The 138,356-nt window shown below is 40.0% G+C and overlaps 1 protein-coding gene across 3 annotated transcripts; it reads left to right on the forward strand.

Moving 5' to 3' along the window:
- Positions 1-38,189: 38,189 nt before the first annotated feature.
- ZC3H12C (zinc finger CCCH-type containing 12C) lies at positions 38,190-117,227 on the forward strand. Of its 3 annotated transcripts, none has more exons than XM_008020774.3 (6): positions 38,190-39,229; positions 81,791-82,542; positions 98,149-98,288; positions 104,529-104,763; positions 108,812-108,918; positions 109,881-117,227. In XM_008020774.3, exons 1-6 carry the CDS (start codon positions 39,206-39,208, stop codon positions 111,275-111,277), a joined length of 2,655 nt encoding a protein of 884 aa, XP_008018965.3. In that variant the 5' UTR covers positions 38,190-39,205; the 3' UTR covers positions 111,278-117,227. The 3 variants fall into 3 exon arrangements, with proteins under 3 accessions (XP_008018965.3, XP_008018967.3, XP_008018966.3); XM_008020776.3 differs by lacking the exon at positions 38,190-39,229 and adding an exon at positions 39,281-39,439; XM_008020775.3 differs by lacking the exon at positions 38,190-39,229 and adding an exon at positions 72,002-76,228.
- Positions 117,228-138,356: the final 21,129 nt, after the last annotated feature.

Genomic DNA, 138,356 nt, shown 5'->3' on the forward strand with positions numbered 1-138,356 from the left:
GTTCAGAGACTGCAGTAAAGACAGGCGTTAGAAACTATAAAAGTATTAACTTGGGGAACTAATAAATGTCCATGAAATCTTCACAATTTATGTTCTTCTGCCATGGCTTCAGTCAGTCCCTCTGTTCGAGGTCCCTGACTTCCCGCAACGGTGGTGTCTCATGCCCATAATCCCAGCACTTTGGGAGGCCAAGGCAGGAGGACTGTTTGAGCCCAAGAGTTTGAGACCAGCCTGGGCAACATGGCAAAACCCCATCTCTAGCAAAATATATAGAAGATTAGCTGGGCATGGTGGTATACACCTAGTCCTAGCTTCTTGGGAAGCTGAGGTGGGAGGATCACCTGAACCCAGGAAGTCAAGGCTGCAGAGAACCATGATTGCACCACTGCACTCCAACCTTGGCAACAAAGCAAGAGGCTATCTCAAAAAAAGTAACATAAAATAAAAATACTTTGAAACTATATTACATCCGTGTGATATGGATGTAGAAATATGTGAATAAATAAAAGAATTTAAAAATCCAGAAACAGGCCCATACATAAATAAGAATTTAGTTTACTCAGTAAAGGTGGCATTTATAATCAGTTAGGAAAAAAGGTACTAATTTAACAAATAGTATTAGCATAAATATCTACTTGAAAAAATAAAACCAGACCTTTACTTCACATTATATACAAAAAATAATAGCAAATGTGCTAAAGAGCTAAAAGTGAAAAACAAATTTAAAAATCAGAATAAAATACAAAAAAAGTACAATCTTAATGTAAAGCCCATTTTAAATTATGAAATTCCAGAATTCAAAATTGAAGATTGATTGATTTAATTAAATAAAAATAAAAACTTGATGATTAAATATACTGTAAATGTAACAGACAATACTGGTACAAAATATTAAAACATAAAACAAATAATTAATATTCAATCTATATACAAATCAAAGGTTATAAAATGGTAACTGACAGGAGATATATAACTGGACAAAAAAACCTATCAAAAGTTGTCTGACTTCACTGATAATCAAAGGGGAAAAAGTGTCTTGATATTATATTTCTCCCACCAGGTTAATAAGAGTTTAAAAGGTTTATAATACATAAAATAAGCAAAGATGCAGGAAAATAAGCACTGTAAATTAATAAATGGGTAAACTCTTTGTGAAAGGGAATTTGATAGTACTTAAAATTTCAAATCCATATACCTCTGGCCCAGGTATGCCATTTCTAGGAATCTGTTTTATAGAAATTTTGTCTACATGCACAAATAAATATGTATTAGAATCTTCATTATAGTATCAGCTAAAGCCTTTAAAAATAGAATAATATAATAGGGGAATTAATAAGCAGATGGTTAAATAAACCATGAAACAGTCATATGGAAAGTCATGGAACTATTACCAGAAGAAAATGGACCAAATTTTCTGACATAACAAAAATTTTATATTCATAGTATAATTTGAAAAACAATGCATACACAATAAGCTTACTTACACATTTTGAGTATATGTGGATATTGTGTAAGTGTTCAGAAAAAAGACATTTCACAGAGGTTACCTCTGGGAAGAGTAGTGGGAGTAAGCAAAATTTAAGATACTATTTAACATTTTGTTCCATGTATTTTCTATTGTTTGAACTTTAGCTTGTACCTCTTTTATTGGACTAATGTGGAATTACTGCTGTAAAACAAAAAATATCTGAGACAAGTCTTAATCAATTTAGAAGTTTATTTTGCCAAGGTCAAGGACATGCTTATGACATAGCCTTGGGAGGTCCTTATGACATGTGCCCAAGGATGTTGGGCTACAACTTGGTTTAATACATTTAGGGAGACATAAGACATCAATCAATACATGTAAGATGCACATTGATTTGGTCCAGAAAGACAGTACAACTGGACACGAGGACATCCAGATCACAGGCGGATTCAAAGATTTTCTGATTGGCAATTGGTTGAATTATTATCTAAAGACCTGGAATCAATAGAAAGGAATGTCTGGGTTAAAATAAGGGGTTGTGGAGCCAAGATTTTATCATTTAGATGAAGCCTCTGGGTAGCAGGCTTAAGAGAAAATAGATTGCAAATGTTTCTTATCAGACTTAAAGAGTCTGTTCTATCAGTCTTGAGATCTCTGTGTTGATATTAACGCTGATCAGCTGGGTCTGAATTCCAAAAGGGAGGAGGGTATAATGAGGCATGTCTGACTCTCACTTTTCATCACACAGCCTGAACTAGTTTTTTAGGTTAACTTTGGAATGCCCTTGGCCAAGAAGAGAGGGTCCATTCAGATGGCTGTGGGGCTTAGAATTTCATTTTTAGTTTACACTGCTTATTTGACTATTTTAACCTACAAAAACAGCAATTTCATAAGACTCAATAGAGTAAGAACTTTACGTGTACTGTCTTTGTAATTTAAATAAATAAGAAAAAAGAATCTACACACTGCCTTGGGAGTTAACATGAGCAGCATTATCGGGACTCTAACGGTTTATGAGAGGCTGTCCAAAAGGAGGGCAGCACATAGTCATTTCTCATCTAAAATAGCTGCCCATCCACCATGTCCTCCTTTCTGCTTTCTGTTGTTGGGGAATTGTATAATCCTCTCAGCATAGAAAGACAGAGCCCCCTGCCTTCTCCTAAACACTCAGACCTTGGCTATTGACTGTGACAGAGGTCTTATAGCTCTTTGTACACATGATGACATTTTTGCATGCTAGAAATACAAATTTCACATTTTACAAGACCAATGAGAAATGTGATTCTTGCTATTTCTACACCTCCATTAGTAATTTTCTAAAAGTAATCCTGAATTCTAACAAATTACAGTAAAAACAATGACCCAGGGCTTTTTTTTTTTTTTTTTTTTTTTTTTTTTGCCATTACCAAAACCCCATTACCTCAGTCTATTTAAATAGACTGAGCCTTTTCCTATAACCACTGCAAATAATTTTAAATCAATCCACATCTTTTCCCTAGTTGAACATACAGTTTTTAAAAACTTCATTTAAAAAAAAAATAAGCTATGCTTTCTTATGACCTTTGCACTGACTTACTGAGAATATTAGTGCAATAGTCATAGTTTGGGGAAAAAAAAAAAAAAAACTCTTCCAATCTATTGAAAGGTGGCAGGTATAATAATTCGCTTTTTAAAATTTCAACAAAGTAAATTTGAACAAGGTCTTTAGGTTAGGAAATAGTATTAGATTGATGTTGGTTTCCTGATTTTGACACTTTCACTGTGTAAGAGTACGTTCTTGTTTTTAGGAAATACAAACTGAAATATTTAGAAGTAAAGGGTCATTATATGGCAACTTTCAAACATCAGAAAAATGATTTGCATACATATATAGAAAGAGAATTATGAAAGGAGTGATAAAGCAAGTATAGTAATATGTTAATATCTGGTAAATGTGGGTGACAGGTCAACAGAAATTGTTATACTGCTTTACAACTTTAAGTCTGAAATTATTTAGAATGAAAATTAAAAAAAAAAATTCCCCCAGCTACTCAGAAGGCCAAGGTAGAGGATCACTTGAGGCCACAGATTGAGACCAGCCTGGACAATATAGCAAGACCCCATCTCTACAAAAACAAACTTTTAAAAAATTAAGCAGGTGTGGTGCTGTGCACCAGTATTCCCAGCTACTCAGAAGGATGAAGTGGGAGAATCACTTGAGACTAGGAATTCAAGGCTGCAGTGACCCACCATCATGTCACTGTACTCCAGCCTAGGCAACAGAGCAAGACCCTGTCTCCAGAAAAATATATATTTTTCCCCTAAAATGATGCTTAAATTCAATAACAATAACAAATGCTACTGCCCCTAACTGCCCCTATAGCAGGTAGCAGGCCAGGCCTTCACAAGGACCCTTTCTAATTCCAATTCCTCTAAAGTGATATGACTGTCCCTGTGCTACTGAGTATGTGAGGGCCTCAGCCAGGAGTTCAGCAGTGCTCCCCTGTGCCTACATCCAGCCCCATCTATTGGCTTCAGGGAATATTTTAAGTCTTCACCTTCTCTTCAAGCCTCCTTCCTCCCTCATGCCTCCAACACCCTTATTCCCTCAGCACATTAATTCATGCCTTTGTTCATTATTTAATTATATCCTTTCTCTTCTATATATTCTGAATCTCTTCCTCTCAACTGACTTGCTTCAGGCCATACACATGGTGAAGGCACTCACATCCTTTTTTTCTTTTTTTTTGAGACAGAGTCTCACTCTTGCTGCCTAGGCTGGAGTGTAGTGGCGCCATCACTGCAACCTCCTCCTCCCGGGTTCAGGAGATTCTCCTGCCTCAGCCTCCTGAGTAGCTGGGATTACAGGCACCTCCCACCACGCTCGGCTAATTTTTTGTATTTTTAGTAGAAACAGGGTTTCTCCATGTTGGTCAGGCTGGTCTTGAACACCTGATTTCAGGTGATCTGTCCACCTCGGCCTCCCAGAGTGCTGGGATTACAGGCATGAGCCACCACGCCCGGCCCACATCCTATTTTAAAAGTCCCCCTTACTCTATTCCACCATCTTGTCCTCTTTTCATAAGCAAGTTTTTGGAAAAAAAAAAAAAAAACAAACCTATAGCTCCAGCCCATTTCCCATTCAAACCAGTGGAGAGAAAGGATCTATGTCTATATATTTTTTTGCCAATTTTTTGTATAAGCTTCCAGTGAGCAGAGAAAAATTGAAATAAGAAAAAGATAGGGATTGTATCTATGGGAAAGAAAATACAGACTTTCTCTCTGCTATACAAAAACACACAATGAATAAAATAAATCATTGCTGAATATCTATGTACAAAGCAGTCTGTTCAGTATTAGCTACTGGATTTTTGAGAGAAGTTTCTCATCCATAATATATTTCTGGCCAAAAATATAAATCCCACCACCAGAAACAAAACAAATTTTAAGGACAAAAATTCTTAAAGTAGAACGATGTCAAACAATCTTCCAGTTTTTTAGCTCAGATAAGATGCTGGCAACAAAGAATTAGGAATACAAACTGCTGCCAGGTGAATCCAAGATCTAATTATTTTATCATCAAAGGATAGTCAGGTAACATCTCCAGTTCAAAGAAGGCTTAAAACGCGGGACAGTTTGGGGCTTTACTTATTCCTATGGGCTCATAGTGTCCTGTGGATCAGGTAGGACACCCAGCAGAATCACAATTTCCAGTTGAATGAAGCTGTCCCAATTGCCACCTCCCTTCAGGAGGGGATTGTAATTCACTTCCTCACCATTTTCTGGGGCCACGGTACCAGCCCTGCATCTGAACACTTAGCCACTATGTGAAGACAACTTGGAGTTGCATGAACAGGGGGAACATTCAGCATTGTTAAATGAAAGGATAAATGGGCGAATTGTATCTCCAGTGTCCAGCACATAGATGAAATTTTATGAATATTTCTTGAATGAATAAGTAAACTCACAACCCAATAGTCAGAATTCAGGGCAGAATTCCTGGCCCTACAGTTGTAACTCCAACCCTTCCCCACTCTAGACTCACACTCCCCTTCTTCCCCAGGCTCACCCCATCTTTTCGAAATATTTGAGGACTTGGCTGAAAGTGAAGACCATAAATTCATGTAAGATCATTTCAGAGCCAAAAACAGGTAAAAGCAAAGAACTTGGATTGCCAACTCAGAGGTGTTGGGGGGGATGACTGGCTCAGTGCCATGAAATGGTGCTGAGCAGTTTCTCTTAGTTTTCAGGTTCTATCATGATTCATCCAACAAGTCATTATTGAAAAATTATTGTGAGTCAGACAGTATGCTAGTCATTGGGTATAGAGCAATAAACATGCCAACAAAGGTTCCTAAATTTAGGGGTTTCCATGTTCTTTCATTCAGACGACAAGTATTAACTGAGAAGCCAGGCCCTTTACTGAGCACTGGGTGTACATTCCCGCCTCCATGAAATTTACATTCTAGTGGAGGAAAACCAGAAAATGATTACATAAATAAATAACATATATAATATATTGGAAGGTGATCAATCTTGGAGGGGATAAGAGGGGACTGAAGCAAGGAAAGGTGATAGGGAGTACAGATAGAGGAAGCAATTTTAAATAGTGTGGTCGAGGTAGAACTCACTGAGAAAGTGGTATTGAAGCAAAGTTCTGTCGGAAGGTAAGGGAGTAGGAAAATAGGAAAGAACATTCCAGACAGAAGAAAGCAAACGTAATATCCCTGAGTTGGGAACACCCCTGGCATGTTCAAGAAGCAGCAAGGAGTCCAGTCTGGCTGAAGCAGAGCAAATGAGGAAGAGAGGAAATCACGTTGGGCCTTCTTGGTCATTGTTAAGACTTTGCCCTTTGCTCTAACTGAGATAGGAAGGCATCAGATGATTGCTAACAGAAGAATAACGTGATGTGATCTGATTTTTAACAGAACCACTCTGGCTGCTGGGAAAACAAACAAACAACAACAACAACAAAAACAGAGTATAGAATGGCAGAAAAGTGGTGTGGTTGGTGTGGGGGTATTAAAGATTGGATAAATGTCATCATGCTTATATGCTGATGGTTATGCTTGAGTAGAAAGGAAAAAATTGACGCTACAATAAAAACAAAGGACGATTGTTGGAGACATGTTCTTGAGTAGGCAAGAGGGGAATGGCTGTAGTATCCAAGCGGTGGAGGTAAGAATGCGGAGTGTTAACCAATAGTCCCAGAGGAAGGCAGAATTTATGGGAACAGATGAACATAAGTGGGTAAATGTGATGGTGGGAGCTTGTGCTGTTTCTTCCACATTTGCCTCAATACTGCAGTGAAGTAGGAAGCAAGACCATCAGCGGAAAGTGAAGACGGAGCAGTAGCTACCACAAATTTGAGGAGAAAACAATCACTCATACGTGAATGCATCTTTAAGTAATCTCTTGAAAAATGCATAAAACTGTACACATATTACTAAACTCTTGGCTATAGATTTGGTTCCAGAAAAAAAAAAAAAGACCAGAAAACATTTTTACACATACAGCATATGGAAAGCCATCTGAATACAACAACATGTACAAACGAAGTGATGTGATTTGGCATGTTTCCATGAAGCAATAAAAGCTGTAAGTAATTTCCCTAAATTCTATTGAGATTTGAATCAGGCAAATAGCTCTTTATTATTGGAAGCCATCTGAACCTAGGTCATTGCATTAGGAGTGAAATACTAGAGTGTAAAACGTGTGTCCAGCTGACATGTGTCAACCAATGTGAAACACTGGTGAACGGAACATTATTGTAGGGTCTGTCTCATACCCACACTGAATCTAGTCACCAACTGCCTTTCTAACTGATTTATGTGTTCCCAAACGTTGGGCATCTGGAATTCCCAGGTTATGTTTAACCCTCTCTTCTCCAGTAACAGCTCAGCTGATAGTTCTACTACAGGAAAACATGCTTAGACTACACTCATTTCCACTACAAGATTTTACTAACTGAGTAAGACAATTTGAGGCTATAATATATAAAGAGTTAAGATGCCAGCCTGGCCAACATGGTGAAATCCTGTCTCTACTACAAACGCTGGATGTGGTGGCACACACCTGTAGTCTCAGCTACTCAGGAGGCTGAGGCAGGAGAATCACTTGAACTCGGAAGGCAGAGGTTGCAATGAGCCAAGATCACACCACTGCACTCCAGCCTGGGTGACAGAGCAAGACTCTGTCTCAAAAAAAAAAAGAGTTAAGGTGAATTAAAACCCAAAACATGTCATTCTATTCACTGTTTTTCAAACTTGCAATATTTTAAAGCATTACACCTCTCTTGGTGTCTTGGAAGCCTATCCTCCAGTCCAAGCTTTGATGATACTGTCCAGCATCCTATGGATGGTTGTTGATGTGTCAGTCCAGGCTTTGGAGAGCTAGTTACAAGGTTAAGTAGACATTGCGGACCCACATACACAGACCACTTAACCAAGCAGGGCATGGGGGGAAGTCAGCAGTGCAAGGGGCAGGAAGAGGCCACAGTTCTTGTTCTCAGTCTTCAGCTCTCTGTGGACTTACCCGTGGCCTCATCTTGGAAGCCTGGGAGGTTTGTCCCCAGATGGAGATGCTAAGCTTTAGAATATTTATCTGTTACCCATTTTTACCTTCCCTTTCAACTCAGGGAATTTTCACTTGTTTATTATTTTGAGAAAATAAGTGGCTTAATTGCATTATTTTTATTATGTTGTTTTATATATATAGTTAAATATCTTATTTAGGTATGATGGTTTTATTTTATCTTAATGACATTTAACCTATCTTGTCCTTCCTGTTTGTAACATTTTACCATGTTTAGTCATATTTTAAAGCCTGTATTTTTTATTTAATTTTGCAGTGGCTTTTAATTCTCTTAACTACTTTCTGTAACAGCTATATTTATTTGTTTTGTCTTTTTTTCCTTACCTAGTTGTAGTATTGCTTCTGCTTTGTTAGCATTGCCTAGTAGCTCCCCTATTTCTCCCAGTTTTAACAGCCACTCCCCATTCCCCTCCACACTCTCAAACTCCCAGCTAAACCCCTCAAGCCAGACAATTCACGAGATTTAACATCCACAATTTCTTCCTTGGACAGTATATTTCCTATTTTAGCTGCACATGCTCGCCCATAGGGAATGGTATTTGTGTCTCACACCGTGCTTGGTAACGTCCTTCTGCTAGAAGTTCTGTGCTCTAGAATCCATGGTCTCTTCTGTATAAAATCAATGCATGGGAACAAGATCTGTGGAGAATCACCGTACAACAGGAGGACGAGGGCGACACGAGGTTTCTTTCACATTGTCCCCAAGTTTATTCTAGCAGGGGAGATTCCAACGTAACATCTCTCCAAAAAAGAATCTACCTTAAAGACCCCACAAAACCTGAAGCTTTTTTGTTTTTGTTTTTGAGATAGAGTCTTGCTTGTTGCCCAGGTTGGAGTGCAATGGCACAATCTTGGTTCGCTGCAGCCTCCACCTCCAGGGTTCAAGCAATTCTCGTGCCTCAGCCACCCCAGTAGCTGGGACTATGGGCACTCACCGCCATGCCTGGCTAATTTTTGTATTTTTGGTGGAGACGGGGTTTCACCATGTTGGCCAGGCTGGTCTCGATCTCCTGGCCTCAGGCGATCTACCCGCCTCAGCCTTCCAAAGTGCTGGGATTACAGGTGCAATCTGGCATGCCTGGCCAAAACCTGAAGGTTTTTAAAAAAACATAAACTCCCTCAACTTGCCTATAACTAATATGATTAATCTGTTTTCCAAGTTTGCAATAAAAAATTCTGTTCTTACATAGGTAACCCACACACCTTACTGAGTTTCAAGTTTGAAGAAGTGAGCTATGCCAGGAATTATCCCTAATAAGAGTGTGGGTTTGGTTTGGTTTTAGTTTGGTTTTTTTCAGATAGATAGATGATTGATAAATGAAAAGATATATAATATATAGACTATTGATTGATATATAGATGATTGATAGATGGTAGGTAAATAGATAGATGATCAATAGATAGATGGTGTTTTGATTACATTCAGCTTTACTTTTGCTGGATCCTTTGAAGACCAGAATCTTATTAAGCAGCTGGAGTGTGCTGTGAACCTCAAACCCTCACAAGAATGTATAAGTTGCCTCAATCCAACTAAAAGGATCACTCTTTCACAAAGGAGGTCACTCAGTTTGGAGAAGGGGCTAAGGCCAGACACCTGCACTCCTCTGCTTCATTCCCTCAAAGAAGGCAGGAAGCCATTTTGGTTAAAGTTGAGTTTCTGAAAACAACCTGATAAATGATCAGGGCCTAGCCCATGTCCATGATTCCTCTAAACTAAGGGAAATTTCACAAGTTAATTTTTCCACTTATATTTCCTGAAGAATGTGTTTAAATAAGAATAAGTCTCCCTCAGCCAGGCATGGTGGCTCACACCTGTGATCCCAGCACTTTGGGAGGCTGAGTCGGGTGGATCGCTTGAGCCCAGGAGGTGGACACCAGCCTGGTCAACATGGCAAGACCCCAGTTCCACAAAAAAATTGAAAATTAGCTCAGTGTGGTGATGTGTGCCTGTAGTCCCAGCTACTTGGGAGGCTGAGGTGGGAGGATCAACTGAGCCCGGGAGGTTGAGGCCGCAGAGTTGTGATGATACCACTGCACTCCAGCCTGGATGACAGAGCAAGACTCTATCTCAAAAAACAAGCAAACAAAACAAAACAAAACAAAACTCTCTCTCTCTCTCTCCTCACCTCCCTGCTTCCTCTTCATCAATTCCTTAACATTATCAATGTTATTTCCTTTCCTGAAAAAATATTTTCGGGCTTAGAGCTCAGCCTGCTTCTTACCAACATGTATTTAATAACTCCAACCTCCTGTACCTCCCTACTGAGTAGCCATGGTTGTGCATTCTTCTGAGCTGGCTGGCTTGAGGGAGCATAGAGATTCCTATGTGCCTGCTGAAATTCTCCTCATCTTAAAGGCCAGCAGGGTCTTCATCTCAAAGGGTTAGGTCATGCCCTGCCTATGTACCCCAGCACAGATGAACCACAGCTAGCCAGTTCTGATTCCCATCCTCAACCAGCAGTGAAAGACAAATTCGGCACTGGGCTTCAGGAGGCTTACACTCAGGCCCAGGAGCACCCTCCAGGGAGCATGGCTCCTCACAGGCCCAGGAGGTTCCCAGGAGCACTCCATCAAGAAACAGATATGGGACAGCATCCTACAACCAAATATATTTTTGCATGCTTTAAAATAGTATGCTACTGAGAAATCCATATTTAGAAAACAAGCTCTCGTTTCCAATCATTGAAGCCTTTTTAATTTTCTTAGAGACAACAATGAGAGAAAAGAGGGAATTAGCCTACCTAATTTACAGCCATGTGGAAGGGACTGTAACTCAGCTCCCAGGATCAGACAGCTGCTGCCACCCCCACAACCACCTCCTGGGAGGTTACTCTAGGGCCTGCAGCTGCCACTCCCTTACCTTGCATTGCTGCTTGGGATTGTTTTGCTCTCCTGAGGCTATGTCATCTATGAATCAACCAACAGTAGCTGCAAGATGACAGCTGAGGAAGGAATGCCCCGACTAAATCTTCAGGATGAATGGAAATATATAACTCCTCTGGATTTAATTCTCTGTAAATATGGTTCTTTTCCTCATGCTTATCTAATATCTATGTTGATTTTAATACTTTTTTTTTTTTTTTGAGACGGAGTCTCTCCCTGTTGCCCAGACTGGAGTGCAGTGGCGCGATCTCGACTCACTGCAAGCTCCGCCTCCCAGGTTCATGCCATTCTCCAGCCTCAGCCTCCCAAGTAGCTGGGACTACAGGCACCCGCCACCACGCCTGGCTAATTTTTTTTTTTTTTTTTTTAGTAGAGACTGGGTTTCATTGTGGTGGCCAGGATGGTCTCGATCTCCTGACCTCATGATCCACCCACCTTGGCCTTCCAAAGTGCTGGGATTGCAGGCATGAGCCACTGCATCCGGCCATCTATGTGGATTTTTAAATAAAATTCATAACACAAGATCCCCCCACCCTCCAAAACAAAACCTCCCAGGATCATATCGTAACACCTGTTTACGCCCTCCTGATTCATATTTGTGATAAGGTGAGCATGATATGCCTCTCCTGCAAGGATGCACACTGATTGTTCAGGTGCTTGACCTCTGGTAAATGTGGTATTCATCTCTGAAGATTGTAATGTCAAGACTGTCTCCAGTCTTGACAGCTTTTCCTGAGACCATGAGATAAGTTGGACCAAAAGGATTGTTTCCATGTGGCATAGGCCACTTTTCTACAGAGTTATTTGGACCTAAGTGAAAAGTCTCCTGTCAAATCTATACATTTCACCAAATATTGCTGAGTGACAGCCTAGCCTCTGGAATGAGGCTAGTGTAAATTTCACTTATTTCTGAGCTTTACAGATTAATGTTTTGGACTTTCTAGTAGCTAGCGCTGGCTTACTTATTACTATTCTTGGGATGAATATTTTAGTCCATGTTGAAAACCACCATTTAAATTTCCTATAATATATAAAGAGTCCTTTCAAACAGGTTGGTTGGGTAAATAAAAATAAAAAGTAACAGAAAAAATAAGCAAAAGATATGAATGGATAGCTCAAAGAAAAAGCAAATCTAAATGCCCAAGAACTATGTAAAAGTATGTTCAAATTCACTCAGAGTCAGGAAAATTAAAAGTAGAATAACCATGAGGTATTCCTTTACACCCATCAAACTGCAGAACCTAAAAAAAACTCTAACATTTGCATTTGGGGAGATACAAAGGACAATACTAAAATATATGGAGGGTGAATTTTGAAATTTATTATACCCTTTATGGAAAGCAATCTGGCAACATCTATGAAAATTAAAATACATACACTTATTAACTTCCCAATCCCACTCCCAGAAATCTACATTATGTGAGGCAAACATGATAACCACTATACTACAAAAACCTGCAGAAATATACCCTATGGAATAAAGTGCCAAAATGTTAGGATACATGTAAGAGACAGGGACTGCAGGCAAAGTGAAAGTCCATCATTTGGGCTGAATTAATTGTGGTATGCCTACAGAATACCACACAGTCATTCCAAAGGATGAACTAGAGCAATAGAAGATCTGGAGGAACTTCAGGAGCTACTGTTGAAGGAGAAAAGCCAGATGCCAGAAAAAGCATCTGTAATATAATCTGTTCTCATTTTTAAACATAATTTTTAAAAATCTTTATGTGATGGATAGATAGAAATAATAGACCTAGGTCGGGCGCAGTGGCTCACGTCTGTAATCCCAACACTTTGCGAGGCTGAGGCAGGCAGATCACCAGAAGTCAGGAGTTCAAGACAAGCCTGGCCAGCATGGTGAAACCCCATCTCTACTAAAAATACAAACATTAGCCAGATGTGGTGGCAGGTGCCTATAATCCCAGCTACTTGGGAGGCTGAAGCAGGAGAATCACTTGAACCCGGGAGGCGGGGGTTGCAGCGAGCCGAGATCACGCTGCTGCACACCAGCCTGGGGGATACAGGAAGACTCTGTCTCCAAAACAAAACAAAACAAAGCAAACAAAAACAGAAATAACAGACCTATATAGAATTATATAAATGTGGATAAAAACATCAAAAAAGGACTCACTAGGCCGGGTGCAGTGGCTCACACCTGTAATCCCAGCACTTTGGGAGACCGAGTCAGGTGGATCACTTGAGGTCAGGAGTTCGAGACCAACCCAACCAACATGGTGAAATGCTATCTCTACTAAAAACGCACAAAATTAGCCGGGTGTGATGGTGTGCACCTGTAATCCCAGCTACTTGGGAGGCTGAGGTGGGAGAATCGCTTGAACCCGGGAGGTGGAGGTTGCAGGGAGCCGAGATCATGCCACTGCACTCCAGTCTGGGGGACAGAGTGAGACTCTGTCTCAAAATAAAAACCAAAATAAAATAAAAAAGGACTCACTAGACATTAATATGGGTCATTTGAAGTGGTCAAGGAACTGAAATGGGATGTGAAAATCTGGGATGGGTGGGATGACAGGTCTCCATGATAGAAACAGAATATATGACGTGATCCTGTTCATGAAAAATTTATATATAAATTAATATACATGTTTAATATATAAACACATATTTAATGCATAATATATCTTTTAAATAGGTATGTGTATGTATATTTTTATATGTACTCCTAAAAAGATACATGAAAATAATGATCAACAAAAGGTGAATGATGGTTATCTCAGGATAGTGGAATTTTAGATGAACTTGACTTTTTTTTAATTTTTACATGTAGCTTTAACTCTTTAAGATATGTTACTTATGTTTTATATACATTTACTTACATACTATAGGTAAATAAATTTAGATGTACTGAGAAATAGATTTTGTATTATCCAATTTATATTTTATATAAAATAAAGCTATTTAATTCTGAAAACAACAACAACAAAATAAGTAGGTCAATGAATGTTGTAAAGGAAAAAAGTCCTCTCTTCATAACCCTTATGGTAGAGATTCCGAACTTGTATTTACAGATAATTGCAGTATTAAAACTAAGAGCTCATTAAACTGAAATGTGGAAAATGTTCCTGTTTTTTACTTATTTATTTATTTTAATTTTTTTTTTTCTTGAGATAAGAGGTTCACTCTTGTCTCCCAGGCTGGAGTGCATGATCTCGGCTCACTCCAACCTCCGCCTCCCAGGTTTAAGAGAGTCTCCTGCCTCAGCCTCCTGAGTAGCTGGGATTAGAGGCACCTGCCACCACATCTGGCTAATTTTGTATTTTCGATAGAGACGGAGTTTCACCATGTTGGTAAGAACATGAACTCCTGACCTCAGGTGATCCACCCAACTCAGCCTCCCGAAGTGCTAGGATTATAGACGTGAGCCACCGAGCCCAGCCTGTTTTTTTGTTTGTTTGTTTTTAATTAAATAGAGACGGGGTCTCACTATGTTGCCCAGGCTGGTCTTGAGCCCCTGGGCTCAAGCAATTCATCTGCCTCAGCCTCCCAAAGTGTTGGGATTATAGGTGTGAACCCCTGTGCCTGGCCAGTTCCTGTTTTTGTAAGAATCTTTTCTTCTTTTTAACTGGAAGAGCTGTTCCAGTTGCCCTGCCTAGCTCCTACTAACAGATGTTAACCGCCTCAGCCTGAACCTGGCCACCAGTCTTGTAATTCATGTGAATACACTTCATACATGAATAAAGTTTAAGGTGATTATTCTTTGTCAGAGACCAGTCTACACAGTCAGCGGTAGGAACTAAATGGTCTCTGACAAAGGATAGTCACCTTATTCCCAAGGGTCCTAATTCAGTACAAGGAAGGGAACAACTGTGTGGGACAGCACAATGTGTGTAGAAGCTACTGCAAGCTGTTTCCTGAGAAAGAGGAACATTACACCTCAGCCAGCCATTGCCAGGACGTTGCAGGAGAGGGATCTCTGCCTGGCTAGTGCTTGGAGTCCTCACACACCAAGACATTTGGTCACATTCAGACAATCACTAGTCTCACTTCAGGACACGTGTGAACCAACCACTGAGCAGAGGAGATGCTCTCATGCCTGGATTTTGGAACCAGACAATGCTTCACTGGAGCAACTCCAGCAGGGAGAGAGTAGTGCGGGCATCTCGTTACAACTGTTTATGACTTGTAATGCCCTGTCATTTCCCTTTCCTTCTGGAGGCAGGAAGTGGCTCTAGGCCAAGCTGCTTGAGCTCAATATAGCATCTGGTTATTTATGTTCACACGAAACCAGGATAGACACAAGTGGTCTCCTGACAAGTCAGATGACAGCCTCCAGTGGTATGCGTTCCCACCCTACTTCTTTCTAATTTATATGTTCATAATTTGAAATTAGTGTAGCTGACCTGGAGGATGTCCCCTGCCACAGACAGTAAGGAGAGAAGTATTCTCCTACAGTATATTCATATGATTTTCTTATGAACCAGGGCATGGAGTCCATAAAAAAATGATTCTTGAGTCTATTGCCAGAGAGTCTCCATATAAGTTATGTTAAAGCTAAAAGTATATATCTTTGATAGTCTGCAAAACTAAACTCCAAAGTTTAACGTAAAGTAACTACTTACTGTAAATTAATTTGATTTGTTATCTAGAAGTACATTTTTCTCTTAATTTGTCCTGGAAAATATCCCAGAAAAGCAACTCCCAAATTCTGAAACCTGTCTCTTCCTCTTCATCAACTCTGCCACCTTCTGATTTTCAATGTTTCTTGACTGGACAATTTCAACAGCATTTACGGTCTCTGTGCTTCTGATCTGTCTTCCCCTGGCTACTTCCAGTGAACCCATTCAGCTCACACATATGTGTAAGAATATGCAGCTGTACACCAGGAACACAGAACAGACTATCACAGGGGCTGACTTTCAGCCCTGGAATTTACTCAGGCCACCTCCTGTGCCCATGTATTCCAATCTGATATGCTTTGTCTTGTCTCTTCTGGGTCACTGACTAGTGCTGACGGCTCTCTGTGGATATTCTACCCCAGTTCAACCCCATTATCTCTCCCAGGCACAATCCTGATAGTCACCTAGTTCTAGTATTTTACTCCTAGCACTTGGGTCTGGGAGACTGGTCCCACACCAGTCCTTCAGTATCCAGTTCTTGGCCAGGGGAAGACCACTAATCTATCTATGTAATCTATTCTCTAAATTGAAGCTAGATTCTAATCTAGTTTCATATCTGATCTAGCCTCTAAATTGAAGCTAGGTTCTTCTTTCTTAAATTAAATGCTTATACTGTCTTTCCCCTGCTTAAACTTTTTGAGTGGTTCCTATGGTCTTCAAGATAAAGTTCAAACTCCCTATTGGCAAATATGGCAGTTCAAGTCCTTCATGAAGTTTCTCCAAACACCTTCTCCAGCTGACTCACAACTCCCCCATTACCAGAATGCATGACTTTTGTCTTTACCATTATGATATACTGGCATTTTCTCTGATGTACCATGTTTTTCCTACCTCTGATATTCCCCCTTTCCAGAATGCTCTTTCTTGTATTATTTACCAAGTAAATTCTAACTCAGTCTTCAAAATTAAATATAAATGTTTTCTTCTCCAGAAAACTTATCTTTTTTCCCTTTTGAGACAGGGTCTTGCTCTGTTGCCCAGGCTGGAGTGCAGTGGTATGAACATGGCCCACTTCAGCCTTAACCTTCCTGGCTCAAGCAATCCTCCCACCTCAGCTTTCTGTAGCTGGGACCACAGATGCACACTACTACACATGGTTAATTTTTAAATTTTTTGTAGAGACAGGGTGTCCCTTCACTCCCAGGTTGGGCTTGAACTCCTAGGCTCAAGTGTTCCTCCCACTTTGGCCTTCGAAAGTGCTGGGATTACAGGTATGAGCCACCTCATCTGGCCTTTTCTTGATTTCTCTCAGCAGAACCTACCAGTTCATTCCTGATGGTCCTACAGGGACTTCTAACCTTGTTGTATATCACTGTAATCATCTGTTGTTAATGTTTGTCTTCTCACTAATCCACAGAATCTAAGGAAAGGACTGTCTTTTGTTAATCTTTAATCCTGAGTTCCTAACATAATATCTTGCCCAGCATAATTGTTGAATGAAGGAAAGTAACAAATGAATGAATGAAAGTTAGAGTAGATCTAAAATACATTCCTGGGAAAATTTTAATGTTACCTTTGGATTAACAACTTTTCAGAGTTGGGCAATATCATTGATTTCTTAATAGTAAAAGAGAAGGCGAAGCATGTATTCTATAGTCTGTGACCAACATTGTGAGAGAGGTCACAGTTGTTTCTCTGGGACACATTCTCCAGAAATTCTGAAATAGAAGAGGTTGTGATAGGAAAGAAGGGAAGAAAAAGAAAGAATTTCAGAAAGTCAGAGACTTATGGTTTTGCTAGGTAAAAAATGAAAATGTTTGCTTTGATATCATTTTTAAATATATGAACTACTAGCCAGGTGCAGTGGCTCATGCCTGTAACTCTAGTACTTTGGAAGGCCAAGATAGGAGGATCACTCGAGCCCAGGAGTTCAAGGCTGCAGTGAGCTATGACTGCACCACTGAGCTCCCGCCCGGGTGACAAAGTGAGATCCTGCCTCAAAAAAAAAATCCATATATATATAAAATACCTATATAGTATACATGTATGTATACATACATAGTATACATATATAGTATACATATGTATACATATATAGTATACATATTACCTTTCTGGTAATATATATGTATACATATGTATACTATATATGTATACTATATATGTATACATATGTATACATATATATTACCAGAAAGGAAATCATAACTAACAAATATTTTACAAGTTAGGAGAGGAGGAGTATTTGTGTCTGGTAAATATAAAGCTGTGTAAGTGATACTATGAGGGTACATCATTCTGGAAGGCAGGGAGGACATTGTCCAGGAAGAGATGATGCCATAGAATTGTCATTATTAATAGAGTTCTATCAAAGTGTTCATAATTTTTTGTGGTCATTGTTTCCACAATGACCACATGGGAAAATAATATTTTGTGTGTGCGACATCAGAGAATAGAATCTTGAGAGGTGTTTACAACTTACTTAACTGATGTGTGTGCTTTTGATGGTTCTACTTCTTTATTTATTTGTGTTTATTCTGAAAAGTTAGACGGGGAAGAATAGTCCCCCAAACCCCACCTTCCACATCTCATAGATGCTGTACTTATGATTCTCTGACCCATTTCCATGTGGAGGTAGAATAATCATCCAAGATGTACTGAAAGATTTTATATATTAATAATAGGATGACATTCTGACCTCTACTGTTTTTATTTTCAAAGTATGGTTTGATCTCAACCAGCCACAGAGACCGCTGATGAATCAGTCCCTGGACCGGGCAGGCAACCTCAACATTACCCACCTCCTACCCAGCTTCTATCAGCCTTCCTGAGAGTGGTATTATTTAGAAATTCTCTTTTGTGACATGCAATCCCTCGCTTCTTCTAGATCCTATATTGTAGCCTTGAATCAAATCAAACCGTCTAATGAGATGTCTATCAACAAAATCTGCAAGAAATAGTCATAGAAAATTTACTACTTGACTTCCTATTAAAAAATCACTGGGCTCATTAATGACTACTGCCTACATAAAGTTTCAAGTATAACATTTCTTTAAAACAAAAAGAGAGAGAAAAAGAATACAGGACTAGGAAAGTCTTCACTACCCTAAAAGAAATTGTGTGTGCTTTCTCTCTGTTAATAAGTGTAAGTCAAAATTGCAGCCCAGAAGCCTGCTGACTTCTCTGAGTTCTCCCAACCCTATTCATAGTACAAGTTCTGCCTCACCATTATCAGGCAACATGGCCACTCCAGTCCTTACTTGCTGTCTCTTAAGTTCACAATATCCATCTCTTCTTGCTTTTCTTCTATTTTTCTTAGGCTTAAGCCTTTAAGTCTTGCTCTTTTATTCATTCATGCAATAAATGTATTGAAATATATTGAGAGACAGCTGGGTGCGGTGGCTCACGCCTGTAATCCCAGCACTTTGGGAGGCCAAGGCGGGCGGATCACGAGGTCAGGAGATGGAGACCATCCTGGCTAACACGGTGAAACCCCATCTCTACTAAAAATACAAAAGATTAGCCAGGTGTGGTGGCGGGCGCCTGTAGTCCTAGCTACTCGGGAGGCTGAGGCAGGAGAATGGCGTGAACCCAGGAGGCAGAGCTTGCAGTGAGCCGAGATCGTGCCACTGCACTCCAGCCTGAGCGATAGAGCAAGACTCCGTCTAAAAAAAAAAAAAATATATATATATATATATATATATATATATAGAGAGAGAGAGAGAGAGAGAGAGAGAGAGACAGAGACAGAGAGAGTCCACTACATGTTAAGTATTATGCTATGTACTAGAGATTATGAATAAGACAGAAACAATCATGGAGTTTGCAGTTTAAGTGAGGTTTAGCTGTTTTACAAATCTGTGATTTTTCTGTTGAAATTCCAGGCTTTGTACAACTCAGTTAGTCCCTAGTATTGGTCCTCCTGGGCCAGAGGCCCCTGCAGACGTTATGTGCCCATGAAGGAGCTGAACAGCAAGGTGATGAAAATCGAAAGTCTACTCATTTGCAACCTCCTGCTCAGGGGCAGATTCTCCCAAAGGCTACTGACTTTTGAGGAGGTTCTAATTCCCCTGACATGATCTTTATCTAACTCTTCACCCACTCTGTTCCTTGCATGCTCTACTTAGTCAGTAGAGTATGACTTAATTATCCACGTTCCCTGATCACAGGCTTTCAATTTTTTATGTCTTTGCAAATGCTGTTCCCTCTTACCCTTCCTTTGCCAACTCATCCATCTGGCATACTCCCATTTATCATTCAAATTACTGCTTAAGACACTTTCTCCTAGATGCCTCCTGGCATCTCCTCTATTCTTTTCCTCCTTCCCCAAAGTAATCCCTCCCTCTTCTGTACCGGAGTGGTAGAGTGCAACAGTTTCTAACTTGGTTTCCAAATTCAAATTCATCTGAGTTCATCTCCTGGATGTACCACTTTGTCACTATGTGGTCTTGAACAATGTATATAGTCTTTCTGGGTCTCCGTTTTCTGATATGCAAACTTTCCTGATAGACAGTAATACTGTCTATCCCATAAGATTGTTCAAATTAAATTATATAAAGAATACACAGTACTTAGAACAGAGTCGGACACATAGGGAGCAATTTTACCATTGGTCATATGACATTAGGTTATAGTTACCTATTTAGGCTCACTCTATCCCACTAGAATAGCAGCTCCTTAAGAGTGAAAACCATGTTTTATTCATCACACGGCCCAGTGTACAGTACATGTGGGTTCTGAACTGAACCTAATAATGGTATAAAATATGTATATCATAATCCATTGCAATTCAAATGCAAGGAATTTTAAATAACAGCTCATAGGGACAGCTGTGCTAACTGCAATTAGAGATCACCCTGTTCCCATGGCCTTTTAAAAACTTCCTGTTCCTATATGGCTTACCATCAATCATTCAACAGTTACCTATCAAATGCCTGTTCTATGCCAAAGCGGTGGAGATACCTTAGTGAACGTTGGCAGCCCACGCCTCTGGAAAAGAAACGAACAAGTAAACCAGCTCTATTAGTTCCATTCTCACATTTCTATAAAGAAATGTCTGAGACTGGGTAATTTATAAAGAAAAGAGATTTAATTGGCCCACAGCTCCACAGGCTGTACAGGAAGCATGGCAGCATCTCCTTCTAAGCAGGCCTCAGGGAGCTTTCACTCATGACAGAAGGCAAGGAGGGAGCGGTGTCTCACATGGCAGGAGCAGGACTGAGAAGGAGTGGGCAGGTGCTACACACTTTTTTTTTTTTTTTTTGAGACGGAGTCTCGCTCTGTCGCCGGGCTGGAGTACAGTGGTGCGATCTCGGCTCACTGCGACCTCCGCCTCCCGGGTTCAAGGATTCTCCTGCCTCAGTCTCCCGAGTAGCTGGGACTACAGGCACCCTCCACAACGCCCAGCTAATTTTTGTATTTTTAGTAGAGACGGGATTTCACCATGTTGGCCAGGATGGTCTTGATCTCTTCACCTCATGATCTGCCTGCCTCAGCCTCCCAAACTGCTGGGACTACAGGCGTGAACCACCACCCTGCCCTACACACTTTTGAACAACCAGATCTAATGGTAACCAGATCTAATGATAACTCTAATGGTGCATGAGAACAGCACCAAGGGAATGGTGCTAAACTATTCATGAGGAACCACCCCCGTGATCCGATCACCTCCCACCAGGCCCCACCTCCAACAGTAAGGATGACAATTGAACATGAGATTGGGGAGGGAACACAGATCCATACTATAGTTACTGTAACTGCCCAATGGGTCCACCTGGCCCACTGCCTAGACAGAGCCGATTTATCAAGACGGGGGAACTGTAATGTTGAAAGTGTAATTCACGCAGAGCCGGCTGTGCAAGAGACCAGAGTTTTATTATTACTCAAATCAGTCTCCCCGATAATTCGGGGATCAGAGTTTTTACGAATAATTTGGTGAGTATGGGCTCAGATAGTGGGGAGTGCTGATTGGTAAGGTTGAAGATGAAATCATAGGTGGTCGAAGTGAGTTCTTCTTGCTGACTTCTGCTCCTGGGTGGGATTGCAGAACTGGTTGAGCCAGATTATTTGTAGGTCTGGGTGGTGTCATCTGCTGCATAGGAATGCAGGGTCTGCAATATATCTCAAGCACTGATCTTAGATTTTGCAACAGGGATGTTATTCCCAGGAACAATTTGGGGAAGTTCAGACTCTTGCAGCCAGAGGCTGTATGGCCCCTAAACCATAATTTCTAATCTTGTAGCTAATTTGTTAGTCTTACAAAGGCAGACTGGTCCCCAGGCAAGAGGGGGTTTTTCGGGAAACAGCTATTATCAATTTTGTTTCAGAGTTTAAACTATAAACTAAATTCCTTTCCAAGGCTAGTTTGGCCTATGCCCAGGAATGAACAAGGATAGCTTAGAGGTCAGAAGCAAGAAGGGGTCGGTTAAGTCTGATCTCTTTCACCGTCACAATTTCCTCAGTTATGATTTTTGCAAAGGTGGTTTCATTACCAGCTTATACCATAAAGTCCTGCTGGGAGTCACAGTGGGATAACATGCAAAACGCCGTGGGAAAACTTCAGAGAAGCAATTAACCAATTTTTGGAGTCAGAGAAAGGAAATCCTGCTGGAATTAGGAGACCATAGTCTTTTCAAAGTGTACCCTTTACCCACTTAACCCACTAAGTGATCAATCTGATGCCCAGAGGCACCCCTTGTCCAGAGACATCCTGTGCTAACTTGTTCTTGCATTGCTATAAAGAAATACCTCAGACTAGGTAATTTATAAAGAAAAGAGGTTTAATTGGCTCACGCTTCTGCAGAATGTAAAGGAAGGATGCATCTGCTCAGCTTCTGGGGAGGCCTAAGGGAACTTTTACTCAGGATGAAGGTGAAGCAGGAGGAGGCATATCACAGGAAAGATAGGAGCGAGAGAGAAGTGGGGGGAGGTGCAACACACTTTTAAAGGACCAGATCACCAGATCGCTCAAGAACTCACACACTACTGAGAGGACAGCACCAAGTCATCAGGGAGCCACCCACATGACTCAAACATATCCCTCCAGGCCCCACCTCCAATACTAAAGATTACATTTTAACATGAGATTTGGTGGGGACACATAGTCAAACTATATCACACACTTCTGTTACTATTAAGGACAGATTCTGAACAGCAGTTCTTTAGGGTCTTGGACAACGGGAACTTCCTTACAGCATTACTCCCGGAAGGATATTCAGCCCTTAGAAGCTGATATAGTTAAAGGCAAATAGATTGTAAAAACCATAAAATGCCTGGGGCCATGCTAACTAGAGCTCCGAGGCCTCCGAGAATTGACGGCAGTAAATCTTCCTGATTTACGCAACCACATGTCTCTTCTTAGAAGGATTCAGGTTTTTTCAAACCACCTGTTAAAATTATTCATCCATAAATTATTTTTATTATTATCTAAAAGGCTGTAATTCTGTTTGCATGTAATCCAAGCTTTACATACAAAACATTCTGAGATAATCTCTAAGTTATTTCATCCATTTATTAGACATCTACTGAGGTGCCATGATCATTATCACTAACCGAAGGGTTTTCATATCTTGACTTTTTAAATTCTTTGTCTCCAATCTTAATTATCACACACTCAGTTTACCCACATCTGTAGGTTTACTTATATAGTGAAGTAATTTGGGGAAGGGTGTAAATACACTGAAGAATGCAAAAGTCAACAGAATCCCTCATCAGACTTTTAAATGGCTTCTGGACATAGCTCAACTGTCTCCATTCTGGAACTTCCAAACTGTATAGCGGGGTCCCTTCCTTTATCTGAGCATCACACTAGGGCAAGCTCAGGACAATTCTCTTTAATTCATACTTTTTTTTCTTTCCATGTGAACTACAGTACTTTGCCCCTGCTATCACTAACAGAATATAATTCCAGGTGTTTGAATCTGAGTTCATTAGTAAAGGGTAAGGGCTCAGATTGTCAGGCAGAACTGAGTTTGAATTTTAACTCAGTCACTGACTAGCTATGTGACCTTGGGAAATTTACTTCACATCTCTAGACCTGGTTTCCTTAATCTGAATAGAGTGGTTATAAAGATTGCATGAGATAACATATATGAAAAGCTTAGATCATTTTAATAACCAAGACTCTTTCTGTTTTACATGTATTAACTCATTTATCCCTTACAAGATGACCATCCCATGGGACACTTAGGGATATATGTCATGTCACTATTTTACAGGGAGTTCATATCTCCCCTACATGGTACATTCTGTACTTCCAAGTCACAAAGATGAAGGCCAGCTTTCTTACCAAGGCCAGTCTTGAGGTGCTGATAACTCCAGGCATACAGTCCTCAAACCCTTCTGAATGGAGCTTTTAACATGCTCCATGCAGCTGTTTCCCTGAAATAGGCAGCCTGCAGCTCTTTGCACTAGCTGCAAACATGTCTCTGCATTTTAGTCCAACAGAGCTGGCTTTGCTGACATCAAGGACGTGGTGCAAAGCACAGCTCTTTAGTTTCCAAATGAATGAAAATGACATATTGAAAGCGGGGCTGGCCACAGTATCTAGCTGGAAAACAATAATGACTCACAGGAAAGACAAAGACTGAGTAAGCACCAACGAAAGGCCACTCATCCCTTCATTAACATCACTAGGGAAAATATGGTCTCACTATGGAACAACCAAAAACATATGGACAAAAATCTCTGGGCTTTTGAGCATAGTCTAATTCCCATCTGGCTTATACATTTCCTAACTTGTAAATTAATTACACAGGAGTTTGAAGAGAATAAACAGTGGCCACAGATATTAGAAATTTTTACATGTGGCATGTATCTGCATCACGACTAGCATTGCTAATCAATTGTGAAATGACTATTATGCAGCTTTGATAAGACAGTTTCTTATTAGTCTAGATATTGGACTACAAAAATAGTCCACCAGCAACAAAAAGAGACTGAATCTTCTTCACTGCATCTGTATATTGTCAGAGGTCCAGACAGAAATCTAAAAAAATATATAAGAATAAGTAAAATATTTATTGTGATACTCCTTCCTTGTTTAGTATATTATCATGATAATACATGCTTTAATGCTATGTAATTTTGGCATATCTTAAATACAAAAGTGTCCAATTGATTCACTATTTTTATGGCTAATTATTCAATATATTAACAATTATATTTGTGCAACCAAAAACATATCTTGATTTTTAATGCTAGTAAATGTCAAGATTTTGAACTAAAAATACTATTTATATAATATTCCTGAGAAAGATTATTTAGGTAAAAGGTTCTAGTGAATCATTTTCTTGGGGACCTTGCAGGAATTACCAACAAAAATTGAAAGCCATAAAGGAAATGTCTAAAATATTAGAGGCTGTGTGTCAAAGTATCTTGTATTAACTAAATCAAGGGCTTATTAACCAAAATCAAGCATTCTTAGAAGACAAACCTTGTGTATATTTGTAATGTTTTTGGCTCCCCAGAATCTAAGACCCTTAGCTATGCATGAGAAACCTCATGAGGCAGAGCCCACCTCCCACTCTAGAAGCTGAACATTCTAAGTACTAGCTTGCCTGGCCTCTCTTGCAGCTAGGATGCTGGCACATGACTTTGAGTCATCTGATTGGATTCACTCCCCTCACATTTTGAACCCAGAGGTCATGACCAAAGAAGGAGGAACCTCAAGGAGTCCATTCTGGCAACAGCAGGGACAGAGGCTATATTCATTTTGCAGAAGCAGCAAGCATAGCAATTCTAGGGGCCACCTCTAGTGCCTGCATCAGGCTGGAGGTAAGACAAGTTGTGGTGTCAGTGCCTATTGGCAGAGGCGTTGATATCTTCCTGGAATACTTATGTTGCATAATGTTGGTCATAGTGCCAGGCTCCACAGTCTCCAAGCCCTGTTCTCCAGCACGTCTAGAGATTGTCAGGCATACCAATATTCTTTAATAAATTCTATCACATGAGACCAGAATCCTGATTATTTCATTGTTTTTACTTTTAAAAATATTGGACATTTTTCAAAATAAAAAAATGAACATTTTTAAAATGTTCAACATTTATTTTTTAAAATATTTACTTCAGCTATATATTATAGCTTGGGGAATGAGGCAGTTTCTCAAGCAAGTCAAGGTAATGCATAGGCTAATTAGTAAAAAGAGAAAGAGACACAGAAACACAAGTTTTGCAATGGCAAGGCAATTATCAGCCTTGAGATTGCAAAAACATGTGCTGTGAGTTTGGGGCATTCTCACTTTAAATTCCAGAATGTAGTTTCCAGGAGGCAATGACTGTGAATTAACATGTAATGTGCATCAGCATTTAGCTGTTTTCTCTTACCTCTACAGTCCTCATACCATACTGTGGCTTCCAGCCTGTTCACTCTCCACAGCTGACTGGCCCACTGAGGGGGTGTGGCTTTGGGAGAAATTTGCAACCACTGAGAACATCTTGGAAATCCTGAGTCAGGCTTGGGGCAGTGGTTCACGCCTGTAATCCCAGCACTCTGGGAGGCTGAGGTGGGCAGATCACCTGAGGTCAGGAGTTCAAGACCAGCCTGGTCAACATGGTAAACCCTGTCTCTACCAAAAATACAAAAATTAGCTGGGTGTGGTGATGTGCACCTGTAATCCCAGCTGCTTGGGAGGCTGAGACAGGAGAATCTCTTGAACCCAGGAGGTGGAGGTTGCAGTGAGCTGAGATCATGCCACTGCACTCTAGCCTGGGCAACAGAGCAAGACTCTGTCTCAAAAAAAAAAAAAAGAAAGAAAGAAAAGAAATCCTAGGTCAACCTTCTGGCCCTGTTGAACTTGTTCTCATTTTATTAATTCTCTTTCCACTTTCTTGTCAAGAGTTCCTTAGTACAATTTTGTTTCTTTAAAGAAGATCCTTAACAATATATGTACACAGTACTTAAAAATTGCTAAGAGAGTAGATTTTAAATGTCTCACCACAAAGAAAAAGTAGGTGAGATAATGCATATGCTAATTAGTTTGATATAGTCATTCCACAATATATACAAATATCAAAATATCACATTGTACACCATAAGTATACATAATGATTGCCAATAAAAATAACTGATTTCTTAAAAAAGGAGAGTCTTGGCTAGTCTACTGCATTTCAACCTAATTCTTAGGAAATAAAATCATAGCAAGGACTTGTGCATGTGTAGACTGTTCTGACTGGAGTTGGCCAAATATTATCTCTCACTAGCATTAAGGAATTTCTTCTTCCTATAATTCTGAAAGAAAAGAAAACCACCTGAGAAAATTATATCCATCCTATTCCCAGAGAGTAGTGCCACTTTAACAAAGTATGTTAACAAAGGATTTTTAACAATTAACTTAATAATTCCATTTAAAAATGTTTGTCTTACTAAGTTAAAAGGTTATTCAGGACCTGGATGATTCAGGGTGGTTGTGCTTTATAAAGTGCTTTCCAAAGCAAACATCTATGGCATTCTGAACATATCTTTTTTCTGGAGATGAAGTCTCACTCTGTCACCCAGGCTGGGGCTGGCACATCTCGGCTCACTGCAACCTCTGCCTCCCTTGTTCAAGCAATTTTCCTGCCTCAGTCTCCCAAGTAGCTGGGATTACAGGCACTTGCCACCACACCCTGCTAATTTTTGTCTTTTTAATAGAGACGGGAGTTTCACCATGTTGCCCAGGCTGATCTCGAACTCTCAACCTCAGGTGATCCGCCCATATCAGCCTACCAAAGTGCTGGGAGCCACCACACCCAGCTGCATTTTGAACATATCTGTTTATTAAAGGAGAAACCAAGCATTAGAGAAATTCACTAACTTATTCACAGCATACAGCTGGTCCCAACTGGAACTGCATAGTTGGGACTCAAAACCAGGCGTTAGACTTCAAACCTCATTCCTTTCCTCAACATAACTATGCCTGCCACATCCAGAGCCAAGAGCCATTTCTAAGGAAAACTGTTCCATCTGGAGCCCCAAGGGCAGCCCTAGCTGACCATGGTGGTTTTGTTATACCCCTCTCTGGTCTCCACGGATTGAACAGGATTGGGTAACTGACCCCAAAAAAAGCCAATCCACAAATTGGTCAGCAGCCTGTGAGATGGCCTGGCACAAAAACTTTTGACTCAACAGAGGTGATCTGAGTCAACCAGATTCTAGCTGACTCTTGTTGCTTCTAATCAAGAGACTCCAGTTGACTCAATCTTTCTGGAGATAATTGTATGCACTACTCTGATTAACTGATTGCGTAGAATAACCTTGTTCAACTTTCTATTTCACCACTCTTAGGAAAACATGTCCTAACAGAACAAGATATTACATGTTTGGAAGTTCCCAATCTTCTTAACTTCTGATAAACATTTTTCTTTTAGAAATATTTGCTCCTTTGATTCCTTGGCTCCACACAATCTTGGTCCTCTCTCTATTTTTTGGTGCCTCCTTCCTCTATGTTCTAGGTAATATGCTGAGTGTTTTACATAAATTATTTTATTGAAGGCTCACGACAATCCCATAAGGTAAACACTATCCCCATTTTACAGATGGAGAAAGCGAGGCACAGGGAGATAGTGTTGGTTTGGATCAGGGTTGTAGTAGAGAAGGGAAGAGGGCAGATTACAGATATATTTTGAAAGCAGAACCAACAAGGCTCAGTTGCTGAATTAGATGTGGAAGTGAGGGAAGGGAAGAATCAAGGATGATGCTTAAGTAACAGGGTGAATTGTGCTGCCATTTGTCCAGCCTACTGCTCATCTCTAAATGGATATTCCAGAAGTATCTCAGGGTCAACATGTCTAAAGCTGAATTCATCATTTTGTTCACAAGACCTTCTCTTTTTCAAATATTTTCTTCTTCAAATAATTTCATCATCACTGTTATTAGTGGCAAGTACTTAAGAAAGGGATATAAATGACAGAAACAATAAAAACTATAGTAAAAATTTTTCTAGAATTTCAAATTGTTTTCTCCCAACTTTTTCATTTGTTTACTAGGCTTTTAGCTCCCTCATTTAACCATAAGTGTCTCAGGAACAGAGCTTGTCTCTGTAATTAGACCTAACGTTGATTGTTTTCTAAAGGTCATGGCTTGTGCTAAGCCATGGCTGCATCACCCATGTAACTCTCCTAACCACCACGCCTCATGAGGCTGTTAAGAATAAGGTTAGGCTGCCTGAGTTCAAATCCTGTCTCCGTCGTGTGATTTGGGGCAAGTTATTCAACTTTTCTGTGCCTTGGTTATCACATGGTACTCTGAGAGTATAGAGGAAAGACATCTAACCCAGAGAGGTGAGATCAAAGAATGCTTTCTAGAATGGAATGAAATGCCGAGTTAAATCTTTATTCGCAGAGCTGTGAGGAGAAAGGTGCTGCAGGCAGAGAGAGCAGTGGATGTGAAGGCCAGGAAGTAAAGTGAAACATGGAGCTTTTGATAACTGCCAGTGCAATTTATCAAGAGCAGGAAAGGGACATGAATATAAATGTTTACAAGCACCAGGCAAGTAAAGTAAATAAGTGAGTCTGGCCAGGGGTAAGACAATGGGAAGATGTGGGTTCCTCAGGCAAACTGCTCAGCCCAGGACTCAACTGAAGAGGCCACCTCTATGGAGGTCACACTCCCCTCCCTCACCAAGCTCCAATACACTGCTTATACCGTCTGGAGGCTCCTTCACTTGCTATATGCTCCACCTGGAAATTGCTTTGCAAGGCTGGCTCCTGAACATCATTTCAGCTCAAATGGCATTTGAAAGATGCCTTCTCTGATTACCACCCACATGCCAGCTCCAGACCTGCCAGTACTCCACTCTAGTTTGTTTCTTCTGAGCAGTTACTATTATGTGAAATTATTTTGTTCATTTGTTTATGTGTACATTTTGTGTCTTTAATTGTATGTTGGGTATATAAGCTGTATTGGAGCAGGAAACTTTTCCAACACCTACAATAGTAGCTGACACAGAGTAGAAGCTCAATAAAGCCCATTTATTAATTTTGAATAATCAAGTGATGGTTTTATTGTACACTTACTCCGTGCCAGGTACCATGGACTACAGTGATAGATTTGGCAATCATCAGAACATAGGTAGTAGCTGACAACACAGGAATGTGTGAGAAAAGCCAGGGCATGTGGGTGGAGCCAAAAGATAACAGATCGAGAGAAATTCATTGTAGGCCTAAATATACAAAGAAAAACCCCAAAGAGACTGATAAGGATAGTAAGGGGAGGATCCAGGTAAGAAGTGGCATCTTCGTCTTCCAAAGGAAGCCAAAGGAAAACAGAATCCACAGGGTAACCCATGACTTTATGAGATAATCTGCTTCTGGCTGATGATAATGTACAACAGATTCCTAGATATCTAAAGACTTCACTTACTGCTGTTTCTCACTGTGCCCATTTAGGGATCTCTCTGAAGAAAGTCTCACCTATATATTTACCATCTGTCTGCGTTTCCTGTGATATATCCCAGTAGTGATGCCATATCTGTTCTCTTTTTTTATTTTATTCAAATAAACTTTCCTACATTTTCACCTTTGGCAAACAAATTTCCATTCATATACCACTACTCTGCCTCTCCTATAAAAGTATTTATTTATTAACAAGATAGAATCTACCATACTTATATTCTGATCCTGATCTCTTCTGCAGCCATCAAAATCTTGATAGTATCATGAGTCTATAGTTTTCAGCTTGTGTTAAGTGAAGGTTGAAGCCATAAGCATCCTATCTGGCCCCCTTCTCAGCAAGTGTGTGTGTGTGTGTGTGTGTGTGTGTGTATTCGCACTTATAATCACCTAATACATGTGCTAAAAAAAAAATCAGAGTTCAGGAGATGGGTAGTGACCAGAATGCAGAGAGAGGGAAGATACGTGTGATATTCTGATAGGGTGTTGAGGGAAAGATTCTCTAATAAGGTGACATTTGAGCAGAAATCCAAAAGACATTAGAGAATAAGCCTTGTAGATTTGTGGGGGGGTAGGCAGGGAAGGCTCCAGAGAGAGAGACAAAAAGAACAATAAGGTCAGTGTGTCTAGTGGAGAATAAGCAAAGGAGAGAGCTGTAAAAGATGAGGGGTTGGCAGGATAGACTGAAGAAAGCAGCACCTGCCTTCAACTTAGGAATTCTCCAAGTCTGACTTAGGAAGCAGTGGTGCATCCAAATAGTGCCCAGAACACAGCAGATGCTCAGTAAACATTCATTTAATGAAAAAATCCACAAGATGGACAGAGAATTATTTTGAGAACAAGCCCTTGGGATCCCAGGTGACTGAGTTCACCCTTAACTCCGGCAAGTTGAGCACTTGATTATATTTAATTTAGTGTTTTCTCCAGACCTTTTTTCCCCCAGATGTATCTCTTACTTTCCAAGAAAATATTAAATTTATTTAAGATATGGGCCATATCCTTTCTTTTAATGATTCTGAGTCCAGTGCCAGCAGTCAACAAACAGCTGTTTGATTGAATAAAATCAAAAAAGTAGTAGAATATAGGCATAGCATGAAGACAATGAAAGAAGAGGTGGTTGGTTATCTTTGGGTGATGGGATTAGAGATCATCTGCATTTTTGAAACTTTATGTTTCTTAAAAAATTTCTATAACGAGCATGCTTTTCTGTTACAATTTAAAATAATATATTAAAATACTAAAATTTACCAGATGTTAAAGGCAGTAAAATCCATCTCCGCTAACCTTCTTCTAGGTCCATACAGATGAAGCACTTGAGCCTCAATTTAACTATTGGTTGGCTATATGTATAAAAGTTTTAGAAAAAGCCAGCTCCCATTTTTGTACATGGAGAACCGACCATTAAGATAATACAAGTAATTATACAGACACTATCCTACCAACACTCTAAAATTCTCTTGCAAACATATGTTTTAGCAAAGTAAGCCACAAAAAGCAGTGGTAGTACATTTCATCAGAACAGTGTCTTCTCGTAAACAAGTTGTCCTTGCCAAAGCTTACTGAACATTTAACTGCCTCTTGTAGTTATCCAAAATAAAATGACAAGTTTCTGTACTTCTCTAGTAAAATCTCCATTAGAAAGTAGGGACTGCCAAAGACAGACAATGCTCACTTTTAAAAACAGATGCTTGTAAGAATGAATCAGAAGGCCTAGCCCTTCTCAATGAATCTTCAGAGGTCTGTGTATAAGACTCAAACATTAGAGTAAGTCACATAACCAGTGAAGTGCTGGAGAAACATTTCAGGGGACTACTGATACCGTTTCAAATAAAGTAAGACTTTCGACTAAAATGAAGGACCATGAGACACAGGAATAGGTGAATGGCTCTAATGTATCCCAAAGTATAGCTGGACTTACCTTTGTCTGTAAGGTTAAACCTCTGTGCTCTAGACTGACCACAGAACAGAAAGGGCAGAAGACAAATTGCTCCTGTAAGGTCAGAGCTCACCTCCATCAAATCCCTGAATGTGATCTGCGACCCACCGAAACCATTAAAAACTATTGGATGGTTCTAGCCTATTTTTCTCTCTGGTCTCAATCGCTGCCTACCAAAGCCAATGGCACTTGCTTATAGGACTCATAGAGATGTGCTTAACATCTCCTTTCTGGCTAGATTCCCTATTTCTGACTCCTTCCGGATATTCTTGGGCTGAAAATTTCCTAGAATTCGGTGTTCAATCAAAAATAGCTGTAAGTGTACATCTTCCATTGACTTCCGCTCTAAAGTTGAAAGTGAGTACCTGGGACTAGATTGCTTGTTTCCCCTCCATGCCTCTGTCCTTAGTCACTAAGCTCATTTACCTGCCCCCATCCTAGACTCTGAAGACAATATAGACCCTAAGTCAAGTGACCTGATCCATCCCAATTACTCAAGTCTCTGGTGGTTCAGTGACTTGGCAGCAAGCCTGCCCTGCTGATAATCCTGCTGTTCCTGTAAACTGCAGCCCTAATTATGGGCTTTCGCTCCTATTTTATTGCTGTTCTATTTGCTGTTTGTTTGGAGAATTGTTTTGTCTTAATTTGTTTGCTAGTCAGTTGCTTGTCTTTTTCTTTTTTAACCGAATCCCTGCCTTCTTCTGCTAGTTCGGTAGTTGGCTCCTTCCTTGTTCCCTCATGCTTGAATATTTTTCTAATTCCCCAATTCCTCTGAGATTTGAATCCTATCTTTCAGAGACTGGAGTTCTGAATCCCAGTTCCCATAGCCATGTTTTTACTACCTTCTAACAAATTAATGTTTAAACAAGCAGCCACAGGTTGGAGAGTCATCGGGGTTTCCACTGTCCATAGCCAACCTGTGTGTCTTCCACATGCCAGGCACAGAAAAACTAAGGGCAACACAAGCAGCAAGACAGACAGAGCTCCTGGCTTCAGGGAGCTTACATTCTCGTGTGGGAAGACCAACAATATATCAAATAAGCAAATACAATTCGAGGTGATGAGTGTTATGAACAAACACGCATGCTGCCTGGGCCCCATGCCTACAGCTGACCCACTGTGATACCTCCAGCTTCTGTGCACTTCCTCCTGTGTCTGCCCACAAGAACATCCCTGGATATTCCCCTTGGGTAAAGCAGTTCCCAGCAAAAATCTTCATAGAATCTGAGTTTAGAGCCTTTGACAATTAAGTTGTAAAAACAATGACTAACTCCATTAATGCTGGCTGGGAATCCTTGAGCAATAATGGGATCTCCCCTTTCATATGATCATAGGGACCTTTCCCTTGCCTGGGAAGCCCCAGCCTCCACACGTGCAACTCACAGGACTCCTATAACTTCCTCTTCCTTGTGACTGGGCAACTATTTGAAAAAAATAGTGGCTGGTTATTCACAGAATGCAAAAGAAAGGCATGGGCAGAGCACACATCACCAATAAATGCAGCCTTTTAAAAAATATTTTTGATAGCAAATTCAAGTGCCCAATTTAAAATTCAAAAGCTATGAAAGGGTATAGGGTAAAAAGTGAGACTCTTCTCCACCCTTTCTTCCCAATTATCCAGTTCTTCTGCTCAGAGACAACCAGCTTTACCAGTTTCTTGTGTGTTCATCAGAGATATTATATGCATATATAAGCAAACACAGAGTTTTTTTTTTTTTTTACACAAATGGTAGTAGACATTGGTCTTTACCTTCCCTTTTCACTAAACAATGTATCTTGAAGTTTATCCACACATATAAAGCCACACCACTCTCTTTAACAGGTGAATGGTATTTCAACGTATGGAGATACTGCAATTTATTTAAAGTCCTCTATTAGTGGACATCTAGACTGATCCTAATACTTTTTGTCTTTGCAAATAAAGTTACAATTAACATTTCTGCAATACAGTCTTCTAACAGAAGATGTACTCTAACCTGCAAATTCTATAACTCTGTTTTTAACTATCTAAATTTTGTACATTTATAATTCTACTTACCAGTTTCCTTTTAAAACAACAGATGCTCGTATACTTGAAGAGGACGCTGTAGTACACTTGAAATCACAGGTTGAAAGAAAAATTTTAAAACTTCTGGGCAAGGCAAACCACAATGGAATGGCAGGTATGGTCCTTGTCAGGGTGGCAAAAATGCCATCTGAGTATTAAGTGTTCACTGTTCTCAAAATTCCTACACTGGCCAAACATGGCTATAGCAGGGCAGTCACACTGTTTCAGGTAGAAAATCCAGCACATGACTTCATGACACTAGCATATTTACAACCTTGCAATTCTGTCTCTCTGGTAGCCTCCTGCAAATACTGGGGAAAAAACAGAGTCATGCTGTTGGTAAGGAATCTTGCGGTTACCCATCAAAAGAAAGAAGCCCTGAGATTGGTCAGCAGCACACTTCTTGTGTCCTCTAGTTTCCTTTCCCTAAGAACTCAGTACTAAAAAGGAACTCTAGCCAGTCACTGAAGCTCATAAGCAAGGATGTATTTCAGCCCTCAGTGTCTGTCTTATACACAGCAGGTGCTTAGTAAATGGTTGTGATGTAGTAATGCTTGACGTTTCATGGGTTGTTGGAATTAACCAGAACTTCTCTAAAAGACATAAAAGAAACTGTGAATGAAACATCACAACAGTCACCTGGTTATGTGCGTGAAGCTCTTCAACTAGAGGAAATCAGGTGCTGGCCAAAGAGACAGAGGTGAAGGCGCCTCCGGGGGACAGCTGATATTGCTTCAACTAAGGTAAGTGTTTTGGCAGAAATGGCAGAGGCGTGAGACATGAAAGCAGGAGACAGAACTCTCCTGCAACACCAAGTGTAGCCATGTGGTCCACACATTTTCAATGAGAAAACACCTAAGGACACCACTGGGAAGCCTCTAAATAGAACTAAAAGCAGTTGCCAGGAGGTGCGCCACCTGAGGGTGAGCATCTGAAGCCCCAGGAGGTCTTAGATAAGGTGACAAGGTAATTGGAAGTTCTGGACTAAGGCAGCCAAGGTGAGATGTGAGGAGGATCTGAAACTCTACCTTTTAAGGCTCAAATGTGAATCTAGGTGTGTGGAAGTCTACCTAAGAGCCATATTTTAGAAGGCAGGACTGCTGCCTTTGTGACCATTCTCCCTCTAGCTGCTCTTTCCAAAGCATTTGCTTTCTACTAGTGAGTTTATTCCTAGATTTTGCCTACTCTGAAGCCACAGCCACTAGAGTTCTTTAATTATGTACAATTCCAAGTCGCAATCCAAGGTCCAGACTTAACTTTGTAACTAAAAAAGATTTAGTTATCCAGAATCAATAATAGCTAAAGTGCCATATTTGCCTAATGCCTGTTTTGAAGTCTACTATCAGATGTTCAGAATTTGATCCTCAATTTTGCAATGATCTCTAAGTTTCTTTTCATTATCCTAACATCCTCTGAACCCATGAAAATTCTTCCCAATATATTCATTCCCTCTCTCTCTCTCTCTCTCTCTGAGTAAATATAATTTGGGGGTAAAAACAGAATATGAGTGGAATTCCCTAATGCCTATTTAATACTGAGTCATGTAAACATTTTATGTTTATTTGAAATTTTCTTTCCACTCTGGTTTATTAAAGATGAACAGCCATGCCTGGTTATTGTTATGATAGTGACAATTTTAACTTTTCATACTGATGCTCTCAATAGTAGATAATGAATACTCTCATTTACTGAACTATCTGCCTTTCTGAGATAGGACATAAAATATTTCCACATGCATATTCTGCTGTTATCTCAAATACACACCTAAAGCCAAACTATTCTGAACATTTAAAAAAACTGTTTCTATACCCATACACTGCCCCCTTTTTCCATTAGTAATACTGCAGGTTTCACATTCACACCCATGAAGTCATTTTAGACTTCTTCTTTTTCTTAAGTGCATCTCCACCAAGTGCACTCAATCGTTCACAAAACCTCTATGATTCGTATACCACAATGTCTCACTAGCCCATTTCTTCTCTTCCCTCCCTCACTGTCCACTTTGTGATTTCAGGTCATTTCTCCCACATTAATCTGCAAACTTGTTTCCCTCCCTTTTCCAAACCATCCGGTGACCATCATAATATTGGTATTCCTCTAATGGGACATTATCCACATCACTTTCTGACCAAAATCCTTCCAGATTCCCTACTGGTACATAGACTACATGGGGCCAAATTCTCTCTCTCTTTCTCTCTCTTGCGCTCTCACTCTGTGCACGAGTGAGAGTATATTCCTTGCTTGTTTTGCAGATCTCTGTAATTTTGTCCTACTTTTCCTTTTCAGCTTTTTGTTATCCTGTTCCCTAAATTGCCCTGGCACTCTTTGTGTATGTTGTCAATTCTATGAATATGCCCTTCCTTATCCTCTCCACGTACCAAAATACTACTCATTCATCATAATCCAGCTCAAATCTCCCCTTTTTGAAATGCAGATTCATCTTCTATGTAAGTGTTCCTAACCACCCCAACCTAAAGTGACTCCTCTGTCTTCTGATACCTCATGGCATTTATTACCTACATTCACATTTGACACTTATAAATTATCTTCTCTTCTTAGTTTTCTTTTAACTTTTCATGTGTTTTTATTTCTCCAAATGAATAGTAAAGTAATAAGGGCAGTTACTGTATCTTATTCACATAATGGGTCCTGGTTTCTAGAGTCAAACTGACTGCATTTTAGCCCATGCACTGTTATTTACTGACTATAATCTTGGTCTTAATTGTCTCGTCTGTGAAATGGAAATAGTGGTAGGTATTTCCTTACAGGGGTTTTGTGGGCATTTTATGAGACAATGCATGCAAAGTGCTTAGAATAGTATCTGGAACATGGTAAGCATTCATTAAATGTTAGTTATTATAATTATTACTCATCTCTTTTACCTTGATTTTTAACCAGACTTAATCAATATTGAATGGAGTTCAGCTGAGTCAATCGTGGGATTTACAAGGTAAGAGGTAGACTGTGTGGGCAGAATACTGCGGAATGGGGGAACTTCCTGGCATCATTAAAGTCATGCCATACATGCTGTCACTTACCATCAAACAGCCTCATTCTAAGTCCCTGCTAAGTCCCTTAGAGATCCTAAGATTAAGGGCCTCTGACTCTGCTCCAGAGACCTCTAAGGTTTTGGCACAATGTAAAAGGGCTGCTTTCCCAGCCCCTACTTTCCTGCCAATAAAATCTGACCTGGCTGCAGACAGCAGGCTGCCAATCTTCCTAAGGGGCTTCAAGGTGGTATGAAAAAATGTGGACCTGGCTGGGCGCAGTGGCTCACGCCTGTAATCTCAGCACTTTGGAAGGCCAAGGAAGGTGGATCACTTGAGGCCAGGAGTTTGAGACCAGCCTGGGCACATACATGGGGAAAACCTGTCTCTACTAAAAATACAAAAACTAGCCAGGTGTGGTGGTGCACACCTGTAATCCCAGCTACTGGGGAGGCTGAGGCAGGAAAATCACTTCAACGCCGGAGGCAGAGGTTGCAGCTGAGATCGCCCCACTGCACTCCACCCTGGGCGACTGGGCCAGACTCTAAAAGAAAAAAAAATGTGTGGACCAGAGAACCAGAGAAGCCAGTCTACCTGCCTACCTGCAATTTTATTTAATCGGCTTCACGACTGGCCTACTGACGTGGACAACAAGCTCAGTAAGACACACTCCTTTCATCTCACAGGCAAAGTCAGGATGCCCATGTGCACCAGCCAGTTGGATACTCTCAGCTGGGACCCCATCATCAACAGATAAAGAGCAACTGATGCTGACCAAAAAGATGGGGACATCTGTGCTGCTCAACTGAGCTGTAAAATCCTATATTTGGTAGAGAATATTAAACTGAAAATTACCAAGTTTGAACCCCGAAAACACATCATGAATACCATTTGGCAGTCCAAGCAAATTCAACAGATCCAGGCTTAAACTATACATATGCCCTACTGAAAACAATTCAGAGGCAATAGCTAATTTTATGAAAGATGAAAAGTGTGATCAAAGGCATGAATCGTGGTCCAGTGAAACAAATGCGTCCTTTAGATGTAGCAGACCTGAATACCTCACATTCAAGCTGTGTAACTGCAGGTACATTTTCTAACCTCGATTTTCTGATGGATAAAGGGGTTTCTAATACCCAGCTCACATAACTGTGGTGACAAATGGGACAGTGGATTTAAAGCAGGCTATTTGGCAAGTAGCACATGGTAGGGGCACAACCCATTCAGTGTCCGTCCCTCTCACTCCAGAAGCAGACTCACCCTGCCCAAGGCTAGGCATGAAGCTCCTGGTAATGATTCCAAGGGCGGGTGAATAAGGTTATTCGAACATTTCTGAAACATTGACTTAGTTTGTGCTGGGTGTTGTACGATTCACAGAAGTAGAGACTCTCTGCTCCCGGTGCTTTTCAGCCTGCGACTCAGGCGCCCACCTCTGTGCAAAGGGCTGTTTCCTTCCGATCTCCTGAAAGAGATCTGGATGGATCTGGGGTTCACGCTCGATTTTGACACTTTGATTGCCATTTCCATCAAAGCCAATTTCCTTGCTGAAAGAAGTCCTACCCCTGGGTGAAATCCCAACAGTCATTTGTTTAAATTCTTTTATTGGCCTTGTTAATGCAGGGTGTGGTTTTTCCTCATCACGGAATATTGATAAGTAAACAACCACGGGGAACCTGCCCTAAGAAGGCGGCCCGTCGATCTCCTTGACTGCCCAGGACATGATCCGTGTTATTGCTGGGTGGAGAAGGTGTCGCCGAGCGGACAGGCGCCGTCCTGCACCAGGCCAGGGGAGCGGCACGGGGAGGTCGGGACCCCTGGGTTGGGCCGGGGCAGGGAATGGGCGCGAGGGGAGGCGGCGCGGGAACCTCGGGCAGCCCCAGCGGTTGGGTTGAGCCCGACAGGTTCCAGCAGCTCCCCTCACCCCTCTCCACGCCTCCCGGGTTTTCCCCTTGGCTCGGGGTTTCCTGTTTCAGTTCTCGGCGTTCTCCAGCAGCAGGTGCTGGTTTGCCAACCTCGGCTCCAGAGGCGGCGACGGAGGAGAAGGAAAAGAGGGAAGGGGAGGAGGAAGCGGCGCGGCTGCGGTGGCTGCGGGCGGGCGGGCGAGCGAGGAGCGCAGAGCGAGGCGGCGGAGCCGGGTTCGCTGTCGCCCGCGGAGCAGCGGCACGGACGGCGGGCAGGGCCGAGCCGAGCGCTCGGGCGCGCCCGAGCCGGAGCCCCGGCGTGCGGCCAGCTGGCCGGGCGGGAGGCATGAGGGAGCCTCGCACTCGCCCCGCGCCCTAGCGGCGGCCGCGGCAGCCCAGGGCTGAGGAGAGAGGCGGCCGCCTGGCGGAGGGCCCCGGGGCTGCCCCGGCTCCAGGGCATGTAGTGATGGCTGCGGAGAAGAGAATGCAAGTAGGTTGAGCAACAGATTCGAGTGCGCGCGCGTGGGGGGTGTGAGTTGTGCAACCCGGGGAGGGGGCGCCAGGGCTGCGGCCCGCGGAGAGGGCGCGCGGGCGGGCGCGGCTTGGCGCGGGAGGGCCGAGGTGGCCGCTGTCTCCGCGGGCCCCGCTGTCCGCTCGCCGCTTCGTCGCGGGGCTGGCCATGCCGGGTAGCGGCTCCCAGGTTTGGCCTCGGGAAGCGGGTAGGGGGCGCGGACGGCGGAGAGTGCGGTCCTGGGGGAGCTGGTCGTGGGGAGGGCCGCGGGGCCGCGCCCGGGCGCCGGGTGGAGGGCGCCGGAGCCGCAGCGACCTCGCCGGGTGATCTCCAGGCCCAGGCGGGTCGGGCTCCGGAGGTCGAGTCGCCGAGCTCCCGCCGCTCAGGTGGGGCCGAGCGGAAAGCCCGGCGCATCCTCCCCGCGGGCAACACCGTTCCCGCCGGGATTTCGGGCGAGGTGAGGCCGGGCTTCCCGGCCCCGCGGCCTAGGGCACCGGTCCCCGTCCGCCCGCCCGGGGGCATAGATCCCGAACATGGAGGCGGGCTCGGGCGCCGCGGATGGAAACGGACACACTGCGCTGCCCCCGCGGCTCAGACTCGCGCGCGCTCGTGGGGCGAGGCATCACTTGGCATCTCAGATCCAGCCCCGGCTATTCGCTTTACTATCCATCGCGCCATCCAGATCGCCAGCACCCCCAGGCTGGGCGTCGCGAAAGCCCCTCACTCCCCCCTCGTCCCTCCTTCTCCCCCAGGCTCCAGTCCAGATCCCTTTTACACGCTGCGTTCATTTTAGCGCGGCTAGTTCACATTTTTAACTCCCTACTAAGAAGTGTTACAAATAGAACTTGGGGAAATGAATCCCGCTTTTCTTCCCTAAGCTGTCTCATTTAAAGCCCTTAAAAACAGCCCTAACATCCAAGTACTGATTACTCTGTCTGGGGTTCTTGCCATTTGGTTATCCGTTAACAATCCGGGTTTGTGCTCGGTGTTTTGTGATAAAGAGATGAAATACGAATCCAGATTTAGGGAAAGTTTTCCTATTGGTTGACAAGACTGTATTGGAGTATCCCAGGCCCATCAGGCGCTTATTGATTCAGACTTTTTTTAAACCATTTTAGAATAGATGCAGAGATAATTGGAGCTAAGTATTGTGTGTTTAGAAATTTGGCAACGTTGTTCAGTTTTTCACTTGTTACGTGCTTGAGTTTTTTCTATTTTTAAAATGCATATTATAAACGGAAAACAAGAGATAAACCTCAAACACAATTTTTGACTTTTCAAGAACCACAAGAAGTCATAAATACAGTGTGTTATAAATGTTTTTGTATTAATGGACTTAGGATTTAGAGGGTATGACTTCCATTTCTTTAATCACATATACAATTGATTTTAGTGGCAGTTTCTTAATTTTAGTGTTCTCTGGTGTTTGACTACATGATAGCTTCATCAAAGATTTGTAAAATTAATCTTAGTGTCATAAGCCCAGGAAGATGCCTAGTTCAGACTTGACCCCCTGTTCACCTGTTTTCTTCCAATTTGGCATGCTTATTTCAAGTTACCTAAATCTGTCTACTTGATGGTACCATAAAAATAGAATGGCCTGTTGACTATGTGCCCATAGTTCAAAATGTTTTAATATTTTTACATGAAAGAGTCAATTTTACTTTCAAAGTAAGTTACAAGATTCTACTTCTAGTGTTTGGTCATCATAAAAGTACTTAAAACATTATAACCAAAGTAGAATGAACTTTTAAATAAACAACAAATTGGTGTTTTTTAGCCTTTATTTAATAATGGAAGTCTAACGGAACTATTTTAGTATAATGGGAAATATTAAAGGATAGGAAACAGAAACTTGGAATGTTTCTATACTGATGGGAGTTTTTATTAGTCACTTCCTTGTACTAAATTTTTGTTTTAATGACCAGGCTATATATAAATACCCTATTTTATATTATGGGATTCTTTGGAGCTAGGTTTTCATGGGTTACCAACATCTGCAAAATTGGATCCCAAGTTGTTAATAGAAATTTTACCTTTAAAACATTTTTCTCCTTCTACAACTAGGTCTTCATTCTAGCAGATCACAGTGGTTGCTACATTAATTTTAATTACTATCACAAATGTAAAAGTGTTGCTGTTATAACTTCTTAGTTTGCTTCATTGTTTTTTTTACATTAATTTAGGATTCTTTCATTCTGATTTGATAACATTTTTAAGAAACAAACAAGATATTCAGTAGGGAATGTTTGTATCTTTTTACTGTTGGAATGTAGAATAACACTAATCTGCAGTTATTGCTCATTTGAAACTGGTATGCTTCTGTTCCCTCTGCAAATACTTATCACTCTAGCTGCTGTGTAAGGCCCCTAACCTCCAAAAGGATAGATTATGAACAGAATATAATGCTAAGTGGAATGTACTAAGTTTCGTGAAAAAAGAAGTGAGAAATTCAGGTACTGGGGAGTGCCTCAAAGGGAGGATTTGAGTAGGTAGAGCTGGTTGGGAGTCATTTCCAAATGAGTCAATGAACCCTGGCAGGAAAGCAGGGAGTGGGTGGTCCAGTATGTGGTGCTTGGGGCAGATGACAGGACTAGTGAGTGGGTAAGGTGGCGAATAGAATTTTGGAGTAGAGTTTTTATTAGAGCAATATTAAGTAAATAAGATGGTCAGTGAATAATGAAAATTAATTCAATCAGGATTCCAAATTTAAGCCTAAAATATTGAGATTCCAGGATTTGATTGTAAATCTACCAAATGTTCTAAATAAGCTTCTTGTGTTTTAAGTGCTAATATGCCTCATGGGCCTGCAGCATATGAAATCTCATGATTTTACAAAGCGAAAACGTGTGAAGATTCAACAAAACACATTATAATTTCTGCTGCTGTTTTTCAATTAATAGTTCAGAGAAATGATGATCAATCAAGAATGTGATTTTTTTTAAGAAAGATCTAGTTCACCCCAGAATAGATCTCTAATTTCTTGGTGATTCAAGATTTGTTTAAAAATTTCATAGGATTAATGTCTGACCATAGTAATTTTTGGCATCTGATAGCATAAAGATAATTTTCGGATCTGTGTTGTGGTGGTATCCATTCTCTACTGTTGCTTTGGTTTTATAGGTGACATAGTAATAGTCATGTGTATACACTGATGTGCCAGACAACATGCTAAGTCTACATGCATTATCTCATTTAACCCTTGTACACCTTTATGCATTGCTTCTATTATCCCCATTTTATAGATGTGGAAGCTGAGACACTGAGTTTGAGTAACTTGGCCAAAGTCATATAGCTAGTAAGTTGCAGAAGGGAGTTCAGACCCAGGCAGTCTGACTTTAAAACCCATGATCTTAACCACTCTGCAGTTCTGCCTCAGTAGGATTCTGTTTTTAGTTTGTTCTCTAAAAAGTGTGTCATCACGTGTGTTGTTTTGTTGACATACACCATTTGAAAATTAAGTGATGCATAGTGAATAGGTAAGACGAGAAGGCTTTCCTCTACAAAGTATAACAGTAATAGGACAATACAGAAATCCTGTCTGGCCAGGTAAGTTGAAGGCAAAGACCATGTCTTTTTGCCAGCTTGCTTGGGTTCACTAAAGAGAAAAATCAAAAGACAGTTTCAGCCCAGCGTGGCAAATGATGTAACAGCAGTGTAGTTCACAAAAAGGAGCACTTTTCAAAAGCAACAAACATTTTTAATGAGTAATTTTTAATTGATTTTTATAACTCTTTTCTCAGACTATAGAAATGTAATGTGCTTATTGTGGGAAAATTTAGAAAATATAGAGAAGTATAAAGATTTTAAAACACCTGTAGTCCCATAATCCAGAGATAACTCATTTAACATTATGGCAAATTTCTCACTGTTTAATTATTCTTAGCATCATCACAGGATTGTTTTACTTTCTTAAGGGAAAATGGAAACTAATTTCCCCTAAAGTATAATATACATGGTTTTACATTACAATACTGACAATAATTCTTATGCCTGGTGACGTAGCGTAAAGCAGAACTCATAAACAGATATCTGAACGTTCAAAGCATTCTGCCTTTAAGATAAGTATCACATCTCTAAGGGTGGACATGGAATAAGTAGAAAATCCCACGGTCTTCCTGCTTACCTGGAACATTGTACACTATCTTCCCTCACCTTTTGCCTGGGTCACACCTTATTCAGGCCTCAGCTTAGATGTCACTTGGTTTACTGAATTGTGGTTTAAGTTGGGAACGCTATGAAACATTTATTGTGCCAAGTATTGTTCTAAGTGCCCTACATGATATTAATGCATTTAATGCTTACTACCTGCTTAATGAAGAGGTATTTCAGTACCTCTTTTTTCAGATGAGAATACCGAACCACAATGTGGTTAAATAACTTACCCGAGTTCCCACAATTAATAATAGCAGAATGAGGGTTCCAATTAATTTAGCCAGGCTAAGTCCCTGTTAAAACAAATACAGTCATGCACTGCATAATCATGTCTTAGTTAAAAACAGACTGCATATATGACAGTGGTGTGTAAGATTATAATAGAGCTGAAAAGTTCCTGTCACCTAGTGATGTCATAGCTATCTCCTGATGTCACAGCACAAGGCATTACTCATGTGTTTGTGGTGATGCTGGTGTAAACAAACCTACTGTGCTACTGATGGTAGAAAGATAATGAACGATTATGTTACTGGTTTATTTATTTACTATACTATACTTTTTATTGTTATTTTAGAGTGTACTCCTTCTATTTATACGAAAAAAAAAAGTTAACTGTAAAACAGCTTCAGGCAGGTCTCTCAGGAGGTATTTCAGAAGGTGGCATTATCATAGGAGGTGACAGTGCCATGCCTGTTACTGCCCCTGAAGACCTTCCAGTGGGACAAAATGTAGAGGTGAAAGGCAATGATCTTGGTGATCCTGACCCTGTGTAGATCAAGGCTATTGTATGTGTTTGTGTCTTCATTTTAAATGAAGTTTAAAAAGTAAAAAATTTTCTAGATAGAAAAAAGCTTATAAAATAAAGATATAAAGAAAGAAGATATTTTTGTATAGCTGTACAGTGTGTTTCTGTGTTAAGCTAAGTGTTAGTACAAAAGAGTCCAAAAGTTAAAGAAATGAAAAAGTTTATAAAGTAAAACAGTTGGCCGGGTGCGGTGGCTCAAGCCTGTAATCCCAGCACTTTGGGAGGCTGAGACGGGTGGATCACGAGGTCAGGAGATCGAGACCATCCTGGCTAACACAGTGAAACCCCGTCTCTACTAAAAAGTACAAATAGCTGGGCGAGGTGGCAGGCGCCTGTAGTCCCAGCTGCTGGGGAGGCTGAGGCAGGAGAATGGCGTGAACCCAGGAGGCAGAGCTTGCAGGGAGCTGAGATCACGCCACTGCACTCCAGCCTGGGCGACAGAGCGAGACTCCGCCTCAAAAAATAAAATAAAATAAAGTAAAACAGTTACAGTAAGAGTAATTTATTGAAGAAAAATATTTTTGATAAACTTAGTATAGCCTAAGTGTAGCGTGTTTATGGAATCTACAGTAATGTACAGTAATATCCTAAGCCTTCACATTCAGTCACCACTCACTCACTGACTCATCCACAGCAACTTCTAGGCCTGTAAGCTTCATTCATGGTAAGTGCCCTATATAGGTGTACCATTTTTATCTTATAGACTGCATTTTTACTGTACCTTTTCTATGCTTAGATACACAAAGACTTACTGTGTTACAGTGTCCTACAGTGTTTAGTACAGTAACGTGCTGTATAGGTTGGTAGCCTAGGGCCATAGGCTATACCATATAGCCTAGGAGTGTAGTAGGCTGTATAGCCATCTAGAGGTTTCTGTAAGTACACTCTGTGATGTTTGCACAAAGAAGAAATCGCCTAAGGAAGAAAGGCATCTTATGTTCCTTCTCAGAACATAACTTTGTCAAGTGACACATGACTGTGTTAAGGTCTGTGTAACCTAATACGTGTCAATAGATTTGTCTACTATTGTGAGATTTAAGCAAAATAATGAAATCATCTTTCTTAGGAGTTTGGTTCTAAAAAGATACATCTTTTTCCAGTATAATTGGAATTATATTACTTATAGAACTTGATATCCTACCTTTGCTCTCTCATTTAACGTACACTAAGGATTTTCTCATGACACTTAGAAATATTTCTAACATTGTGTTGTTTTATTTAATCATTCTACTATTTCAGTTAGACATGTATTTTTTTTCCCAATATTGTAATATCATAATGCTTTATTTGACTAGCCCAGTGAAATTTCTTTTTCTGCATCTGTGTTCTTAGGATGGATTCCTAGCATTAGTGATAAAACCGAATAAACTTTAAGTTGTTTTATGCCAAAAAGCTTTTCAGAAAAGTTATATTGATATGTGCAACCATTAACATAGAGTCAGAGTACTGATTTCATCCCATGTTTGAGCCAGGAAGTATTAACTTTGAAATTTTGTGCTTGACAGTTTGATGATGAGCATTAATATCTCATTTTAATGCTGACTTTTCTACTTTAAATTATTAAGGTAGTACAAACTGGTTAAGATAAGCAAAGTGCAGAGAAAAAGCCACCTGAAATCTCCTTCTCAGAAATAACTTCAGGTTAATATTTTGTAAATATTCACCCAATTATTTTTTATTCCTGTAGTTACACTTTGCAGAATTTGTACATGAATTTTTAAGTAAAAACATATCACAATTACAAAAATCAACTGGGTGTGCTGGCATGTGCCTGTAATCCCAACTACTCAGGAGGCTGCGACAGGAGAACTGCTTGAACCTGGGAGGCGAAGGTTGCAGTGAGCCAAGATTGCGCCACTGCACTCCAGCCTGGGTGACAGAGCAAGACTCCATCTCAAAAAAAAAAAAAAAAAAAAATCACAAGCATTTTCTAATCCCCCAGTCCTAGGCAAAAGTAATTGGTAATTGCTCACTTCCCTGTGTTTTCAAAATACTTTTTTTCCATAACACCTGCATATTGGATGATAATTAACTCTTCTTCATTTCTTTACTGCTTTTTGTCTCATCTATTCACCTGTCAATAGAGAAAATACTACCTAGTGTCTAGATTAGTCATAAAAATTAACCGATAGTACAAAATGATAATAATAGTACACCATACTGTACCTAGGATTTTTACCTTGTTAGTAGTCTTTAGGCTCCCTGAGGGCAAGGACACTATAAGCCACATTATTTTATCCTGATTCTTCTACAGTTTGGCACATAGTACATACTTCATGAATGTGTTTTTATTATTAAAAGCTATATGTTACTTTTTTTTTTTTTTTTTTCTGATACAGGGTCTCTCTATGTTGCCCAGGTCAGTCTCGAACTCCTGGGCTCAAGTGATCACCCACCTCCACTTCCCAAAGTACTGGGATTACAGGCGTGAGCCACCAGGCCCAGCAAAAAGCAATATAGTACTTTAAATGAATCTGCTGGTAGTGGGTATGATAAACAAAAGGAGGTACAGGCATACCTCATTTTATTGTACTTCACAGACATTGCTTTTTTTTTTTTTTAAACAAATGAAAGTTTGTGGCAACTGTAGGTCAAGCAAGTGTGTCTGTACCATTTTTCCAATAGCATTCGCTCCCTTTGTGTTGCTGGGTCACGTCATGGTACTTCTCGCAATATTTCAAACTTTTTCATGATTATTTTATCTGTTATGGTGATCTCTGATCTGTAATCTGTGATGTTACTATTGTAATTTTGGGGGCTGCTGATAGAAGATAGTAAACTTAATCGAGCAATGTTGTGTGTGTTCTGAGTGCTCCATCAACCAGCCGTTGCCCTGTTTTTCTTCCTCTTCTCAGCCCCCCTATTCTCTGAGACACAACAATATTGAAATTAGGCCAGTGAATAACTCTATAGCAGCCTCTACGTATTCAAGTGAAAGGAAGATTCAGGTTCTCTCACTTTAATTCAAAGCTGGAAATGATTTAGCTTGGGGAGAAAGGCATGTGAAAGCCAGGATAGGCCAAGAGGTAGGCCTCTTACAACAAACAGCCAAGCTGTGAATGCAAAGGAAAAGTGTGAGGAGATGAAAAGTGCTACTCCAGCGAACACACAAATGAAAAGAAAGGGAACAACCTTATTGCTGATATGGAGAACATATCAGCTGTACTTTCTCACTGTATTGCTGGTGATGGTCTGGACAGACAATCAAGCCAGCCACAACATTCCCTTAAGCCAAAGCCTATTCCAGAGAAAGGCATTAACTCTCCCTAGTTCCATGAAGGCTAAGAGAGGCGAGGAAGCTGCAGGAAAAAAGTTTGAAGCTAGCAGAGGCTGGTTCATGAAGTTTAAGGAAAAAAGCAAGAGTGTTAGGTGAAGCAGCATGTTATCCAGATCTAGCCAAGATAACTGATGAAGGTGACTACATTAAACAGATTTTTCTATAGACTAAACAGCGTTATATTGGAAGAAAATGCCATCTAAGACTTTTATAGCTAGAGAGGAGAGGACAATGCCTGGCTGCAAGGACAGGCTAAAGGACAGGCTGACTCTTTAAGGGACAAATGCAGCTAGTGACTTTGAGTTCAGTGTTCATCTACCATTTTGAAAATCCTAAGGCCCTTGGGAATTAATGCTTTTTTTTTTGGAGACAGAGCCTTGCTCTGTCGCCCAGGCTGGAATGCAGTAGTGTGATCTTGGCTCACTGCAACCTCTGCCTCCCGGATTCAAGCGATTCTCCTGCCTCAGCCTCCCGAGCAGCTGGGATTACAGGCCCGCACCACCATGTCCAGCTAATTTTTGTATTTTTTTAGTAGAGAAGGGGTTTCACCATATTGGCCAGGCTGATTTTGAACTCCTGACCTCATGATCCACCCACCTGGGCATCCCAAAGTGCTGGGATTAAAGGCGTGAACCACCTTGCCTGTCCCAATGCTATTAAATTAATTAAATCTACTATGCCTGTGCTCTATAAGTGGAACAATAAAGCTTGGATCAGTTTACATCAGTTTACAGCATGCTTTACTGAACATTTTAAGCCCACTGTTGAGACTTACTGCTCAGGAAAAAAGATTCCTTTCAAAATATGTAATATTACCATTCATTGACAGGGTACCACCAAGAACTCTGATGGAGATTTACAAGGAGATTAATGTTGTTTTCATGCCTACTAACAAAATATCCGTTCTGGCAGTCCATGGATCAAGGAGTAATTTTGACTTGCAAGTCTTACTATTTAAGAAATATATTTTGTTAAGGTTACAGCTGCCAGATAGTGATTCCTCTGATGGATCTGGGCAAAATACACTGAAAACCTTCTGGAAAGGATTTACCATTCTAGATGCCATCAGGAATATTTGTGATTCATGGGAAGAGGTCAAAATAGCAACAATAATAGGAGTTTGGAAGAAGTTGACTCTAACCCTCATGGATGACTTTGAGGGCTTCAAGACGTCAGTGGAGGAAATCACTGCAAATGTGGAACAGATAGCAAGAGAACTAGAATTAGAAGTGGAGCCTAAAGATGTGACTGAATTGCTGCAATCTCATGATAAAACTTGAACAGATGAGGAGTTGTGTCTTCTGGATGAGCAAAGACAGTGGTTTCTTAATTTTGGAATCTACTGGTGAAGATGCCATGAACCATTGTGGAAATGACAGCAAAGAGGATTTCAAAAATTCAACTTAGTTGACAAAGCAGTGACAAGGTTTGAGAGGACTGACTCCAACCTTGAAAGAAGTTCTGTGGGTAAAATGCTGTCAAACAGCGTTGCATGCTACAGAGAAATCTTTCATGGAAGGAAGAGGAAATCAATGCAGCAAACTTCATTATCATCTTGTTTAGAGAAATTGCCCAAGCCACCCCAGCCTTCAGCAACCACCACCCTGATAAGTCAGCAGCCATCAACATTGAGACAAGAGCTTTCACCAGCAAAAGGAATATGACTCACTGAAGGCTCAGATCATCATTGGAATTTTGTGGCAATAAACTATTTTTAATGAAGGCATGTAAATGTTTTAGACATAATGCTATTACACATTTAAGAGACTATAGAGTAGTACAAACATAACTTTTATGGTCACTGGGAAACCAGAAAATTTGCATCACTTGCCCTATTGTGATATTCACTTTACTGTGACATTTACTTTATTGCAGTGGTCTGGAACCAAAACCACAACATTTCCAAGGTATGCCTATGGATGAGTAAGAGATGGTAACAATAATACATGCCGAGCACATACAATTGATACCCAAACATTTAAAATTTAACCTAGAATGTGTCGTGTAATTTCTTCAGGGGCAATACACATTTGCCTTTGAAGAATATAATTAACCTTCTTTACTTCTCTTAGTAAAATACTATAAAAGTGAATCTTCCAAAAGGGTAGTCTTTAAAGTTTTCAAGAGCAAAACATTTTAACTATTTTAAATGAAAGAATTTATACACATGTATATTTTTCGTCTTTCAAATAATGTGTAGCCTGTGATTTCACTTATTATGAAAGATAATAGTAGCTAACATTTATTGGTACTAACTTTATGCCAGGCCCAATATTAAGAACTTTGCTTAAATTATTTAATTTAGTTTTACAACTCTATTGGGTATGTACTGTTTTGCTTATCTTCCAGGTAATGGGACTGATGCCTGGAGTTGTTGAGTAGCTTGGCCCAAGTTATTGAGGTTTCTAATTTATCCTAAGTGAAACAGCAATACTTGTTACATTTTTTGTTTGCTTTAGATGGTAGGGGGCAGCAGGAACCAATTCTTTTTTTTTTTTTTTTTTTGAGGTGGAGTCTCGCTCTGTTACCCAGGCCGGAGTGCAGTGGCGTGATCTTGGCTCACTGCAACCTCCACCTCCCAAGTTCGTGCAATTCTTGTTCATCAGCCTCTCCGGTAGCTGGGACTACAGGCATGCACCACCATACCCAACTAATTTTTGTATTTTTAGTAGAGACGGGGTTTTGCCTTGTTGGCCAGGCTGGTCTTAAACTCCTGACCTCAAGTAATCAACTTTGGGATCATTTCGGCCTCCCAAAGTGCTGGGATTAAGGAGTGAGCCACTGCACCCGGCCAGAACCAATTTATATGGATTCATGTTAGTGATTTGGGGTCTTGTTTCCTTGATGTTAGCTGTTCCTTGCTGACATCGTCATTCCCTCCCTCTAATTTGCAGGAGAGACTTAAGCTGTGGATTGTGAACCTGGATGATGACATGCGAACATTATATATTAAATATAAAATGTTCAGGCAGTAATTAAAAGCTATAAGATATTCATATAATCTAGGTTGAAGACCTGAAAGGCTGCACAGTGTGGAGAGAACAGGTGGGGCCTCTGAAATCAAGTAGACCTGGATTTGAATCCCAGCTCTGCCATTTACTGGTTGTGACCTTCAGTGAGAATCTCAATTTATCTTTGATTTGTTATCCATCAAACATGATCTACTTTGCAGAGTTTTCAGTGATTCAAGATAGTGAGTGTAAAAGTGCTTGACACATAGGAGGCACTCAATATTCTGAAATGATTTAGCAGTGTCCGTTGATTTGATTGGACAGAGATTTTGTTTTGCTTTTCTACTTATTCATTGGCTCTTAGTTGTGTTCTGAGTCATTGAAATAGCCAGATATAAAATCAAGTTCACTTTTATTGCTTTTAATATGTCAGTTTATATTTTGGGTTTTTCAAAGAGATTTCACATCTATTACTTTATGTCTTATAGGGTGAAGCTAAAATTAGTTTTTATTCTTTGTTCTTAGTCATCTGTACTCATTTCCTATTCAAAATTATGTGGGCTTAATTTTATCCTTATTCTGTGATTTAATCTGTTTCAAATCTTGGCTTTTATTTTATAATTTATTTTTATTATGCTCTCACAGGGAACAGTTTTCCCGTATAGTTGAGGCTGTCTCCTCATTGTTGACTTACACTTTAAAAAAAAATCTTTAGCATCATTTTCTTTGATGGCCTCATTGAGCTGATGATCTTATGTATTAGAGTCTTTAAGAAATTTTGCTGTAATTTTAAATGCTTAGAACAGATATGAAATGTGCAAAAAATGTCTGTTTTAGGTTAAAATACATTATTTCTATTTTTGCTAAGATAGAAAAGTGCCTTAGGTAACAAAAAAAGGGCATAAAGTATGTTAAATCATGCATATGAAAAAGTAGTTTCAGATGAGGGAAGTGTTTTCTAAACTACACTTCTATTATTTTGACTATTTCAGCTTATCTTTTAAGATTAAATTTTGAGTTGTTTTAGCATTTTATTACATATGTGAAATATAGAAAACATAAAATGATAATGAAAATCATCTATAATTCTCACCTAGAGATGACTTAAAATTTATAATTCTTGTTTTCATCTTTTAAAAAAACTATTAATCTTTATAAACACATTTTTTTAAGAAGTATATACATATGTAGTTTTGTTTGGTTCTTGCTTTTCATTCAGTGTATCATAAGAGTCTTCCTGTGTCATTAAACATCCTTTTAAGAGATTATTTTTATTAGCTGAATGGCATTCAACATATTTAAGTACTGCAACTTAATTATGTTTATATTGTTAAATATTTTTTTAGAATGTCACCAGTTTTTTATTGTAATAACAGTGTGATCAATGTATATGTAGATCTGTTTCACATTATTGAATATATTTTTAACAAATTCCTAGATGTGGTCATGCAAACTGCCATCTAGAAAAGTTACACCAATTTATATTTCTATCAGCAACGTATGTGTTCATTTCTCTGCACCTATCACTGTTTCCCCACACAGCCTATTTATGTTCATTTGATAGATAAGAATGGGCATAATAGTGCTAAGAAGCTCATTTTATACAGAGAGACTGAGATTGGGTTCCTGCTGTGACACTTGGGGGTTATGTATGTGATCTTGGGTAAGTTTCTTATAAAATGTCCCTAAGCTTCAGTTTCTTTCTTTGTAAAATGATGATAATAATACATATCATGGTAAGGTCATGGTAATGATTGTAGAGATTATTTGATGGTATATATCGAAGCACTTAAATTATTGAGAAATGTCAGCTATCATTATTTATTATGAATGTGATGTCTCCTCATTATATGCTATATTTTATACTTGGTAGTGGCCGATATAAAAGAAATTTGTTTGTTTTTATGTAATCATCTGGCTACCTTATTGAATGAACCCTTTAATGTACTATTAGATCAATTGCAGGACCTAGTTCCAACACTTTTCAGTTGAGTCTCGTGATTTTCAGGATCTATAATAATGACCCAATACTTTCAGGGTTTTTTCAGTATTTCAATTTATACCTTTTTTCTTCTTGTTTCTTTGCATTGGATGAAATCAGAGAACAGTGTTGGTTAGTAGTAGGCATTCAGCCTTTTTTTTTCCGATTTTAATGGGACTTCTTGTTTTCTAACACAGGTATCTCCTGCTTATATATGCATGTTCTGAAAATACCTATAATGGTCAAATGTGATAAACTTAAAAATAGACTTACATGCCATAGAGGGATTCCCTTAAATTATTAAACCCCTAAGTATCTTTTATGAAACATCTTCAACAATGTATTTTCAGTATTTAAGACGTGGTGTCTTTTTTAATTGAACATATTGTCAATCAGTTTAAATCCAGGAAGGCTGAAATTTTACTAATTTCAATCCATTTAATGATTCTATCCTTGTCTCAGTGGTATAAATTTTGAGATCTTTTCTTATCACTGTTGTTCGTTTTTTTATGCTATATCTATAAAATATGAGTAAAGGTAAATGAAATAGTGTATACAAAACCATTTATTCAAATGAAGTCTTTTTTTTTTTTTTTTTTCTGAGACAGAATCTCACTCTGTCACTCAGACTGGAGTACAGTGGCATGATCTCAGTTCACGGAAGCCTCTGCCTCCCAAGTAGCTGGGACAACAGGCGCACACCACTATACCCAGCTAGTTTTTCCTTTTTTTTTTTGAGACAAAGTTTCGCTCTTGTTGCCCAGGCTGGAGTACAATGGTGCGATCTTGGCTCACTGCAACCTCTGCCTGCCAGGTTCAAGCAGATCTCCTGCCTCAGCCTCCCCAGTAGCTGGGATTACAGGCGCCTGCCACCACACTTGCCTAATTTTTATATTTTTAGTAGAGACAGAGTTTCACCATGTTGGCCAGGCTGGTCTCGAACTCCTGACCTCAGGTGATCCACCCACCTTGGCCTCTCAAAGTGCTGGGATAACAGCGTGAGCCACCGCACCTGGTCAATTTTCCGTTTTTTTTGTAGAGACAGGGTTTTGCACTGTTGCCCAGGCTGGTCTTAAACTCCTGGGCTCAAGCAATCCACCTGCCTTGGCCTCCTAAAGTGCTGAATCAGGTGTGAGCCACCACACCCAGCCTTTCAGAGACAGAGTCTCTCTGTCACCCTGGCTAGAGCACAGTGACACGATCATGGCTCACTGCAGCCTCAACTTCCCGGGCTGAAGCTATCCTCCCACCTCAGCCTCCCAAGTAACTGGTCCCACAGATGCGTGCCAACACACCTGGCTTTTTTTATGTTTTGTTTTTGGTAGAGATGAGGTCTCAGTATGTTACCAAAGCTGGTCTTGAACTCCTGGGCTCAAGCAATCCTCCTGCCTCGGCCTCCTAAAGTGTTGTGATTACTAGCATGAGCCACCATGCCTGGCCTTAATGCAGTCTTAAGATCATGATCTTTATGCCCTCCTTACCTGGCTCCTTAGATATCTTTGCAAGACCACTGTTTGAAAGCTCCTGCTCTCTCAAAAAAGATTCAAATAATTTGCAAACACTGAAAATGACATGCTATTGAAATGGAGCTTTTCAGAGGCTGGCAGACAAACCACATCGTGATAGCATGAGGTTTTTGTTAAATAGTTTTTGTATGGAAGTCCTAATTTAGCATGTAAAAAATGATTAAGTTTAGTGGCATATATACTACATGAAAATAAGGTATTCACAAATCTAGGTAATGTCTTCCTATTCTTAGGTTACTAAAATTTTGCTCCTGGACTCTTTCTACACTCTTCCAAAATAGTCCATCCAATACTATATTTTAAAATACCATCCATGTGCTGATGACTACCATATTTATATCTCCGATCCTGACTTCTCTCTTGTACACTGCTGTCTTGTGGACAGCTCCACTTGGATAGTTATTGGTATCTGAAACTAAAATTATCCCAAACAGAATTTTTATCCCTCTAAATCTGTTCCTTTCTAAGTCTAAATGTTACTACCTTCTTAGCCACTCAAATAAGAAATCTAGAAGTTCTTGATACTTCCTTCATCTTCCACACTCAATCCAGTTTAAGAGCTGTTAACCAATACATGCAACAAGTTGAATTAACAAAGTTGTTCAATATTAGGGAATCTGTTATCATAGAATAAAACCTACCTGGTTAATGTATATTATTATAATTTGAATATACTGTATAATTTCTTTCTTACATTTAGAGCTTTTGCATATAAGATTAATCTGTTCATATATTTGGTTAGTTTGGGTGCCGTCTTTGTTGGGCTTTGTCAACAGGTAGGCTAGCCTCATAGACCAGTTGGGATGCCTTCAATCTTTAGTGTCGTAGGATCATCTAAGAAACACAGGGATTGTTAGATGCTTCGAGTTTTGTTATAGCATGTCCACAGAATCTATGGGTAAAGGATTATTTGTTAGGACTGGAATAGAGTATATAAATCCTTAATAAAGCTTTCATTCCATCCATGGTTATTCATATTTATAACCTCTTCCCAACTCAGCTTTGATTATATGTTTTTAATTTATTGGCATAAAGATTTATGCAGAAATGGCACACTTTAAGCATCCCTTTCGTCTCACTGAATATTACATTTGTAATGTTATGTATTTGTGGAGTTCCCTGACCTCCTGGTCATACTTTTTGGAGGTTATTCACTCATTCATTCCTTCATCATTTGTTACCAGCTTTCCATTTTGTTAATGGGTTTTACTTTTTAATTTTGCTTCCTAATTTATTTATTTCTGCTTTTAATTTTATGCCTTTGTTCACCTTTGTTTGGTTTGGCTGCTCATTTTAACCCTTCCAATTTAAATATTTTATTTAGTTTGTTTCTTGTTTTCTATTAGATATGTTTACAACATAAATTTTTCTTTGACTATCAGTTTGGCCATATCCTATAGGCTATAATTTTATTGTCATTCATTTCTAAATAGTCTGTAATTTTTATTTCTCTTTAACTACAGTTATTTGGAAGAGCATTTTAATTTACAGATAGTAGGATTTTTAGATGGTTGGTTTGTTTGTTTTTGGCTTTCCATCTGCCTCTAACTTCTCATTTTTATGCGATGACAGTTTATTTCTATTTTCCAGGTTTGAGTTTTTCCTCAGTGCCTTGAAAAAGTTATTTTAGCACAAATGTCTGCCTGAATCTCAACTTTGAAGTCAAGCAGCCCACGGCAAATTATTATGTGAATACCTGAGATACAGGGGTAGCTTTTGTTGTTGTTGTTGTTGTTTAAACAGCTAAACCCTGGAATTTAATACCATCATCGTTATTTAAGGCCTGTGGATAAGAGAAATAAAATTTTGGTCGTCAGGGCTTTTTGTCCTTTTTGGGTAAGGACAGGGATGGTGTAACTTTCAAAATAAACGTGTTTCTCCTAGTTTGTTTTAAAAGTATTTGAGTTCCTTAAATGGAGTTTCCCTGTAATATTAATAGTTCTCCACACTGATTGGCCCTGGTATGCTCCTTTCTATGGGTTTTATAGGATTTCTTGGGCATTGGAAGTTGAGCCAGCACCTGTGGCTTTTCCATGGTCCCCACTGTACTCTTTTTTACCGGTGTAATAGTATTTCCAGGAGCACTTCTGAATACTCTCCACCCTCACACTCAAGATTTTAAAGCTTTGGAAATAATAATTAACTCCTCTTTCCTGTCCTGCTTATGGATGGAATGAATAAACTGCCATAGGAACAGTGGAATTAGAGATTATTCCACATTCTTGAGAGTGGAGAAGGGTGGCAATTTTAGTGATTCCTGTAAGACAAGGAACAGACAACTAATACATCAAGTCACTGCCCTTTTATTTCCTATTAGGTTTCCTACTCTTGAGTGTTCTGTCAGTTCTTCTGGTTACATTAATGAGAGAGCCTCTGACTGATCCTCAGGTCTTTTAAACCCCTCTTTGGAATAGAACGTGAGTAGGGAACAGAAAACAGCTAATGTTTGAAGGCAAATTTGGATTCTCCAAATTAGAAAGATATTCTGTACTAAAAGAAAGACTAGCTTCAGAGTGTCGGTAGTATAATTTAAAGTATGATTTTTAAAGAAAAATCAGGAATCAGCTTATAAGAAAAAACTTCACAAAATTAATTTTGTGGATTTGGTTGAGGTGGGAAGTTGTACTGCTGGCCTGGATGTCTGGGAAGCACATACCAGGCTGGCAGCTGCAGCTTAGCTTCGAGATCATCCCGTGCTGTGCTGGCACCTGAGTGAAGATGTGGCAGGTGGAGAAGGCACTTTGGAACTCCTGAGTGACAGCCAGGAGCCAGAATGTTACTTTGGCAAGTGTGCCACCAGGTGCTGAGTCTTGGGCCTGAGCATTCCTCAAAATAACAGGTGGATCATAACTGTTTATTTCCTACTTTGATAGCAAATGAATGTGCATTTTACTAGATTGGATACTTATTTGATGGTATACACCTAATGTGAGCAGGACAGTTCAACATGGATTTACATATGATCAAAATCCTGAAATAATTTATAAACCTATATACAGTGTATAGAGTTCTCATATTCTTCAATGTGTGATAGACTCTTACTCAACTTTTTGTGTTATCTCAAAAAAAAATCAGAATTAGAAGGTAAAATAAAAGTCAGTAACTTATTTTAGAAACACCAGTTCTGAAGACTTGACTCATTTGTCTAATTGCGAGATCTTTGCTTCCCCAGTAGCTTTTTTTTTTTCTGAGACAAAGTCTTGGTCACCCCAGCTGGAGAGCAGTGGCACGATCACGGCTCACTGCAGCCTGAACCTCCCTGGCTCAAGGATTCTCCCACCTCAGCTTCCCAAGTAGCTGGGAGTATAGGCACACACCACCAGGCCTGCCTGATTTTGTTGTTGGTTTTTTTTTTTTTAGTTTTTGTGGAGACAAAGTCTTCCTGTGTTGCCCAGGCTGATCTCAAATTCCTGGGCTCAAGCCATCCTCCTGCCTCAGCATCCCAAAGTGCTGAGATTATAGGCGTCAACCACTGTACCTGGCCCCCAGTAGCTTTTTGATTACCAAATCTAATGGAGTAAAAGTTTTTTCTGCAAGTGAGAAATAGGGTAAGCTGCTTTTATCCTCCCCACATCCTCATCTTTCAGTGCATGTGCACACTCATGCACACATGCACACAAATACACGTGAACACTCATGCATGTGAACATACACAAGCATGGAGGAGGAAAGGTGCAGGGATAAGGAAGGAGGTCCACAGGCCAGGAACATACTAGGACTGCTATCCTTATAATATCCATTACATTTACATCCCCTCCTCAAAAATCCTTCACATATAGATGTTTAATTACTGTAGTCATGTAAGCATCTTCATACCTTCACTGATCTTCCTTTTGAAATGTATACATATATTTTTGAAACAGGGTCTGTCTTTGTTGCCCAGGATGGAGTGCAATGGCACTATCTTGGCTCACTGCAGCCTTGACTTCCTGGACTCAAGCAATCCTCCCACCTCAGCCTCTCAAATAACTGGGATTACAGATGTACACCATCACACCTGGCTAATTTTTTGTAGGGATGGGGTTTTGCCATGTTGCCCAGGCTGGTCTGAAACTCCTGGGCTCAAGCAGTCCTCCTGCCTTCGCCTCCCAAAGTGCTGGGATTATAGGTGTGAGCCACCACACCCAATCCCTTTTGGAATTTTGATTTTTGGTGGAAGAGGTAATGGAAGGAGCAACTAGGAATAAAGTATTTAGACTGCCAAATGGCAACATTAAGCGCTGAGAAGGATTAAAGAAGGACTAGAAAAGGAGGTAGAAGAGCCACAGAAGTTAACCTCCTGCTTCCTTCTGATAACTGGCAGTTGCCTGCCAGAGGCCCTTTTCCTTGCCTTTCACTCTCCACTCCCAGTCAGTCCTGGCCCACTGGGTGTTATAGAGGGCAAGAAGGACTGCAGAGTTGAGAGTGGTTGATTTTGGCAGAGAATTACAGGATGGAAAGCCAATGGTTGCCTGACTGAACCAAGTCTGTTGTTTTTCCCCATTTCACTGCTATTCCTTCTTTTTTCTGTAAGTTATTCTTTCTGTTGTTGTCATCGATTCATTAATTCATTCATACACAGATGTGCACGCATATACCCATCATCTTTCCTGCCCCACTGAATCCAATCTCCTGGTTTAAAGTTCTTATCCAAAAAAAAAAAAGAAAAAGAAAAAAAAGTCTTCTTTTGAAACTATTCCTATCCCTCCCCGCCATCCCCAAAATAATCCTTCTCTATCTTATTCTTTTCCTGCCAAACATATGCTGTCATCTCTCTCTAGCACATACTTATTTCTTAGCCAGGAGTTTTTAACCTGTGTTCCATGCTTCTCCAAAGGGTCGATAGATAGAATTTGGAAATTGTGTGATGTTGGGGATGGGAAAAAATTTTCATCTTTTTTTTTCCTACAACCTCTAATTGAAATTTAGCATTTCCCTTAATTATGCATGTAAGCAACAAACCCAATGTTAATAGCAGTATTCACCCATAGAAATGATGTTTCCCTACATACTACAGTTGAAACAAATATCCTGAAATATTTACACTTTTAACTATGTCAAAATCATGTTAATAGATTTGCTGCTACATCTTATTTTAATGTGTTAGTAAAAGGCACATATTTTACTGTATCACAATTTTTAATATTTTGAGGACTATAATACAATTGGCTTCTTTTGCAATTCAATCCTATGTTTTTGTTTTATGCATTGAAAAGCCTTACTTTGAAAAGAAGTCTGTAGACTTCATTAGACTGAGAAAGGGGTCTATGTTACAAAAATATGTCTGTTTATCCCATCTCTCTTCCTTTTACAGAAATAGCTCTCTCAGGGACCATTAGTAACCTTGACCCACATCTTCTTCTCTGTCATTCTGTGATGTGTTTGTATCATTTGGTGCCATCAGTTATTTTATAACTCCTTCCTCTCTTGTCTTTCGTATCAAATCCTGACTCAACCCATTGGCTCTATCTTAGAAAATGTCTCATGTTTGTTTCTCTCTTTTTTCTGCATAACTTTAGGTAACTTAGTCAACTTTTACTTAGACTATTATAAGACCTTCCTACCTTGTCATCTTTGAGTTTCTTGCCTCCCCAAAACTAATACAGCTGGAGTTGTCATTCTAAAATAGACACATGTGCTCAGAAACCTTCAGTGGTTCCCATTACCTTTCTAAAATGTGGGAGAAGAACACTATTCCCTTTTTCAGAAATCTTCCGTAGTTCCTCACTACCAAAGGTGAAGCTCCGTATAGCATGATAGACTTTTCACGAACCAGCCACATCCCGACTGACTAGCCGCTTCTCCGGGAGTGTTCATCACATAGTCTGCTGCTTGTTGTATCATCTCTCACGCCTCTGGACCTTTGATCTTGTTGTTCTCTGGGCAACAATCCTTTTTTTCTTTGCCTCACCCTACTCCCCTCCTTCTACCTAACACAGACACATAGACCATAGGGAATACAGGAATAGTTTGTCACTGTCATTGTGTACTCAGTTTATATGTCACCTCTCAGAGGCTTCCCAAATCTGAAGCAGAGTCTTTGTCTCTTGTACTCTATGACATATCCCTATATGCAGGCATCCCCTGTATTTTACAGATATTCATTTGTCTGCTTTCTTTAATAAATGTTACAGTTCTTAAGAGCAGCAACTTGTATTCATGTTCGTAACCTCAGTCTTTAACTAAGCATCATCTGTTTCTCATAGTAGGCATTCAGATAAATGTTTCTTCCATGAGTAAATTAATTCATTGGATACTGGCTTAACCTTTCATTTTGTTTGACTGGATAATCGTGGACCATGATGCTAGTTTTCTGCTTCTCATGAAAGTATTACTTTAAAAGTGTATTATTTGTATAGAATTTTGAAGTAAAATTTGATCAAATAACTCATGTCTCTAAAATGCCCCAAGAACTAAGGTATTTTATATTTAAGTTATACGTCTAAGTTATACCACTATCAGTAAAATAAACTCCTCATTCACAAGGATCATTTTTTTTACACAAGTGATTTTAAGTTAACAGTTATTTTAGGGGAAAAATATTATGGCTTTAACTTTTCAATAATTTATAGATCTTTGGAGAAAGCTAACTGATATGACTTTAGGGGAATTCTGTGGCTGGAAATTTAAATGTTAATGAAATTATAGGAGAGGTAGGAGGGTACTGCAGCACTAAATTTGTCTGTAGCCATTTATTTTATAATTTTTCAGTATCCACCATCTATACTGTTAAACTGAAATGGTTTCAGTTCTCATTTTCTTTGTTTTTTATGTATTTATTTATTTTTTAGAGACAGGGTCTCACACTGTCATCCAGGCTGGGGTACGGTGGCATGATGATGGCTTACTACAGCCTTGCACTCCTGGGTTCAACCACTCCTCCTGCCTCAGCCTGTTCAGTCATGGGACTACAGGCGTGTACCACCAGGCCCAGCTAGTTTATTTTTATTTTATTTTTTCATTTATGTATGTATGTATGTATTTATTTATTATTGAGACAGAGTCTCGTTCTGTCACCCAGGGTGGAGTACGGTGGCATGATCTTGGCTCGCTGCAACCTCTGCCTCCCAGGTTCAAGCAGTTCTCCTGCCTCAGCCTCCTAAGTAGCTGGGTTTACAGGCTCACATCACCACACTTGGGTAATTTTTGTATTTTTAGTAGAGATGGGGTTTTGACACGTTGGCCAGGCTGATCTCGAATGCCTGACCTCATGTTATCCACATGTCTTGGCCTCCCAAAGTGTTGGGATTACAGGCATAGCCTCCACACCCGGCCTATTTTGTTTTTTCATAGGATGGGGGTCTTGCTATGTTGCCCAGGCTGGTCTTGAACTCCTGGCCCGAAGTGATCCTTCCACCCCTCCATCCCAAAGTATTAGAATTATAGGCACGAGCCACTACACCTAACTGTTTTCTAATTTTCTTTCGTTTCCTTTTTTTTTTTTTTTTTCCTTTTTTGAGATGGAGTCTCACTCACTCTGTCTCTGAGATTGGGGTACAATAGCCTAGTCTTGGCTCACTGCAAACTTTGCCTCCCGGGTTCAAGCGATTCTCCTGCCTCAGCCTCACAAGTACCTGGGATTACAGCATCTGCCACAATGCTCAGCTAATTTTTGTATTTTCAGTAGAGACAGGGTTTCACCATGTTGGCCAAGCTGGTCTTGAACTCCTAACCTCAGGTGATCCACCTGCCTCAGCCTCCTAAAGTGCTGAGATTACAGGTGTGAGCCACCACACCCGGCCTGTTTTCTCATTTTCTGGAAGAAAATCTTTGTTTCCTTTCAGGTGCCTGCTGTATTTTCTTCTAATTAAACTTCAGTTTTCTCCCTCTTGCCTTCACTCCTCCCCACCATTAAAGCAATGTATTTCTTCTAAATCACTCATTTCCAAGCGTTCTTACACTTAGGTTCCTTACCAATTTCTAACATTATTTTCTAATTATTTGCACTAGCCAAAGTGTTAATCCCAGCACTTTAATCTTCAATTTTTTTTTTTATAAAAAGGATAGATATGTTTGGCTTTTCCAAACTAAATGTTATTTCCCTTTCCCTTTGAGAAACATTATTCTAAATTATTTTCTTTATTTTCCGAAATTCAGATGTTGGGATATCATGCACAAAGGAATAGAGTTGGGCATTTTAATTCTAGGGCATTTTAACTCTAATGCATCTGATTTCTTGGTTCTATAAATATGTGGTAAGAGCTAATGAGACCCAGTTAAAGCCTTTGCCTGCATAATATTCTTCTGTATTACTAAGGAGAGGCGTTTTAGAATTATAGTAATGAGAATATGGAATAAATAATGACAATCAGGTTTTCTATTTTTCTGTACTGCAATTTCATTTTTACACTAAACTTTTTTAAAGACACACCTCACCATTTACAATGTGACAATCACTGTTGTAAGTTATTATGTAAATTAACTCATTTAATCCTCATAACAACCCTACGCTGTTAGTGGTATTGTCATCTCCATTTTATATTTGAGGAAAATGGAACACAGAGAGGTTAAGTAACTTGTACAGGTTGCTTGGTTAGTTTCAGGGAGAAAGCATGGTATGAGATTGGTTCTTATATCCATAAATTATAAAATCACCCTGTAGTTCATCCTCTTTTCTTTGTACTTTATACTAGAATAAATTGTACCCTGGAGTTTACAGTATTCAGAGACAAGTTTCAGAATACCAGTAAGCCAGATCTCTGGAAATAGTTGTCCCTTTATAGGAACAAGTGGTCCAGTCTAGCCTAGCTTCCTTTGGCACTGGCCATTTGGTTTGCCATTGAGAACAAGTTCTGAATGGAATACCATACCGCTTTTAAATCAACAAAATAGTGGTGCCCAATGGTGGCAAAGCAAATAGGTTAAAGAAAGTGACAAGCCATTCTTATGATCATTGATGTAAAAATTCTTAGTGAAATATCAGTGTATGTAACCCTCCTCAAAGTAATCATATTTCTATATTGGGTAATCTATTAATATAATTCACAATATTAGTAAGTTAAAAAACTGATTGTCTAATAGATCATTTTAATGTAATCCACATTTCTGAATTTTTTTTCTAAATCTTTTATGTAGGAGAAAAATGTATTTCTGTAAATGATTTTTCAAAGGCTGTATGTAGTGTGGGATGTATATGTATAGATGTATATAAAGTTATAATTACATATAGCTAACATATGAGTGCTTACTATATGCCTGGTGCTGTTCTGAGAGTTTTATATTTATTAGCTCATTAAATTTCATAACAACCATATTTTATCCTTTTTTCAACAATTGAGGTAACTAAGGCATGGGGAAGTTAATTTGTCCCACATGAAACATATATACACACACACATATAAACACACACATATATATACACATATATATGTTGTATTAAAACACTAGAGTCATTCCCATTAATATCAGAAACACCACAAAATTTCCCTTGTTCTTTAATGTTGTAATGCAGTGGAACAAAAGCATGGATCAAGAGATAAAAAAATTGATAAGGAAATCTGATTATTTTATATTATTATATATACCCGAAAAACCCAAGAGCCTCAGTGAAACACTACCATTAAGAATTCACTGAGACATGTAAAACTTTTTCACTGAAGTTTCATATACAAGAATAGGTGTTTCTTTAGACACCAACAATAACCAGTTAGAAAATATAATGGGGGAAGAAAAACCTCCATTCGCAACAGCAAGAACAAAAAGCAAAATATTTTAAGGAAAGTTTATTAAGAAATACAAGCCAGGCGCTGTGGCGTACGCTTGTTATCCCAGCACTTTGAGGGGCCGAGGCGGGTGGATCACCCCAGGTTAGGAGTTGGAGACCAGCCTGGCCGACCTGGTAAAGCCCCGTCTCTACTAAAAATACAAAAATTAGCCGGGTGTGGTAGCATGTGCCTGTAGTCCCAGCTACTCAGGAGGCTAAGGCAGGAGATTTGCTTGAACCTGGAGGTGGAGTTTGCAGTGAGCCAAGATGGCAACACGGCACTCCAGCGTGGGTGACAAAGTGAGACCTGTCTCAAAAAAAAGTTTGTGAAGAAATATGTAAGTTCCCCATAAAGACATATAGGGAACTCTATTGAAAGATTTTAAAATTTTCGATAAATTGTTATTAAGTGAACAATTTAATAAGTCAGCAATGCTTTTTAAGCACCTACTTCTGCAGCACGATCTCCATCAAACTCTCAACAGCTTTTTGGTTAAAACTTGTCAAAACAGTTCTAAAGAGTATCTGGAAGCATGCACATGTGAAAATAACCAGGATAAGAATATGAAAATGAGAAGACTTGCACATGTGGTACATAATATATTACAAATCTACAGTTATTAACATGTGCTGCAGGCACAGAAATAGCAAAAGATCAGTGGAACACAATTGGAAGTGTGGAAGTAAGCACAAGTTAAGATATTAATATAAAATAGGATCATCACTCCTCCTCTCAAAACCGTCCAGCGGTTTCCCATCTCAGTATAAAAGCCAGTTCCTTCATGTGATCTACAACCTTGCTACTTAAAGTAGGGGGATCCAGGGACCAACAGCAACAACATCACCTATGAAATTGTTAGAATGTGGAATCTCAGACTCCACTCCAGACATCCTCAATCAGAATCTTCAAGACCCTTATATGATTCAAATGCTGTTTAAAGCTTGCAAAGCATTGTCTTTTAATGCACTACATGACCTGGCTTCCTTTAACCTTGCCTTTCCTGCTTCTTCCGACTCTTCCCTTGGAGGCTCCTAGCCACCTCAGACTGGCCACCTTGCTGTTCCATGAGCACACCATGCACACTCTCATCTCACAGCTTTGTTCCTGTTTGTCTTCATCCGTTCCTGCTGCTATAACCAAATACCTTACACTGGGTAATTTACAAACAATAGAAATGTATTGCTCACAGTTCTGGAAGCTGGGAAGTCCAAGATCAAGGTGCTGGCAGCTTCGATGTCTGGTGAAGTCCTCTTCCTCATCAGTGGAGTCTTGTCACTGTATCCTCTCAGAGTGATAGGGGGAGCAAAGGAGCTTGCTCAGGCCTCTTTTATGAGGGCACTAATCCCATTCACAACTGTGGAACCTTGTGATTTAATCACTTCCCAAAGGCCCCACCTCTAAAACTATCACATTGGATGTTAGTTTCCAATATATGAATTTTGCAGGGACACCAACATTCAGATCATAGCCCTGTTACACATCTCCTTTCACTTTGTTGAGGTATCTGCATAAATATCACCTTATCTAAGATGCCTTCCCTGATTTAAAATTACTTACCATCACCTGATACGTATTTATTATTTAAATTCTCTCCCCTGCCTCAACACACACTGCAGTGCAACCTTGGGGGAGAGGAGAGGACTTGCTTTGTTCTTACTGTAGCCTCAGGGCTTGGCACCTAGGAGGTGCCCATTTGCTAAGGGAAATGGTCTCTGGTCACAACATTTTTATCAGCCCATCAATGTACACCCTTGTTTTATGTGTGTTTCTGTTTAAAGATGCCTTATTTAATACATATTGTTGATTCATTAACATTGAACTGATGGCCAGCAGCACTCTACACCTAAACAAAGCCCGTCTAACAGTCATATTTTCTCTATAAGGCACATCACAGCCTTCTTGCACTTAGAAACACTGGACAGCATTTTGGCTACACTCGGGGCCTTTTTAAACAGCAAATTCACCAACAAAACACAAAAATGGGAAAAACGTAGCACTAAGTAGATGTCAAAGAAAAGGACACTTGTTTACAAAGACGTGAAACACTAAGGCAGAGCTTCTCATTCAGCCTCTGCTGGAACATATGCCTCTGGGAACTCAGATTTTTCACCATTCTCCCTGTACACGTCTGTGGAATGACCTAAAAATCACAAGTGTTAATTTAGGGGTTACAAAGAAGTTTTAGCAAGTAGGCAAATTTGCAAATATGAGGACTCTGCAAATGATGAGGATCAGCTGTACATCATTTTTTCAATCACTGTGTATTGAGTTTTACTGTGTGCCATGCTCCCAGGATTATGCAGCACTTAAACATTGATCAATTCCTAGCTGTATGCCAGTCCCTGTGCAAAACTCAAATAATTTAAAGATGAATTTAACAGTGTTTCAGGTGTGGCTGAGTCGGGTATTTAGCTAATCTTCAATTTTAATGGGTAGGATTTTAACAGGTGAAACTGTGGAGAAAAGTATTTGGGAAGAAAGAAACTCTTAAATCAATTTCCGTAACCTTGGCTACACATTCGAATCACTTGGGAAGCTTTTAAAATGCCTCTGGCCAGGCTTCATCCAGACCAATAAAAGTAACATCTCTAGGGTGGGACTTTGGCATCAATGTATTTTACATCTCCTGAGATGATATTAATGTGTATCTGAAATTGAGAGAACTGCTGCTTTAAGTACCTGTGTTTGGCTGGAGAATAGGTTATGTGAGGGAAGTAAACAAATGAATCCAGAAAAGAGATTTTGGTCCAGGTATTGAAAGACTATTATTTACTTAGCACATTTGTATTCACTTGCTGTGTGCTGGGCACTCTTCTAGGTGGTTGGGGATACTTCAGAAAGCAAAACACAAGAATCCCGACCCTGTTAGTGCTAACAATCAAAATGCATTGGCAGCTGTTCAGGATGATTCATATTCTAGATTTAACTTTTTATAGTATATGATTTGTATTTAGAAGGAATCTTGTCCTAAAGGCTCAGAATTCTTAATTTAATGCCTAAAATATTACATCACCTTTTGATATGAATAGAACTCTAAAGAAAGTTTTGCTATAAACTTTTGTGCTAATCTCACTGTTTTCTAACACAGCCGTTCCTTTTTTTTCTAGCCTCTTGCACACCAGTACACTTGTCTAAAATCAGTAGTATGCAGTTATTTAAAATCCGTAGTGTGAGGCCATTGGAAATTAGAACTCAAGCTTTTCATTTTCCCGTCTTACAAGAACACTGATGTAGAAAGAAGTGTTTTCTACATTGATGCTTAGTAAGAGTTTATGCTGAGAGCAAACTTACAATTAACAAAGTAGTTTTCTTGGGTCATAGTGGGTTTGCAGCTCCTTTTGGATTATTGGCCGTATACCATATTTTATTTTTTTTCCTGAGTTCCTGTACAAGCATGGAATATGTTGTTTACATACTCCTTTAGACTCTTAGTAAAAACAGACCTAAATGCATAACTCTTTTAATTCTGATGCAATTATTCTTTGTAGTCTATCTGTCCATTTCACTTTTTAACAATGCTTTGGTCAAGCAGTTTTTAATTAGTTTCCTAAGTAAATTATTTAACACTTAAGAACAAAACATGCACATTACCCTCTTTTGGTACAAGCAGCCTAAAGATATGATGTGGGCAGAGGAGCAGCACATACCAGGTGGTGGCTCAGGATGGCAGAGAGAGTGGCATCCAAAGGAGAGATGAGATGAGGTCTGACCGGGCTTTGATGGTGATCGTTTTGAATATTATTACGTTTTGACTATTATACATTGTCATTTAACTACCACCAGATATTTTATAATTTCAAGATGTCTTCTATATACATTGTATTTTGTATAAAATTACACATTTTTGGTCATCTTTTTCTGACAATTTCAGTTATACTTAATATAACTGTGAGTGTATTTTGTTAACATGACTGATAATCATGTGCCTTCTGCTTTAAAAAAAAAAAAAAAATCATACATAGTCCTCCCTTATCTTCCAAGGCTATGACCCACAGTGGATGCCTGGAACTGTGGCATACATATATATACACAAATGGTCCCCAATTTATGGTTGTTCACCTTAAGATTTTCAACTTCATGATGGTGCGAAAGCCATATGCACTTGCTAGAAACTGTACTTCAAGTACACAGATACCATTCAAGTGTTTTTCACTTTCAGTACAATAAATTACATGAGATAATCAACCTTTATTAGAAACTGGGCTTTGTGTTAAATTATATTGCCCAAGTGTAAGCAAATGTTAGTGTTCTGAGCACATTTAAGGTAGGCCAGGATAAGCTACGATATTCAGTATGTTTAAATGCATTTTCAACTTAAGATAGGTTTGTCAGGACATAACCCCATTGTAAGTCAAGGCCTATCTATACTCCGGTTTTTCAATTCTACTCAAGCCAGCTAACAGGCAGGTAGGGTCTACAGTGTGGATACACTGGACAAAGGGATAATTCACATCCTGGGTGCCACAGAGCAAGCGGGCAGTAGATTTTCTCATACTACTCAGAACGGCATACAATTTAAAATGTATTAATTTATTGTTTATTTCTGGAATTTTGCATTTAATATTTTTGGACCATAGTTGACTGTGGGTAACTGAAACTGAGGAAAATGAAATGTAGATAAAGGGGGACTGCTGAATGTCTTTTTGACTCATGAGTTTTCTCTTCCCATACACTAGATGCCTTAGAACCTATTACATTAGCACTTTGGATGTCATTTGCATTCCTTGTACTTTTCTAAAATTCCTCATTCCGTGAGTATTTACAGGTTTTGTAGGAATTGAAGATAATCTTTTTTAAGAGCTAGTTGCTTAATGAATTTTTTTAAAAAACACTAAATGGGAAACTAATCACTGGGAAATATTTGGATGAAGTCCTGGGATGTGGGTTACATTTTCATTTAAAATGAATGTAGAAGAGTTTCTTTGTCTTTAGACCAGTGGAAAGCAATGCTGTTGTTGTGGATTTATTTTGTGTTTGTTTCTGGTTCCTAAACAGAATTGAAGGTTGTCCACTCTAGATGACATAGTACAGAAAGATTTTCATAAACCTCAAGAATTTTGACTTTGAGGAGCATTATCTTTCTTGTGATTGAATTTTTTTCTTCTTTTTTGAAATTAATCCCTTCATATGTGTTAGACAAGTGTTCTGATTAGAGTTAATTCATGTAGTTTTTAATTACCCTTTATTAGTATTTCTTGATAACAAAACTCTTTTTATTCTTGATTATTGTTGGAGTTTGAGGGGTCTTTTTCCTGCCTTATTTCTCAACCAATTGAGAAACAGACAAAGGAGCCAAGCAGATGGAGATCAAAATAGCAGTCCTTTCCATCCATGGAACTATTGGAGAGAAGGTGATTTAAGAGAACAGCATAAAGAGCTTAGTAACACTGAACCCCAGAATGAGAAAGATTTCACCATCCAGTCCCAGGCCATGCTGGAGAGCAAAGCACCCAAGTATTTTCTGCTTGTGGGCTGATCTCAAAGAGAAATGTGCAGTTGAAAGTGACTGGCCCTCACAGACTTACCCATCAAATAAGTCATCATCAAGTGGGGAGGCAGAAGCTGCAGTGGAACTTCCACAGGTGCAGCTCTAGTTGGGGAGCTAATCCAGATGAGATTGTGGGAAAAGACCGGTCATGACTGGGAGACTTGAGTTTTTTGAATGTTAGAAGCAGCCCAATGGCAGTATCAGGGCTACAAGAACTTTGCCTATAGCCGAGGGCTCTGATAAACTCACCCTTTCACAGGGAGAAATAAAGACTAGCAGAGCAGCATTTTTGTTCTTGTGAATGCCTGCATTCAAATTTGCAGGGGCCTATTTTTTTTTTTTTTTTACTGGTTGAGTTTTCACTTGACCATCTTCTAGAGATCAGCATGCTGCAACCGTATTGGTTGTACTATGTAGATTATGGGAGAGTGAATGGTTCTGCTCTCAAGAAGCCTACATCCTGGTTCATAAGTAAGTGCTAAATTGTACTGTATGGACTATTCATGTTACAGAAGTTCGAAGGAATTGGAAAGCAATAAAAACTGAACTAGTCCAAGAAGACTTTATGGAAAAAATAAGCCTTGAGCTGGGCTTAGAACAATAGATTTGATCTGGATAGGTGAGGCGGTAGTGCAAGACAACACTTAAAGCAAAGAGGCATCTGTGCCCTCACTTTTGCTGTCCCGTCACCTTAAGTGGGAAATGAGATTACAGGGCCAGAGAAGGCCCTGTTTGTAGACAGAGCCTCGAAAACAAAACAAAGCAGAGGACCAGAGACTTGTGATCTGCAACTGAGATATTTTTTTTTTTAAGCAGAAGAGTGATGTCATTGAAAATTACTTTGGCAGGGAGGTACCTAAGGGATATTCAAGGAAGGAGATAAATTAAGAAACAAAAGTAATCTAAGACTGAGGGAATAAATGCTTAGCCTAGGGTATGCTCATGGCCATGGGAATGAGAAAATGGAAAAGAGAAAAATAATCAAGAATTGATTAACTGGATCTTCAGTATGTATTAAGTGAATGAAATGATTGAGAAATAGACAAAGGTGTCTGTGAGGTTTTAAGAATGCACTGTTGCAACAGTGATAGCTACCCTTAAGGGAAACTGGGAATGAGATACACTGTTGCTCATAGATGTGAAAACGGAAGCCAAGCAATGCATATGTTCTTCAAGACTGATGTTTATTCCATTTCTATTTCCTTTTTTAAAAGTTATTTGGATGGATTTTATGGGAACCAGATAGAATCTCTCTCTAGTGTGTGTGTGTGTGTGTGTGTGTGTGTGTGTGTGTGTGTGTGGTTTTCTTGTTTGTTTCGAGATGGAGTCTCGCTCTGTCGTCCACGCTGGAGTGCAGTGGTGCGATCTCGGCTCCCTGCAACCTCCGCCTCCCGGGTTCAAGGGATTCTCCTGCCTCAGCCTCCTGAATAACTGGAATTACAGACACACGCTACCACGCCTGGCTAATTTTTTTGTATTTTTAGCAGAGATGGGGTTTCGCCATGTTGGCCAGGCTGGTGTTGAACTCCTGACCTCAAGTGATCTGCCTGCCTTGCCTCCCGAAGTGCTGGGATTACAGGCGTGAGCCACCATGCCCAGCCTCTCTAATGTGTTTCATGTGCTTCCGTACTGGGTGCCTGATGTTCTGACCACCTAGCATTTTCCCGCTCCGCTTCTGTTAATATCACCCCACTTAAGGAACGCGCCTCCCCCAACATCTCCTTATGGCCTGACAGGGCAGCCAATCATGGCCCCACATACATCTGGCCACAGTAATAGGGCAAAGGGGTGAGTACATGACTTCAACTGTGCTGATCAGATTCTCTGTCTCAGGAATTTGAACCTTGAAATGAAGAACACAAGGTCAGAGAACATAGTGCCGAATCATCAGAGAGAGAGAGTCTAGAAGTTCTGCAATTGAAACCCAGGGTTCAGTCCTCCTCTCTGACCTGAAGGCTTGAATGTTCTCTTTCTGAGGCTGAGAGCTCCTTCGTGTTCTTCCAATAAATGTCCCAAGCCCTTTTTTAAAAGGACTGTTTTTCTTGCTAGTGAAGAAAAGAGTAAATTGATATGCATCTATTATATCTTATTCTTTTTCCCTTTTAACTTTTATTTACCTATTGGTAGTTGCTTAGTATTTTTAGGAGCATATATGATTTGCAAAGAAAATGAGTTCTCATACAATTCCTTTTAGGATTTGGATAGGAAAAGTCGTTGTTTTCTTTTTTTTTTTTTTTTTTTTTTGAGATGAGGCCTCACTCTGTTGCCCAGGCTGGAGTGCAGTAGTAAAATGACAGCTCACTGCAGCCTTGAACTCCTGGGCCCAAGTGACCCTCTGGCCTCAGCCTTCCGAGTAGCTAGAACTACAGGCACATGTCACTATGCCTGGCTAATTTTTTATTTTTTATTTTTGAGATACAGGATCTCCCTATGTTGCCCAGGCTGGTCTTTAACTCCTGGACTCAAACAGTCCTCCTGCCTCAGCCTCCTAAAGTGCTGGGATTATAGGTGCGAGCCACTGCACCCAGATGTTTTTCTTTCTTATTATTAAAATACCAGTAGTTTACTTAATGGCTATGGAGGTAACTATATCATGATGATAATTTTAATCTACCTTCCGCTCAGCCCCCACTTCCAGTAATGTGATTAATGTTAATAGTAAGAAATGGCAGACATGGCCATGTTATTGGAGGAAGTATGAGCAGAAAATGTGTTTGGAACTTTTTTCATTTGCACTGCATGTTCCAATAGTGCTACTTTCATTGATTTTTGTTTTCTTCCTTGTTATTGGTTAATATTATTTTCTACCCAATGTTCATATTTTAATGATAAGTACACTAATATTAATGTACTTTTTCTGCCCCATATTAATAGTTTTCTATTTATGAGCTTTATTTTATATAAAGTGATTTATATTTGATGATTTATTTTAAACATATGATCTTGATTACAGTTGAGACCTTTTTCCTTACGGTTAATGTTAAATATAAAGGTACGTTTTTCCAGAAGTTACTTTGGGTGGATTGTATTCAGGGCAGGCTTCAAATATGGGCTAATGTTGGAACTTGCGGGGTCTGCCTCTTCTCCGAAAAGTGGCATGGTTTCATGGACAGAAAGGAATTAGGAGAATGTCTAACGCTTTCAACAGTACTTTCTAGAATGGGCATGTCTCAGATGTTTATCAGGTTCTTGATACATTCGACCCTACGACTTTCTGTTAACTAGTGCTCCCTAGATCTACAGCAATTTATTTGTCTTTAATTCATACAGGCAATATTCTTAGCATTGTTTTGTGGTTTAAAGTTAGTCTTTAACACTTTTCAAATAGCACTCAGAAGAGTAGTTTTCTGTAAGAGAACTCATGGCCTGTCTGACTTCCTAAATATAATAACTCTCAGATATTAGAGTTAATGCCTGTTTGATTTTTTACTCCATTCTTTTACACTGTGTGTATGAATTAGCTTCTGTTGTTGTTGTTGTTGTTGGTTGGTTCTTTTTTCTACTCTCAAAAATAATAGTTTTTGATTAAAATTTTAATTTCAACGTTTTGGGGACAGTTGGGAAAATTTGATATAATAAGCTTACTTCCATGGTGTTATCATTAGGATCAAAAGAGATTATAGGCCAGGCGTGGTGGCTCATGCCTGTAATCTGAGCACTTTGGGAGGCTGAGGTGGGCAGATCACATGAGGCCAGGAGTTTGAGACCAGCCTAGGCAACACGGTGAAACCCCATCTCTACTAAAAAATATAAAAATTAGCTGGGCGTGGTGGCTGGGGCCTGTAGTCGCAGCTACTTCAGGGGCTGAAGCTTGAGAATCCTTTGAAGCTGGGAGGTAGAGGTTGCACTGAGCTGAGATTGTGCCCCTGCACCCCAGCCTGGGCAACACAGCGAGACTCTCTCAAGAAAAAAAAAAAGAGAGAGAGAGAGATTATATATTAAAGAGGAACAAGTCCGTATTACGAGAGTGGTCCCAGGAAAGTGAACTCAGATCACTGCTGGCAAAGATAATTGATGCCATACCCCCACATCAAAGCTTACTTGTTTCACATTCATGCCTCAGAAAAAGTACAAGCCCCTCTCAAATGCTTGAAGTTTCAAAGATTAGACCCACCCTTGGCATAGACAGATTTTAGTATAATACTCCTAAAACTACACTTTTTTTTTTTCTGTCATAAGTGTGCATTGTGCTCAGTCATTTATTGCAGTGACCCAAACAGAGCCCAGTCCAGCTGTTTGTGTTTGCCCTGTAGTGGGAAGTGGACTAGGGCCATGTGACTAAGAAAGCCAGACTGGGGACTGTCTTTTCACCTACAGATGTTTTAATGTGCTTAACATTATCCAATACTAGCAACCGAAATAGTCTAAATACCACAGCAGGATCTGATTAGCTTTTTCAGATCACTGCCTTTATTTGCTGTTTGCAAAAAAGCTTAATCCAGTGCTAGAGATCAGGCTTCCTGCTGAGCCCTGGGGTAGTTTCTCTCATTCTTTGTGTTCACAGTGGCAGGCATTAGTGAGCAGATTCCTCCTCCTCCTAAATTAAAGCTGTGAAGTAGTAACTATAGTAGCAAGGGATAAAGAGAAGGAAGAAAACCCAAGGGAAAAAAGAAGACTGTCTATTCATACCAAGTAGTTTCCTTGATATATACAAAAGAAAGAGTTTCTAATATGAATTCGTAAATACTGACCTCAGTGTCTCTTCTAGTCAGTGCACAGCTATTAAGTTTTATTAGGTTTCAGTTGTAACGACTTTGTGTGGATGCACGTTACGTTTTTCATATTTATCCTACTCAATCAATCTCAGTTTTACCAGAAGAATTACATTTATTAGCCATAACAGTGGCCTTTCTCTTATTCCTTTCAGTGCTGATATATTTTTTACTCAGGAGATTTCAAAGAAACTATCACCACCATCAAAAAAAAAAAAGATAAAGTCTTTCTTCATTTCTGGGACATCCATATGCTTACCCAAGATGTGACATTTGAATTCTGTGTAATTCACACTGTAATTTGCAATAAATGATAATACTAGAGATGTTTTATCTTGATCCTTGATGGGTTTATGAAATTAGACCATTGCCTTAACTATATCAATAATATTGCTATAACCTTTTGGTCTTACTTTAGAAATTAGTTTGTCATTCAGAACCCAGTAATTATATTTAGTTCAAAAATATTTTCACTGATTTTTAAATTTCCTACCATTTTTGGAATGGCATATATCAATAAAATATTGGAACTCTCTTGAGGAAGTATCTGTAAACAAATGATGATCTGTAATATGGTACTTTATCTTTTAGTTTTCTTTCTGGAAACAACAATAATTTTCAGTTTTTAGTAGTCAAAAGAAGTGTTTTCTGTGCAATAACTGAAAAATCTTAACTATGTAGATCTTCTTATTTTGTAAATAGAGATTATCTCATTTGCATTTGAGTAGGCACAATAAGGACAAGGCCAGGAGTCCCAAACTAGTGTTACTTTTTTCCAACTATTCACGAACGATCCTAATTGTGTGTAACCTCTGTATTTGTGTATAAAAGGAGATTGATTTTGATTGTTTTGGGTACTTTTCATATCTTTAGAATTCATGATCATATAATGAAAAAGTGTAGGCTCTGCATAAATCAGCCTATAGCAGAAAATTGTATGTTAAGAGCAGTTCTTTGCCTTCACTGTTTTAATTTGCACTGGAATGAAAAGGGAATGTGCATGCTTGTGTTCTACATCACATAAGTAAATAGTAGAACAGCTATAGAGCTCCTTTTTCTTTAGTAGGGAAATATCCTTACAATGCCTTGTAGTGTTTACATTTTGATTGATTTTTTTTGTTGTTCATAATCAGAGGCCACTCAAGGTATAACTTATGCAGCCCACAAAAGCAAGTAGTCCACAGTATTGTAAATGCTGCAGCCTGAAACTTTGAAATAAATCGGGATAACAAGTTTACTCACCAAAGGGGCTTATTTTTATATACACTGTACACTACAGAAAGTCATGGTATTTATGTTAACTTGTTCCTGAGCTAAAATTTGAGTATTACATCTTACACATTTTATGAAATACAAATGCTTTAAATAGTTATGTTGTATATTAAAATATAATGACTTTGCTTCTCTTTAATTACATGGTTAACTAGTATCTGTAGTAAAACAATTTTACACTGCTACTTGGCATACACAGGATAGGTTATTCTGATGATTTTAGGTTGAAGTTAAATAATTCTGTCTAAATCTACAGTTTAGATGACTCATTTGGCACAAAGTTAGATAGAACTTGTGTTTTATCTTACTATGCTAGAGTTTCAGTGAATTTTTAAAAATCAGTTCTATTTGTGATCTCTTAAGTCTTTTTCTTTCGCAATTGTATTTGCATCATCTCTCCTTTTTGTTTTCTTATCTTGCAGCAAATTAACAAATGCTTAAAAATACAGATTTTCCACTATTTCCAGGGAAATAGTTTGACTATACCCTTCTGTCTCATTTCACCAGTAACTCATTTATTAAAGACAGGGATTACTGCAGTAGTTAATTGCTACTTTGACACACTTCATTTTCTTTCTTTAATAAAAATGAAAAGCTCATAGACTACAGTATAGCCTCAACTTTTTGGAAACATGCAACTTTTACTACTTTAAAATATAATTAGTTTCTTTGTTTCACGCATTGAAAACTAGGAGGAAAAGCTGAAGTCTGCCCAAGCCAGGTGTTTCTTGTTGGCAGCCTGCTCTCTAATGACTCCGCTCTCATAGAGCAGCTGCCTACTAGTCAGCTTTGTATGGCCTATTGTTGCTGCACACCCCTCGTTAATACACATGCTGCCCGGGGCAGACCCTGCGAATGACATCAACTTGCTTATCTTAGAAACCTACAAACCTGACGCAGGGTGCTGAGGTTGTCTTGCATCTGCCCGGCCAACTAATTGTGAGCTTTCTGGCCTATGATTGGCTGTGATTCCACTCGGTAATAGGTTAAGCAAAGACACTGCCATTCCATCTGTTCAACCATTCATTGTTCTTCTTGCCTGCCTGGAAGTCTGCAGCTAAAATTGTGTTAAGGAGTTTACTGCTGAAGCTGCTACAGAAACCAATGTCTTTGTATTTTCCTGCTAACGTGAGTATTTGTGCTACTTTAATGCCTTGGAAGTTAAACTTTGCTAAATATTCAGAGTATTAATTTGAACTCTGCAAAAGAAAGCACCTCCAATGAAAGTCTACAAGTTATTACATAGTGCCAACATACCAGAAAGTTAAGTTATTTTTGTAAAATATGTCTGCAAAGCAGATTTTTACACTTTTCTATTCTAGAGTTATATAATTACTTATAGCATCATGAACATTTATAAGGCATTGAGCATGACATATAATCATTTGGAGCTTAAAGTCAAGTTATAATAAATGTTCCGATATTTTCGATAAATGGTGGATTTAAATCTTGTCAAAGTCTTAAGTTTCTTAAGATGTCACTGTCGTACCTAGGTGCTATAAAATGATAAGATTCGATAGAGCTTTCTGTTGTCTTAAAAGTCTAGCTTGGGGAGATGGATTGATGTAGGTAGATGTTTCAACTCGTTTTAGATGCGATGATTAAGCATTCAGTTGCTTTGTCAGCAATCTCAGTATTCATGTACAGTTTCTCATTTCTTCACTCTCACCTTTCTTCTCCCTTACATTAGCTTCAGACAGTAGATTGAAGATGTCATTCCAAGAACTATTTTCTTCAAGAGTTCTGTAAAGGGGAAGGGAGGAAGAAACAAAAGACTTGCATCTATCAGTTGGGAGGGAAAGAGAGAGCATAAAGGGTTAAAAAGAGGTTTTCATTTCTACCACATGCCCTATTGTGCGAACATATGCATAAGTCTATTGAAAGTTTTCCGAAGATGGGCAGGCCACCAGTTGCTGGTCTCCTGCAGTTCCAGTAGACATCTGTTGCCCCAGAGCATTAACCAATCTGTTCAAAGGGACATCCCTCCTTTGTTAGCTAGAGGGATGCAGACAACAGCACTCACTCAAATACAATGGTAATTAAATACACAGAGACTACAGCAGTAGGTATTTATTACATATTCATTATTTTATTTTTATTGTTCTCATAGTATTACCATTTGGATAACAACCAGAACCCACTTTTATGGCATTGTAACTTTACATTACAAACAAATAAATCGGCTTAACAAGTTTATGGTCTAATATTCCTGATTGATAGGAGGCTCTTTAGAATAGAAAAAAAATTTTTTTAAAAATCTGATTTGAGATGAGGAATTATCCAAGTTAACTAATGAGAACTTTCAGAAAATTTGGTCACTAGATGGAGAAATTTCAGTGTGTGCAATAAATTTCTAGTGAATAGCCATTATATTTTAAACCTGCATTCAGCTAGTACAGTTTCTTTTTGATAATTAAAAGAATTAGCTACACTTCATCATCATCTACAAAATTAGCAAGAACATTTAGTTCTTTTTCAACAAATAATATTATTTACTTTTCAACTTGCCTTTTAGCAAGAAAAATTGAGTTTCCAATACCGTATCTGGAAGAAATTTATAGATTTATAATTATAGGAATCTTCACAAATCACTATATATTTACCCAATTCCTTTTGTATTCAAGACTATAATGTCTTAAGGTCAATTACAGTGAAGCCCTGATGATACAGTTTAAAAATTAGCTGTATTTCTTGGAGATTTTTGGTAACTATGGGAGTAAAAACTGACCTACTTTGTGAAACTTGGACTATGCTGCTTCATGAAATGAGCAAAATTACCCCTATTAGTTAATATTTCATTGATTACATTTAAGATGGTTTATATGAGTTTACATTGTAGTAAATGCAAACCTAAAAGTCTAATAATTTTTTAAGAAATGAAAAATATTTCTACTTTGCATGTCATAATACATTTTGTACTGTTAATGGTCTTTTCCATTCTTTTAAAAGTTTTATTAATCATTTTTTTAAAAATGAATGAAAATAAAGATTATATACCATTCTTCTTAAGTTTGTCATAGTAATTTCTTGTAAGTTTTACTTATTGCATTATATTAACAAATACAGCAGCCTATTAAAATACCATGTTTTTAAATCTTTATCATGTAGCTTTTCATTGAATTATTTCAAGACATTGCCAAATTCTGGGTTGCTTTTAGGTGCCCTATTAAGTAAGGGCAATCATTTGCTAATTACCAGTGGGTAAGGAAGCATTCTAGAAATCAAAGTTTTAAAAACCAAATCTTTACCATTTGGATCACTACAAATCAGGTTATTTCAAATTTGTAGTATGCTTATAAGCCTGGAAATTGAACTCATTTGTCCCTATTTGTACGGTTTCTATTTAGTTTCTTGTTTTGCAAGGACTAAAAAATAATTTAACTGCTTGTTTAGTACACAGTGACATTGGATAACCTTCTCTGAGCTAACCAATGAAATCTAGAAGATGAAGAGAGGCCTGTCAGTGTGAAAAAAGTTCAACTAGAATATTTTAAGACAAAACTTATTTGCCTAAAAAAATTGGATGTTAATTTCTTTTTAAGCAGGTTAGGCTTACATTTATCCTTAGCATTAAAAAGTCAGCCTAATTATTGTAAACTTTTTACTTAAAATTATGTGCAAATTACATAAATTATCACACGTTAAAAGTATGTGGTATCCACTAGATACATTGGTATACAAATGAGGTTTGTGTGATTTAGTTATTAAAAGAAACTGAAAATCCCATTTTCCCCCTTATATCATGATAGCCATATAATAAACCTACACGGTATAGCAGGTTTAGGTAGTATCACTGACACTTTTTAAAAATATTAGATAGAAGATACAGAAAGATTTAAATACTCTTTAGAGTGATTGATTTTCAGTTTAAAAACTTTGCAGTATTTAATTTTGTTACTTTGAAAAATGTGAAAATTAAGAATAATTCCAATTATCCTTTAAGCAGAACATTTTGTTCTAATATTTGCCACTGGTTATATTTTTCATAAGGTATTCATCTTGTCTGATGTAAAAAAAACAAAAAACAAAAACAAAAGCAAACCCCAAACTGCTCAATATTAAATAATATTTCCTAGGTCAACTCAGGGATTTGGTCAGCAAGTCATTATCTTGAAGAATTATCTCACAACAGCACTTGTACAAAACCCAAACTTTTCAGGGGACATCAAAAATGTTGCCCATTAAATGCACTTCCTGCAGTCAGAGCAGATTGTGGGGTTTACAGAACAATGATGTCGGAGCTTCCAGATTGGTTTGGCAGCTGCATTGTTCTTGGAGGGTAAACCAGACGCACTTAAGTCCCAGTCTCTTTTATAGGCTTTTGTTCATACCAAATTATTCTTTCACTGTGCTAGCATTCATGATGGCATGTTAAAGGAGTGCAGCTTAGCAACCAGCTTCTGGTTGCCAAGCAGCCCAGCTTCCAATAGGTTTTCCTCGTTTAAGATACTTTTGGTGGGAGCACCACGAAGGCCGTAGTGTGGACTTTTCTTTTAACTGTATCCCTTTATTAGGATGCTGCTGTGATTTGTTACTTGTATTATGGTGTTAGTATATCATAGTAGTTAATAAATCACAGGGTGTAAAAATCTGTTTTTAAAATTCCTTCCTTCAATTCTAAATAATTGGGCTCATGCATATCCATATTAATAGGAAAAATGAAGTGGATACAGCTTCATAATGAAGCAGATGTATATAGAGCTCTCCTAAGGGATATTTCTTTTTATGAGTTGGGCAATCCAGAGCTAGGGGAATTGATGTTTCTTTAAAACTAATGAATGCTGTATTAGTAGAACAATGATATTAAAGTTGTCTATCTTCTCAGGGAATAAGCCCTGAGGAAACTCCTGTAGAAGCATGTATGAGATCTCCACTGAAGGAATGTTAAGTGTATTATCAAGCTGAAGATTCCATGTTCTCTTCTCTAGTATTTACCATAGTTAATAAAATGTATTTCATTACTTGACTCTCTAATTAAAGTTTACCAGGTATGCTTTCAAATTTGTGACTTCTCAGAAAATCACTTAGCATTTTCTTTTAACATTCATATAATAGCTATTTTCTAGTGTAAATATGATGTTGAAGAGCTTTAGAAACATTTTCTCAGTTTTCTTTTTCAGGTTAGTTTTAAATAGGTGTTTTATGGCAGTCTCAAATTCAACTGCCGCTGGCTTGCTTATGCTGTGTCTGGGTAGAATACTAGAATTGCCTTAACAAGTAAATCATGAGGGCAGGCGCGGTGGCTCACACCTGTAATCCCAGCATTTTGAGAGGCTGAGGCGGGCGGATCACTTGAGGTCAGGAGTTTGAGACCAGCATGGCCAACGTGGCGAAACCTTGTCTCTACTAAAAGTATAAAAATTAACTGAGCGTGGTGGCACTCACCTGTAATCCCAGATACTCAGGAGGCTGAGGCAGGAGAATCACTTCAATATGGGAGGCAAAGGTTGTAGTGAGCTGAGATTACACCACTGCACTCCAGCCTGGGCAACAGAGTGAGACTCCCATCTAAAAAAAAAACAACAACAAAAAAAGTAAATCATTGATGTGGATGTAGTTCTTACAATGAAGCACCAGAGAAAATAGCTTTATTTTCCTAACCCATTCCTAGTAGAGAAATAACATTTCCAATAGTCTTTAAGGAAAAATAGTAAAATGGCAAAAAAAAAAAAAAAAAAATTTAAATAGTAAAAGTATTCTTATATGGTGAAAAATAGGAAAAAAGATCACTTTTTAACCAAATGCAGATTAATGGCTAGTTAATCTGATATAATACAGGAGCATTTTCTGCCATAAAATTCAAGAAACTGAGATAACATTATTTAATATGCCTAATTGTTTGCTGCTAATTTTATGTGAGATACCATCTCTGCTTTCCACAAGTGCAGACAGAATAAAACAAGTTTTATTTTTTCCTGGAATGAAAGAGACTGTTGTTTCCCTGGCACTTAATAAGGATAGCATAATGCTAGAAAGTATATTGTGTTATCATGTTCCATAGTCAAAAAAATCATGATTACTAGGGCAAAACCCTGTTCATCTCTAAGAAGAATTTAACTCACTTTGTAATAATTTAATTCCATTCTGGCCATCTTAGAATATGTGCTCTTTCATTGCAGTATCTATATTATTTTTGAAAGTTCTTTAGATTGCTGTTAAGCTTCATCCAGATTAATAATGATTTTTCAAGTGTAAGTTAATGGTTCCTTTCCACGTGGTTTTCTCTTTAAAAGAATATAGATACTTACAAATTCTGTTAGAGAAAAATGTAAATAACCTGTCATGCATATTAAAAACATACTTTTTGATAATATTCTATGTGTCACTCTAGAATTATAAGCTGTCCTAAAAGTAGAAAAATCTGATTCATCGAGATTGAGAAGGAGCATGATATAGTGGGGAAAGCATGGGTTTTAGAGTCAGACGAAACTGGGTAAAAAAATCCACTTCTACTACTTATTTACTTTGTTGCCTTGGAGGAATTACATGTCCTTTCTAATTTATAACTTCTTCTGAAAAATGGCAGATGACACTCTCTTGGCAAGGGTGTTAGGAGGGAGGAGAGGATGTAGACAAAATACAAAGTATTAATAGATATTCAGTAGTTGAGTAATTCTCTTCTGACTTCTCCATCGAGACAGAAATCAAGCCATAACTATGAAATTCTAAACATTTTACATTTTTCTCTAGGAATACGGGGTGCTTTGCATTCAGGAATATGGAAAAAACAGCAAAGTGGAGTCAAGTGCACGTAACAGCTTCATGGGCTTGAAGGCTCACCTAGGACATGACCTCGGCCACCTTTATGTGGAGAGCACTGACCCACAGTTAAGTCCAGCTGCACCTTGGTCAACAGTAGAGAGACCAAGTATGGATACCATTAATGCGGGAAAGGATGAAAAAGAGGTGTCTGAAGAGAATGCAAGCTCTGGTGACTCTGAAGAAAACACAAATTCTGATCATGAGTCAGAACAATCGGGTAGCATTTCAGTAGAGCCAGGCTTAATAACTAAGACTCACAGACAACTCTGCAGGTCTCCCTGTTTACAGCCTCACATACTCAAGCGCAATGAAATTTTGCAAGACTTTAAACCTGAAGAGTCCCAGACTACATCCAAGGAAGCAAAGAAACCACCTGATGTGGTGCGAGAATACCAAACAAAACTGGAGTTTGCACTTAAGTTAGGTTATTCTGAAGAACAGGTTCAGCTTGTACTAAACAAACTTGGTACTGATGCTTTAATCAATGATATTTTGGGAGAACTTGTCAAACTTGGAAATAAAAGTGAGGCTGATCAGACAGTTAGTACAATTAACACTATAACACGGGAAACTTCTTCCCTGGAATCTCAGAGGTCTGAATCTCCAATGCAAGAGATTGTAACAGATGATGGTGAAAATCTGAGACCAATAGTTATTGATGGCAGCAATGTGGCAATGAGGTAAGTGGAAAAATCGTTACTGAAAATTACTACCAAATAATCTTTAAAAGTTATTTCTAATTTTGTGGCTATTTTCCTTCTCATAGTCATTAAAGTCAACATTTTTTCTGTATCCTGATGTTAACTTTAGAAAACATTAGTTTTCCGTCTCTCTTCTTTCAGGGCACTCAGCCCTATCTTTCCTTCATTTATCCCTGTATAGAGACCCGTTTTTCTCAGATATGTCTCTTTTTGTCCTCATCTGGCTAATTTTCTATGGTATAAAAATTAGTGTGTATTTCTGGTTTAGTATTAATCAGTAGTTTTAAATGAATAATTTGATATAATATTCAACAATTTTAGAATCTAGTCAAATGGTCTATTTCTTTAAGAAATTAAATAACCCTAATTCTTCTAGAAAATAAACTATGTATTTTATTGATTTGAGAAAAAACCAAAGCTGTAGTTTGAATTATTTTGTAGTTTGAGTTGTTTCCATTCAAGAAATGCAAATCAGAAATAATTCTTAGGGAACTGGGTTGGGGGGGGAAAGCAAAACTTTCAGTGATAATTTTTTTGGCCAGGCAGGGTGGCTCACACTTGTAATCCCGACACTTTGAGAGGTGAAGGTGGAAGGATCATTTGAGGCCAGGAGTTTGAGACCAGCCTGAGCAACATAGGGAACGCCTACCTATACCAAATATATATATGTATATATATATTTTTAAAATAAAATATTTAAAGAAATTTTTCTTAGTAATTTTGATGGCTTAATATTTAAAGCACATCTAAATTCAATCAGTTTATGGGTAACTGCTCACAATGTTCAGAGCGCTGTGAAGATAAAAAGATACATGTATAAAAGCATTAGTTCTTCTGGAGAGCTTAGAGTTTCATAGGCAGTTTCTCAGAAGGTGACCTGAGGATGCCTACCAGAGAATCATCTGAGGGACTTGTTGAAAATGCAGATTATATATATCAGTGCTATCCAAGAGAAATATACAATGCAAACCATGTATGCCATATTAAATGTTCTCATACCTACATTAAAAAGTAAACAGAAACAGGTAAAATTAATGTGACTAATGTATACTGTTTAGGCTAACATGTCTAAAATCTAAAATATCTTGCTGACATGTAATCAGTCAATTTTAAAAAGTTATTAATGAGATAGTTTACAATTTTTTTTTTTTTTTTTTTTTTTTTTTTAGACAAGGTCTCACTCTGTCACCCAGACTGGAGTGCAGTGGCATTATCTTGGCTCGCTGCAACCTCTGCACCCAGGTTCAAGTGATTCTCATGCCTCTGCCTCCTTGAGTAGCTGGGACTCCAGGCACATGCCACTGTGCCTGGCTAATTTTTATATTTTTTAGTAAAGCCTGCGTTTTACCATGTTGGCCATGCTGGTCTCAAACTCCTGACCTCAAGTGATCTGCCCACCTAGGCCCCCCAAAGTGCTGGGATTACAGGTGTGAGCCACCACTCCTGGCCTGCATTATTCTTTTGATTTTAAGTCTTTGAAATCTGGTGTATATCTTATAGCACATCTCAATTCAGAATAGCCATATTTCAGGTGCTCAGTATCCTGATGTGTCTGTTGACTACTATATTGGACAATGCACTTCTCAAGCCCCATGCAGACCTACCAAGTCAAGCTCAAAATGTAACTCAGGCATCACTTTGTAAGTAGTATGCCTTCCAATAATGATGTATGCTGAAATTAGGGAACTACTGTTTTCTGTAGGTGACAGCAAGTTCTTTCACATAGACTATGAGGAGAACCAACCTATAATCCTTTTTTGGGTGGAGGGAGTATTATCTTTCTTTCATTTATAAGCAAATTCAACAAGATTTGAATTACTTGCCAAGATAAAATGGAATTCAAACCCAAATATGTCTGACTTAAAAGCCTATATGCTTCTTCATATAAAAAAGGGAAAAACTAAGTTGAAAAGGTTAAAGCTAGATCTTACTAGAGAATTTAAAGCTGGCTTTGTAATCCAAGGGTCATTGAAGGGTTTTCAGTAGAGGAGTGTCAAGAGTGGAGTTGTGCCATATACTGATAATTTTTGCAGTGATGTATGGGAGGTAGGAGATCAGTTTGGATACAAACCCTTTCTAATGGAGTAGAAAGAATCTCGCCAAGTGTCATAGAGGTATGGAATGTGCATAGGGCTTTCAGAAGGACTTCAGTAAGATTACCTCTCTATTGTTTGATCTTTCCCAAACTTGACCACAAAATGATCTTTTTCTTGTAATAATCCAGAATGTCTGAATGATTACCTTAGTGATAACATGTAAGACCAAAAGCCATAAAATTGCCAAAGGAGGGAATAGTGAAGGAAGGTCATAGATCCTTGAGGAACACCTTACCTAAACATGGCTGTATAACAGAATTATCAGATGAGTTATTTAAAAATACATCTTCTAGCATTCTAGTCTTGTGGAATATAGAATTAGTCTCTATCCACATGTACCCTCTAGTTTAAATTAATATATTTTCTTAAATGAATCCATTGCTTTCTAGATTTTTCCCTGGTTTTAGGTTCAAATGACTTGTCATTAAGAAAATACAATTAAGACCGGGCACAGTGGCTCATGCCTATAATCCCAGCACTTTGGGAGGCCGAGGCAGGTGGATCACTTGAGGCCAGGAGTTCAAGACCAGCCTAGGCAACATGGCAAAATCCCATCTCTACTAAAAATACAAAAATTAGCTGGATATGGTGGTGCATGCCTACACGGGAGGCTGAAGTGGGAGGATGGAACGAGCCCGGGAGGCGGAGGCTGCAGTGAGCTGAGATTACATCACTGCATTCTAGCCTGGACGACAGAGTGAGACCCCATCTCAAAAACAACAGCAGCAGCAACAAATTCTAGTGAGCTATCCAGAGTGGGAATGTGATAAAACGATGTTAGACCCCTTTGGTACCTAAAAGTGTTTGAGTTCTTCAATATACTTCCATGACCTAGTCATCTGACTTCATTAAGATTAACCAAATCTCCATATCCTACTTCAGCTTCTTCCAGATTTTATATAAAATAAGAATGAAAAAGCCCACCACTTCATGGCTACCTCCATATCATGCCATAGCACACATTCTTCTGTTGAGTGTTAGAATGAAAGCTGGCCACACCACTCTTGTGTTTTTGATATGAACAGACTGTTGAAACTTTTCCCTCCTTTATCATGGCAAGTTCTACCTTTTGGGCAGTGAACCCAGGTTTCTGGGGTAAGATCAAATCTCTCCCCTGACTGGTGGGTAGGCTTTATTTTTGCATGTTTGTGTGCAGTATTAGGATAAATGTTGTGTTTGCTAATAATCTCAGGTGAACCACTTTTGCCAATGGGATCCATGCTTGTATTTTCTCTCTGTTAGTGATAGGGAGCTACCAGAAGATTTCAAGCAAGGAAAAAAGTGGCATAGTAATATTTGCCTTTAGGAAAAATCACTCTGTAGAGAAATGTAGAGAATGGATTTGAGCACTAAGATTGGAGACAAAGAGACCCACTTATGTTTGAAAATATATGCAAAAGTTAAATTGTGGACAACTCCTGGAAAAAGATGCACCAAGAACATCATTGCTTTTGTATACCAATCAAATGATACAGAATAGAGAAATAAACCAACCATTTGCTTGAGAGTTTATACTCAGTTCCCCAAAGAGTCATATTGGAAAACAGCTGGTGTTAGTACACATCTGATTGTTAACTGGGGTGTTAAAAAAAGCACTGCAGGTAAATCACTGAAGTAATTTTCTTAAAGTTTGAACAGATATCAGATATAGATTATAGAGTCAGAATATGAACAGGGAAAATGCATTAAGCTGTGGTAACTTTCCTCTGTATCAAGAAAATGAACTAAGCCCATATATTTATGAAATATAAGCAGAGTTTAGCAATCTGTACAATCAAGATTTAAGCTTCTGATTAATCTTTTAAAAAGTACAAAGCCTTTCTTATATCTAATCTGCTTTGTAAAACTGTATGAACTTGAGAACTCTTTTTATTATAAATTTGAATACTGAAGGCTTTCTTGCCTAGGCTCTAAAATTTGCCTTTAGTTGTTTGGTTGGTTTTGCTCTCCTGTTGCCTGTTTATCACTTAAGTACAGCACTGATTTATAGTTACTAAAATCATCCTAGACACCTAGTCCAAATATATGGTTTAGACTACAGATGAGACTAAAAATTGCCAGAATTCATACAAGTGTGTTTTTTACTCTCTCAAGAAAACTGTATCAAAATTATGTGCAATAGACCTGCATGATCCACAGTAGGATAGCCACCAGCTACATGTGGCTGTTGAACTCTTGAAATGTGTCTAGCCCAAATTGAGATATGCTGTAAATATAAAATGCATACCACATTTCAGAGACTTAGTACAAAACTATGTAAACTATTTGAGTAACTTTTATGTTGATTGTGGATTTAAAGAATTTGATATATTGAGTTAAATGAAATACATACTAAAATTAACTTCAGCTGCTTTTTACTTTTTTAGTGTGCTATGCCTGATGATTTAAAACTGCATATGTGGCTCACATTATATTTCTATTGAATAGCCTCTTAGTAGACTGTTTTGTAAGCCCCAGTTTACTAGAAGTAACATTTATTAAAGGAAAGCTTAAATTCCCTCTAGGTGAGTGTCACAGGTATTACTTCATTTGGCAGTGCCCCATTTCTCTTACTGTTTTTAAAGAATATCCTTAGAGACTATGAAAAGAATCAAATAATCAGAGCTAGATTTGTTGTTGTTTAATTATGTCATTGTGGAGCGTGACAAAGACAGATGTTAGAGTTATATTCCATTGCACCCCTTTGTAATTCTAAGCACATAATTCTAGTTGTGATCATATCATGTACTTTAGTAGACCAATCAGCAGTGAACTTTCCTATTATCTCAAGTGTGCTTATTTCAACTCTAACCTAAAAATGGGCAACCTTAGTAATCCTATTACATAGAAATAAAGTTAATCACAGATCTTCACCTAACTAGTGTTACCAGTTACACAAAATGGGGAAAAAGTGGTTAGAGTCCACGTTTTCTACTTTCGTTAATAAGACCTTTTTACATCTACTAAACAGATGTGTTTTCTTATCTTTAGACTGGATCTTGACCAGCTAGATGTTGCCTCAAATTGTAGACCTTATATGGTGAAGGAAATCTTTTTCCTTTCCTTTTTCCTTAGCCTCTTCAATTCTCAAAACTACCTCTCTCAATTGTACTGCTGTTAAGCTCATAACCAACTGAAGGGTAATAATTATTTCATAATAGACTTCCATAGTAATTTTGGTGTTAAATATTTTTGTTGTCCGAAATCGATGACTTTCAGGCTTCTATTTTCCTTTAAAGCAGTACAGTCCTGCAAATCTCTTCATGGAAGCCCAATATTTAAAATGAAGCCAGAGCAGAGTTCTGTTTGAATTGGGAAGGATGTACAGGGTTGTGTTCCCCACTTAAAAATTCCCTTCTGTACTCCCCAGAAGGTCCTGCCATGCCATGGAATTTCTATTTGGAACACAGCTTGATAAGCATTGATTTAAATGATCTGTAACAAGGGACATGGATTTAGTTTTCTGATGGTATGTTTAATATTTAGCATCCTGTGAATGAGATTTAGCTTCAGAATGATTTTGGTATATTGGAAAAGAGATCAGAGACAATAAAGTTGAGTAGCTATAAGAATAACAAAATAGGCATGCATAAATAGTTATGAGCCTTCAATACAAAAGAAAAAACTCCAGATGCCCATGAGATGAATTATAGATTCTCAAATACATATGAAATTTAATTGGACTACAATGAGAGAAAGTAAAACATCCTGTTTCTACGTTTCTGTATTTTCCTATTGAAGATGATAGGCAGCTGTACTTCTTCCCCCTGCTTAAGGAATACAGAATAGATGTAAAAGAATTTAACAATCATTAAACATTGAAAAATGCATCAGTGAAGAATGTCTTAAAGTCGTTTTTTTTAGAGTCCTTTAAAATTAAAATCTATTTTCATGTGTCCAAGATGGTTTATGTAAAATCAGGCCTAAAATATGAGAAAAAAATAAAATTAATTCACCAAATGTTTGAAGAGTACCTGGACTTTATATTAATAATTTAATGTTCTGTAAATATTTATGAATATTCTATTATAATTATTCTGTGATTAAAATCTACTATACTCTTTCTCTCTCTAATATAATTAACTATATCTAAACTGGAAGGATTTTGATACTAAAGATTCAAGTATGATTTTCTAGTTTAAAAAGATTCTTTTTAAAAACATACACATATATGTATATATATATGTATATGTGTATATATAAAGACAGGGTCTTGCTATGTTGTCCAGGCTGGTTAAGCTCCTGGGCTCAAGCAGTTCTCCCACCTCAACCTCCCACAAGTGCCAGGATTACAGGCGTGAGCCACCATGCCCAGCCTAAAAAGATACCTTTATATTTCCATTCTGGCCACTTCATTGACAAACCCTGCTAACTTGTGTCCTTATCACAATAGGTGGGTTAATCTAATTACCCATTAAAGTAATAGAAACTTGATAGTCATCCTTTATTTTCCCAGTGGAGGGTATCTTATGCAAGTGCGTCTTATAATACAGCAAACTTACAGGTCAAGTTTTTAATTTAAATAAAAGATGATATATAGAAGGTTATAGGAAATCAGTTGCATGTCCTTTTGAATCCCATAATTACCTTGATCTTCTGTTTGGTTTCTTTTTAAAACACTGTTTAGTGATCTCTACACATCATGCATTTTGCTCTAAAAGTCACAGTTTACTATTGTGAGATTAAAGCTATTAAATAAAGATGTATTTTATCGGTTTCATTTTTATTCCAAAACAAGCTTTTTTCCATTTTCTAAACATTAAGACTGAGAGGACATGAGAAAGTAAAGAAACTAACATGTGTTGAAGCCTTCGATATGCCAGGCACTTGGCTAGGTTTATTACCTTATTCAGTTCTCACAACGCTATAAGGTAGGTGAGGTTATTTTCATTTCAAAGATGAGAAATTGAGATTCAGAATAAGAATCTCTGAGATTCAGAATAAGGTCACACAGAAAAGTGGTAAAGAAAAGAATTAAACTCCTGTCAAATTCCAGAGGCTGTATTATTTTCAGTATCTTCAAAAGCCATCTCTATTTGGAGTACTGAAATGTGCCATTCCAGGTACTTCGTATCATTAGATTTTAGATGATTTGTGAAAAAGACTTTTTAAGAATAGGTCTTCTTTGATCATGTAAATAATATATGTATTATATAAGTTTCAGAAATAAAGATCACCTATAATTTCCAAGGTTTTTAACAAGCATTATATAATATGCAAATTGTAGTAAAATCAAATTTTAGGAAATAAAAAGATAACTGAAAAGAGGTTCCTTTGTTCTTTTCTTCACTGCCATATAAAGTATTAAAAAGAGGCAGTCTCTTTTTATAGATGCCTTCATTCTCTTTTTAGGTTTTTCCATGTTTTTCAATTACTCCTCGTGTCTATCATTGGAAGGTAACAGTTATAATTCTAAAATAACCCTTCCTGTTCTGCAGTTAACCTAGTTAATGGTATCTGTATATATACCCAAAGAAAACATTAATATGTAACATTATGGTTGTTTAGGTATGGCAGATCTAAAAATGGTTGGCCCATCATCTTCCCCTCTAGATCCCAGACTGAGGTACATTGCATTAAAATACATGGTCCCTGGAATTTTTCTCTGCATTATAAAACCCACCTCTCTTATCTCTTAACCATTGTAGGTGGTTAATGTAGTACCATTAACAAACAAGCATAATTCTCCGGTGGCAATTCATATGGTGTTATAGGATGCAAGATATTATTTTGACTTCTTAGCCCCTTCTGTTAAGAACAGAAAAGTAGAATTTATGTGCTTTTCCAATATATTAGCCTTGAGTAAAGATAATCTTGTTAGAGCTATGAGACAAAGTGAATTTACAGAAAAATGAAAATTTATAATAGTGAAAGTCTTATGAAGAATATATTTGTTAAGATAATTTATGTTCATTTAGCTCTCCCTAATTTCCAATTGTCTAGTTCATAAGGAGTTGCATTTGTCTGAAACTGAGTGGGCATTTTTGGATAGAAGTAATGAGGTTTCAGTTAACCCAGTCCAAAGTGTCCTTTTCACAGCTTGGCCTGCAGATTAATCTTATCTTATTATCCAATCGGAGCTCTACAACAAATTACAGAAATTTGGGGAGGAAGTTGCAGTAACTCTAGTAAATCAGCATCTCCTATCCTGTGTGGTATTTTAGTTACCCCTGATGTTAGGACGCCTCTGTTCTTCAAAATGTGGCCCATAGCATGGAAGATCCCCAGGACATACTTACTCTTGATATAAACAAGCACATACTCATCAGCTCAAGTGCCCTGTCTCACAGAATCTTCCAAATACCCAGAGTACAGAATATGATGGCCCTTAGGTTACACAGCCAGTCCCTTCACAACAAATTAACAGCAGTAAGAAACAAAGAGGCATGTTCTTCGAACAGAGGACCTGTTGGCTCAGGAATCTCAGAGGAGAAAGAAAAGGTAGAAGATGGTTGAGAGAAACCCATAACTTGTTGTCTTTGTTTTGTTTTGTTTTGCTTTGTTTTTGAGGCGGAGTCTCGCTCTGTTGCCCAGGCTGGAGGGCAGTGGCGTGATCTTGGCTCACTGCAAGCTCCGTCGCCTCCCGGGTTTACGTCATTCGCCTGCCTCAGCCTCCCGAGTAGCTGGGACTACAGGCGCCCGCAACCGCCCCCGGCTAATTTTTTGTATTTTTAGTAGAGACGGGGTTTCACCGTGTTAGCCAGGATGGTCTTGATCTCCTGACCTCGTGATCCGCCCGCCTCGGCCTCCCAAAGTGCTGGGATTACAGGCGGGAGCCACCGCGCGGCCCCATAACTTGTTTTAATGGGTCAGGGTAAAAACAAGAAAGATGAGCAGAAACTGCAGAATTCATGGCTCTAGTCTCCACAAGACAGAGCGGGAAAAGATTACAGCAGGAAAAACAAGCAAACAGATGAGGTTCTCCCATTTCCAGCACCTAGGCTCTTCCATTATGTCACTTTTGCTCCTAGTTTGCGCCACTTGCCAGTTATTTCCTGTCTGATTTTCTGAGGGGAGATATCTCTGGAGGGGGTAGTAAAGCTTGATGGTTGGGTTGAATCTCTTGCATCTTCCTCAGTCTCTTCCAGCATCCCTTTTTCCAGTGTCCTGGCTTCCTGTAGTAGTGCCCTGGTGACTTTTCATTAGAGGAACTTCTCTTATTTGTTGGTAGTCCCAGAAAGGGGTTTGCACCCCTTGTGAACAAGTCTAACTGGGAAGGTAACACTGCAGTCTTAAATTTCTGTCTTTATCTTCCTACATTTTTTTCCCCAAAACTGGATTGCGATTGCCAATACCTGAGAAACTTGTCTGTTCTTACCATCCACATACCTTTTCTTTTACGTGTGCCTGAATTCCCAGTAACAAGGCTGCCATAAACGTAGAGAAGAATAAGGGTCTATTCTGATCTGCTCTTAAATCCATCCTTGTTAATTTAGAAAATGCCTCACTGAACCACTGATGAAAATCAATGGGGACTCACCCAACAGCAGCATTGCAGCTTCTCCCAGGTCACCTCGCGGTGGGTTTCTAAGGCATGAGAGGAGGTAGTCTCCTCTTGTTTGGGGAGGCAGTCAGCTTCCTGAGGCCAGGGCACTCCCTTACAGGAGGGGTTATCATTTGCCTCCATCATACCTGTTCCATTCGTCAAACAAAGTCAGCCAGAGCAACTCCATGCAGCAGCCAGTGTGCCACAGAGCACCTTGGCAAACGTTCCAGATCTTTTCAGAGCACTGGGAAATAACTCTTTAAGATGGGTACGATCAGCTGAGGAAAAGGTCATATGCACTCCTACCATGTCTGATGTACCTGGCAGTCCTGGATCACTTTAAAAAAAGCATTTGAGTCACTGGAGCTACAAAAGGGCAGGGCTGATTTTCTTCACATTGAGATGAAAAAATAAGTTGATTCAACGAGAACACGTGACTACAGGGAAGGGAATATCACACACTGGGGCCTGTCGGGGGGTCAGAGGGAAGGGGAGGGAGAGCATTAGGACCAATACCTAATGCACGCAGGGCTTAAAACTGAGGTGATGGGTTGACAGGTGCAGCAAACCACCATGGCACATGTATACTTATGTAACAAACCTGCACGTTCAGCCCATGTATCCCAGAATTTAAAGTAACATTAAAAAAAAAAAGAAAAGGAAGAATAAGTTGGTTTGTATGGCACTGTAGTGTCAGTCTCATTTTGCTGTTTGGTATCATTACTCCTTTTGCCTCCCCTTTCATCCAAGTTACCACAGCAACCACTTGCTAACCTAATACCTTAATTCTAGGACAGTCTCTTATCCAGACTCTCAGACTCCTTGTTCTTTCTTCTTCATCTCTGCCTCCCTAGCTGTGTTTCGCATGTTCAGTTTAGGAAAGTTTTGGAGATAGAATCCACGTTAGAATATTCTAATAAGGCTAACAATTTTCCCCCTTCCAAGAGAAGTTATCTCCAGATCCTATAGCCATTGGGAATCATCCATCCATCCAGAAGGTCATTGCCCCACTCTTCTAGGTCCTAGATAGAGGCAAAGAAGGGTAACAAGAAGTAGAAAAAGCAGAAAGAGCAACAGCAGAGAGGGGTCAAGAACCTGGAGGAACAGATAGGAGCTTTCAGTTACTTAATCTCTTCCTCTGGTTTCTTAATTCATTCTTTGTGGCTGCCCACTTCATTCCTTCTTTCATTTCCTGAGATCCAGAGATACCAATAATCCTTTAGAGTGGGGTTTTTCTGAGAATTCCTGTAAATACCTCAGTTTGTCTACTTCAAATGAGCCTTCTTTTGACCATTGCAAAGCAGGATTTTTGTAAGTACGCTTATGCCAAATGTGAGAGAATAAAAGAAGCCTTTTATTTTTTAAAAAGAGACCTACTGACAATATTCTAGGCATCTCATATTCTTCTACTGTTAAAGATGAATCAGATGGGACCTTCAGTGAGTTACCCATTTTGCTCAATTGTAACTTGGAATTTGCAGAGAGGCTTTGGAATTTTCCCTGGGAACCGAATCCCACTCAGCCAAAGTAGTCAGAGGGACACTTTTTGGCAAACATTCAGAGTTCTTACCTAATCACGGGTGACCACAAATCCTCCAACAAATTCACCCAGCAAAAGGACTCACTTGAGATATACCAATCTTCTTTATTGCCAAATTGTTGGGATAAAAAAGTAATCAAGGCCCAAAGGAACATGCTAATTCATAAATGTAGAATTAACTAATTTTGTTACTGAGCAGAAAACCCCTGCGTCCCTGCAGACCACCCATAAGTGGCTACAGAGCTATGATGAATGTCCTCTATTTATATGGAATTAAAGCTACGGTCCTTTTTTTAGTAAATAGTCAACAGATAGTTCATTTGCATCAGTAGCTACATGGCACTTACTCTGACATCCTGTTTTTCATCATTCCTTATCTGGCTCACTCTGATTTTGTAATTCTTTATCAGTACCTCCTCCAGTTGTCCCTTATATTGTATCTAGCATGTATGATGAGTCACATCCTTCATCATGCGTCAGTAAGGTTAGATTAAGTTCAGTCTCCCAAAACCTCTCCTAGCGTGACAAGCCCCATCTGCGGGTTTGAGCCACCAGGTAATTGTCTGCTCAGGCTTAAGTTATTATACTACGAATGATTCTAGATCTTGATGCCTGACACGGACTTCCAAGACAACCGTAGCCATTCTGGAGATTTCTCTGTTAGCATTCATTTTGGGGCCTGATCAGGGGAATACTGGCTGGGAAAGTCCTGGTAACTCAGGGACCCACCCTGCTCATCCCCACTTACCTGCCTTTCCCTCGCCGTTTAAAAGATAAGAACAGTAGCTTGTCCCCAAGTGCCATCTAAGGCTGGGGGGAGGATGAAAGGCAGCTGCCAATTGTATTGAATCTAATTTTGAGTTCCTGTGAGGTTTTACTGTACCTGGATACAGAGCTACTGTGTTTTAGAGAAAGTACGCCTTTCGCTTTATGGAAGTATTGCCAAATTGCTCTCCCAAATAGTTATACCAATTTACACTCCCACCTGTGATGTATGAGTTCCTACTTTCACACATTCTTGGCAACATCTGGTGTTTGCAGACTTTATTTTTACCAATCTGATGGGTGTGAAGTAGTGTCTCATTTTGGCTTTAATTTGCATTTCTTTACTATTGAACATCTTTTCCTATGTTCATTGGTCATTTGAGTTTCCTCTTCTGTGAATTGATTGTTCATATCTTTTGCCTTAAAAAACAACTGGCTACCTCTTTTAATATATGAGAGTACTTTATATTCTGAGTACTAACCTTTTGATTGGTTTTACATGTTGCAAATCTCTTCTCCAAAGCTATGACCGGTTTTTTTTTTGTTTTTTTTTTTTATCATGGAGTCTTTTATATAAAGAACTTTCATGTGCTCCAATATATCTATTTTTCTTAATAGCATGTAGTTCTATGTCTTGTTTAAGAAGTATTTTCCTATCCTGATGTGAATGTCTCTGGTAATTTCTTCTAAAACTTTTATAATTTTTCTTTTCATATTTAAATATTTGATCTATCAACAATTTATTTTTTGTATATGGTGTGAGATTAAAATGCAGTTTTATTTTTTCCATAGGAATAACCAGTTGCCCTAGTACCATTTGCTAAATAGTTCATCTTTTCCTCATTGATTTATAATGTCACCTTATTGCTGGCCTTTTGTTTTTCTGTATTAATTTTAAGATTAGCCTCTCAAGTTCTGTGAAAAAAACCTTTGGAGAATTTGATTGGAATTGCAACATACAGATAAATTTGAAATCACTTGCCATCTTTATTAATCAAATCTTACTGTCCATAAAAATAATATATTGTTCTTTTATTTAAGTCTTCCCTTATGCCCTTTAATATAGGTTTTCAATTTTCAGTTTATCTATAAAGCTCTTGCATGTCTTTTTTTTAAAGTTTGGTATGGCTTTTATTACATTACAAATTGGATCTTTTTAAATTAAAATTGTACATTGGTTTTGCTGCTATAGCAACACTAATTTTTTAACAAGACGTTATATCTGCAATGTAATAACATTGTGGTGGAAGAGTGTATCGTATGTATGGTACAGATTCCTACTATCTGTTGAAATCTGTTCTATGACCTAGTACATAGCCAATTAATTATTTATAAAGTTTTCATATTTTTAAAAATATTTTTTTCTCTTTAGTTTTGTGCAGAATTTGTATATGTCCATTAGATCAAGCTTGTAATTGATTATTCCAATTATCTATATCCTTATTCAATGTTTTCTTCTTCTGTCAATTAGTATGGTTGTGGATTTTTTTCATTTCGTCTAGTAATACTGTGATCTTTTGTGTTACTAATTTGGAGATGAGTTTAGAATGACTATAGCTTCCTATTAACTATTACATGATAACTTTTCTGCTCCTAATAATGGCTTTTGCCATAGAATATATTTCTTGGTATTCATAGAGCTGTGCCAGTTTTCTTTTGGTTCATGGTATGCCTAGCATAGCAATTAGGGATGTTTTCAGCTGCAGACAACAGAAAACTTGACCACAGTTTCTTAAACACGTGGAGGATTATGTTTTTCTCAACAAGATGGAGATATTTACCATTAACGGTGTGCCGTTTTTCATCCTCGTCCTTGTTTTTTCCCTGTGAGTCTTTGTGGAGAGGGAGGATAATGAAACAACCTTTAATATCAGAATGGCATAGTACAGTATCCTGTTTTATCATCTATAGAATCTTTATCCCATAATTGTAAATGGTTCGCTGTTTACACACATTTTATGAAAGTAAAAGTTATTTAATTAGGAGATAGAATTTCCTATTTCTAGAGTAAATGTGACAGTTATCCTTACCAAATGAAATTACCAGGAAGAAATGTTTATGCAGGCCTGTCGTTAGAGCCAGAAGCAATTAAATGCTCAACTCTCAGTAAACCAAGTATCATTAGTTTACTGGCAAAGCTTATTACAGTAGATTTCAGACAAGATCCAGTGCATTCAGGGTGGTGTGGCCGTAGACACAATGCAATAGATTTCAAAGCATTAATGCAAAGTAAAATTATAGTGAGGTTTTAGCAAGCTGACTTTTTGCATCTAGGAATACTTGGTACATGTGTTCTCTCTAGAGATACCATTTTCTACAGTTTTTCTGAAGACTGATTTCATTATTTCAGTATTTTCCATGAAACCTAATATCGCTTGGTACCTTTTGCTGGAGCATTCACCAGGCTATCAGGTCATCCTTCTTACGTATAAAATGACCTCCAAATTTCCCTTTCCTTATCCCATTCCCTGAAACTTAGTGCATCTGATTTCCCATCTAATCATGCTGACCATTAGGACAGGACTATGGAACCAGGTATTGTCTCTTGTTTGTATTTGGAGCCTTCAACATCTACAAAGCAAGTTAGTCTATTTCTGGTTTTTACTAAAAATGATTAACCATATGTTAGATGGTACTAGGGTTTCCCAGGGAACCCTAGAACAAAATATGAATATGCCTAATGTTTAGTTTCTGCTAAAAGTTAATAAAGCATTTACCTACATTATTTCATTCAGCCCTCCTTAGTCCTAAGAAGAAAAAATATCTCCGTTATAGATAACAAATAGAGCCTTCACACTATAAAAGAACATAATTATTGCATTCAAAGCAGGAGACTTTTTCTTCAAAAACATTGGAATTAGTATTTTTTTTGAATTAGTAGGTTAAAGTGTACAAGTAGAGCCTGGTACTAGGTAAATACTTACTGAATGACTACACTCTTAGTTGGGCATTTTCTTTTAGGCACTAAAGCTGCTAATCCAATTTTGAATGCCGTTTTGTCATCATTTATCCTTGTCCAACACAATATAGTTGAACAGAAACTAGGTGTCTTTTTACTGCAGTGTGTGCAAAGTGTTTCTCCTATGAAATTAAGCATTGTGAACATGTTTTTCCTTTCAGTGAGTGTGTAGTATGTTGTTTTACATTGGTCACCTAATAAAGTTTGTGCATTACTCAGTCATTGAGTATTGAAATATACACTAAGAACTTTTGAGAAAGAAGAGTTTTTAGAAACTCGTAACTATTTACTTATGAGTTTTTACAGATTTTTTTACAGTTTTTTACAGATTTTTCAGATTTTTTTACAGATGATTTTTACCACTGTTTTTACAGATTTTTTTTTCTGTATTGTGAGTTCTTGACATTTGACTGAAATTCTTTTTGCTGTGGTTGAAAGAAGCCCTTTCTGTTTTCTTTATTCTGATCAAAAACAGCTTGTGTCTTTCTGACTAGTTAACCTTTACAACTTTACCTTTGAAAACTCACTTTTGTTTCTTCTCTGGAAAATAATCATCCCAATTTTCTTTTGTGTCTTTCCTCACAGATCTTGATTTTTCAACTTAGTTATCTTGATGTGTCTCTGAGCTATAAACTCCATTTTAAATCTGACATCTCTTATTACTGTTGTAATTATGTAATAATTGCTGTTTATAAACTTGAATTAATTTACTTAAATTTAGGTTTTATTGTGTTTTAAGTGTTCTGTAATAATCTTTCAGCCATGGAAACAAAGAAGTATTTTCCTGCAGAGGAATAAAATTGGCAGTGGATTGGTTTTTGGAAAGAGGCCACAAAGATATTACAGTTTTTGTTCCTGCGTGGAGGAAAGAGCAATCCCGACCTGATGCTCTCATTACAGGTAGGCTTATTCCAGGTGACTGCTTGTTCCTCGCTTTCCTGTAATTCCCATGCAGTGTCTGGCACTGTCAGGTATCCTAAATCCGTTTCGCTTACTCAATGTATGCAGTGGGACACTAACGTTGGTTTTTGTTGTTGTTGTTTTCTGAGATGGAGTCACACACGGTCACCCAGGCTGGAGTACAGTGGTGCAATCTTGGCTCACTGCAACCTCCACCTCCCAGGTTCAAGCGATTCTCATGCCTCAACCTGCCAAGTAGCTGGGACCACAGGCACGCACCACCACACCCAGCTAATTTTTGTATTTTTAGTAGAGACAGGGTTTCACCCTGTTGGCCAGGCTGGTCTCAAACTCCTGACCTCAACTAATCTGCCCACCTGTATGAGTTTCAGGCAATGATGTCCTCTATAACTGTTCACTCCCAAAGTGCTGGGATTACAGGCATGAGCTACCATGCCTGTCCTGGTTTTGAGTTTGAAAACTATCTGGTTTTATTAATTAAACATTAATCATCACTACATAAGCCAGGTGTTTTTGTCTTTACTTTTGTGGAAATTCTGACTTCAGATTTTGGGAAATTCTGACCTTTAGAGAGATGCCAGAAGTCACAAGATCTGGATCCAAATTCTGGCTTTGCTGTTCACTAGCTATGAAGACCTTGAGCCACACAATGAACCCTTTTGGGCCCCAGTTTTCTCATGTGCTATTGTGACATTAGGTGGCGGTCAGATTCTAATAACAACAGTTCCAAAAAGACATGTAAGACCATAAGATGTGCTTCAGTCCAGTAGAAAGAAATGTATTTTGCATTATGTTGTAGTGTTTAAATGTCTGAGTTTCAGGCGATGATATCCTCTATAACTGTTCATTACTGTTGTTGAACATTTTGCCCAATTGCAGTGATTTACAATCAACCTCCAACCTTTCTTGTCCTTCTCTCCACATCTAGTATTGACAAAAACTGAGGCACCTGTGTAAAGAAAACTGTAAAACATTTTAAATAAAAAACAAATAAAGGGACCACCTAATATATACCCAAAGGGTATGATTAAGATTTAATTTTCGGCCACACACAGTGGCTCATGCTTGTAATCCCAGCACTTTGGGAGGCTGAGGCAGGCGTATCAGTTGAGCTCAGTAGTTCGAGACCAGCCTGGGCAACATGGTGAAACCCTGTTTCTACCAAAAATCCAAAAAATATTAGCCGGGTGTGGTGGTGTGTGCTATGGTCCCAGCTACCCGAGAGGCTGAAGTGGGAGAATCACTTGAGCCCTGGAGGCGGAAGTTGCAGTGAGCTGAGATCGTGCCACTGCACTCCCACCTGGGTAACATAGTGAGACCCCATCTCAAAAAAAAAAAATAAGACTTAATTTTTATGTGTAATTATTATGTCATTGTTAAATTAATGTAAGAATGAATAGGCAAGTCATGGTAGAGTCCAGAGCGTGGAACCAGACCCTAGCCTATGTGTATAAACGTAAAGCAGAGAGGTCATAATTCAACCAGCAGTACCAAATATTGGATAACCCTTTGGGAAAAGTGTACTTGTTTAGACCCTTATCTTACACCATATAACAATAAATTCCAGATGATTGAAGACTTAATTGTCAAAAATCAAACCATCAGAGACCAAAAGAATTTTCTAAATTTAAAACTTTTAGAAGAAATTACTAAGGAAAAGAGAGATAAAATTATATCAAAATTAAAGCTCCTGCATTTTGAGGAACTTTCTTAAAAATGATAATCGACCAGTTGCCTAAGGAAAAAAAATCCAACAAAGAATCATGTCCTTAATACAAAGAGCTCATACAGATTGATTAAAAAAACAAACAAACTTCTTTCCGGTATATAAGCATCAAAAGGCTACGAATAGACAGCTCCCAAAATGCAGGCACTAAATAAGAAGAAAAATAGTTCAACCCAATTAGTAATTAAATAAATGCAAATCTAAACAATGTTATTTTTTACCCAACAAATTAGCAGAGATGGCCAGACGCAGAGGCTCACGCCTGTAATCGCAACACTTTGGGAGGCCAAGGCGGATGGATCACTTGAGGTCAGGAGTTCAAGACCAGCCTGGCCAACATGGTGAAACCCTGTCTCCACTAAAAACACAAAAAATTAGCCAGGCCTGGTGGCAGGCACCTGTAATCCCAGCTATTAGGGAGGCTGAGACAGGAGAATCGCTTGAACCCAGGAAGTGGGGGTTGCAGTGAGCTGAGATCACACCATCACACTCCAGCCTGGACAACTGAACAAGACTCTATCTCAAAAAAAAAAAAAAATTAGCAGAAAGTAAAAATCTGATAACACTCATTTCCCTGAAGCAGTTACTCATAGGCTGCTGTGGAAATTGTTGCAACCTGTCAAGAAAGTAGTTGGTCTTAAAATATTAATATTCTTGGATCTACTAGTTCACCTTCTAAGAATAAGTTCCAAGAAAATAAGCAGAAGTACAGACAAATATTTATGACTAAAGACATCCCATGCAGTATTATTATTTAGAATAGAAAAAAAAAAAAGTGTTCATTCATTAGAAGAATGGTTCAATCAATTAGGATGTATCAATATGATAGAATATGCATTAGAATGTTCAGGCAGAATTTTTAATGATCTGCGGAAATGCTGTTTTACATAAAAGGCAGATTTTATTTTATAGACAGACACACAGACAGGCATACATATATATATACACACACACATATATCAACAATGGAAAGAACAAAATACACAGAAAATGATGAGAAGGAAGTATACCAAACTGTTAACAGTAATTGCCTCTTGGTTGCAACTTTGTGAGGTCTTTATTTCTCCCTGCTTCTTAGTACTTGTTCTTACCTGTCTAATTTTCTACAGGGAACCTAACAATGTTTTGATAATGGGGGAAGGGATAAAGTAAACTAAAAAAAGAAAAACAATATTTAAGCATGTAAATGACTTTAAAGCTTCCTGAACATGAAAGGAATATGAAAGCAAGAAGAAGAGAAAATGATAGTACACTGTGTCTAAGTTTAGTTTTAAAAATACCAGCATGCCAGTCCCTGGAATACATCAGTATGCAGACTGCTTTGTAAAATGCCAAACTAATGTCAGAGGCTTTTAGGTGTTATAATCCCAGGGTAATAATTCTCTTGACTAAATCCCTCAACCAGATAATACCTGGTAAATTGAGTAGCCCAATACTCTTTCACTGCACCAAAAAAAGATACTTGATAAGAAATATTTTCAAGTTGTCAGCATCATAGATTCAGATTAGCACTTTTGCCAATCTTCCATTCATTTATCAAATATTTAACAAGCACTAGCTGTGTATCAAGTGCTATGCTAAGAACTAGAAATTCAGTTAACTTTCCAGTTTTACTGAACCCATATTACTTAGGTCAGGATTATTTATGTCATCCTAATTAATGTCCTTCTAACCTCATTAACAATTAAAGAAATGCAAATTAAGCATGATGACTGTGAGGCCACCGAACTTAATCTACAACTCACTTTGGTGAGGATCAAGACATGGCATAGATGAGTAAACATCCTCGCAAATAATAAAATGCCATAGATTACTCATGAATGTAAGACTATGAATGAACTGAAAGACTTCAGAGTATATCGGTTTAAGTAACTCATTTATTCACTCCACAGACAGTCACTGAACATCTACTGGTATGCCTCATGGGCTGGGTGCTGATGGATACAAAGATAAATGACATATGACACCTGCCCTCAAAATGCTTATCAGGTTAACACACAAAACTATAATATGACAACTCCTATAATTGAGACGGGGCACTCGATTTTGCATTGATATTCTTTCGTTTCTAAAAGAGATCAACAGTAGGCCGGCCCAGTGGCTCACACCTATAATCCCAGCACCTTGGGAGGCCCAAGCGGGTGGATCACGAGGTCAGGAGTTCGAGACCACCCTGGCCAATATGGTGAAACCCTATCTCTACTAAAATTACAAAACTTAGCTGGGCATGGTGGCACGCGCTTGTAGTCCCAGCTACTCAGGAGGCTGAGGCAGAAGAATCGCTTGAACCTGGGAGGTGGAGGTTGTAGTGAGCTGAGATCGCACCGGTGCACTCCAGCCTGGGAGACGGAGCAAGATTCCGTCTCAAAAAAAAAAAAGAGATCGGCGATCGGCAGTTACATCTATTAAACAAAATTAAGTTGAAGAGCACAGTGTTTATTGAGAGCTTGCCAGGCACTGTGCTAGCTGCTTTGCCGTAAGTTAACTCATGTACTTCTCATAGTTTATCAACTGCATTTGACAACATGGAGAAACAGGCTCAACAAGATTGTGATTGTCTGATGTGGAAAGTGGCAGAACCTGAGATTTGTCCATGGTTTGCTGATGCCCACATTTCTTCCACTCATACAAAGGTCTGGCCTTTTTTTTTTTTTTTTTTTTTTTTTTTTTTTTTTTTTTTTTTTTTTTGAGACAGAGTCTCACTCTGTTGCCCAGGCTGGAGAGCAGTGGCATGATCTCAGCTCACTGCAACTGCAACCTTTACTTCCCAGGGTTCAAGCAATTCTCCTGCCTCTGTTTCTCGGGTAGCTGGGATTACAGGTGTGCACCATCACGCTCATCTAATTTTTGTATTTTTCGTAAAGACAGGGTTTTGCTGTGTTGACCAGGCTGGTCTTGAACTCCTGAGCTCAAGCAGTCTGCCTGCCTCAGCCTCCTAAATGTCTGGTCTTAATGAATTCTTCTGTCAGGAGCATCATCAATCTGTATGCCAGGATTAGAGCTGACCCACGTCACTCTTCCATCCGTACCCAACTCACACTTCTGCTGTGGCAATTACAACTCTTGCTTACCTGGCTTATGTGTCTGTCCAGTGCGTAAGACTGAGGCTCCTTTGGAGAGGTCATTTTCAGTCTTGATGGCTGTTAACACCTAGCACAATACCAGGAAGGTATTAATCATCTGTTGCGGAGATGGATTGAAAAAAACTTAGTAAGTCCAGTTAATAAGCCTTGAGAAGTAGTGAGCTTTAAAAAAAAAAAAAAAATCCTGACATCTGTAGGTTTGTGCCCCGCACTCTGTGCCAGAATTTACAATGGTGGGAAAATGGGGGACAGAGGAGCAAACGTAGAAGGAAAGGATGGTTGAAAGAGAATTGTTATCATTGATCAACATATGAACTTTCGTACACTTTTTTAAATCACAAAACAAGTCAATAGAGTTACAAAGTGCCACAAGAGTATGCCAACCAGCCGGGCGCGGTGGCTCACTCCTGTAATCCCAGCACTTTGGGAGACTGAGGCGGGTGGATTACCTGAGGTCAGGAGTTCAAGACCAGCCTGGCCAACATGGTGAAACCCCGTCTCTACTAAAAATACAAAAATTAGCCGGGCATGGTGACAGGTGCCTGTAATCCCAGCTACTCAGAAGGCTGAGGCACAAGAATCACTTGAACTGGGGAGATGGAGGTTGCAGCGAGCCAAGATCATACCACTGCACTCCAGCCTGGGCGATAGAGCAAAACTCAGTCACACAAAAAAAGACTATGCCAACCACAGACAAAGTGAGCATCTCTCTATCCGGCCTTTTCTAATCAACAGATGCTTTCTCCACATAATCACTTCTTACTTCTTACTCAGTTCGACCCCCACGAGAATGCTGGCATTCGTTACCCTGTCTTACAGAAAGGCCATGAAGCATATCATAGCCATGTTCATAACAACACTTGTGACCTCACTGCCTCCTCTCTCTTTGAACTTTCTGCATTTAAAGGTTTTTCCCTTTGCTACCTCGACAACTTCTGCTTCCTTTCATACTCTCCCACTAGTTGGAAGAAAACAACTACAAAATACGCGAACAAACTGAGGAGGAAAAAAATGTATTGCTCATACCTGAACCCCACACAACATACAGCTGCTCCGTTAGAACGGTGTTCAAGTAGGAACGTGGAAGAAGCTGTGTCCATAGTGGTCGTGCTGATGGCTCCAGCTCTTAAGCAAAAGCTTCACATAATGACAGAATTTGCCCAGTCATGTTTCAATTTTACACTGTTCATATTTTTTAACTATTTTTAAAGCCTTTATTATTAAAATTCCTGAAGGAAAAATACTGTTGAGAGTTGGAAATTATGTTGTATCTACAAATTAAATCATAATCCCTAATTAAAGGACTACATATATACAGCTAATGTTTTAGAATTTCACATTGTATGAAAGTTGCCATGTGTGTTATCTGTGTATTTCCTTTCTGAAATCCTACCATCATTATTCTTGCAGATCAGGAAATTTTACGTAAGTTAGAAAAGGAGAAAATCCTGGTGTTCACGCCATCCCGGCGAGTCCAGGGGAGGAGAGTGGTGTGCTATGATGACAGGTTCATCGTGAAGCTGGCTTTTGAGTCGGATGGTATCATTGTGTCCAATGATAACTACAGGGATTTGGCTAACGAGAAACCAGAATGGAAGAAGTTCATAGATGAACGATTATTAATGTATTCATTTGTCAATGACAAGTAAGTAAAACCATTTACTTGCCAATGATATTGCTTCTGTGAAAATATAACTATCCCTGGTAGCTGCTACAGAATTCTCTTTTTGCCACTGTCCAGACCTCAAACAGGTTTCTAACAACTGATCTCCCCACTGTTCCTCAGTGGGAGTCAGGAAAACTGCAGAATCATTGCCACAGGAGGCCCGGCGTGAGCGGCAGGCCCCACCTTTCCCTGTAAGTCACTCACAGAACACCTAAGGTAGAGGAAGTCTTCTAAGACTCTGTCTGAAGAACCTGAGGAAACAGACACAGGGGGAATTCCCATCTTCACCCTCAAAGGACTGCCTTTTAAAATCAATGTAGAGCATTGATAGCTTACTCAATAAGCCATGCTTGGCTTAACAACAGGGATATGTTCTGAGAAGTTCGTCCTCAGGCGATTTTGTCATGGGTGTGAACATCATAGAGTGTACTTACACAAACCTAGCTGGTCCAGCCTACCACACGCCTAGGCGATATGATACATACAGCCTGTTGCTCCCAGGCTACCTTTTATAGCATGCTAGTGTACTGAATACTGTAGGCAATTGTAATACAGTGGTACGATATGTTTGTATATCTAAACATACCTCAACACTGAAGAGGTATATTTACCACAAAATATGCTATAAAAGATTTCTAAATGGTATGTCTCTGTAGGGCACTTAACCATGAGTGGAGCTTGCAGGACGGGAAGTTGTCCTGAGTGAGTCAGTGAGTGTATGGTGAGTGAATGTGAAGGGCTAGGACATTACCATAAACCACTGTAGACTTTGTAAACACCGTATACTTAGGCTATGCCAAATTTGTCAAAAAATACTTTTTTTTCAATAATGCATTAACCTGGGCTTATAACTTTTTTACTATTAATATATAAACTTCTTAGTTTTTAAAACGTTTTTCTCTTTTGTAATAACACTTAGCTTAAAACATTGTACAGCTGTACCAAAACATTTTCTTTATAGCCTTATTCTATATGCTCTTTTCTATTTTTAGTTTTTTCTTTCTTTTTAAAGTTTTTGTTAAAAACTAAGACACAAACACATTACCCTAGGCCTACACAGGGTCAGGAGCATCAGAATCACTGTCCTCCACCTCCACATATTGTTCCTCTGGAAGGTCTCCCGTACTGTGCGTGGAGCTGTCATCTGCTACGGCAATGCCTTTTGAAATAACTTCCCGAAGGAACTGCATGAAGCTGTTTTACAGTTAACATTTTTTTTAGAAGTAGAAGGAATACACTCTAAAATAAAAACAAAAGGTATAATATAGTAACTACATAAACCAGTAACGTAGTTGGGGATTTTTTAGTTTTCTTTTGTTTTTTTGTTTTTTGAGACAGAGTCTTGCACTGTCGCCCAGGCTGGAGTACAGTGGCGCCATCTCGGCTTACTGCAACTTCAGCCTCCCAGGTTCAAGCAATTCTCATTCCTCAGCCTCCTGAGTAGCTGGAATTACAGGCACGCCCCATCACACCTGGCTAATTTTTGGGTTTTTTTCAGTAGAGACAAGGTTTCACCATGTTGGCCAGGCTGGTCTCAAACTCCTGGCCTCAAGCGGTGTGTCTATCTTGGCCTCCCAAAGTGCTAGGATTACAGGCGTGAGCCATCACGCACAGCCAGTAACATCGTGGTTTATCAAGTATTATGCACAGTCTGTAATAGTATGTGCTACACTTTTATACGACTGGGGGCACAGTAGCTTTGTTTGTACCAGCATCAGCATGATCACAAACACATGCGTAATGCATTATGCTATCACGTTACCAGCAACTTTTCAGCTCCACCGTCATATATGCAGTCCATTGTTGACCAAGATGTTATGCACTGCGTGACTGTACATGAATTTTTAAAGTTCTTAAACTAAGATTCTGGCCATGATGAGAGTCTAAAAGTTGATGAATGAACAAATGACATCAACAAGCATGTCTCATGAGAAGTAAATATATAGGCCGGGCGCGGTGGCTCAAGCCTGTAATCCCAGCACTTTGGGAGGCCGAGACGGGTGGATCACGAGGTCAGGAGATCGAGACCATCCTGGCTAACACGGTGAAACCCCGTCTCTACTAAAAAATGCAAAAAACTAGCCGGGCGAGGTGGTGGGCACCTGTAGTCCCAGCTACTCGGGAGGCTGAGGCTGGAGAATGGCGTGAACCTGGGAGGCGGAGCTTGCAGTGAGCTGAGATCCGGCCACTGCGCTCCAGCCTGGGCCGCGACAGAGCGAGACTCCGTCTCAAAAAAAAAAAAAAAAAAAAAAAAAAAAGAGAAGTAAATATATTTATAAATATGTAGAAAAAGTTCACCTCTTGTGCTAATTAGAAATGCAAATGAATCTAAAAAGAATATATTTTCTCACTCATTTAATTCACAACAATAGTTTTGTGTATGCCTCATGCTATTAAAGATGCACTGATATATTATTTGGCAGAGGTTCACAGAAGCCTCAAGAATATTGTGTTCTATCAACCCCAAAATCTCATTTCTTGGAATATATAATGAGGAATAAATAAAGACCAGATGTGTTCATTTCTGTATTATTTTTAATTGCAAGAATTCAAGGGCAACTAAATGTACAATCGAGAAATCAAATTATGATACATCTCCTACTGGAATATTATTCAGCTCTTCAGGGTTATTATGAAAAAAAGAATTATGCCAGGTGTGGTGGCTCACACCTGTAATCCTAGCACTTTGGGAGGCCAAGGCGGGTGGATCACCTGAGGCCAGGAGTTTGAGACCAGCCTGGCAAACATGGCAAAACCCCATCTCTACTAAACATCCAAAAAAAATTAGCTGGGTGTAGTGGTGGGCGCCTGTAATCCCAGCTACTTGGGAGGCTGAGACAGGAGAATTGTTTGAACCCCAGTGGGGCAGAGGTTGAGTGAGCCGAGATCATACCACTTCACTCCAGCCTGGGTGAAACAGCAAAGCTCTGTGTCAGAAAGATAAAAAGAATTATTATGAAGGCTATTAAGAAACATGGGAAGGTGTTTTATGTTCAAAAGACAAAGTGTAAAATCATATTTGTGTTTGATTAAAGCCATGCAAAATGATATGTGCACAATGAAAATGACTTCAATCTAACACAGACATGGAAAGTAATTGTATTAAGATTGTGGGATTGAGTGACTTTATCTTCTGTTTTGTAACATGTAATGTTACCGTATTGTTTTATAATATTGAACACTGTGTTTGCTAAGTGTTAATAATCAGCCATGTTGACACTCCTGCAAGGGTTCTTACATTATTCCCATTATTCACATTTTATAGGTAAATACTTGGGTTTAAGTTCAAATGGTGATATAATGAATAGCAGAATTCTTCAAGTGTAACTTCTTTTCATTATTCATGTCATAAATTCTTCTCTTCTTTATTAGTCCATCCAAAATACTAGGTTTATTTCCTTAGCATTTTTTCTATCTCAGCTGAGAAGCACATTCAAATAGGGAAGAGAATAGATCGGAGTTAGATATAATTGAATCTCGACTGTGCCATGCGACATTGGATAAAAATCACCTAATTTATCTAAACCTAAATTAGAGAAGTTTACTTGTCTGTAAAATGGAGCTGATACTTCATGGGCTCATGGTTAGGACGCCATGGTGTAGTGCGTAAAGTGCCTGGCACTAACCCGTGTTCGGTAAGTTTGTACCTTCCCATTGTGTTCTAGCCCCTCCCTTCTCAGCTGCTCCGCCTCGCCCCTGAAACTCCTAAAGTGTGACTGAAATCATTTTCTAAAACCCTTACAAAATCCCAAGACTGAGAGGAAGGAAGAATTAATAGGATATGCTCAACTCAAAACTTACTTGAATGAAAACAAATACAATTTCAGAGCTCGAAACAGTTGAATTTTCATTAAGAAATGAGAACTTCATTTACTGATTTCTTTTTTACTCTGTAAACATTGAATCAAAATGCTTGGATTAAAATTTCAAAAAAAATTCCTTATAGTGAATAAATCTTTGTCCTCTTTTTAGAATTAAATTATCAGCTTCCAACTTAGGTATCATTTTTTTATTTTCTCTGTGACAGGTTCATGCCCCCTGATGACCCTCTTGGCAGACATGGCCCCAGTCTGGATAATTTTCTGAGGAAGAAACCTATTGTTCCTGAACACAAAAAGCAGCCTTGTCCATATGGTAACTTGCTTTATGAATATTGAGTATATGCCGTTAGAACACAATATATTATTAAACTTTTGTTAATAAAAATAAACACTTAAAATTTTGGATGGCATAATATGCAGGTCTTTGGATTCCAATTAAATTTCAGAAAATGTCTTGGCCATGAAAAAGAATTATTTTTACCTGCTTGGATTCAATACAAATGCATTTCCTTATATTAAAACATGGTTCAAAAAACACTGTTAATTCTACATGAAGTTAGCTTCGAAGTGAATAAAAATTTGGAATTTTTTCATCTAGATACAAATCAGATTAGCATGGTTCTATCGCCCTACAATAGTACACTGTGCTCTTCAAAACAGAATGTCCTACCTAATTATAAAGTCCTACTGGAAGAGAAGAGGCAGGGAGGAGTTGAGGACACAGAGGTATTAGCCAAAAGTTCTGGAGGTGGCTGGGCACAGTGGCTCAAACCTGTAATCCCAGTAGTTTGGGAGGCCAAGGTGGGCAGATCACTTGAGGCCAGGAGTTGAGACCAGCTTGGGTAACATGGCAAAACCTTGTCTCTACTTAAAATACAAAACAATTCACCAGGCCTTGAGGGTTCACGTCTGTAATCCCAGCTACTCAAGTGGCTAAGGCATAAGAATTGCTTGAACCCGGGAGGCAGAGGTTGTGGTGAGCTGAGATCACACCACTGCCCTCCACCTGGGTGACAGAGCAAGACTCTGTCCCCCCCAAAAAAAAAAAGTTCTGGAGGTGATTGTTACTCATTCGGCCAACTTCCTACTGCTCTTGATAGTAAGGAAGTGAGAAGACTGAGAAGTGACATTTCTCAAGAGTAAAGAACAAGGTGACACTTAAAACAGCTCCCATTTCTGTCGTTGTCTCTTCTACAAGTTAAAATCATAGGGCCAAACTGTGTTTTCCGGATCTGATGGTATGCTCCTTTGCCTAATTAATTTTACTCTTCTTAGGAAAGAAGTGTACCTATGGACACAAGTGCAAATATTATCATCCCGAAAGGGGCAGCCAGCCACAGCGGTCAGTGGCTGATGAACTCCGTGCCATGTCTAGAAATACGGCAGCCAAAACTGCAAACGAAGGAGGACTGGTGAAAAGCAACAGTGTTCCTTGTAGCACCAAGGCTGATAGCTCTTCTGATGTCAAACGCGGTGCTCCAAAGAGGCAATCAGATCCAAGCATAAGGACTCAAGTCTACCAAGACCTAGAAGAAAAGCTTCCCACCAAAAACAAATTGGAAACCAGGTCTGTACCTTCCTTAGTTAGCATCCCGGCTACTTCTACGGCAAAACCCCAAAGCACTACATCTTTAAGCAATGGCCTTCCATCTGGAGTTCATTTCCCACCTCAGGATCAAAGACCACAGGGACAATATCCTCCAATAATGATGGCAACCAAAAATCATGGAACGCTAATGCCTTATGAACAGTATCCAAAATGTGACTCGCCTGTCGACATTGGATATTATTCCATGTTGAATGCATACTCAAATCTGAGTCTCTCAGGCCCACGAAGCCCTGAAAGGCGTTTTTCCTTAGACACAGATTATAGAATAAGTTCCGTAGCTTCTGACTGCAGCAGTGAAGGGAGCATGAGCTGTGGGAGCAGTGACTCCTACGTGGGTTACAATGACCGGTCCTATGTCAGCTCCCCCGACCCACAGCTAGAGGAGAATTTGAAGTGTCAACACATGCACCCTCACAGCCGCCTTAATCCTCAACCCTTCCTGCAGAATTTCCACGACCCCTTAACCAGAGTGCAAAGTTACAGTCACGAAGAACCAAAGTTCCATCACAAGCCTCCTCTTCCGCACTTGGCTCTGCACCTGCAGCACCCCACTGTGGGCGCCCGGTCCAGCTGTCCCGGCGACTACCCCTCTCCTCCAAGTTCAGCACACTCTAAGGCACCACACCTAGGGAGGTCCTTGGTGGCCACGAGAATAGACAGCATCTCTGACTCTCGACTTTATGACAGTTCTCCTTCACGACAAAGAAAGCCTTATTCCCGCCAGGAAGGCCTGGGAGGCTGGGAGAGGCCGGGTTACGGGATCGACACCTATGGGTACCGACAGACTTACTCCTTGCCCGATAACTCCACGCAGCCGTGCTATGAGCAGTTCACCTTCCAGAGCCTCCCCGAGCAGCAGGAGCCGGCCTGGCGGATCCCGTACTGTGGAATGCCGCAAGATCCCCCCAGGTATCAAGACAACCGAGAAAAGATTTATATCAATTTGTGCAACATCTTCCCACCTGACCTTGTGAGAATTGTCATGAAAAGGAATCCTCACATGACAGACGCCCAGCAGCTCGCCGCAGCCATTTTAGTGGAGAAATCCCAGCTGGGTTATTGAAAGATGATGCATCTTTGTGGTGTTCAGTAGTTTTTTGTTCAGCTCAAATGCTGAGGGAGGTTTGCTACAATAGCACATGTGATCTCCTTCTCAGCAAGGAGGTTATATAGTATCCATTTATGTGAAGTACTGTATCATGGAATCTGTATGTATAGCCCCACATGGTGGAAGTATCACGGGATTGCTTTACATTTAAACTTTTTTTTAACATTTCCTTTTTAAAGCTATATCCTTGGCTGGAAATTTTTCCAGTTTGATTTAATAGATGTATCTGTGATCTTTGATATTAATCTTTGGTGCATCAGGGGTTTATATGCAGCACTTTTTATCCTTGTTTTGTGTTTTATTAACTTGGTGTTTGTCTATCAATTGCAAGCAATTACAATACCTTCAGAATGTGGGACATTTGACTAGACCTAGCAAACTGTTTTTTCGAGCCAAGCTTAATTAGACTCTTTTACAGCTTTTTAAGTTATTTTTATTTGGGGAAAGTGGGTTTCTTTGTGCTATAATCATTATTTATAGAAACAAAGATATACTACAGCACTGACTTTATATTTTAAACAAAATGTAAGTTACCAGTTTTATGTTGAAATGGGTAACAGTATATATATTAGAATGATTTACAATATGGCACTTTTCATTGTGTTATTTTTGTTTGGATTTTTTTCTGTTAAGAAATTAGTTAATTTAATATGGTTGATTTAAAAGAAAGCAGATGCAATCAATGGAAAAAATGTTTCCATTTTTTTAAATGAATAAGGCAAAAGCTGTAACTGTTACAGGTTAGAGCTTTGTTATCCAGCCGTGATGTGCTTCTAGACAGTAGAAGTGGAATTGAATTCCTAGATTTCCATTAACCTGTATTTTTAATATGTCTGTCTTTTTGTTTTGGGGCACAACAATACTGGATAAAATAACCCTTTCACAGCACTTGCCTGTTTTTAATGAATCTAATTATTCACAATGCAACTTTTATATTTAACATACTCTTTAGCTTTCCTGCTATTTATCAAGGCTGGCCTGAGGTGGGTTTATGTGTTGAGGATATGCAACATTTCTTGATACTGCACTATAGAAATGGTGATGGAGAAGTTGTAAATGGTAACTTAAAATTTTTGTAAGATATTGTATATTTTCCATTTTCCTGAAGGTAGTTTTCTTGGGGGGCCTGTTATATTATTAAGGCCAGATTCTTGCCACAAATAGTGTAGTTTTAGATACAGACTAAGGTCTGTTCTAGTATTAGTAAGGGATATTTCTGGTTTCAAAGTCATGGGTTTTGCTAGTGGTGAATACATTTCTGCGGATTAGAAGACAGATTTTGCAGCCAGTGGCAGACAGTTGAGTGACTGACATCACTTGACGGTTGCCTCCAGATTTTGAATTGTACTTTGTGTAACAGACACATTCAGATCTTTTTCTGTAGTCTGCTTAGATGCGCTGGCTATTCTGATTATTCTACATGCTACAGTTTGAAGTAAAGCCCTGAAAAACCAGAAAGTACCTTTTACTGTTGATACAAATTGTATCTTTTTAACTATAAGAACTGTTTTGATTTGTAGATCTAGTTAAAACACAAGTATGTAACTATGATTAGACTTTTGGGCAACATTTTATCCCTTATTTAAATACAAATTTTTAAAGTAAAATTGAGGTCTAGAATAGGTTAGAAAATAAAAATAACAATTTAGATAAATAAAAGTGTTTGTCTTAGTTTTATATAATATATTAAAACACATTACATAAATTTATTGGCATTTTCTTTCTCCTAAAACTTACCTAGTGTGAACTTAAAATAAAGGTAAAATGCTGCCTGAAAATAATGTCCAAGCACCTTTGACTAGGATAACATTTTCACTACTTGTGTGACACTGTGTGTTGCACGAAGTAGGATTTGGGTATACAGTAAATGCTTCTAAAAGGCATTGTGCATATTGACATAACCAATAATCTGAACCGTGTTCAGCAAACTTAATTCAGGAAAGTGGTATTCTACACAATTATTGCTGTTGTGTTTGAAATGAGTGTGGCACTCATCTGTACCCAGAAATAATATGGGTGAGACCACACAACCCATTGTGAGTGGTGTCTGTCTGAGAGCAACGCTACTCACCTGTGAAATTGTTCTCCTTGATTTGGTTGGTCACTATAAAGCAAGTTTAAACATAGAGGCTAACTCAGTGCCAAAACTAGGGTTACAGATGTGTAATACCTTTTATTTTAGTCATATTCTAAGACTTTTTTTTAGTATGAAATCACTTTTAAATTATACATGTAGGTTTTGCTTCCATTTTCATCATTTTACCATTTATTTGAACATTCGCCAAATTTTACTCCATTTATTTAAATGAGATCTTAGGTGAGATGTGTGTGACACTTTGAATTTGACCTTCTTGTGTTATTAGCTGACTATTTGTCATTGCCTCATGGATTTTAAATTATGGGAAAATAGTGTAGCCAGCTGCCACCTCTACTGAAGTGAATAGCTCTGAACTACCCACACTAAATCCTTCAGTGTAATTAATTATGAGTTTAAAAATAGCAGTTTTCTTATGTGAAGAGGACAATTTGTCCCCTTTTTTTTAATCACCAATGTTGCATTCAGAGCTGTAGAATGAGATAATTGGCAGACTTTAGGTACAGCAAATTCTTACTTATCTAAAGCAATAAGTCAAAGGAGCCCATCATTAAATTAAGTCCATAGATCACAAGCCTTCATGTTAGCCAAAACTTTCTCTTTAACCAAATCTTTTACCAGACTTGCTAATAAATAACCAGAGAGGTGTGTTAATAAGTGAAATTGCCAGAAATGGTCAACTGATCAAAAAAAAAAAAAAAAGGATTCAGATTGGAGTATTTTGCCCCTGAATAATTGACAGTTGACTGTACTTTACACAGTAAGTAGCCAGTCTGTTGTCTCTGTGTCTTAGTCCAGAGGGAATAGTACCTAACTGGCCAAATACTGGCTCTTGGTATTTCCTTCTTTCTTGCATGTGATACAGACGTTTTCAGTCTTGTTTTTATGATCTCTCTATATATCCTGATAAGAGTTTGTCACTGACCTACACATTTGGAAGAAATGCACACCAGTATACAATATTTGATACTGGTGGAAACTTGACCTTTGTGTTTTTATGAAAATTCATTTATGAGAATATGTAATATAACTGAAGAGTATTTTATATATATCTATATATACACAAATATGTATTTGTTATGAGGTATTAAAAACAGGGGTTGGGGGAGTGCTTCTGATGGCTAACTTTTCTCTAATTGAACTATGTTTCTTTGAGTTGTGAACGACCAAGTCTGGGGTCTGGACAGCCAATGATAAGATTTAGAACCACTTGGATGGAAAGCGATTCTTCACTGGTTTTATTCTTGGTATTTTAAAAGAATTATTTTGATATTTTTAATAGAATGTGTAATTTTAAAGTACACAAAAAACTTAAAGTAGTATTGATTATACAAATAATTATTTAACATGTCTTATGGATGTATCTATATGTATATAGACAGTAATATATTTATAAAACAAATATACTTTGCTTATGTTATAGCTCTTGTTTGTGACAGGTGGGAGGATGGCTCTAGGGGTGTGTGTGTGTTTGTGTGTGTGTGTGTGTGTGTGTTGAAAACTCAAGCTGTTTTCCTCTGATTTACAATGGTATTTACTTTAAAGTATATTTGGTTTTCGTTATTCTTTTTGCTATTCAGCTTCCTTATTCAAGATAAGATAAGTTGTACGGTTTTCTGGCCATTCTGTTGGTGTGTGGTGCATCCATTTTATTGTCATATAACTCCTGGAGAATTCTCAAGTGACCTGAAATCAAACAGGTTCTGGTTGGACATATACTTATGTTCCAAATATATTAAAGATGGTAATTCAGCTAACATGTTAAGTTTCCAAGGTATACACTGACAAATAAAATGAGGTATTAAAAAGAGATGGATTACACACATGCCTTAGAATAAGAGAAAACAGAGCGTTAATAAAAGTAAAAAAACATACACTATCTTAGCCCCCTAGGGCAGGGGCGGATTTTTTCTGTAAAGGATCAGATAGTAAATAATACACAAATCATATGGGCTTAAAATACCATTGTAAAAACTACTCATCTCTGGCTTTAGAGCATAAGAACAGCCACAGATAACATGTAAATGAGTGTGGCTGTGTTCCAATAAAACTTTATTTACAGAAACAGGAAGCAGGTCAGATTTGGCCTGTGGGCCATAGTTTGCTGATCTCAAGCAGTAAATCCTAGTATATGTTAACAGAAGAAATCATAATTGCATTTCAGTTGACATTCAGAGAAAATCTGGTAGTTTTTGATATCCTTCAAAAGAGGATTGTTAGACATTCATATTAAAGCATCTTAATTCATTTGAGTTTTTTACCTGTTTACACCTGTTATTTATTAGATATTTCTTGTGCTTAACCACAAAAGTATTCTGTTAAAATGTTTTAATATGTATTGAAATTTTTCATGAACTTTTCATTTCTATTGATAAATGGGAATCCCTTACCAACCTTTTTTTTTTTAATAGCCTCATGGACGAAAAAAATCTGTTGCAGCATTTAATTAGCCACAAATACATTTTGGCTGCATTTACCAGTTACATTTTTCTGTTGGTTTTGGCTTCTAATAAATGATATATCTGCCATTCTTTAAAAATGGTTTTAAAGAAGATAAATATATTGTAATTTCACATGCTATAGCTTTATTCTGTAAGGTTAAAACTTGTGACTAGTATAATTGTAGCTATAATGTGAGTGGCATGTTACAATGTAACTCTTTATAAGAAATAAAATGTATCTCTGCTTTGTCTGTCCAGATCTTTAGGTTTTTTAGATGCTTTGGGACTGTCCCTGGTGAATGATATTCTTCATAAGATCATGTGTAATTCTGAGTTCGTTGGAAGTACACGCTGCTGAGCATGTTCATTCACAGTGCTTTATACCGGCTGTTGCATCGATAACATCATTTTCATAAGAACATTTAAACAGCATGAACATCATTATCCACTTCAATAGTTAAACTTTCTTTTAAAATTGGAATGCAACTCTGGGTTTTAACAATGTTTATTGTTTTTTTAAGTGGTTACTTTGTTTTTCCTTAATACTTTCTGTTAACTTGCTTATTAACTCCTGTTGCAGTGTTAACTGTTATATGTTAGAAAGTGGCTTTTCCCCTAAGATTCTTAGTCTTTTAGATTTAAAGACAATTTAAGGTTTTGGCCATTTGGCAGTAGAAAATGTGCATGTTTTAACTTAGCTTTATAAAATCCCTAACGTTTTACTTCTTGAACCATATACCAAATTTGCCAATTTTCTGTCCAAGTATTTCAGATGAATAACAAAATGTTGTTCATTAAAGCTTTCGCCACCTTTCTTAAAGCAGCTTATGTTCCAAGGGAAGAAGGCATCGAAAAGCAAACGTTTCTTTTTATGAAGAATACGTGTTCGAATTCCTTCAGTTTTTTTGAAATTAGAAATGTCTTATGTGAAATATTCACAAACATACAGACTTCTGCAGAGACAAAGCATTTCATTGCAAGTGAACCAGGTTATTGATTTTATCTTTTCCTTTCAGGGTTTTTTCTCCCAAACCAGAGTTGTATGCTGCTAGTAGAATTTTTTATTTGATCCTGCAAACTTTTCTTATAGGAAAAGTAAGGCAAAAGATGTTCAGTGCAACCATCTGATAAACTGATGTGATTGTATTTATCCTCTGTTCTGTGTATTTCTGTAATGGAATCTTTATAATTCCCAAAGCAGTATTTTAGATCTACTGGAAATCTATATCAAAACAGCTATGTGATTCTGCCACTGAGAAAAACATTTAAAAATTCTTTTTTCTTCTGCTGGTTTGTTTTTCTTTAATGAAGAAATTGATCTCATATGGCACCATAGATGCTAAATAAATAAAAGCATCATACTTCTCTACTTTGCCTGCATTCAGAGCTTAACATTGTGAGCATTGTGTAAGATAAACACATGGTCAGTATCAATGTAAATGTTAGAGCCATAATTAATTTCTATGAAAATTGAAATTAAATGTCAAAGACAACTAGACATAACTTAAGGCATGATGAGAGTGGTTTTTTTTTTTTCCTGAACCCGTCATTATAGTGTTGGTTCCCGGTGCTTTTGAAATATCATCAGGTGTCTGGCTAGGAGTATTGTTGGTAGGGACCTCGTCCAGGGAGTTTGTAAGATAATGCTAGATGGCACGACATCCTCTTTTCTGATTATGAGGGCTGCCAATTGATTTAAAATGTATTGAAAGGGCCGAGCGCAGTGACTCACGCCTGTAATCCCAGCACTTTGGGAGGCGAAGGCAGGCGGATCACTTGAGGTCAAAAGTTCGAGACCAGCCTGGCCAACATGGTGAAATCCCATCTCTACTAAAAATACAAAAAGAAAAATTAGCTGGGCTTCATGGCACATGCCTGTAATCCCAGCTACTCAGAAGGCTGAGGCAGGAGAAGGTTGCAGTGAGCCAAGATCGTGCCACTGCACTCCAGCCTGGGTGACAGAGCGAGACTTCGTCTCAAAAAAAAAAATGTATCAAAAAGACTCATGTTGGTGCAGTGGTATTTACTAGGATGTGCAAAACTTTGAGCACTGATGTCCATGACACCCTGACAGGTAGTGGGGCACAGAGAACGAGGGTACACACATCCCCCCTTCAAGGAGTTCAACTTCTTTAGCTGGCCTGGAATGTGCAGGGTCACGTAGCCAACAGGAATAAGGATTTTGTTTGTAAAAATAAATTGAATAGATTTGAATGAACAGAAATGGAAATTTTTATCTCTTTAATAGTCGAGGCTGGAAAAGTTAGATCACTGTGGGGAAAGGCTCTGCTTCTGTGAAATTCCTGCACAGATTGGGAGAGATTGCAGACAGCTGTCAGGAACTCCAGGGCTGTGTTTGAATCTCAGTCCTGCACATATTACTATGGTAACTATATATATGAGACACACAATATGTAAAATTTGGGCAAATTCTCTTTCAGAGTCTTTTTCATGCACAGCTGTGAAATGATCAGAATGCCCATCTCACAGGCTTATTGTCACTAGCTACATGGTGGTGATGACAGTGGGCGTAAGGATAACTCAAGGACAGATGCAAACAAATACAATGCCGTATCCACCCTGTTCTTGCTGAAGTAAAACAGCAATCTTCGCTGTATCCCAACTATTCTTGACAGCAGCGTCTTCCTGACCCAATTGTCCTAATAATTTTCTATTAATGAGATACTGTTTCTGATGCAGTCACCGTATTGTCATGATCTTCATGATGTAGCATGCGGACGTTCTATGTCACTGCGTGACAAGCCACTACTTCAGAGAGCAGGTTTCTCCTCCTACATTGCTTTTTGGACCTTTGCTTTTCTTATTGTTCTCTAAAATTGCCATTTGCATTGTTAAGTATTCTTTTCTCCCCCTACTCGATTACTGTAAGCTGTGTAAGTGCCAGCTTGTGGATTTAGACCATTTATTTTGGCTCTGTCAGCAGATTTGATTATTGATGTTTGATTGTTGGCAGAGGAGTCAGCATATTCAAAATAAGCATTAGGTGTGAGTTCCCCAGGTACTTCCACAGGCTGAGCCAAGAATCCAGGAGAACATTCTATCAGGCAACAGTGTTACCTGGGGTAAGGACTATTTCTTCTCCACCTATACCATTGGGTGAGAAGAATGGGTTAATACTCATTGATGAATGAAGTGGCATGTGAGAAGGGGAGTTTGGTAAAAAGCAACTGTGATAGTGAATTTATTCAAAACAAAATGCCTGCAGTTGGGTCTCTCATTAGTTGAACATCCTTATTTGTTAGGCTTTGCACCTCAGCCTCTGTTGCTGTTTTAGAGTTAATGGGTTTCATTTTTGTGTTTTTAAAGGATTTTTAATTTTTTTAACATTTTAAAGGTTTCCTTTTTTAAAGATTTTTAAAATAACCTTTTAAAAAATGTATTTCTCTCTAGGCGCAGTCATCAGCCTTGGGTTAAGAGTACACACCCCAGCTCCACACATCATACATGTAGCAGATTGGCAAATTTCTAAACAGAGTAATAATTGCCCCCATCTCCAAGGGTTGTTAAGACTAAATGAGTTGAAACAAGTAAAACCTTTTGAACATGCAAATCCATAGTGTGTGTTCAGTAAGTGACAGCCATTATTATGTAAATAACTAGGGGTATTTAAATGCATAGTAATTTTGAGACGTTCTCAATGGAGCCTTCCCTGTCTCTATAGTTATGCTGTGGAAGATTGTGAATTCTAACAATCAATGTAATTTGATATATTCAATGGTGAGGTCTATTTCAGAAGTGGTATTTTAACCTTCGAAGAGTTCTTAGAACCCATTTCCTTGCTACTCCCATCACTCAGCTCTTCTTGGTTTAAGGGTTTTTCTCTGCATCTGCATTGTAATAGGGAAAGTGGAATAACAAATGATGATTACAAAAGGGTTTCAGAATCTCACAGTTAAGCAGTTTCCGACTGCATCACTAACATCCCCTGCACTCCACTTTTACTCCTGAAGGTGGCGCTCCGCAAACCTGTCTGCACCTCTTCCCCACCGCACACACCCTTCACCTAAGGGAAGAGGAATGTCGGTCCCTTCCCATAAGAACCTACAGAGCCAACCTGGACAGAGCAATAGCTGCTGTGTGGTCTCAGGTGTACGATGTACATCTTGGGGGAGATGTCAGATGACATTGGGCAACTGTTTTTCCCTTAAGCATTCCCTTCTAGTTTACAACTGCTACTTTCAAAGTTGGAGAGATGAGGCTAGCAAGAAGAGTACGCACATCTGAGGGTCCCGTACTATATATTTACACAAATTAAAATTCTATGAAACAAGCATTATCCCTGTTTTAGAAATGAGGAAACTAAAACTCAAAAAGCTAAAAGCACTTGCTCAAAGACAACCTCATGATTCAATTCCCACTGTGCACGCTTTCAGAATTCTTTTTCCCACTTAAGTGTGCTGCAAGGCAGGGCTAGGAATGGGCCCTTTGTCATCTTTGGTATGAGTTATTCTACACAAACTTAGGTCTGAGGAATGAAACCAGTTATGCTATAAGTGCACATCCTTGAACATGCTATAACTTTACCTGGGAACAGGGAGAGACTAGGAAAAATATAAACTAGGGCTGTATTTTTACTTCATCCATGGACCCACACACCTTCATCACTCTGCTTTCATGTACAAACACCTGCGACAAAGATGTCACTTGGATTAGAGGGAAAGGTTTCACTGAGATCTTCCTGTCTTGAGGCTTCTGGTGATGGGCTTGGGTTGGGACTCAAGCCAGCTGACCAGGGTTCAGTGCTCAAGGCCCTGGAAAAATCCAGGGTCCGCTGCCTCTGATAAGCAAGAGTGGTAGGTTCTATGTCCAAAGGAGGTTATTTCAGAGTCTGGACTCTTGTCTCCACTGTAGCATTCTTTGTAGCCCCGGAGAGGAAAAGGCAGTACATTTATTTCTAATGTTTCCAATCATGCTCAGGGACCTTCTAGGGTGTTTTTAGAGAAGGCCTATTTAGCTTTCAGACTCTTGACAATGCCCACTGCAAACACAACACCTTTTATGCTGAAGCAGCTGCCACTGGCATTTCCCTGTGCTTTCTATTTTGCACAAATTCACCATGAGATTAAAAATAGGAAAGTTTAATTAGGTAACCAAACAGATTCCCTTCCTAGTTCCCTAGGAGAACTCAGTGAGGAACAGAGCACTGAAAGAATGGCAAGTACAGTGTTTAAATGCACTTCCTGCTCTTGTCCAGAGGTCTGGGTGGGTGGGTGTCAGTGTACAGAGGGTCCCCCTTCAGCCCCTGGGGTGGGGGTGGGGGCCTGCCCGAGGCGAGGCTTTCTGTCTCAGCCTTCAAAGCCCTCTCCCCCCTGCTCTCCACTTTCCAAGGATGTAATTATCATTCATTTGAATAATTCTTTCAAATATGCATGTGAAAAGATTAAGGGAGATGGCAAATACAATTTGGTAACTACATGAAAAGCTATTCAATAAACTCTGGAGGAGATTTATGGGTTTGCTCTGTATGTTGCCAAATTAACAAGACAAGGACAAAGCACATTGTGCCATAGTGAATGCAATACACGTTGAAACCCTGCAAATTAGACAAGGAGGACTGGAGCAAGATCCCTGTTCTAGTCCAAGCTCAACTTCATTGCCTACATTGAAGGGAGGTGGGAAGCAGTGGGAGAGGCGGGAGTGGGGACTACAGGAGGCCCCTGGGCCAAGGCGGGTGCGGGTGAGGGCACACCAGCGCCAGCCATTTTTTCTTTTTCTTTTTTCTTTTCTTTTTTTTTTTTTTTTTTTGAGGCAGAGTCTCACTCTGTTGCCCAGGCTGGAATGCAGTGGCGCGACCTCAGCCCACTGCACCCTCTGCCTCCCAGGTTCAAGCAAGTAACTGGGACCACAGGTGCATGCCACCACACCCAGCCAATTTTTGTATTTTTAGTAGAGATGGGGTTTCACCATGTTGGCCAGATGAGTCTCAAACTCCTGACATCAAGTGATCTATCTGCCTCAGCCTCCCAAGGGACTGAGATTACAGGTGTGAGCCACCGTGTCCAGCCTAGCACCAGCTTTCACGAACCCCAGAGCCCATCCAGGCAGTACCCCCCTGGCTCCTACCTTCCACACTCCATCATCTCCTGGCTCTGAGTCATCCAAAAAGGTAAACATTCTCAACTCCGCCTCCTGCTCCCCACAGCCACGCGGTGCCTGGGGACATGGCGATCACCCTGTTAGCAGTGACCGTAGGCAGATGGGGAAAGAGGAAGATGGCAACTGACTTTAAAAGATCCTTCTCCATCTCTCTCACAACTTAACATACAGACTTGTGATGCCGCTTTCCAGATTGGTAGCAGGAAATGCCAAATGGTGAGAGGGGTGGCACAGGAAATATTTGAACCAAGGATTACAAGGATTGAGCAACGCCAGGCTCAGGAGGCCTAGCAGGAAGCTAGAGGGGCATTGTCAGGCCACAGCTTGTGCTTCTTGAACTCCTAAGGAGCCAAGGGTGGTGGGTGCGTCCCCTAACTCAGGCCTATCCTGCAGGGCCGTAGTTCATCTGAACAGGTGGCAGTATCACCCGGCCCTTTGGGAGTCCTCTCTGCTGACCTGAAGGAACCAGCGCAACATTGCACAGTTGGCTGGCCTGCAGCCTGCCGAGGGCCAAGCGCACACCACCTCCCTTTCCACCATGACTAAAGCTTTGCCCAAAAGACCCTCTGAGAGGCCTAGAGTTTCTGGGTCCAAATGCATCTTCCAGAGAAAAGAAACACATTTCCAGAGACATTGGTTCTGTCAAGCTATAAAGCAAAATGCCTTGGGGCAAAGTAGAAAAAGGCAAGGCAAGGAGAGACGCTCATGGAGAAGAATCTCCCACCTCCACCTGGGGACAGGAACGTGAGACTCCAACCCCTCCCTGGCTGAGGCCTGAGGCCGTGACAGCGCGAACTCCTGTGGGAAGCGGTGAGGTAGTGGGGTCCAGACCCGGTTGCTAATCTGGTGCCCCCCATTGCTGCACTGCACAACTTTGAGCAGGTCCTTAATTTTGAAGCTCAGCGACTTCCTCTGTTGTGAAAGGGGATCTTCTAACCCACCACACAGGGTTGTGGGATGTCCAGCTCCAGAGTCCAGGACATGAGAGGTGTCAAAGACAGAATTCCCTTCCCAGCTGGAGGCCTGCACCTAGGCCCCCGTTCTTCCCTCTCCCTCCCAGAGCACATACGCAGCCCCCCAAGTCCTCCATTCAGCCTCTGAATAGACCTCACTTTCATCACCTTTGCCTCACTTTCGTCCTTCTCTATGGCTCTGGCTGGGCCTTGGCGTGGCCTGGGAGCAGCTCTTTTGTGTGTATGTGTGTGTGTGTTTGGTAGAGACGGGTTTCGCCATGTTGGCCAGGCTAGTCTCGAACTCCTGACCTCAGGTGATCCGCCTGCCTCAGCCTCCCAAAGTGCTGGGATTACAGGCATGAGCCACCGCGCCCGGCCTGGGAGCTCTTGTTACAGCAAACACTTCCTATCCAGTCTCCCTACTGCTCCACCCCGCCTCAAATCCTTCTACCCTGTAGCTAGAGTTAACCGTCTCACGATATACTTAGAAACTTTGACATTCCCTGTGCCCTCCCCGACACTCCCCCTCCTACCTCCCCAGCACACTCCCTGCCTCTCTGATCAGGCTGGGATGTCTGACCATAACATGCAAAACTCCCCACACAGTGACATCCCAGGTCCACCATCTGCCCTCCCCACCCACCATGGCCTCTAGACCCTTGGCCCGTCTCACAGTATGCCTGGCAAGCACTCTCATTCTTCCAGGGTGTGTCCTGCAGACTCCTCTGCCAGGGATAACCTCCATCTCTGCTTCACCAGCAAAGACAAAATCCTTAGCTCCATGTAAATGTCATCCTCTACCTTCAGCTCTCCCAGTCTTTCTAACAAAAGCAAGCGGGGGGCCTCTCTCCTAGTGCAGAACTCAACGGCATCCTGATTCTGAATTTGGGTTTAGTACTTTCCCCCTTTGTCCAAATCAGAGGTGCAAAAACAGTGGCTGTGTTGGGTTCATTTTCCCCTTTGACTGATCGATGCAGTTGCTAAGTTACATGCTGAACAAGAGTGTGGGGACAGAACTAAGGATCACCACTGTCTACGTCACGTTTAGGGCTATGCTGTGGCTATTACGTCAATTGGCTTCTACCCTGGAGAACATCACCTGAGTCAGGGCAGGGGGACTCGTCTATGATGCTTGCAACCAACGATCATGCTGTGGGAAGACGGGAGAGGTTCACAGAGAAGGTGGCCTTGGACCTATGTCCCGAAGGTTGATAGCTTTTGGGGGGCAGGAAATAGAAAAGTCAGGAGAAATCAGGTACAGAAGCAAGAAGGCATGACAGAGCACCTTCCAGGGACAGAGGTATAGTGTGGCCAAAGTACTGAGTGCACAGAGAGGAAGCTAGAGACACTGAGGCCAGGCTGCAGAGGCCGCTGTTTGAGCAGCTCAGGATTTGAGCCTTTACAGATTATAAAGAGGGAACGCCAGGGCTTGACTTGATGACAGATGCATCTGCTTTGGCCAGCACAACTCGTTTCTCTTTTCGCTGAATGCCTCCAGCCATGTGTGTACTCTCTACATTGATCGCTGCCACCAGCCCTGCTGATTTTGTTATACCAAGCTCCTACAGACATTCGAGTTTTGGGTCTCTGCAAACAGGTAGTACCGGGGCCAGGGAAAATACCAAAGATTTTTACACGGGTACCAAATGGTGGAGCACAATTTTGAGGAGGGTGATTAGACTAGAGGGGTTCAGCCAGGAGGAAGCTGCCGCAACGGCCATCCAGGAGAGCTCACAAAAGGCCCACCCAAGGGCCAGGAGCAGGGGAACCAATGCCAGAAACATTTCGGAAGTAGGATCAAACTAAGCTTTTTATGTGGGTCATGCTGGATAAGCTTTTTGCCCTGTAACCATCCATCACACGTGGAATCCTGGACCTGAGCCCCAGTGGCAAAAAGCGGCAACAAACAGCACGCCAGGAAGTCCCACGCTCAGCCCAGAGCCACCACCCAGCAAATGTTCGTTCCTGTCACTACCCTCGCCTTTCCATTGTCTCTAGGATGTTAAGGCCCCATCTTCCCTATTCCACTTGTGCCCTCCTAAATCCTGTCTCCACAGAGTAATCAGAATATTCTCTTAAATATCTAGGCCGGACATGGTGGCTCATGCCTGTAATCCCAGCACATTGGAAGGCCAACGTGGGCGGATCACCCAAGGTCAGAAGTTTGAAACCAGCCTGCTCAACATGGCGAAACTTTGTCTCTACTAAAAATAGAAAAATTAGCCAGGTGTGGTGGTGGGTGCCTGTAATCCCAGCTCATCGGGAGGCTGAGGCAGAGGTTTCAGTGAGTCGAGATCACGCCACTGCACTCCAGCCTGGGTAACAGAGCAAGACTCTGTCTAAAAATCATACTAATAAAATCTAACAAGGTAAGTTGTACCTGCAGATCCAGCTGTAGAATGCCACAGCTTCTAGGCCTCCCTGCACTGCTCTGGACTTTGTTCTTTTTTTTTTTTTTGAGACAGTCTTGCTCTGTGTACGATCTCGGCTCCCTGCAATCTCCACATTTTTGTCATTCCCTTTGCCTGGCTTTATCCTTCCAGGTGCCGCGCGGATCCCTCTCTCACTTCAGGTATCTGCTCAAACATCACCTTCTCAGTGAAACTTTCCTGACATTTAGAAAATTGCAGCTCTAGTACCCCCTCTTGGATGTGCCCCATGTTCTATTCCTCCACAGCACGAACCACCATTGGATGAACTGTGTGGCTCCTTTATTGCTCAGTCCCCGTCCTGGGACATGCACTGCGTGAAGGCAGGGACTTTATTTGGTTGCTCACTTCCCATATGATGAATGAATGGATAAAACTGCTTGGTTGCCCCATTCCAGGTATCACCTTGGAATGCGTCTGGATCTGCCTGGGTTAGAGCAGCTCAGGTAGTGGCCAGGACCCAGGCTACACACACACACACCAGCTCAAGGCTGCATTTTTTTTTTTTCCAAGATGGAGTCTTTCCCTGTCACCCAGGCTGGAGTGCAATGGCATGATCTCGACTCACTGCAACCTCCAGCTCCTGGGTTGAAGCGATTCTCCTGTCTCAGCCTCCCTAGTAGCTGGGATTACAGGCACCTGCTGCCACGCCCAGTTGATTTTTTTGTATTTTTAGTAGAGATGGGGTTTCACCATGTTGGCCAGGCTGCTCTCGAACTCCTGACCTCATAATCTTCCCGCCTCGGCCTCCCAAAGTGCTGGGATTACAGGGGTGAGCCACCACGCCCAGCCACGGCTGCATCTTAGTGCTCCTCTAAGGTCGTGAGCTACTTGAGGTTGGCCCCTTCCCAGTATCTTAAACTGCCCTGTGCCCTGGTAGGCAAGAGGTCAGGGGGCCTAGATGAGTTGGGCAGCAGAGCCTCAGGGCGTGGCTAAGAATGGGGGCATGGCCCCTGTGCCTTCATTTTACAATGTGTGACTATGAAGGAGTTCCCAGAAATGGTAATGGACAAAGGCTAGTCCCAGGCTGTACAGTCTGGAGCGTATCTACCAACTTCCAACAGAGCCAGGGAAGAGAGGCGTCCCAGGCCGTGTTATCACACACACACCAGGTGGTTCACCAGGGCGGAGCCATTTTAAATCAGCCTCACTGTCCCATAGCAGCAGCCTGAAAAAAAAGAGGGGGCTGCTTTTATTCTGAGACGTAGTTACCACCTCAGACTCAGACTCAGACACACCCTGGACTCACCAGCAACTCAGTCAACTCCTGACAACTTGGGTACAAGCACCCTCTCATCTGGCCATCTGCACACCCCTCACCCCTCCCTGTTCCTTCCTCGGCCACCCTCTCCCATGCCTACTGTGCTCCAGGGTCAGCACGAGAGAAGGTGGGGGAGAGACACCCAGCAGCTGCTTTAGCAGCTTTCTGAGTGGAAAACGCTGAGACTTCCAATTCTACTCTTCTCCTCTGAGCACCCAGCAAGTGAGGACTACTGAGCTCCATGGAGTCCTCGCCCCAGTGCTGGGCGCCGAGGGAGATGCGGAAGAGGCGGGACTCCAGGAGGGCAGAGACGCCACTTGTTCTGCAGCATCTCCAGTGCCCGGGACTTTGAGGAGGGTCAGAAATATTTGTTGAATGAATGTGGCCGGGCGTGGTGGCTCATGTCTGTAATCCCAGCACTTTGGGAAGCCAAGGCCGGTGGATTGCCAAGCTCAGGAGTTTAAGAACACCCTGGGCAACATGGCAAAACCCCGCCTCTACTGAAAATACAAACCAGGTGTGGTGGTGCACACCTGTAATCCCAGCTACTTGGGAGGCTGAGGTGGGAGGATGCCTTAAGTCTGAGAGGTAGAGGTTGCAGTGGGCTGAGATCTTGCCACTGTACTCCAGCCAGGGTGACAGGGTCAGCCCCTGTCACAAAAGGAGAGGAGAGGAGAGGAGAGGAGAGGAGAGGAGAGGAGAGGAGAGGAGAGGAGAGGAGAGGAGAGGAGAGGAGAGGAATCCTTATTGAATGAATGAATAGGAGAATGATATTCTCTCGGGTAATCCTGTTCCTCATTGCCATGGGCAATGGTTTCTCAGAACTTGTACCAAGTCTCTTCATTCCTGCCTTTAGGGCACCTTTTGACAACCATCCCTCAGGGCCAGGTGAGCAGGCTGTCCAGGGTGACAGGTCATATGAATAGCATTGCTGCATTTAATTAAACCAGAAGGAACTGAAGATGGGTGCTGAGCATCTACAGATTCTACGTATTTGGGGAGGAATAAAATAAAATATATATGTTACAGAGAGCAAATCATTCTTCTACAGGTGTCAGAATTAAAATCCAGAGAGGCTAAATGATTTGCCCAAAGTCATGCAGCAGAAAATGGCAGAGTTGGCCTTAGAATGAGACTCATCTCAAACCAGTGCTAGGCACAGCCAGACCACAGGAGTCAGCCCGCTGTGAGGACAGTGAAGGGCGATGATTCAAGCTTGTTAATGTGTGTTACCCGCACCTTGGTTCAATCACCAACTAAAAAGCAGGCACGGATGAAGAAATATGGTGGGTACAGGGTGCAACAGGCCTGAGTGTACACACTCAGGACCTGCCAGCTCCTCTCAGAGGTGGCGATGCAGCCCAGTGCCCAGTCCACAGGGAGGGAAGAGCACTCCAGGTGAGAAGCTCTACTCGGCTTGCCATCTGCTATTAATATATGTATATCTATATCTATAGATATTAGAAAAGTTCTTGCTCTGTCACCCAGGCTGGAGTGCAGTGGCACAATCACAGGTTACTGCAGCTGCAAACTCCTGGGCTCAAGTGATCCTCCCACCTCAGCCTCCTACATAGCTGGGACTACAGGTACATGCTACCAGCCCAGCCAATTTATTTTTCTGTAGAGAAAGGGTCCCACTATGATGCCCAGACTGGTCGCCAACTCCTAGTCTCAAGCGATCCTCCTGCCTCCGCCTCCCAAAGTGCTGGGATCACAGGCATAAGCCACTGCACCCAGACTATTTGCTGTATTTTTAAGTCTGGTGAAGCCATTACAAATATCACTCAGATGACCTATTTTCTCTGCCACTGCTCCACACCCTGGTCACTTCTGTCCCTCATTTCTCCTGGAGTCATCAGGCCCACTGAAGGGGCCAGGGCAGCAGGCCACAATCCATCACCAAGGCTGGTTTAGGCCACCGTGATTGTTTTCCCCAGAGTTGCAATTCAGCAGGAGTAGGCAAGACCTACGCCAGGTGAAATGGCACCCTGGACTGCAGGGCTCTGGCCACGCTGCTACAGATGCTTAGGACTGGGCCGTGCTTTGTGTTGGGAGGGCTGTCCTGTGCATGGATATTTTCCAACATCCCCAGCCTATCCCCACTAGATGTCAGTGCCACACACACCCAAATCTCAGCAATCACAAACGTCCCAGACATGTGCCCTGGAAGACCACTGGTGTGCAAGGTACGGATACTGTAGAATAACGGGAGGGAGAGGGAGCACATGAGAGCCCAAGTGCAGAGGGGATGATAGAACATAACCTGGCCTTGGAGACGGAGTTGATCTGAGCACTGTGGCAGCGACAGGGATGTTCACCAAATCTCCCCTCTGCTTCCCTGCCTTTCCCATCCCCCTTTGTAGCCAAGAGAACTCACCACATGACTAGTTCTGATCATGAAATATTGGCAGAAGAGACAGGTGTCATTCCCAAGCTGAGGCGGTGAACAGCCCTGTGGGGTTCTCTAGCCTCCATCTCCCTGACATGGTGCCTAAGACATCATGTGTTCCTCCTGGTGCAGGGAAATCCAGGTCCCTGAGAGACTGTGCAGAGCAAGATGCCCCCCGATGAACAGAGAGCAAGGCACGGGCCTCTAAGGTATAAGCCTTCAGGGGTGGGTAGTAGAGCCTCACCTGCTCTGACTGAATGAAATGGGCAGAGGGGAGAAGGGAAAGCCCTTCTGATGGGGGTGGGAGGCCGGAAGGAAGCCCCGGAGATGGGAAGGCCCAGCTGCTGACACTTCTAGAGGGAACTGGCTCTACCGGAACAGCCTCACTGTGCCAGGAAGTTGCAGAAACCTGTGCGGTGGGCAGCCCACTAACAGAGGCTAGAGTGAAGGATGTGTGGTCAGCAACAAGGCTGATCAGACGAGAAACACTTTTTAGGAATTCATGCCTTTGTGGAGTCAAAGAAAGCAGACATGAAATAGTACCTGCTGAATGATGTCAGTTTTATAACGCGCCAGCCAGTAAAACATATCTACCTGTTAGAGTTTAAGACGGTGCTGACCTTGGAGGGAGGGCTAGGGCCTGAGAAAAGCACTAGGGACGTCTGCGGGGACGCGCGCTCTGCTCTGGTCTTCTCCCGAATCCACTGAAATTCATCACACGGTTCCATAACCTGCAAATGTTTGTACTTTTACACTTCAATGATAAGTCATTAAAATCCACTGGCTCCGTCATTATTAAAAAGTCTTTATTTGCGCACAGTGCTGTACAAGGTTTTATCCAAGGAGAACTGAGCATGTCTCCAACTCTGTTTTAAAATAGCCATTTCAGGGCTGACGTACAGCTGCCGTTGACTCATCTTGCTTTCCACATAGAACAGAAATGAGGATAATCCATAACCATTTGTTTCTCCCCAAGGCCGTGGGCTAGAAGAGGATATTGATTTGTAAGAATTAGTCATGCTGACCGAGGACTGTTTGCCAGCCCCAGGTTAGCAAAGGAGGCCCAGCTGACTCAGACAGCTTTGAGAACATTGGGTTCTTCTGGAGTTTCAGGGAACAATAACAGAACGCCTTCTCTTAGCCAAGTGTTCCTTGGGTCTTCAGTGTGGTCTCCGGTCCAGCAGCCTCGGTTTCACTTGGGAACTTGTCTGAAATGCAGATTCTTGGGCCTCACTCCTGACATGCTGAATCAGAAACTCTAGTAGCAGAGCCCAGCTTGTGTGTTTTCACAGCTCCGGCAGGCAGTTCTGCTGCACATTCAAGTGAGAACCACGGTGCTAAATCCATTGAGAAGCAAAGCAAAAGAGTAAGGCGGTGAAGCTGTCAGACCACCTTCATCCTTGATAAAGCCAGCAGTAGAGAACGTGGGCTTATGCCTGTGGCGACTGGGCTTTCTAATACTGAACCCCAGACTTGCCCCTCCCAGGTGGGAGCCTGGCCTCCGTGAGACTATGGCAGGGAAGAGCAGACTATGGCGTGGAGGTGCTTATGCTTCCTGCAGACAGCTCCTTCCCCAAAGGAAAATCTGGGAACAGGACTGGGCTACAAACCCACCAGTCACGCAACTCATCCCACCTCCTTGGAAACAAATGAATGGGCCACCAGGGAAAGCGTATGGTGCTGATTGATGACAGTTGCATCCACACGGGAGGAGGGAAGCCCCCAACCAATGCATTTCCTAAGTATTAGTGACTAGCTTCCCCGCTTTGTGTTGCTACGCCCATCGGCTTTGGGCTTACACAGTTGGGAACAGAACTTGACCAGGACTGACACTGGATAGTTACAGAAGCACTCTTCATGGGCCACTGCCCAGCCTGATGGGTGTGGGCAAGTCATGGGTGAAGAGAAGTGGGTTCTTGTTCTGAGGCTTCAACTTCCCACCAGAGCATCCCAATGATAAGTACACACTGCAGTCTTTCTGCCCTGTACAGAAGACAGCCAAGAAGAAATCCAGCCAACAGGGCATGAAAAGTGAGAGCTGAGTATGTTCTGTTTCCTCAGAAAGGGTTTGACTAGGTGGTGCTTTGACCTGTCATTATCTTAATGCATCTTTTGGTATCTGAATATAAGCAATCTTCATCACTCATTTCTTTTTCCCCACAAGATGGTGAATCACAGGCTCCTAGTACGCCTCAGCCACTTGGAAATAGCAAAATAGTGCATAAAGATCAATTCTGTGAGCTTTAATTTAAGACGGAAAATGGGAATCCACCAGCATAACAAAAGACACCCCAGATCCCAAGGAGAAGGTAGGCAGGCAGCCCCCATGATGGCTTCCAGCCAATAAAAGTGAGTGAAGCCCCCAGAACCTAGGAGGGTGAGAGAATCCCTCACGGCCCATCTTTCTGCAGGGGTTCTATGCAACCCAGGCCAAGGGAGAGCATTTCATGTCTCCCACGCCCTGGAGCTAACTTAGGGAGCAGCTTGGACACAGAAAAGTGGCAGATATCTTCCCAGACCTGGGATCAAGAGAAGGATGCTACTTTTAATCCGGGCTCATACAAAGTCAGTCATTTTTTGATGACCCTGGCAGTGTAGCCATGCAGGCATGTTAGTCTCAGGTTAGATATGGGAGCATTTGTTCTGGAGCAGGGTAGGGCCCTCCACAGCCAGAACTGGGCAGCAAATGTGGAAGGTGTCCCAGGAGCAGGCACTGGAATTGTGCTCTCCTCTGTCACAGGCCTGGAAGGGGAGGAGAACTGCCACTGCCACAGTTTCTCCTGGGCAAAAAGATGTGTAGTCAAAGCCAACTTGGCACCCTGGAACTGTCTGCATGTGTCATTGCTGGGTGCCTCAGAGATCGTGGCACACCAGGGCCCTCTCTACCCCCAGACGTATCTCCAGACATTTGGAGCACCTGCTCACCTGAACTAACAGCCTGAGCTGCTCCACTCTTCCTGAGTGAATCTTTGGTGTAGCGGGGTCCTCTTTGCTCCACACGCAGGGAGACCTCCAGCCATTTGAAGCACCTGCTCCCATGGATTAGCAGCCTAGATCACCCCACCCTTCCTGTACGGAGTTTGTGGTGCAAGGGGCGCTCTCTTTGCTTCATGGCCAGGCAGATCTCCAGGCATATAGAGCACCCTCTTACCCAGATTGATGGCCTGATTCACTCCACCGTTCCTGAGCAGAGATCATGGTGCGGGGGGCCATTTATGATCCTCCAGGCAGATCTCCAGCAATCTGGAGCACCCACTTGCTCTCCTGGAATAGGAGTTTAGGCTGCCCCCACTCCCTGTGCAGAGAACCTGGAGCTGAGAAGTTTCCCAGTTCCACACCTAGGCACACCTCTGGGCGCTTGGTGGCTGCCCGTTGGACCTCTTCCTCTGCACCGGTGCTTATGCTTGCCATTAGGGGACCTGTAAGCAGTCCTTCCCCGTCCAGCCCCAGTTATCTTGGTCCCCCCCACCCACCCATCTTGGCTTCCCCCTCGCGGGCTGAGCAGGGAGCTTGGACCATGGCGCACTGCACACATCAACCCATTGCCTGAGGAAAAAGAGAGCCTCTTCCAGTAACAAGGATCAAGTATACGCCCATCTGTGTTGGCTGCAGCGGCTTTTACCCATAAGTGCCATCCACTTACCCATAAGTGCCATCCATAAGTGCAAACCATACTGCCCAATATAAAACCTGCCAACAGAAGTGCATATGGCTATTCATAAAAAGAACAAAAGAATGGCACGCCTGTAATCCCAGAACTTTGGGAGGCTGACGCAGACGGATCACTTGAGGTCAGGAATTCAAGACCAGCCTGGCCAAGATGGCGAAACCCCGTCTCTACTAAAAATACAAAAATTAGCCAGGCATGGTGGTGCGCCCCTGTGTCCCAGCTACTCAGGAGGCTGAGGCAGGAGAATCACTTGAGCCCAGGAGGCAGAGAGGTTGCAGTGCGCCAAGATCATACCACTGTACTCCAGCCTGGGCAACAAGAGGGAGACTCTGTCTCAATAATAATAATAATAATAATAATAATAATAATAATAATAATAATGGCATTCGCAGCAACCTGGATGGAGCTGGAGACCATTATTTTAAGTGAAAAAACTCCGGAATGGAAAACCAAACATTGTATGTTCTTACTTACAAGTGGGAACTAAGCTATGAGGATGCAAAGGCATAAGAATGATACAACAGACTTTGGGAACTTGGGGGGAAGGGTGGAATGGGGGTGAAGGATAAAAGACTACATTTTGGGTAACAGTGTACACTGCTCAGGTGATGGGTGTACCTAAATCTCAGAAATCACCACTAAAGAACTTATTCATGTAACCAAACACCACCAACAGGCTAACAGGGAGCTTCTCAGCAGAAACCTTACAAGCCAGAAAAGACTGGGGGCTACTTACGGCATTCTCAAAGAAATTCCAACAAAGATGCTATATCCTACCAAACTAAGTTTCAGAAGCAAAGCAATAATCTCTTTTATAGACAAGCAATCACTAAGAGAATTTTTTACCACCAGACCAGACTTACAAGAATTTTTTTACAAGAATTTTTTACCACCAGACCAGACTTAACATTTCCATGTTCTAAACATGGAAATGAAAGAACAATACCTACCACCACAAAGCGCTCTTACGTACATGGCTCACAGACCCTGTAAAGCAACTGCACAAAAGAAACTACAAAACAGCCAGCTAATAACTTCACAATCGGATCCAAACCTCACATATCAACATTAACATTGAATGTAAATATTCTGAATGTCCCACGTAAAAGGCACAGAGTGACAAGCTAGATTTTTAAAAAAACCACAAGACCCATACATCTACCATCTTCAAGAGACCTACTGACATGTAATGACACCCATAGGTTCAGAGTAAATGGTTAGAGGAAGATCTATCATGCAAATGGAAAATAAACAAGAGCAGGAGTCACAAGTTTTATATCAGATAAAACAAACCTTAAATGAACAATAGAAAAAAAAAAAAAAAAAAAGACAAGGGCATTACAAAATGACAAAGGGATCAATTCAACAAGAGACTTAATTATACTAAACATATATATGCACCCAACATTGGAGCATCCAGCTTAACAAAACAAGTACTTCTGGACTATGAAAAGACTTAGACAGCCACACAATAATAGTGGGGTCCTTAACACTCCACCAACAGCATTAGATCATCAAGGCAGAAAACCAAAAAACTCTGGACTGAAATTTGACATTTGACCAACAGGCCTAAGAGACATCTACAGACTATTCTACCCATCAGTCACAGAATGTACATTCTTCTCATCTACATACAGAACATACTGGAAGATTGACCACATGCTCAGTCAAAAAGCAAGTTTCAATAAATTAAAACACCTGAAGTCATGCCAACCGTACTCTAGAACTACAGTGGAAGAAAAATAGAAATCAATACCAAGAAGATCTCTCAAAACCACACAATTACATGGAAATCAAACAACTTGCTCCTGAATGACTTTTCAGTAAACAATGAAATTAAGGCAGGAATAAAAAAAAAAATCTTTCAGCCAGGTGTGGTGGCTCACGCCTGTAATCCCAGCTATTGGGAGGCCGAGGCGGGTGGATCACCTGAGGTCAGGAGTTCAAGACCAGCCTGACCGACATGGAGAAACCCCGTCTCTACTGAAAATGCAGAATGAGCCAGGTGTGGTGGTGCATGCCTGTAATCCTAGCTACTTGGGAGGCTGAGGTGGGTGGATCACCTGAGGTCAGGAGTTCAAGACCAGCCTGATCGACATTGAGAAACCCCGTCTCTACTGAAAATGCAGAATTAGCCAGGTGTGGTAGCACATGCCTGTAATTCCAGCTACTTGAGAGGCTGAGGCAGAAGAATAGCTTGAATCCAGGAGGCGGAGGATGTGGTGAGCCAAGATCATGCCATTGCACTCCAGCCTGGGCAACAAGAGCGAAATTCTGTCTCAAAAAAAAAAATTATTTGGAATACATGGAAACAGAGACACAAATACCAACATTTCTGTGATGCAACAAAAGCAGTGTTAAGAGGAAAGTTTATGGCACTAAATGCCTACATCTTTGGAAGGCCAAGTTGGGTGGATTACTTGAGGTCAGGAGTTTGAGACCAGCCTGGCCAACACGGTGAAACCCCGCCTCTACTAAAAATACAAAAATTAGATGGGCATTGTGATGTGTGCCTGTAATCCCAGCTACTCAGGAGGCTGAGGCAGGAGAATTGCTTGAACCCAGGAGGCAGAGGCTGCAGTAAGCCGGAGGCTGTAGTGAGCCGAGATTGTGCCACTGTACTCCAGCCCAGGTGATAGAGAGCAAGACTCCATCTCAAATAAATAAATAAATAAATATGCTTACATCAAGAAGATGGAAATATCTTAAATTAACAATCTAACATCATACCTAGAGGAACTAGAAAAACAAGAACAAACTAACCCCCAATCTAGCAGGAGAAAAGAAATAACTAAAATCAGAGCAGAACTGACACTGAGACCCACAAATCCATACAAAGGATCAATAAAACCAAAAGTTGGTTATTTGAAATAATAAAAGTGATCAATAGACCACTACCTGGATTAACAGAACACAAAAGAGAGAATATGCAAATAAGCACAATCAGAAATGAGAAAGGTGACATTACAACTGATCCCACAGAAATACAAAAGATGTTCAGAGATTATTATCAACACATCTGTGAGCACAAACTAGAAAATCAAGAGGAAATGGATAAATTCTTGGGCACACATAACCTCCCAAGATTGAATCAGGAAGAAATCAAAACTCTGAATAGAGCAGTATCAAGTTCCAAAATTGAATCAGTAATAAAAATCCCAGCAGCCAAGAAAAGCTCTGGACCAGATGGATTCACAGCTGAATTCTACCAGATGTACAAAGAAAAGTTAATATCAATTCTACTGAAACTATTCCCAAAAATAGAGGGAGACGGAATCCCCCCTAACTCATTCTATGAAGCCAGCCCAACCCTGATACTAACACCTGGCAAAGACACACAAAAAAAGAAAACTACAGATTAATATCCCTGATGAACACAGACACAAAATCCGAAACAAAATACCAGCAAATCAAACCCACTTAATTCACCATGATCAAGTCAGCTTTATGACTGGAATGCAAGGCTGGTTTAAGATACACGAATCAGTAAATATGATTCACCAGATAAACAGAATTAAAAACAAAAACCATATAATTATCTTAACAGATGCAGAAAAAGCTTTTGCCTGTTCAGGTGGCTCATGCCTGTAATCTTAGCACTTTGGGAGGCCAAGGCAGGTAAATCACCTGAGATCATAAGTTCAAGACCAGCCTGGCCAACATGGCAAAACCCCATCTCTACTAAAATTACAAAAATTAGCCAGGTGTGGTGTTGTGTGCCTGTAGTCCCAGTTACTCAGGAGGCTGAAGCAGGAGAATCACTCGAACCTGGGAGATGGAGGTTGTAGTGAGCCAAGATTATGCCACTGCACTCCAGCCTGGGTGACAGAGGAGACTCTGTCTCAAAAAAAAAAAAAAAAAAAAAAAAAACCTAAAATACATCATAGATGATTCAAACAAAGGGAAAAACATTCCATGCTCAGGGATAGGAAGAATCAGTACTATTAAAATGGCCCTACTGCCCAAAGCCATTTACAGATTCAATACTATCCCCATCAAACGAACAAGGTCATTTTTCACAGAATTAGAAGAAGCTATTCTAAAATTCATATTGAACCAAGAAAGACCTCAAATAGCCAAAGCAATCCAAAGCAAAAAGAACAAAACCAGAGGCATCACATAACCCAACTTCAAACTATACTGCAAGGCTGCCATAACCAAAACAGCATGATATTAGTATAGAAACAGACACACAGGCAAATGGAACACAGTAGAGAACCCAGAAATAAAGCTACACATCTACAACCATCTGATCTTTGACAAAGTTGACAAAAATAAGTGGTGGGGAAAGGAGTCCCTATTTAATAAATGGTGTTGGGATAACTGGCTATCCACATGCAAAAGAATGAAACTAGACCACTACCTTTCACCATATACAAAAAGTAACTCAAGCTGGATTAAAGATTTAAATGTAAGACCTCAAATTATAAAAATTCTAGAAGAAAACCTGGCCCTAGCAAAGAATTTATGGCTAAGTCCTCAAAAGCAATTGCAACCTTGGCCCTAGCAAAGAATTTATGGCTCTTCTCTTCATTGGCCCCAGCAAAGAATTTATGGCTAAGTCCTCAAAAGCAATTGCAGCAAAAGCAAAAATTGACAAGTGGAACCTAATGTAACTAAAGAGCTTCTGCACAGCAAGAGAAACTATCAACAGAGTAAGTAGACAATCTGCAGAATGGGAGAAAATATTCTCAAACTATGTATCTGACAAAGGTTTAATATCCAGAGTCTCTGAAAATTTTAAATCATTCAAGAAGCAAAAAACAAATAACTCCGTTGAAAAGTAGGCAGAGGACATGAACAGACACTTCTCAAAAGAAGACATACAAGCAATGACAAACATGAAAAAATGTTCCACATCACTAATCATCAGAGAAATGCAAATCAAAACCACAATGAGATACCACCTCACACTAGTCTGAGTGGTTAAGTATTGAAAAGTCAAAAAACAAAAAACAAACAAACAAAAAAACAGATGCTCGTTAGGTGTGGAGAAAGGGAATGCTTATACACTGTTGGTGGGAAGGTAAGTTAGTTCAGTCGCTGTGGAAAGCAGTTTGGAGATTGCTCAAAGAACTTAAAACGGAACTATGATTTGACCCAGTAATCCCATCACTGGGTATATATTCAAAGGAAAAGAAATCACTCTACTAAAAAGACACATGCATTTATATGTTCACCACAGCAGTACTCGCAATAGCAAAGATATGGAATCAACCTAGGTGCTCATCAACAGTGGACTGGATAAAGAAAATGTGGTACATATGGACCATGGAATACTATGCAGCCATAAAGAGATCATGTCCTTTACAGCAACATGAATGCAGCTGAAGGCCATTAACCTTAGCAAATTAACATACAAACAGAAAACCAAATACCATATGTTTTCACTTGTAAGTGGGAGCTAAACACTGAGCACACATGGACATTAAGATGGGAACAATAGATGCTAGCGACTACTAGAGATGGGAGAGAGGGTCGGGGGCAGGGGCTGAAAAACTACCTATTGGGTACCATGCTCACTGCCCCGGTGACAGGATCATTTATACCCCAAACCTCAGCATCATGCAATAAATTCATGTAACAAACCTACACATGTACACCCTAAATCTAAAATAAATGTTGAAACTATAAAACCAAATAAACTCTTTTCTCCTCTCAACTGCACATTTTTGCCAT

This window comes from Chlorocebus sabaeus, chromosome 1, assembly GCF_047675955.1.
Source record: "Chlorocebus sabaeus isolate Y175 chromosome 1, mChlSab1.0.hap1, whole genome shotgun sequence".
Taxonomy (NCBI): domain Eukaryota; kingdom Metazoa; phylum Chordata; class Mammalia; order Primates; family Cercopithecidae; genus Chlorocebus; species Chlorocebus sabaeus.

Excerpts from the sequence above, each read along its gene's own strand:
- ZC3H12C (XM_008020774.3), top strand. The coding sequence starts at position 39,206 with ATGGCTGCGGAGAAGAGAATGCAA. Across the intron at positions 39,230-81,790 it reads CTGCGGAGAAGAGAATGCAA|GAATACGGGGTGCTTTGCAT; the intron begins GTAGGTTGAGCA and ends ATTTTTCTCTAG. Across the intron at positions 104,764-108,811 it reads TATTCATTTGTCAATGACAA|GTTCATGCCCCCTGATGACC; the intron begins GTAAGTAAAACC and ends TCTCTGTGACAG.